This window comes from Eublepharis macularius, chromosome 5, assembly GCF_028583425.1.
Source record: "Eublepharis macularius isolate TG4126 chromosome 5, MPM_Emac_v1.0, whole genome shotgun sequence".
Classification (NCBI taxonomy): domain Eukaryota; kingdom Metazoa; phylum Chordata; class Lepidosauria; order Squamata; family Eublepharidae; genus Eublepharis; species Eublepharis macularius.
In genome coordinates, this window is record NC_072794.1 from 148,582,325 (window position 1) to 148,726,503 (window position 144,179).

At 44.8% G+C, this 144,179-nt stretch overlaps 1 protein-coding gene across 2 annotated transcripts; it reads left to right on the forward strand.

Annotated features, from left to right (window-relative positions):
- The first annotated feature begins 18,254 nt into the window (after positions 1 to 18,254).
- Positions 18,255 to 83,806, forward strand: CEBPB (CCAAT enhancer binding protein beta). 2 transcript variants are annotated; one of them, XM_054981219.1, is made up of 3 exons: positions 18,255 to 22,016; positions 78,115 to 78,355; positions 83,524 to 83,806. In XM_054981219.1, exon 1 carries the CDS (start codon positions 18,501 to 18,503, stop codon positions 19,545 to 19,547), a length of 1,047 nt encoding a protein of 348 aa, XP_054837194.1. In that variant the 5' UTR covers positions 18,255 to 18,500; the 3' UTR covers positions 19,548 to 22,016; positions 78,115 to 78,355; positions 83,524 to 83,806. The 2 variants fall into 2 exon arrangements, with proteins under 2 accessions (XP_054837194.1, XP_054837195.1); XM_054981220.1 differs by lacking the exon at positions 78,115 to 78,355.
- The last annotated feature ends 60,373 nt before the right edge of the window (positions 83,807 to 144,179 follow it).

The window sequence follows — 144,179 nt, forward strand, 5'->3', positions numbered from 1 at the left end:
ACTCTCAATGAGGAAAGTGGGCTATAAATGACATTTAATGAATGAATGAATGAATGAATGAATGAATGAATGAATGAAAAGACAGGACATAGATCTTAATTGATCCCTAGAAGGTAATTTGCAAGCACGTGTGGCCCTAATTTGGATCAAGGCTCTATATAGGGAAAGGAGAAGGAATGTAACTATTTAACCCTACCCTTGTGCTCCTATTGTCTCTGTAAAGGAAAAAAAAGTATCCTCTAATAACAGTGGGAGGGGGACAGGGAGCAGTGGTCATTGAGGCCAAATAAAAGTTGAAGAGTTAACTCTCCCCTTTCCTTCTTTGTAGTCTAAGTATGAATCGGGGCCTTGTATGCTTGTGATTCTGCTGTTACAGACAAACAAAGATCTGGGTTTGGGGGGGGCACAAAGCTAGCAAAGAGAAACTCCCCTTGAAAGTGACAGACAGTGAGTGGCCTGCGGCAGAAGCCTTTGAAGTCAGTCCCCCTATATACTGCCAGTCTAGCCTGCATGTATGCAAACAAGAGCTGGGAGAAAAACCTTCAAATAAGGTAACTTTTTCATTTGATAACCAGCGCAAGTGCTTTTGGAAATAAAATGGAAGAGAAAGTGGATAGCTTCTTTGAAGCAGAGGCAGCTGTCAGCTTTGCCACCAGAACCTGGAATAAGAGTGTAGAAGGGGAGAAAGTGGAACTCGCCCGGCAGCCCAGAGTCCCGCACCTGCACCTGCGCCTTCATTTATGGAATCTGTAAACAGCCTTACCCTACATTCCAGCATGCAGGTCTAACAAGATGAGATGCTGTTTGGTGCAATCCTAAACAGACTTACACCCTTCTAAGTCTATGGGCGTCAATGGACTTAGAAGGGTGTAACTCTGCTTAGGATGGCACTGCAAGTCCTAAAAGACCTGCACATAGTTCCTCCCAGCATATATTTTTTTTCAAAAGCAAATTGCAGCCATGCACAGAACTTAATTCAGATTGGGGTTGTTGATTTCTTCAATTCCGGTACAGTTATACCTATAAAACCAGATTTCACCCCCATACTGTTGCTAACCTTGGAAGGAAAAAAGACAGGTGTCATCTTTTTTCCATTTCGGAGAAAGTAAGTGTGTGTGTGTGTGTGTGTGAATCAGTTTCAATAGGCAAAACCATGTGGAAGAGAAAGAATAAACCTCCTCTCTGCTCCAATTCAAACCAGGCCAGCATATGGCTGCAATTTGATTTTTAACATCACTGGGAAGATCTGGTCCCAGGGCCAAAATATACCCCAAAGTTAAATGGAGTTCCATTGAGTGGAATTCCTAATGTGATATTTGTACGGGGCCACTCTGGATCAAAGCCATGATGCTGGGAACTGGGGGTTAATTCTCTCCCTGCATGCTATTTTTTATTTTATCTCTCCTTAGGCTGCTTTAAGCCTGGCTGAGGGGGGAAAAGACAGGCAAAATATGGGTCTTTTTTCCTCTACTGGAGCTTTGAGCAGGTTGTAGGGCCCATTTATGATCAGAGAAACCATGCACAAGAGACAGATCAAGATGTGTAGCTGTGATGGTCTGTCTGTAGCAGCAGCAAAGAACAAGAATCCAGTAGCACCTGTAAGACTACCAATATTTGTAGTAGGGTATGAGCTTTCATGAGCCACAGCTCACTTCTTCAGATACCTTCAGATATCTGAAGAAGTGAGCTATGATTCATGAAAGCTCATACCCTTATCACAAATTTTGTTAGTCTTATAGGTGCTATTGGATTCTTGCTCTTTTCTAGTGTACAAGAGGGAAGACATCCCTCTTTCAAGGGCATCCCTCTTGCCCTGATCCAGAGCCTCCCTCCGGCAGCTGCTTTTCAGAGGTGGAGAATATATTGGGAGTTCCAGTCATTGCTCTCCAATGTCCTGCACAATTTGGCCCTAAAATTTTCAAAACTCCATTGATATCAGCTTGGAAGCTCCTTTGAAATCTATGTTAGACGTGCCCCAGTTGTTAAGACTGAGTATATGGAAGTCCATTGCTGGATTTCATTGCTTGCTCCTTCCTTCCCTTTCTCCCTTTGACATAGTCCCCCCATGTTGGACTGTAAGCTCCTTGGGGCAGGGAATGGTCTTTTACTCCTGATGGTATTCCAGAGGGCACCACAAACAATGAATAAATTACGTAAAGATGGAAATTATTATTGTGACGGATGCAATCATCCTGAAGCGGATTATTATGAAGAAAAGTGACCTTAAAACTTAGAATTTAGTGAAAATGCAACTAAAAAAAAATGAATTGGAATGAAGTGAATAACCTGAGGAGGTCAGGAGTCCTGAGCAATTAAACAGAAAAGATAAACAAAAAGTCACTGTTCTGGAATGTACAGGCTTGCCTAGATTTTGAGTTGTGCTCTACTACAGAAATAAATAATCAGAATACCATTGCACAAGGCAGTCAAATTTTGCTTTGCACCTAAGTGGGTGTTTAGAGAGTCAGACCCCCCTTGCTGTTTTCATTGGTCTATGCATGATTAACAGCTTTAAAACAGCTTTGAGGGGGGCACTTAAGGACAAAGGCAATAAACCTAGAAAAGCAGGATTCAAATTGCAACAGGGCAGGACTTGAATAGATGCTGCTAGCTTTAGGGTGGAGCTGTGGTGACAGAATAATAAATATACCTTACATCTGCTCAGGTTCAAATGTGTTGTTAAAAATAACCCCCCCCCCACACACACACACCCCAGGCTTAAATATTCTGCGATGGAGAGAAGCTTCTATAAAAGAAATCCAGTTGACATCCCACCAAAACACCAAGGCAGCACTGTTGTTTGTTTTAATGGTTCAGGATTGCACCTGGGAAATATAAGCAAACCAGCCCACTTGCTTGCTTTTACTAGCTCATGTTTCTGAACTGTAAGGCTGGCTAAACAAGAGCAGAGAATCTACCTCAAGTGTTCTGGCTTGATAAGCAGATTCTCTGTTCTAAGTATCCAGTGATGTCGGAAGCAGTTTTTGCAAAGGAAATTAATGGGAAGATCACACACACTCTCTTGATAAGTGTGTTAAATAAGTGTTAAATAAGAAAGTGTTAAATAAAAAAATTGGTATCTGAAGAAGTGAGCTGTGGCTCATGAAAGCTCATACCCTACCACTAATTTTGTTAGTCTTGTAGGTGCTACTGGACTCTTGCTCTTTTTCACTGCTACAGACAGACTAACCCAGCTGCCCATTTTGATCTATAAAAAAATCCAAATATTGTCCTACTCAAATCCATAGTACATTTCCTTCAAGTAGGTTTTGAAGGTTAATTTCATTTCTGGTCCATACAGTATAAAATTCCATCCATTGCTTTGCCAGTTGACTATGTTATCAGCCCAGTTTTATTGTCAGAAGATCTGGAGAGGTCTACAGGAACTCAACAGCAGGTGCAAATTGTGAAACTAAGGAGCCGTTGTTAACACCCTTGGCAATAAGACAATGAAGAAAGGAAAACCAAAATGGAGCCATTTCTTTAAAAACGGGGGAGGGGGGGTTGGGTGCAGGCAGGGCTTTTTTTCTGGAAAAAGAGGTGGTGGAACTCAGTGGTGGAGCTCAGGAGGACCACACAATGACGTCACTTTGGGTCAGCTGGAACAAGGCCCTTGGCAAAAATGGTCACATGGCCAGTGGCCCCACCTCCTGATCTCCAGACAGAGGGGAGTTTAGATTGCCCTCCACGCCATGGCATGGAGGGCAATCAAAACTCCCCTCTGTCTGGAGATCAGGGGGCGGGGCCACTGGCCATGTGACCATTTTCAAGAGGTTCCGGAACTCCGTTCCACTGCATTCCAGCTGAAAAAAAGCCCTGCTTAGCTCCATGTGAAACACCCAAAGGAAAGAAGTCTTTATTTTAAAAAAATCACTGGGTTAGGCCATAGATCCAGAGGAGTTAGCCGCGTTAGTCTGTAGTTGCAAAATAGTAAAGAGTCCAGTAGCACCTTTAAGACTAACCAACTTTATTGTAGCATAAGCTTTCGAGAACCACAGCTCTCTTTGTCAGATGCATGGGTTAGGCCAGCAGTTGAAAATTCAAAGGTCCTGCAACCCTTAAGCGCAGTAGGGTAAAGCAGTCCAATGGGTAGGATCTAATAAAGTTTTTGGCTGTTGAAAAAGGGCAGTAAGGGGTTCCCTTGACCACCAGAAAGGCTATACAAAGGATCATGGGACCTGCACGGACAAAAGCCATGTGGAATGGGGGCTGTAGTAAGGAAGGGAATTGGGCAGGATTGAAGGAAAAAGCTGGATGGATTCAACGCACCAATAACTTGAAATTTTGTTAAATGATTTCCCTGGAGCCCAACATTCTGTTTCCGGTTCTTCTTAAGATGGGTGTTTTAAGACTTTGTATAATGACATACTTTGTAAACTGCTCTGAATGGGTGTTAAGTCATCTTGAAGGGTGGTATATAAATCTTCTTATTCTTATTCTTATTATTATGAAGACAAAGAAGAAGAAGAAGAAGGAGAAGAAGAAGAGCACTAAGAATGGTACAATATTGTTAAATACCACTGCATCTCGAATAGGGATGAACTAATATAGGTATCATGTCCATTTCCTTTTGATTCCATGTTTGCTTTCAGTGTCACCTGCAAGAGACTGCCTCAGTTTCATTCTTAGCTTGAGTCTTTTGTTCCTTTTATGCTATTTATCTGCCTTTTTGAATGGGGAGGCGCTCTGGCTCAGTGGCCGAGCATCTGCTTTGCACGCAGGAGGTCCCAGCCAGGCTCGATCCCGCCCCCCCAGCATCTGCAGTTTAAAAAGGATACCATTTTAAAGACCTCTGCCTTAAACCCTGAAGAGCGGCTGCCAGTCAGAGTAGACAATACTGACCTTGACAAGCCCAATGGTCTGACTCAGTATAAGGCAGCTTTCTCGTATGCTCATGCAACGGGCACACAAATAATGTTCAACACAACAATAAAGACTCCCAGTTTGTTTCTTACAAGGAAGAAGCAAAATTGAAAGAGGCATGCTTGAATCGAGTACATGTGAGAAATTTAATCCAGAACCTAATCTCAATTTATAGAATTCTTTGAGTATATGTAATGGACAAACATGTGCACACGTGCATATGCACACATATACCTCTTATAAACCAACCAATTTCTCAAAATATCAGGATATGTACTTAAGCACTTCTCAATATTTCTTTGGCCGTGAATGCTTTTTCTAGTGTGAACAGTTTGTCTTCAGCATCCACCTCTTGTGGATCACAGTGACTAGTCCCCAAATGATCCGGTCATCTGTTTGATTCATAGTTAGACCAATGAATGAACAAATGAAATCGTTTTAACACTAGCAGGCAACAATATAGGATATCTAGAGATCAGTCAGTCTAATGTAAAGTTGCTGTCCCAAGCATGCTTATGTGGGAATGAATCAGTAGGTCTTACTTCCAAGTAACCATGCATTCAGTTCAGCTGCACAAATGAGCACAAAGCACAACCATTTCATCGGATGGGCTTCGCAGGTATTGTTGTATGAATTTCCGTTTAGCTGCTCATGGGAAGCAAGCCACCCACACCGCAGTCAAGCACAATGTTCACGAGCCGTTGGAAAATCCCACCCTGCCGAAAATGACTTGTCATTGTGGGCTAGCCCTTTCAGCACCTTCCTCAACCAAGACCAGCCAGCAGCTGCTACATTGACCTCTCTACTTCACTGGAAAAATTTTTCCAAGGTGGAAGGAGCTATTCTGGTCATGTTGTCCCAAAGGCAGCAGACAGGAGCTGCCGAGTGCCAGGTGATGTCTCTCCATGCAGTTCTGTGGGGCAAAGAGCATCATGTGGCCAGATAAAGCCGAGGTTGTGCAATCTCACCATTTGCAAAGGTTGGGAGTGGCGGGTCAGAGGTGAACATGAAACGGGACGGGTTGAAAGAACACTGGAGCACAGCCCAAGCTGATGGAAGGGAGAGAGCCCTCACTCCCATTCATTTTTCTCTGAGGCATGATTTGGATATCAGACCGAGGGAGCTTTATAGTCCAGGACACTTGGAGCATACGCCAGGGTATTTACCCGGAGGCCCTTCTCTCTCTGTCTCCCCACATTCTGAAGCTGGGAAGGTATGCTCCAGAGACATGGCCTACCCTGTTCACCTGTATGGTACTGTAGAAGCAGCCCTGGTGTCTCTGACACCACCACCCCCGCTAAAGGCAACCAAATCACCTTCTCCGTTCAGTAGCAGTAGCTGCAGCACTCCAAACAAACCCCTACCAGGATGAACATCTGAGTTAAAAATAAAACACTGGAAGCGACTTTAAATAAAAAATGCCTCCCTCTCTTTTTTCTTGTTGCAAATGTTTGCGAGCCATACCAGAGGAACAACCTGGGACTCAGATAATAATGTGTCCTCTGTCCCTGAACCCCATTATTATTATTAAGATCGATCAAGAATTATGCGCTAAATCAAGATAGCTAGAGCATAGAGGTAGCTCTGCTTTGCGTCTGCTCCACAATTACGGAACTCCTTCCGGCTGGAGTGTGCAAGGCTGAGAGTTTTTGGAAGCATTTTAAATAAACAGACATACCAGGAAGTAAATCCTCTTGAATTAAGTGACATTTTTGACAAATAAACCCACTGAAGAAAGGGACGGCATACTTTCCGTATGTTTGCAAAATCACTTGTTGAGACTGGAACTTGTTCAGTCTTAACGCCTGGAAATAATTCCAAAAAGAGTTGACGCACAGATACACCCCGCTGGCTCGCTTTGAAACTTTGGAAAGTAGCACAGAAATGGGAAGGGTGGATGCTGGGCACAGTCAACCTGGGCCTGCTTTTCTTCACATTTTGTGCACGTGCCCCCAAATCAAACCTTTTTTTAAGAAGGTTTTACACAGTACGAGAGAATGATTGGGTATATACAGTGTTGCTTCATCCATTGACTGTCCTGTTTGGATCACCGAAAGGTACAACATGAGCTGAACATCACAGACGGGTTTGGAACGGCAGCTGAGACTTGGATTACCTACAGATGGCAAGATCACAGAGCTCTGGAACTAGAACACTGGATTGCTGAAACACAGGGGAATTGCCAAAGCGCATGTAATGTGTCCTGATAAGATGTTGGGGAGGCAGGGATGATCCCATCCACCCCCTCTTCTCCTTGGCAGTCTCTGGTCCCAAATCCAGCATCTGCTGGGTGGATGCAGATGCACACTCTAAAGAGCCACATGCTAGCTGGCTGATCAATGGTGACTGGCTCTTTAAGACAGCTGGCCCTTTGTCAAACAACCTGTCAATCAGCTGTCTGGTGCCTCTCCCCTCTGAGCAGGAAAGGGGAATGGCCCAGAGGAGATTGCTACAAGGTCACCATTGGCCTCTCCCAGATGTGTCCATAGGGCTTCTCGGTAGCGTGAGATTGCTGGGCATGCCCAGCTAAGTCTGACTAAGGGCTTTAAAAGGTCCAAGAGGGGAGGCCAAAAAAGACACACTAGCTCGGGCTCCCAGAGGGGAGTAGAGCTAGAAGAGGGGAAGTAAAAGGGGTGCTGCTTAACCCTCTCCCCTCCCCCCAATCTGAGGCCAAGGGAGAGCACTACCTGTTGGACTCAGGTGCATAATAGCCTAGGTCTGGGACCTAACAAAAGAGATCTAAAGAAACAACCTGAGTCATTTGGGAAAGCCTGGGTTCCTTATACTGACTATGATTGCCCAGTATCATTGAAACATTAATAGATAAGTCACCAGCTATGATGCAAGTATAGAGGTTATGCATTTGCATCTATTTGTTTCTTAATACAAAAGAATTGAAATTACAAATGGCCTCAAGTTGGCATTGCCAACTTGTGCGAATTGTGTCATGCAGAGTTCGATCATGTGCCATCCTGAAACCTCTGTAGGAGCATTATTCCCTTACAATGTATGCCTCCAGGGAAGCTTCAAAGCTGCCCAGAAGCTAATTTCTCCATGGAAACCCCTTTGCACATAAGCTGCCTCTTACAGGGAGGTGGAAAATACCCTTAGAAAACCACACGGAGCAGTTCCAATTTATCTCTGCTGTTAAGCCACATTTGAATGTCTCTGCTGGTGGAGGGGAGAGTCCATTATTACTCCCAATTGTTTGTTGTTGTCAACATTTGCTGTTTTATTATATGTGGCCTTTGCCATTCTTCCTTTTCCTTTGCCTCTGTGTTTCATTGACTAATAGGGTTGGAGGACACCAAGAAGTTGTTGGGTCCCCTGGAAAAGCATCTCAAGAATAGCTTCTGGTGCAATATGTAACAATGGCTTCACAGCAAAAGCATGGATATGTTTGTGATCATTTTATATCGTTACTTCATTCATGGCTGATGGACAGGGCTTTTTTTCTGGGAAAAGAGGTAGTGGAACTCAGGGGGTTGCCCTCGGAGAAAATGGTCACATGGCTGGTGGTCCCGCCCCCTGATCTCCAGACAGAAGGGAGTTTAGATTGCCCTCTGCGCCGCTTGGCGGCGCACAGGACAATCTAAGCTCCCCTCTGTCTGGAGATCAGGGGGCGGGGCCACTAGTCATGTGACTATTTTCAAGAGGTTCCGGAACTCCGTTCCACCGCGTTCCAGCTGAAAAAAGCCCTGCTGATGGAGCTTAGGGGCATCAGTTTCTTGGGAACTGTGGACACCTACAAGAAAATACAGATTGCCGGATCATGCGGACTAGCATTCCGGTACAATTCCCTTTAAAGTCAGGGATACTTATGCTCAAGAATGAACTGATCAGTGAATGGTTAGCTCATCATTACTTGGGTCCAAAGCTCTGTTCTGTTCCAGCTCTTCCATCTTCTTTGACTGGCCCGAGCAAAGCCATGCAATTGCTTCTCGAGGTGACCCATTTCATTTTTTAAACTTTTCCTTCATTTATAGCTTGCCATTCTCACTGAGACTCAAGGCAGTTACAAAATAACAGAAAACAATCCAATCAGACAACATAAGATATCCAATATGGAGGCAAGCAAGTGAGCAAACAAACGTCGAAGGCATGACATACCATAAGGCAAAGAGTAAGTTACAAAGGCAGTAAAAAACAATAAAAAATTGTTCAGTCAGAAACCATAATTCAGAAACTAGGTTACCAAGGTAGAAGTCAATGCAAAGCAAGGTGATACATACAATAAACATTGCAATGGACGACCACAACCACTTGCAATGCAGGTACTACACAATAGCACAGCTGGGCAGTTCAAATCTTGCAATATCTTCCTTGCCTTTGAAATCTCTTTGGAGTTTAGGCTGGAATATTGCGACTGCACCATACCTTGCCAAAGTTAATCATTGAGTCCTACAGTTTATTAAAAAATAAAGCACAGCAAGGGTATAAAACCCAAATAAATGGGAGGGCCACACTGCCCAAGGCTCACAGTCATACCCCCCCCCCGCTCCATACAACATCAATTCAACCCCATGAAAATGAATAATCCAAAATCCTCTTTTCTGATGCCCACTAATCATGGCTCAGGATCAAGTTTTAGCAAGCATCATATTGAAAAACGGTATGGGCAGAGGAGAGCCAGAGTTGTGAAGGCAGAATCCACCATCCAAGTCCACTTTCCGATCTCTTCCTGCTTGCCCTATCCAGTAGGAATCAAGGCAATTGGCTGCAGTCTCAATCCCACAAGGTGTTTTAAATAGCAAGCCATTTTGACAAATGAGTCTCCTGACCAGAAAGAAGGCCGGCCTGCTATTTTTTGCTTCCGGGCTCCCTCCATCCCAAAGATTGGTGTGAATCGTGGTAGGAATGCTGCAGTCATGCATGCCTGAGAAGGCTTCCGGCATGATGCAGCAATGAACATTCAGCGCATGCGCAACATTGCCCCATCAGCCCGTCAATCAGTCTGCACAGTCCATTAACAGAGAGCAGGAACATTGTATCTGATGGCGAGACCTCTGCTTGAGGCCCCAGGGAGCTGCGGCCACCTGGCTTAGCACTGTAAGTGGGCTCGGTATAAAGCAGCTGTCTGTTCGCAAAAAGAGAGGAAATTAACAGTCTACAATGGATTTACTTCTTTTGTAGCCTGCCTTTCTCCCCCAAAGCAGCTTACATGGTTCTCCTCACTCCCATTTTATCTTCACAACAACCTTATAAGGTAGGTTAGGCTGTGAGCGTGTGTGACTGGCCCAAGTGTGTGACTGCTGTCCCAACAAGCTTCTGTGGCAGAGTGAGGATTTGAACCAGGGTCTTCTGGATCCTAATCCGGCAATGGGAATGGGGAAATGCTTGTGGGAAGCAGTGATAATATCTGCTTCTGACAGACCATCCATAGAGTCGTCTTCAGTAAGGTTCTTTGTAGGATGCTGAGCTTCTTGGGGAAAGGTTGCCTGGATCTCTGAGAGAGGGGCATAAGGAAAATAATTGTTGGGATACTGTCAGTGTAACACTAGAGGAGTTAGCAGTGTGAGTCTGTAGTTGCAAAATAGTAGAGAGTCCAGTAGCACCTTTAAGACTAACCAACTTTACTGTAGCATAAGCTTTCGAGAATCACAGCTCTCTTCCACAAAGAGAGCTGTGGGTCTTGAAAGCTTATGCTACAATAAAGTTGGTTCCAGTCTAAGTCCACTGAGATCTTCCCAATGGGGACCCAAAGCAGCTCACATCATTCTTCCCTCTTTCATCTTATCCTCACAACAACCCTGGGAGGAAGGCTAAGTGGGCACAGAAGGACTGGCCCACTGGCTGGAGGGGGGGGGCATGATTTGAATCTGGGTCTCCCAGATACCAGTGTGACACTCTTACAACTGCACCACACTGACTCTACATGCCACTGTGAATCTCTGGGAAAGCAGGCAAGCAGGGAAAATTGTTTAATTTTTTTAGTAGCAGGCTGAGCTTGGGAATGGAATATTTAGGGAAGAAGGAAAAACAAAGAGGAAAACAGCATCGCTTTGCTCACTGCAATGTACCTCTATGCAAATAGGAGAGGTGCAGCTCTACCCTAAACAGGGCGACACCCTTCAAAGTCCCATATAACTCTGTTTAGGATCGCACTCTTGGGCTGCAGTCACGCAAACAGCCTTAGAAACTTCATTTGCACACATTACTGCTGCCTTCTACACAGTCGGTGTTTCTATTCCAACTGCTAGTGGTTCCCCAGGGTTCCAGATAGAGAACAGCCTTTCTGTGCAATGGCTATCCCTTAACTGGAGATTGAACTTGAGGCCTCTTACTTGCAAAACAAGGGCGCTACTACTGAGCCACAGCTCCTCTTTGGCTTGGGCCCACACTGTTCACTTTTTAAGAACAGGAAAGTCTTAGAAGAGTTTTCCTTTGAGGAGGATCATGCCCAGAAAGTAATGTGAGCCTCTCTCTCCTAGGATTAGGATTCTTTTCCACACACACACACCCCTCCACCGCCCCCCCCCGGTGGCAAGTGTAGTAATTCTTTCTTAAGGTACCTTAGAAAGGAACAGCCCTTGCTCTCATACTGTTCTCATAAACTAATAATGGAGGAGTTAAAACATTTATCTTCTTTAACAAGGAGCCCACCCTCTGCTTTTCCCAATACCAATCCCTGTAAACAATACAGGAGATAAAAACGTTATGGAAGGAGCAGGCTTTATGTATGTATGGCAGAGCGGGAAACCTATTTGTGAAAATGTTGTTATGAAATGGCAATTATTTCACTAGTAATTCAGTGTGAATACTTGGAATATTGAGACACTTGGCACAGTGTGGTATAGTGGTTAGAGCACTGGACCATGACTATGAAGACCTGGGTTGAAATTCCCCACTCCGCCTTGAAAGCTCACTGGGAGACCTCTAGCCAGTCACTCTTTTTCAGCCTAACCTACCTCACAGGGTCACTGAGAGGATAAAATAGAGACGAGAGAAGCATGTTTCCCCCTGAAGAAAGGGCAAGATAAAAAACGTGGCAGTGGGGGAATGTGCCATCACGTCATAGCTGAGTTATAGCGACTCCTGCTGGGGTTTTCAAGACAAGGATAAAAATGTAACAGGAATATAATGAAGGGCATGGAGGCCTTGTTGGGAATTTGTCAGTGCCAGAATATAGTTGGCAAATCCTAGAAAAGTTAGTATCTATAGCAGAAATGGGCATGGAAGCATATTAAGCTTATAAATAAAACTCACTAATTTCTGACATTTGTGAGCTCATTCTAGAGGGCTGTTATTTTATTTTGGAATAACAATGAACCAGAAGACAATGTTAGACCACAGGCATTGTCGAAGCATATGGGATTTTTCCAGTTTAAAAAATCAAGAGCTTCTGTGATTCACAATGGAAAGAAAGCAGGGAGGAGTTAAAGTGGAAAGAATGGAGGAGTTAAAATGGAAAGAAAGCAAGGAGGAGTTAAACTGTTTCTTAAACTGTAGTAACTTTGTGCAAAGAGGGCTTGGGAAACAGAGCTGGCCCTACTTCAAGCTTGTTGGAGAGGCTGCATAGAAATTGCCTAAATAAATAATATGCTAATCACACAACTTTCACTGAAATCCACACAGATGAGATAGAAAGCAAATTTAATTGTAGAAAGATAATACAATTTTTAAAAGTGTTGAAACAGCACAATATCTTGGACACAGGTACTACAGGTGTTCAAACTTATTTAAGTTTCTTATATAATTGTATATTCATATAACCGACCCATCTCACACATGCTACATCAATGTGATAGAGGTTTTCTAAATATGAATACACTTTTTAAAATGTAAAGAAATCAATCAAGTTCAGATCATGAGACTAGATGCAATATAAAACTAGTTTCTGCTCTCTTGGCCTAAAAAAAAAAAGATATATCTTGTATAATCCCCTCTTTACTTAAAGGTAAATAAAAGCAAACAAAATCATCCCCACACACATCTGGCCGTGTGCACGTCTCTGTATTAATTACAAAAGAGATGCTGGCTATTCTTAAGACTCAAGAAAAGGCTTTTCAGGCTTTGGTGAGAGGAATGTCTGTCTCTTAAAATCCAGAAGTAGTAGCTGTACAAAACACTCTACTAGAGAATAATGGCAGAGTAGATGGGGAGCGGAACATCTACAATGCTATCAGAGCAACTTACCAGAGGCGCACAGCATATAAAGATGTGTAGATACAGAGTTTGGAGATGTGAGGCATAAGCTTTTGGACAGCTTTGTCAAACTAGGCACTGCTCCATGAAATACTCTTATTTCATTGTTCCGTGTTTAGCTCTTCTTCCAAGGTGCTTGTGTTAGTCATTTAACTGAAAGGTTCTACGGCATGGTACTGACTTGGACAGCAGACTGCAGTAGGGATTTAAACTTGTGTTATTAATATGCCCAAGCTAAATATTCTAGGCACTGCATCACACCAACACAATCAAACTGTGGGTCCAACGCCAGAGGTCTGGAATTCTGTGATTCAACCCACAGTCAGGCATCCTTATTATGATGTGAGTTTTCACAAACTCCCCCTGACATGAATCGCCCAGGAGAGCCTGATCTTGTTAGATCTCAAAAGCTAAGCAGTATCGGCCTTGGTTAGTAATTAGATGGGAGACCTCCAACAAAGACCAGTGTGGCAGAGGCAGGCAATGGCAAACCACCTCTGTTAGTCTCTTGCCATGAAAACCCCAACGGGGTCACCATAAGTCAGCTAGGACTTGAGGGCACTCTCTACCATCCCTCCACAAACTCCATGCAGCTTCCTCCACCCCCTGCAAACAGGAATTGCCAGGCTGAAATTCCATATGCACGCAGACTCTGAAGTACATTTGAAACCAATGAGATTTGGAGCTGATTCACACACACGCTTTTAGGGTGTGGCTTCCTCCTGTGGTGACCTTTTTCTTGCCAACATGGACTGAGATGGTGATGTGATGCGAGATGGTGATGTGCCCATATTCCAGTCTGGCACACAACTACTGATGATCTTTTACATCCCTCCCCACAGTGGAGTGCTAAAGCAAGTCCACGGACAATCCATATTCATCGAAGGGAAGAGGCATCTCCAAACTGATTATGAGAATCAGCTTTTATTGCCAAACAAATAACTCTCCAGTTTCTTCCATGAGAATGCCCAAACTTGATGCTTAGAAAACGGTACTTCATTCGTTTGACTTGCACATTCCTATTACATTTGGGAGCTTTGAGAATTCAGAAGAATAACTGGCAAAGGCTGTCGCGGTATGTAAGGAAAAAGGGAAGGGTTTCATAAGTCATTTGAGGCAGAAGTTGTAATATTAAGGGATGGAGACATGGACTAGGGTAATGCAGGGCATGTTTATAGGCTGGTTAAATCCCTCCTCTTAAACTGATTTCAAACATGCTATTTAATAAACAGGTTACAGCCTCTCTTTCTCTGATGGAATGTGAAAGAAAGAAATGCATTTATATCAAGTTTTTAAAATCAATAGATGGTTGTGCCGGTGGGTGGATTTTCAATCACATTTCAACCTTTCCTGGTGGTTTTGTGTGTCTGTGTGTATGAGATACACACATACACAGATGTATCTAAATTGCATATTAGATTCCTGTCACCACACAAACACTCCTCCCCCAGTAGATTTGTGCACATTTGGGAACAGCTTTTCACATTTTAACTTCTCCTTCATGTAAGGAAGTTTCTTTCTACTTACAGGCACAGGGCAGCGCTCTCATCAGAGAACTGCTCCTTTTCTCGGACCTTCGGCTTTTGCCGCCAGCCCATTCCCTTCACCTTCTGCCTTTCACTGGCTTTTGAAACTGTCAAAATTAGGGGAAAGTGTTGTTAATTTCACCCATGATTCAGGTTTCCTTTTTAAAATCCCAGCTCTCTGGCCATGGACTTGCTTTCTGGAAGGTGGAGGCAGAGTGAAATTGACAACGTTTCCTCTTAAGTTTGTCAGTTTTACCAGAAAGAAAAAGAAGAAGAGCCTGGCTTTGGTGAAACAGAGAGATCTTTCCCAGGACCTTCTCCTGGGAAAGAAAGAAATCAAAGAAAGGGCAAGCAGCCAGACAACACGTGAATGAGAACTGCACACGTTCTCACCAGCTATGGCATGATGAGATTGCATTAGAACTCATCGGCAGAGACCCCCATCCAGGGTCATCAAGTGTCCCTGTATCTGTGCTGAGCATCTTCTGCAGTAGGCAGGAGGAGCATGATGGCATTTAAAGCAGAAAAGGCATCACCTGTGAATGGTAGTAATAGACATTGACTGACACAGAAGGTACGCTTGAAAATGCATGTACGATTTTGGTCTCAGTCACTTGCTGCAAGAATAAATACCTCTTTGAATATTTTAATAGTAAAGTAACGCTAATGTTTTATAAAATAAATACAGTACAAATAACATGAAACTGTGAGATCTACCAGTCTGGGTTTTTATTCAACCTTTGGCAAATACAACCTGTCTGCTTTCAAATCTCTTTTATTTGTAGCCAAGAGGACTAGAATCCTACTTCTAAGATAATCTAAACAAACAAACAACCAAAGATCCCATGCCACAAAGCCTAATGCTGTGCAAATATCGTATGTTAGCAGTCGTATAGGTTTTTCAAACGGGGGTGGCGTCGTCTTTATCATCTTTCCACCGAAAACCAGTTTCAGAAAAGAAGAGAAGGGATAGAGGATCGTATCACCCGATTTTTGAATTCTTCCTCTTTTTAAATCTCTGAGGTTTGAGCCTTCGCGAACAGTTGACTGTTTGAATCTCATAATGCAATACCTGTTCCTCTGGCTTAACGTTACAGTGTTTCTCACACCGCAAGATTGCTTCATATTCTTCTAAGATGCAGGGCCATTTTCTCCCCAACGCTAGCTGGGCTGTCTTTGCTAAGGCAAAGGACACTCCCACTTCCTTTAATTATATGTTTTGTTTCAAATTGGTGTCCTTTATTCTGGGAATGAGTCACCGCCTTGTAAACAGGTAAATGTGGGCGTCAAAGAGGGAAAAATATATGTTTGGCTCCTCCAGGTGGGTGTCTTTAATTTTCAGGGTATCAAGGTTCATTACTGCCAAACTTGCAGCCACCCTCCCAGATCTGTTGCACTTCACCAAACCCCAGGTCTGCCTCTTATTCATGTAGGTCACTTGCTTTCACTAAGAAAGCATTCTAAAAATGCTTTGATGGATCGAGTCAAGGGCAGACCCCCACCACTGCAAAATAAATGCACTATGGGGGAGGGGGTCACACTGGAGCGGGGAAAGCTTTTTGCATAAGCATGCCTGATGTTGCTAGACCCAAACAATGACATTTGAACATCTGGCTCCAAGGCATTCCAGGAAGAAATAAAGCTGTTCAGCCAGGTGAGGGTGCCCGGTACACCCCTTTGGCATAGCTCGATATTTTCCAAGGCTCAGCCGCAGCACCAGAGAGCCTGTTTTCAATGCCAAGGCACAGCCCAAGAACACATGAAGTAATAATCAAAGAAAGTTATTTTGGATGTGCATCGAGTGCCTTTCCATGTCCCCGCAGCCCACGCACACCTGGAATTCGGGAGCCCTTCCCGGTTAGAGGGTGCAAGGCCCAGACATGCTCATGTGACCCTAATGGCTCTCATTTTTTTTAAAAAAAGCCATTTCTCACCACTATCAGCAGCTCATTCAAATCATCAAGGATCTCAAGATCCTTACTCTAGTCTTGTAATCTCTGAGCTAAGAAAAAAAAATCTGGGTTTTAAAGTGGATGACACAGGAATCTCAGCTGCCAATTCCTGGACCTTGCCCAGCCAACTGAGAGCCAAGCTACAAGTGACGACTTATACTTGCCTGGCAAGTGAACAGACTCACGTGTATTCCATTTGATCAGGTGGAGAGCAAGTGAATGGCAAGTGAACAGGGAGGAATACACAGACAGGAGTCTGTTCACTTGCCAGGCAAGTGTAATTCGTCGCTTGTAGCTTGGCTCTGAGAGTCATGTTACGAGGTGGCACCGAAACATTTTCAGTCCTGGATTTCAGCAGGTATTTTTGCCTCTTTGGCCTGTGGAACAATGGTAATATTCCTCCTTTCACAAGCACACTGATGCATAGAAAGAAACTGCATTGCCAATGTGAAATTAAGAGAGCAATCCTAAGCAAGTCTTCTCAGAATCCTGCTAGGTCTATTCAATGGGGCTTACTGTCAGGAAAGTGTTCTTAGCCTTGCACTGTAAGTAACCTAGAACAGTCTCTGGTCCTGCTCTTGCAATTCCCTGGCAATCCTAAACAGGCTTAAAATCTTCTAAATGCATTGAATAAATCCAATAACCTTAGAGGACAGTAATTGTGTTCAGGAATGCACTGTTAGTCTTGTTCGAAAATCTCTCCATAAGCAAAGAGCCTTGCAGTAATCTTCTTGCAGTAACGATGGCATCCATACACAACGTCTGGTGCTCAAACCACTCTGCACACACTGTCGGAGAAATCCTTACAACAGCCTTGCAGGGGAGGCCAGTATGACTGTAGATGGGAGAAGAAGGAATTGGCTGGCCTAAGCCTCCTAGGGAGTTTGTGGCTGAAGCGGTATGTGGCCTGGCAGCCCCCCCCCTCTCCTTCCTTTACGCTACATGCCAAACCCCACTCTGTTCGCCTCTCCCAGGAAACCTGCTTTGGGTGGCAGGATCCCCTGCATGCCTCCTCCAAAGGAAGCCCCACCGAGAGAGGACTAAGCCAAAGGCTTTAGTAGGCAGCTTTAACTTGAGGGGTGGGGGGAGCTGAATACATTGTTCCGCTTTTTACTTTTAAGAAAAAAAAGTATCTCCCAGAATCAGATAGTGAGCAAACAGGGAGGCAAAGGGACCCTGATTGTTGTAAATCTGTATCACATGTTCTCTGCTAAGGAAGATCCAAGGAGAAGAAGGGGGGGGGGGAGAGAAAGTTAGTTTCAGGTAGATAGCAGTGTTGGTCTGCGGTAGTACAGCAGGACAGGAGTCCAGAGGCACCTTAGAGACCCCTGAGATTTTCAGAGTAAATGCTTTCCAGAGTCAGAGAGAACAGGGAGATCGACGTGACTGTGAACAATCAGCTGGTATCTGAAGAAGGGAGCCTTGACTCGGGAAAGGTTATACCTGAAAATCTTGTTGGTCTCTAAAGTGCCACTGGACGAAAATCCAGCTCGATCGGTAGATACATACCCAGAGCGAGCCGGCGAGCGAGCCTCGTCCAGCTCCAAATGAGCTCCTGCGCCTTGACAGGCGGCCGAGCCACCCCCTGCCCTCCTCCCCGCTCCGCTCTGTTCCGACTGGGCCGGACTCCGGGCGCACACGCGCGCTCGCTCTCTGCCCGCGGCCCCGGGTTCCGAGCGGCGCGGCGGGTGAGCGTGCAGCCGCACGGCCCGCCGCCAGTGACGCGCCTGTTGCTATGGCATGCGCCGCCCCTATAAATATAACCGAGCGCAGGAACTTTCCCAAGTCAGAGACTTTCGGAGACGGGACTCGGCCCCAGATGGTCCGGCGGCGTCCCAGCCCAGCCTCTCCGCGCAGTCCGCCCGGGCTCTCTCTGCGGGCCGCCTGGAAGTGAAGCAGGGCGCCGAGGCCTCGGAGCCACCCGGGAGCCGTCCGCCTGCGCTCGGTCCCGAGGCTGGGGAGAGGGGGGAGCCCGGCGCCGCGATCCCCCTGCCCCGGGGGGGCCTCCGCGTTCATGCAACGCCTGGTGGCCTGGGACCCGGCATGTCTCCCCATCCAGCCCCCGGCCTTTAAATCCATGGAAGTGGCTAATTTCTATTACGAGGCGGACTGTCTGGCTGCTCTGAGCAAGCTGCACCCGCGGGCGGCAGGGGGCCGCTCCATGACCGAGCTCAGCGTCGGCGACCACGAGAGAGCCATCGACTTCAGCCCCTACCTGGACTTAGCGCAGCAGGCGCAGCAGGCGCAGCCGCCTTCCTCTGCGGCACCAGGGGGCAACTTTGAGCCGGTTTGCAGCGGCGGCGGAGCCAACGGCGGCGGCGGCGGCCAGGATTTTCTCTCGGATCTTTTCTCCGAGCAGGACTATAAAGGCGGAGGGAAGAAGCAGCAGCAGCACCCCGACTACACGTACATCAGCCTGGCGCGGCACGGCCACCCGCCGGCCGTCGGGCAGGGCCACAAGGGCGGCCCGCTGCTGGGCTGCTTCCCGCCGCAGATGGTGGAGACCAAAGTGGAGCCGGTCTTCGAGCCGCTGGACTCTTGCAAGGGGCCGCGCAAGGACGAGGCGGGCGGCGGCGGCGCCGGGCCCGGCCTGGGGGGCATGGCCTCGCCCTACGGCAGCACCGTGCGCTCCTACCTGGGCTACCAGTCCGTGCCCAGCGGCAGCAGCGGCAACCTCTCCACCTCGTCCTCCTCCAGCCCGCCCGGCACCCCCAACCCGTCCGATTCCTCGAAGTCCGCCTCGGCCGGCGGCGGCGGAGGAAACGGCGGCGCTTACCCGGCAGGCAGCGCTGGCGGCGGCAAGAACAAGGCCAAGAAGAGCGTCGACAAGCACAGCGAGGAGTACAAGCTGCGGCGGGAGCGGAACAACATCGCCGTGCGCAAGAGCCGCGACAAGGCCAAGCTGCGCAACCTGGAGACGCAGCACAAGGTCTTGGAACTGACGGCCGAGAACGAGAGACTCCAGAAGAAGGTCGAGCAGCTCTCCCGGGAGCTCAGCACCCTCCGGAACTTGTTCAAGCAGCTGCCCGAGCCCCTCCTGGCCTCCTCGGGCCACTGCTAGCCCCGGCCCTGGACGCCGCTGGAACAGCCGCTTGCGGGGAGGGGGCCGAGGCAGGCCGAGGGGAGAGGCCGCGGGGCGGGGGGATGAAACCAGGGAGTCCCTTCTCCGCCTTGCTGCGGGATGAGACCGGATCGGGGACGAGGGAGGAAAGCGGGAAGCGGCCCGAGCGCGATGTGCGTGCGCGTAATACGCTTTTTGTTTCGCTGCCTTTTTCATTGGCTCTCTGATGTGGGGGGGAAGAAAAGCACACCTTCCGCCGCGCGTTCTGTGCAAGCGCAACTCCTTCGGCTGGCGGGGGGAGTCACCAGGCGGTATCCTTTTTTTTTTAACCTCTGCAAACCTCATGGAGGAATGGTTCTTTGCAACTTTCAGGTTGGTTGGTTTCCGAAGCACATGGGATACCCAGCTGGACAGGACTCTTACATTCTACGATCTGGTATCTCTGCAGGAGGGGTGTGGGGGGGGGGAGGTTCTTTTTATTTTGGTTGAATGCTAGTGTTATTTAAAAAAAATACTAAAGGAGAGCGAGAGAGAGCGCGAGTCCAGAGTGATGCAATCTTTTAACCATGGCTGAGAGAGCTAGCTACACATGATGCAATTTAGTGTAACTGTCAGTCATGGATTGAGTAATCTGTTAAAGATGTTCCTAAAGTTTTTTATTATAAAGAATGATCTATTTCTATAATGAAAAAAGACATTTGTATATTTTGGGATCTATGCATTCTTGCTACATATGAAGCATTAATGAACAATTTTAATAAAACTTTATTGCTAGGAGGGAAAAAATGAGAGCTCTTGTTTTTTTTTCCCCTTAGGCTTGACCTTTTAAAGGTGCTTAAAACACACATGCACACAGTGTTTTGAGTTGGGAAGAAGAGGGTAATGCAGAAACATTACAACAAATGGGTGTTTTGCCACACACGTGAAATAGCGGTGGCGTTCTCCCAGTGCCTAACTAGAGTTCCCAGTGAGCCCGAGATTTGCTCTTTGGGTGTTCTTGGGTCTGTGTGTATGGAAAAAAATAAGAGACAAAAAAAAGAGAATCCCCCTGGCTTTCCTGTGCCTTCTCCTTAATTACTTGAACTGGGGATTTGCATGTGAATTGTTACATACCTGTGTATGGGAAGGGGTGGATCTGAAAAGTAAGAGAGGCAAAATCGGACAGCATGAAACGCTTGACAAGATGGCTTTGACCCCCAGTGAGTCTGATGACCCAAGGTTTCTGATCTTTTTAGTTAATTGTAGAAGAGGAAGAATGAACAATGTGAAAAAGTAATGATTTGATCAGGCACGGGGAGAGGTTTGAATTAAGAGTGGTGAGATGTCTTTCGTGATCAAGACCGCGTGAGACAGGAGCAAATCTATCCACAGTTTCTCTTTGGTGAACTTCTAATGAGGAGTGGGCTGGGCAATCCCTTTCATTCCCCAGAAGGGGTTAGGTTGGTTTTACTCCTGTGAATCTGAGCTTTTGGTTAGAAGAAACCGAAGTTTCTAAGTCTCATGGTTGCCGAGATATGTTAAAACCTCAAAAACAGATGCTTGAGTAAATCTTTCAAATGCATGATGCTTTTCAAATCACGCTGGTTTGATTTTTTTAAGTAGTGTTTTTCAATTATTGGCTTCAGCAATATCTGCACATTTGGAACAAGGCATCACAAACTGCATGAGCCACATTGTTCGCCTTAGCACCCACCATATTGAAGGAAATGAAATTGAAATGGTATCAATTGCAGGTAACAGAAATGCACCAACTGGCCCCAGCCTGGGGCTCGTTCTGGGTTTCCGGTGCTGTCACAGAGTTTTGTTGCTGTCTAACTTTGCCTTTCATCAGCTTTATTTATTTATTTTGGAAAGGTCATCGTGGATGCCTTGGGGTTTTAGATGGACTGCTGGCAGAGTGAAAGAGATTTGCATGTGTGAATACAAGCAAAGGACCCTGCGGTGTCCAGGGGAAATGTGCCAGCAGTGGCAGCGAGAAGGATTTCTCAAGGCCTGGAAGTAGAACATTCCTGGCCTTCCTCTGTGTGCTCTTGCGTCTGTGTAGCTTGTAAAATGTTAACAGAGCCCAAAGTTATGTGCGTGCGGAGGGGGGCCGGGGAACTGAATTCCCTGATCTGATCTGAGTCAGCTTTTCAGTACACGATCAACCCCTTTTAACGCACACCCAACTTTTAAACCCTGAGGTCCAAACCCTGGAAAATAAATTCATTTAACTCTTCCTGGCAGCTAGTGGTAACACTCAGAACTCATTTTGCTTAATGACAGCTGACTTAAAATTGCTCTAATGTATTTCCCCTTAAGGAAAAGGCAGAGGTATCATCTAATGCTGATTAAACTGTTTTTTCCCTAGCAACAGAGAGGCCTTTCAGGAAGACCTGTGTTCAGTTTTTAACCTGCAGTGGTCCAGAAATTCCAGGTGTCAGGAAGCTTGCTAGGGTGTCTTTATATTGCTTTCCAGATTGTGCACAGGTAAGGAAATTTTCCAAAGTACAATATGCTAAAAAAAGTTAGTAAGAGTCTTTTCATTCAGTTGCTTGAGAGCAGAATCAGAGCGAAAAACACGAGGTACAGTTTGGATGAAAGAACATTTCTTAGATCACCCAATTAATTCCTCTGTGAAGTACAATGAAATCCCCTGTCCCTCATTTGCTGCCTTAGATTTATTTAATGCAAGTTAAGAAATGTATTTCAGTTCTTGCCACTTAGGATAACTTATTGTTAGTAGCTTGCAAACTTGGGTGCTTACTTGGGAATAATCTCCACTGAACTCACCAGGCTTCTGAATAAACATGCCCACGATCCAGCTGTTAGAGAACATGCTACATGGGTATGCAACACTGCATAATACTGCATAATCAATACTCTCCCTAGTATTGATTATGCTTCTCACTGCCGATCTCTAAAGTTTTTCTTTCCACGCTGAACTGTTAGCATGACTAGTTTCATGGGCCCAGTAGGGCTTTCAGTTTTGTGAACTGTAGCCCCCTGTGCTGCATAGCAAAAGCAAATTTGGATACTGCGCAGAGTCCTCTAGTTTCATGGGGGGTCGGGGAGAGTTCTTTTTGGCGTATGGAAGATTGTGTGAACGCCTAAAGTACTCTTTTGGATTGGGTTGCAGTTCAGCATAGTTAAAACTAATAGGACTGGGATGAAAAGGGCTAATTGAAGGGGCAGCCAAGGACTTGCATGTGCACCTCTTAAATAAGGAACCTGTATTACAGACCTCTCTTGATACTACTATCAAGAGGTCCAAAGAGACTCTTGGGTGGGCAGAAAATGGCCCAGAGGACTTTGCACGGGCCTTGGATCTTGTTTAAACTGTGCTGCAACCAGTGCATAGCTGTTTTGGGTGCTTGGTCAGCACACCAGCACAGTATTCACAAGAGCTGTGGATCTCTGGTGTGCAAATAAAGCACCCATCGTTACTTGACAGGGGGTTGTGGTGTAGTTTAAACTAAACCCAAAGCCTGTGTAAAGTAGCAAGGAGCCACTCTTTGCTTCACATTTAAATCAGTCTCTAGTTGTAGGATTTTGGTGGAATTTTGCCCCTGATGTCACTTCTGTGTGTGCATGTCGCATTCTTAATGCCTCTTGTTTTTGGAGCAGATAAAGTCATTGTTTGCCTTCTGTGATATCCTTCATTTAGTCAAACATGACTTCTATCATAAACAGTTTCAAAACTTTGATTCCAAAAGTTTTCTGTTTTTAAAGTTCAGAATTTAACCAGGTTCCAAAATGAGAGATTTAAAGATTTGCTGAATTCTTGCTATGAATTCAGTGAGATTTGTAAGTGTGTACCTGTGGCTGGTTTGGGACCAGTATTGCTCACAATCTTCTGATTATTTTTTAACAAAATGAAAAACATGCATGTAAGTTTTTTCATGAACAGTTTTCTGATCAGGTTCTCGACATTATTCCATTTTAAAAGAATTCTTATATATTGTTTAGCACTTAGAGAATTTAAAATACAGCATGAACTCTGTTCCAAGGAATGGATTTTAGTGTTGTCAAATTAATTTTCAAACAACTCAGTCCAAACTCTTAGAACTAAGGAGCTTTCTGACCACTACCCATCTCACAAGCCCAGTTGTAATGGGTAAGTGGTTGATTTGGGTTCTGAATCGTGTGAATTTGTGGTTATAAGAAACTGTTGTTTGTCACTACTAAATATAATTTAAAGTTGCATCACCATATTCCAAAGTAACGTGCACATTCAAATAAGGAAGAGCTGGGAGCCCGCAACTAATTGCTTGTGTGGGGGGAGGGACAATGTTGAAATCTCCTTCCATTTTTACCATGTCCCAAATTTTTCCCCTCAAGCATTCTATGAGCTCTCAGCAAGTTGATTCCCCCTTCCTTTTTTTAAAATGACATTCTCAACATTCTAGCCCTTCTGGGACACCTTTGGTTCCCTTTGGGTTGTTTTTAAGGATTTCCCTTCTTTTGGTTAATTTACAAGATCAGATTTTTCTCCATACCTCATAGGGTCCCCTAAGCAGGTAGCCAGAGACTCCTATCGTATGTCTTGGTGGCTTGTTGTTGTGGCTTTCACCCTGTGCATAAGAGAGAGCCAGTTTGCTATTACATACAGCAATGCCGCGCATACCTTCGCCATTTCATGTTTAATTGTACTGAGGATAACATCTGCCAGATTGCCCATTGCACACAGCTTTACTAATAAAATGCTAAACTTCTGAACACATTTTCAAGCGAGCAAGCTTACTCAGGCGCTCTACGTATGAATTTATGAATTTAATGAATTTCAGAGCCAGCACAAGTGAGCCATGAATTATGTAGTTGACCTATCTGAGGACTGTAATGCCCCCAGTTTTTCTTGTGTTAATAAAAAGATTGCATGTGTATTCATGCACATACTGTGAAGTATAGTTATGTGTGTCCATTCTTTGTGGTTCACAAACAATCTAGAGTGGTCATAAGAGAACAAATATCAGTTATAGCACAAATAAAGAGGCCGATTTTCTGAGTAACTTTGTAATTTAAGGCGAACAACAATGGAACAATTGTGTATCCGAATTTAAGATGGCTTAAAATGCCAATATTTAAATAAATATTTTATTCCACCTTCTTTGATTCCTAAGTTTTTTACATTATACTATAGTTACATTTTTCAATGTTTGAGGCTCTTTTGAAATTCTATTGCCGATCGTACTGCCTTAGTTTTTACAGCCTCCTAAGACCACAATGCAAGATTTATCAGATATTTATCTTGCCCCTCTTCCAAGGATTTAAAGGTGGTACTCATGAGTGTCCTCACACTCAGTGGAATACTAACCAGTGCAATACTAACCAGAGTTACTAACCAGTCTAAACCCATTGGTTTCAATGAGCTTAGACTGGCGTAACTTGATTAGGATTGCACTGTCTGTTTTATTGTCACAACAGTTCTCTGTGGTACGTTTGTCTGAAAGGGAGAGCAACAGGGCCAGGACCACCTGGTAGGTCAGGGATGTGAACTCTAGTTGCCCCAAGACTAATCTGACACACTAACCTCTGAACCACACCACCTCTCCAACAGTGACAGTTGAAGAGGTAAAATAGTGAGAATTAAGACATCTTGTGTCTCCTGAGACGTGGTACAAAAAAAATTCCTAAATTAAAAAAGTGTGCTGTCTTGTTTTAATTCATTTGCCCAAACATTCATGCATTTGTGTTTTGTGCGGATTTTCATAGACGACAATTTAAACCCTTTAAAAAAAACCCCCACAATAACCAGAAAGTTATGGTTCAATCCAGTTTATGGGCCTTGCATAAAGACACAATGGTGCAGAGAGTGCACTGGAGAGGAGTCCAGAGTGAACCTGGCTCAGTGTGCAAATGGACCTCCCTTTACATGCCACCTTTCAGTGCTCCACATTGTTCATAAAACATGGCTGGGAAATGGAGGACCCCCTGTCAACACTGTACTTTCAAGCCTTCATTGAAGGCCAGCCTGGCCCTCAACACCGGGTTGCTATATCCAGAGCACAGAGAGAGTGTGGTGGAGCCAGCATGCAACTTTGACAATTGTTTTTGCGTGAGGACAGCCTACGAAGTATGTGGTTTTGAGAGAGGTGGCTCATATTGTAGGTCATGAAGGAAGACTGGGTGGGAGTTGGAAGGACCTGCCTCCTGGCCCCATGTCATGCTGGAACCAGTGGCTGTGGTGTGTTGGCCTGGCTGACTCATCTCTCAGCTGCTGGGGTGCAGTCAGGTGAATCAGAACTCCCACATCCGCGAATAGGGCTCCATCACAGACATACCTGGCCTGGACTGTCCTCCCCGCCTCCAAATCTGATTCCATCCATGGCCCTCCAAATATGCTGGTTCGTTTCCTTGGTACATCAATAAATGTTTGGAAACCTTGACAGAAAATTTCTAATTTCCCTTATCTGGTCTGTTGTTTCCTTCCACAATTAATAGTGGTGTGGGAAAGGCCGTTTGATAGGCAAAACCTTATAGGTGTGGAAGGATTAAACCTTTCTTTTCTCTGCATGGCCTCCATCCAAACAAGGGTCCTGCCTGGCTGCCATGTAGCTTTACAACAGGTTGGGGAGTTCACGTCACAGATCTCCTTGCTTCTCATCTAGTTTAGCCCAAACGCTTCAGAGTTGCTTTTACAGGCAACAATGTATGTATTCATTTAGATATTTATACCCCACTTTTCTCCCCTATGGGGATCCAAAGTGGCTTATGACATTGCTTTCCCTTTTTCCATTTTTCTTCTTCTTGATAACAACCCTGTGAGGCAGGTTAGGCTGAGAAAGTGATTGGTCCAAGGTCATTCAGCAGCCTTCCGTGGCTGAATGGGAATTTGAACCTGGAACCACCAAGGAAGTCCAGGGTCGTTACACAGAGGCAGACAATGGCAAGCCCCCTCTCTCCATCTCCCTTGCTTTGGAAACCCGATGGGGTCTCTGTGAGTCAGCTGTGACTAAATGACACTTTGTACACATGTTGCCAGATCCTAGTTGACCTGCTAACCGCTACACCATGCAGGCTCTGCACTGTGCTGAAGATGATGAACTTTGTCACTTGTGGATCTTTTCCACTTAAGCAGAGTCCTTCTAAGCCCTTTGACTTCAGTGGACTAAACTCTGCTTAGGATTACGACATTAGTTTTTCTGCCCCCATGCATACTGGGGTGGTGTGCAAGATGGAAAACTGGACTCTGGTGCCAAAAGATCCTTCAAATACATTTGTGCAAATCTGGCAGCTGTTGGGGTCTGGCCATAATTTGGAGACTTAGAGAAATCCTGAAGACGGGTGAAGTGAAGCAACTGTTTTTAAACAGTGGCTCAGGGGAGCCATAGATGAGTCTGCTGGCAGTAGATGGTTGACAACAGTGACATGGGGATAAGTAAGTTTTGCTCACAGAGTAAAGGACACCCCTCACCTGCTAGGTATATCCCAAATAAAGACAGGGCTTGCAACTGTCGCAGAGTCAACCTACACATGTCATTGGGGAATGATGCTCAGATTCTCTGGCCTGTGATTTGGCGTCAAATGCAGTGTGGAGGGAAGGGGGAGGGGCATTTGGATCAAAACTGAGGTAATGAGGAAGGGAGCCGTTAACTCTTCCCCCGCTGTTTTTGGAATAAAAAATGCCTCAACAGAAGATATCGACAGATACATTTATTCCCTATCAGGGCTAAAAGTAATTTTGGAGTAGGGGAATTTTGATTGGGGATGGACCAAAGGGAAGAGTTCACCATCCTTTTCCACAGTGCCTTAGCCCTGGTTCCTGTCCTGTCCTCTCAAGAGCTGTTTTCTGAGGCTTAACTACCTGGTGGGCGAAATTTCTTTCAGGAATATCCCAATTATGACTTCTGTAGAAGGAGTTTCTAACAAAGCTCCCCCCCCCCACATTATTTTAGAAACTGAATTTCTGGCAAATGGACTCATGTTCCTATTCTAAATGTGTCCTGAAATCTTCCTGAGCTCTTACAGGGAACACCACGGTGTCCCTTGGCATGCTGCTTCCCTGCTAGGAAGCCAGTTTGGGCAGTCCTGCAACAGAGACTGATTTGTTCTACCCTCCCTGGATGTAAATTCACAGGTAGCACGTTGTTCTGTACGTTATCAGCAAAGCTGTGTGGGATAGCATCTCAGCCCTCAATGTGGTTAGGGAGAAAACCATGGGAAAATCCAGGCTGATTGTGTTGGAAGGAGCTGCGGTAGCCTGCCAGCACTGCAGGAGTGAACAAGGTTAAACGGTATGCACAGAACGATATAAACACAGAGGGCCACTGAGTGATATGCATGATTTCTCTTCTGAGGAGAAGCAAACAGGTCTTTTATACCCAGCTCCAAAGCAAATGCACTTAGTAACAAACCCCCCAGATTAGCTGTCAGCCTATGTGCTTTTTATTTCTTTAGATATTTATACCCTATTTTTTCTTCCTGATGGGGACCAAAACTGGCTTACAACATGGTTCTCCTCTCCTCCATTGTACCCTCCCCACTAAAGGCAGGCATGAACTGAAATACAAATCAAAGTTCATCACGAACCGGGCTGGTTCATGGTTCATGAACTGGCAGTTTGTGGGAGCTCATTTCTCATGAACTGTGATGAATTTTAGCCCAGTTCATTTGGTTTGTATTTTGGTTCGTCACTGCAGACAGCTTGGTGTCAATCAATCAGTTTCCTAAGCAAGGGGTGGGGGATGGGCTCTCTGCAGAACTTCTGCTGACCCAGAAGTGACATTTTCACAAACCAGTTCACAAACTGGGGCAAGTTTGTGTCGGTTCGTGAAATGCAACAAACCACAAACTGCATGGTTTGGAATTTTCCCTGTTTGTGTCCATCTCTACTCCCCACAATCCTGTGAAGTACGTCAGGCAGAGTGTGTGTGACTGGCCCCAAGTCACCCTGTAAGCTTTCATGGCTGAGTGGGGATTCAAACCTGGTCCAACTCTAGGATGAAGTCTCTGGTATATTGTAGACTGGGCTGTGAGACTCCAGTAGATTCTTTAGTCCTGAAGAATGTTTTATGCAACTGGGAAAGCAAAGCACATTTTTCTTTTTCTGTCCAGTCCCAGCTCAGTTTTTACATATCTATGATCAACCTTGAGTATGAATATATTCTTGTGTGTGTGTATCATAAAGATAGTTGTCAGCTTGTGAGTGAATAAACATGCAACTGAATAAACATTCAGAGGAGTTAGCCGTGTTAGTCTGTAGTAGCAAAATACATTGTGAATGTATAAACATCTGCGAGTGTTCCTCAAGAAAAAAAACTGAGATCACCTCAGAAATGTTTGTATGCAACACCTTTGCTGCATTCCGTGCCATATAATCGCAGAAAATCTGGGATGGTTGAGATATCGAAGTAAGATCCCATCTTCCAGGAATTCCTGAGTTATTTGTGCTCTCTTTAAATTCAGACTGGGCAAGTAAGGTGTCATAGAGATTAGCCCCAAAACACCGATTCTCTGTTATGAGAACCTTGTGGGTGGATAACCACACAGTGAAGGGAGAGTAGGGTTACCAGCTCTTAAGTAGCTTTGTGCCTTTCCTGGGACTGAGAATGGGAAGAAACTGACTTGGTTTTTCTTCTGTTGGGAGGCTTCAAAGCCAGTTTAAGACTTTTTGGTGCCCAAGGCAGAGAATTCAAACAGTACCCATGTGTGCATCTCACAGTGGTAAAAGTATATAATGCTAAATCAAACAAGTGGTCATTCTCTGTCCTTTGATTCCCTAAAATCTTCCAACACAACTGGGCTGCCTCACCTTGTCTAGTGTGACAGAGTTGGCCTTAGGAAGCTCTGGTGATCAAATCAGTATTTGCCTACTGACTGCTTGGCCTTCTCTGACTTCTGCCTAGTTTTGGCCTTCTGCAAAAATGGAAGGGGGGAAAGGCAGGCAGAGAACAGAATGAATCCCTTGAGTGTCTCCCCCCCCAAACATAGAGCTGATTTAAGTTAGGCCTCATTTAAATGTAATGCTGACAAGGTAAAAGAAGAGCAAGATTCAGATCCAGTAGCATCTTAAAGACCAACACAAGGTAAAAGAAATTCAAAGTAAAAGAACCAACCCACGGAGCTTTACTTTCATACTGGATCTTGTTTTAACTGAGCTGCTGCCTAGGCAAAGCCAGCACAGGTGCCTAGCTAGGTAAAGCCTGCCAGTTAAGACCCTTTTCTCAAGCTCTGCTCTCTCTGCTTCTGCCTGCAAATGGGAGGCAGGTGGAAATTCAGGGACAGGTCTTTCTCGGTGATGACTCCTCACCTTTGGAACGCCATTCCCCATGGATACTGGAGCCAATCACAAAATGTTCTCAAATTTACCATAAAGTTTTGTGGAATCCCTAGAGCGCCATGGCCATGGTGATGTCACTTCCAGCCACTCAGCCAGAAGTGACATCAAGGCATTCCTCCCGAGATTCCACCCACAAAAAGCTCTTGGGGATTGCTGGCAAAGGGCTGGCAATCCTAAAGTTGTTTCTGAGTTCTCCTGCTCCAATGAGGTAAAGCCAGGGTTGGCGCTTTGCTTTGGAGAGGAAGCAAATGGGCACCAGGAAACCCATCAGTGGGATCCAGGGGCCTCCGGTGGGAACCTGGGAACCCTGTGGCTAATATTTGTGAGGCTGTTACACCCATTACCTATCCTTACATGCACTCTGCCATTCAAATAAAGAGATTTCCAGCTCTGTACAACTCCCTCTGCATTGTTGGATAGCTTAAAAAGAAGCCTTGGCAAATACATATCTGTGGGTATGCATGTATGCATACAAGAGGCCTTGATCTGTGGTCCAGGCAATGAGCACACACACACCAAAACTTGTTAGAAGGAACAAGTCACGTCTCCCTAGCAATGATGGGGCACTTCCTTAGGAAGGCCTATTGCATGCCCTGAGCACTAGATAGAGATTTATGTCTATTGTTAAGACAAGCCTTTTATTCTCAGGACTGTAAACACAGCAAGGTGTGATATGGGCCCTGCAGGTCAAAAGATATAAAATAAATGGAAGTGATATCTCTCATTGCACCAACAACTTAATTGAACTTAATTATGCAAGCTTTCAAGCTATACGGAGCACTGCAGCTCAAGGAATTCTTCTATCTCAAAGGCTTGTGTGTTCTTATTCAGGCGGAGGAGGTTCTATTGGAAGATCAATCTCTTTGCCAATGGCTTTTATGCCACAAGAGCTGTTTATGGAGCACAAAGAGCAGGACTTTTCCACTTCCTACTTCAACTGCAGCCCTACTCCCGCCCCTCTCAGTTTTGGTCAGGACTTTCAGGAGTAGCACAGGAGCAAAGTGAGGGAGGGGTCTGTAGTGAGAGGGGACAGTTAGAAAAATAAGAGGAGGCAGAAATTGCTGCACTTCTTCCAAAGATGGAAACACTCTATGTTTTCAAAACTGTGTAGATGGATACATGCCAAGTACGTAATCAATGTAGAGATGTGAGTTCAATCTGCCAAGATGCTCATTGGGTAACATTGGACCATTTGCTTATCTCAGCCTGACCCACCTACCTCTAGGGTTCACAAACCACCTTGGCAAAGCTGGCAGTAGGATTGCCAACTTGAGGTTGGGAAATTCTTGGTAATCTGGGGGTGGAGCTGGGGGAGTGTAGGGTTTAAGGAGGGGAGGGACCTCAACCGAGTATAATGCCATACAGTCTATGCTTCAAGGCAGCCATTTTCTCCAAGAGAACTGATCTCTGTCATTTGGAGATCAACTGTAATTCTAAGAGGTCTTCAGACCGCATCTTGAGGTTGACAAGCTCAGTTGGGAAATTTTGTGGGTGGTGCCTAGGAAGAGCAGAGTTTGAGGAGGATGTGATGTCACTTCCCAGTGATACTCTAGGCAGCCTTCCCTAACTTCTATGGTCTTCACCATAGAAAGTGTGTGTGTGTGTGTGTGGGGGGATTCTAGAGCATCACTACGTGGAGGCCATTTTTTCATTGCTCCTCAGTTCCCTGGGGATGAGAATTTTGTGTTGAGGAAGGGTAATTTCCTGCTTGGGGTGGATAAAAGGGAAGCCTCCCTACCTCACAGAGTTGTTGTGAAGACAAAAAGGAGAGGTAGAAGTAAGTATGCTGCTCTGAGCTACTTGGAAGCAGTGTGGGATAAAAAAGTAATAAAACAGGTGATATGTTGTCCATTTTACTAACCAAGAAATCAATGAAGAGAAATTACTCTCCAAAAATCCACTTTATTCCTAAATCCAGTTCACTTTCCACAGCCTGGCTTGTTATTCATAAATCGAACTCTGATTGGCTTCTTCACTCAGAACAGTGAACAGTGACCCAATCAGAATGAAGTTTCAAAGGAGGCGAGTCAAAAAATAAAGTTGTTGTTAAGGCCAACACAGTGTAATGATCTCTGGCCTCCCCAGCCCCTTCAAAGCAAGCATGGGGCTTATTTGTTTTCTATAAATACCTTGGGTTTACCGTCTGATTGCAACAGCGGTTCATTAGGAGCAGGGGCGAGATCATCCATGTGGCCTCCAAATGACAGTAATAGTAATCAGGAGCCTTGCAAAACAATGTTAAAATCCGTGGGATTTATAACCTTTATTCCCCTCCTACGCTGGGTTGCCAGCAAGTTGTGTCCACAGGAGTTTTACGAGCCAGATTTATGCATATGTCAGTGAGCTGAAATTAATGCCACAGTGCCGCAATGGGAAAATGTTTCTTTGCAACATGATGAAACAATTACTTGGCTGAAATAAATCAGAAAGGGGGCCGTAGAAATAAGGGAAAGTGCCTGAGCTTGCTCGGGATGTACAAGGGAAAGAGGATCAGGGCTTTACAAAAAAAAAAAAGTTGTTTTTGTTTTCCCCTGTTTCTACCTGGCATTAAAGAGATGATTGGGATCTACATTTCTGACTCCCTTCGCTCTCCATTGCCTAGATTAGAATCTCTCCACCTCTCTCTTAAAGGAGAGTGATGAAACATTGCCTCTCCACGTGTTCATTTACATGTACACAAACACAGAATCCCCAAGGAGAGAGAAGACCGGCATTCTTTGTAATGCAAGATTCTTGCGCATGTTTTCAATATGACATGGATGTAATGAAGGTGGAGGCAGGCCTTGACTCTTCATTGTGGACAGTTAAATCTTTTTACAGGGATTTCATGAGTGATGCATGAATAGCTCCCAGTGCAAATGGTCCACTGTACTCTTGAACATAGGATTGCCAGCCTCTAGGTGGAGCCTGGACTTTTCTTGGAATTACAATGGATTTGCAGATTACAGAGATCAGTTCCCATGTAAGTAGGGGTCCTGTTCTCCCCACCACCACCACTGGGGTGGGGAATTCCCCACCCCCTGCTCTCATTGCCCACCATTGTGAGAGAATTTTTTTTAAAATCCTGCAGTATTGGGTGTAGTGTTATATCATAGAATCATAGGGTTGGAAGGGACATCTAGGGTCATCTAGTCCAACCCCCTGCACAATGCCAGAAATTTACAACTACCCCACCCCCGACTGCCCCAGTGACCCTTGCTCCATGCCCAGAAGATGGCAAAACACTGGCAGGATCCCTAGCCAAACTGGCCTGTGGAAAATTGCTACCGGACCCCAAGGTGGTGAGCAGCATTATCCTGGGCATGTAAGAAGGGCCACAAGAGCTGATGTAACCCATTCTGCCCAGGTTCACAGAGTCAGCGTTGTTGTCAGATGGCCATCTAGCCTCTGCTTAAAAACCTCCAAAGCAGGAGAGCTTTCCACCTCCTGAGGAAGCCTGTTCCACTGAGGGACTGCTTTAACTGTCAGGAAGTTCTTCCTGATGTTTAGTTGAAAACTCTTTTGATTTAATTTCAAGCTGTTGGTTCTGGTCCGGCCTTCTGGGGCAGCAGAAAACAACTCTGCGCCATCCTTTATATGACAGCCCTTCAAGTACTTGAAGATGGTTATCATATCACCTCTCAGTTGTCTCCTCTCCAAGCTAAACATTCTGAGCTCCTTCAACCTTTCCTCATAAGACTTGGTCTCCAGACCTCTCACCATCTTCATTGCCCTTCTCTGGACACATTCCAGCTTGTCTATATCCTTCTGAAATTGTGGCACCCAAAACTGAACACAGTACTCTAGGTAAGGTATAACCAGAGCAGAGTAAAGTGATACCATCACTTCTCGTGATCTGGACACTATGCTTCTGTTGATATAGCCCAAAACCGCATTTGCCTTTTTAGCTACCATATCACACTGCTGACTCATGTTCAGTGTATGGTCTACTAAGACCCCTAGATCCTTTTCGCACATACTACTGCCAAGACAAGTTTCCCCCATCTTATAATTAGGCATTTGATTTTTACTTCCTAAATGTAGAACTTTGCATTTATCTCTGTTGAAATTAATTTTATTTGTTTCAGCCCAGTTTTCCAGCCTGTCAAGACCATCCTGTATCCTTACTCTGTCTTCATCCATATTTGCTACCCCTCCCAATTTAGTATCATCTGCAAATTTAATCAGCATTCCTTCTATTCCTTCATCCAAATCATTTATAAAAATGTTGAACAGAACAGGTCCCAATACTGATCCCGGAGGAATTCCACTTGTCACTCTTCTCCAAGAGGATGAGGAACCATTAACTAGCACTCTTTGGGTGTGATCTGTCAACTAGTTACTGATCCACCTAATAGTAATATGATCCAAACCACATTTTACCAACTTGTTGACAAGGATATTATGTGGAACCTTATCAAAAGTGTTACTGAAATCAAGATAAACTGTCTACAGCAAGGTAGTAACTTTCTCATAAAAAAGAGATAAGGTTAGTCTGAAATGACTTGTTCTTGAGAAACCTGTGCTGGCTCTTAGTAATCATAGCTGTCCTTTCTAAATGCTTAAGGACTGACTGATGATTTGTTCTAAGACTTTTCCAGATATAGATGTCAAGCTGACGGGTCAGTAGTTACCTGGATCCTCTTTTTTCCCCTTCTTGAAGATGGAGACAATATTTGCCCTCTTCCAATCTTCTGGCACCTCGCCTGATTGCCAGAAATTCTCAAAAATAATGGACAGAGGCTCAGGAATTACATCTGTGAGTTCTTTTAGTACCTTTGGAGGCAATTCATCTGGCCCTGAGGACTTACTTCCATTTAGAGAAACTAGGTGTTTACGTACTACCTGTATGCTGATCCTAGGCTGTAACTAGACATGGGCAATTTTACGATTTAAAAAAAACCCCAATTTTGGCGTTTGTGCCATCGTGACTCAGCTAATCGGTTCTGTCCACGGCAACCGATCCAGCAGTCAGGGGTTTGCTTGTTCGGGACTTGATCGGATCTATTGGTTTCTGTTTGGAATTGCAGACACTCTTGCGCCAGTAATTTATTCCCGGGGCAACGGAGCCAGGGGAATGAGCTGTGTTTGCCCTCCTTCTGTTGCCCTCGAAACATGAATGGAAGCCCAGCTTTCCTTGATTAGCAGGCTTCCTTCCAACCATGGAGCAGCAACCCAGGGGAGGGAGGGGGAAGGGGGTGTTCTGAAGCCATGGGCACAAAGGAAAGGCAAAAGGCAGCGCGGGCAAGCCGGCCGCCCCTTGTCCTGGGGAAAGGCAAAAGGCAGCACGGGAGGCTGGGAGGCCGCCTGTGCCGTTCGCCTTTCCCCAGGACAAGGGGCGCGCTGGTAAGCTGGTGCAGGCAGCCACCGAGCCACTCGCGCTGCCGCCAGCTCCGCAGCGCACTGGGACAGCCGGCTTGCTGAGTGGGTGGGGTGTGTGTGACCCAGGAGCGTGCATGTGCGTGCAAGAGCCTGACTACGGTTGCCCTGGGCGCTGGCAACCATAGATCCGGCCCTGGAAATGTCCCCTCCCTGAGGGGAGGCGGCTCGTTGCCGGGTTAAAAACTCCCCCCCTCTACTCTAAGTGTGTGTGTGTGTGTGTGTGTGTGTGTGTGTGTGTGTGTGAATGTCCTCTGCCTCCCCCAGCCCGCCGGGCCTGGCGGCCGCTGCCACCAACCATCATTCCTATATTGCTGGAGACAGTGGGGCGCCCTCCCGCTTTGGCCTTCTCGATTCTGGATCGTAAATGGGACTTGATCGGTTAGAATCGGTGGCCTGGGTTTGGCAGAGGCCCGGATCCACGGATGGCTTAATCAGTATTTTTTTTTGGATCGTGCCCATCTCTAGCTGTAACTCCCTTTCCCCATCATGTCTTCTGTTATTGCCATGTTGAGTACCATCTCCCTCGCAGGAGAAGACTGAGGAAAAGTAGGAATTGAGATCAGTTCTGCCCTCTCTTCATCACCTGTTACAATTTCACTTCCCTGTCCCTGCAACGGGCCTACCATGTCCTTGCTCTTTTTCTTACTTTGAACATAAGCAAAGAACCCCTTTTTTGTAGTTTTTAGCATCCCTTGCTAGCCTAAGCTCATATTGTGCTTTAGCTTTTCTAACACTCTCTCTACAAGCATTGGTTATTTGTTTATATTCATCCTTCCTAAATGAGTCTTTTTTCTCAATTCATTAGAAAGCTGTTTATGAAGCCACCATGGCTTCTTTAAGCTCCTCCCTTTTTTCCTTCTCATAGGAATCATTTGTGATTGTGCTTTCAATATTTTGCTTTTAAGACCCCCCCCCCTTGAACTCTCTTCTCACATTTTTTTTGGTTTCTTTTTACTAGAAGTGATGTCACACTGCAGTTGGCGTCATTCTCCCTATATCCCTACCCACAGCCCTCCCACTGGTAGCCAAATTGCATCCCTACCAGGAGGAAGGTCTGCTATGGCATCACATCCCTGCTGAGTTCCCTCCCCTTCCTGAACTCCACCCTCCCCAGGCACCACCACCAAATCTCCAGGAATTCCCCAAGCGACAGTTGGCAACCCTAGCAGTACTTCTTAAATTCCACAAATAGATCCCCCCCACACCCCAAAGTAGGTTGTGACTTCCTTGCAGATGAGTCGCAAGGCTAGGAGAGAAGAAGAGTAACAATTTACAGAGGAAAGGGGGTGCTAGGAAGCTCGATGGCAAACTTTGGTTTTCTGCCCTTTGTCACCCGTCTTTGCAGTTGGGCAACTGTACTTGCCTTATCTCTCAATGATGCTCCGTATTTATAAATACTGAACATGAAAAAAATAAAATACTAACTTATTCAGGGTTATTGGATGCCAGATTCCTGCATTTTATATTTGGGAGGGGGGGAAATGGCATGGAATTATTTTTCAAGCATTGTTCTAAAAATTATATACCCTGTCTTTCTCCTGATATGGTCAAGAAGCAGTGCAGACTTAAGCAAAGTTATGCCTTTCCAAGCCCACTGATTCAACTCTGCTTAGGATTGCACTCGGGGCTTTTTTCTGGAAAAAGAGGTGGTGGAACTCAGTGGGTTGCCCTCGGAGAAAATGGTCACATGGCTGGTGGCCCCACCCTCTGATCTCCAGACAGAGGGGAGTTTAGATTGCCCTCAGTGGTGCGGAGGGCAATCTAAACTCCCCTCTGTCTGGAGATCAGGGGGCGGGGCCACCAGCCATGTGACCATTTTCAAGAGGTTCTGGAACTCCATTCCACTGCGTTCCTGCTGGAAAAAAGCCCTGATTGCACTGAAAATTTAGAAGCAGGTTTCCTTTCAAAGGGTTTGACACTGTATTAATTGAATCTTTGTTTTCCAAAATTCTTTCTTATTTACCTCTTTACAGAGTATAAATCTGCAGGCACAAGGGAGGTCAGTTCTAGAAACTATTATCCTCATTAGCAATAACAGCTATTTTTATTGTTAACTTTTATACTGTTCTGTACCTGGCAATGAACACCATCATGGGTTCCTTCCACTCTAAGGGCCCTTTAGCATTTGCTTCTCTTCCATAATCAGTGGGAAGTGGAATTAACAATGTGGTTCCACATGGCAGTTAATATAGCACTATATATATATTACTCGTAATAACCCTGTACTGCCCTTTCCCATTGGCAAGATTCTAAATATGTATATTCAGAAGTACACCCTGTTCAGTTCGAGAAAGCGTTATTAGGATTACGGCATTCGCTGTGCAAAAGTATCTCCTGGCATTAAAATCAGCAGCTTAATTAACCTTTGATTCATCAGATCAAAGTCTTTATAATCATCACTTTAATTAGTCATTTAATTCATCCACTGTTGATATCCCCCCTTCCACTCCCAGCACAGTTCATGGGCTTTTAACAACTCCGTAACAAGCAGGTAACAGTTCCAATCAGTGTTGGGGAGGACTTCACCTGTTGAATTTCTGCTTTTTATAACTCTGCTAAAGGTACTACAGTTTGTTTGACCAGCAGAAAACAACAACAACATTTGATTTATATACTGCCCTTCAGGACAACTTAACGCCTACTCAGAGTGATTTACAAAGTATATTATTATCCCCACAATAATAATCCTGTGAGGTGGGTGGGGCTGAGAGAGCTCTGAGAGAGCTGTGACTGACCCAAGGTCACCCAGCTGGCCTCAAGCGGAGGAATGGGGAATCAAACGCAGTTTTCCAGATTAGAGTCCTACGGCTCTTAACCACTACACCAAACTGGCTCTCTAAGGGGGCTGGTTCTGTCTCAGTGGACATCTTCAAGTGGAGGCTGGCAGCTGTCTGTCAGGGAGGGACACTCTAGCTAAACTAAATGATTGATAAGCTCCTTCTTACTCTAGGATTCTATAATTCATTATTGCAGTAACTCTGGATGGCTGATCATTAATATGTCAGGGACAGTCTGATGATGAATCCATGTTGGAGGATGAGGATACTGTGGTGGCCAACCCTGCAGAAGCTGAACCCCTGGAAGATCCTGCAATTCCTGAGCTCTCTGACTCCCAGGACCCATCAGAGCTGTGGCTGCCAGGCTGTAAGCCCAGATGACCCATAGGCAAGAACTAGAATCAGGAACTGGGCGTACTGAGGAATCCACTGCCTATTGCCAGGGGCCCCATGGTCACCCTCAGATCCCAGGAGAGGAGAAGAGAGAAAGCTCGGGCCAGGCAGAAGTTCTGTTCAGACAGTGGAGTGCACAGTTGGCTGCCTGGGAGCTCTCGTCTGCCTGCAGGTCATCAGAAGGTGCAGATCCGGAGGCTATAAGCACCGGCAGACTTCAGGCTGCTGCTATAAAGAAACTCGGTTTGGCTCTGGCTCTCTGATTGTGCTTGTTTTTGAGATGGATGGAAATGAAGGCTCAGTGTGGTTAGAAAGTCAATCTAGGTTCGGAGAGGCTCAGGTTCATCCCTTCTCAGCTATCATGATGCTCACTGGGTCTCTCCGTCAGTCTGGCCTACTTTGCAGGATTACTGTGAGGATAAAATGGAGGAAGGGAAAACCAGTGCACCACCCTGAGCTGCTTGGAGAAAGGAAGGGATAAAAATCTAATAGACTGATAACAACAACAACATTTGATTTATATACTGCCCTTCGGGATAACTTAACGCCCACTCAGAGTGGTTTATTATTCCCACAACAATCACCCTGTGAAGTGGGTGAGGCTGAGAGGACTATGAGAGAGCAACCAACCCAAGGTCACCCAGCTGGCTTCAAGCGGAGGAGTGGGGAATCAAACCTGGCTCTCCAGATTAGAGCCCTGCAGCTCTTAACCACTAGTCCAAACTGGTTCATGACTTACATGACAGCATCAAGTTGATGGCTGGATATGGATTTAAACCCAAGTCTTAAATCATACAGTACATTAGACAAAATTTGCTGTGTTCCCAGATTGAAATTCATATATTCCTTTTTAAACACTACTGGAAGCAGTTTATTGTATCTTCATAATCAAGTCAATATGGAAGTTAAGTCATATCCTTTGATTTGGAAACCTTTTCTCCTAATCCTTGGCCTAATTTGGATGCTCGTTGGGGCTCATGCCATCATTTCCTGTTAGGGTTGCCAGGTCCCTCTAGTCCACTGGCAGGGGACTGGGAACCTGGCACTCACCCTCTGTGGCGTCTGGTGTTCCTTCTTGTGTGCACACGTAGCGCATGCACACTCCCGGCATGCGTGATGACATCACTTCCAGGAAGTGATATCCTTATGCGGGTCAAAAAACAGCCTGGCATGCACTCCTGAGCTTGCCAAAGGGCTGAATCGCCCCCCTGTGGGCCAGATTCGGCCCGAAACGGGCACATTGCAGGGCGTGGGGGAGTGCCGTGGCGGGGGGCAGGGGCGCGCCACAGCAGGGCACGGGGATGCGCTGTGCTGCCTGGAGGCACAGTGCCCCCCCCACTCGCCATGTAAGTGAGGTTGGGATAAGGAGGTGGGAACAGGGGATTCCCCGCCCTGGGCGGGGGATTGGCAGCCCTATCTCCTGTGGTCTACGACCACTAGCAGGCCCCAAACCAGCCTTGAAGAGTATGGAGGAACCAGTTGCAAGCTCTTCTTAATCCTCCCCCCCTCCTGTGTGCTGTATGCTACAAACAAAAGGGCTAAACTGTGAAATAACTGTAAAATAAAATGGACTGCTCTTTTTGTTTTCTTTAAAAATTTCCATTATATGTGTATCCTCCAATTTTGTGAGGGGAGCCTTTGTTGTGATACAAAACAAGAATCCTTCCAGCAGTGGGAGGAGTTGGAGACTAGAGCTGATAAGTGAAATGTATTATTTTCACAAAGGTGAGGCTGCTAAAAAGAATGGCTTGTGAATGCAATCCTAAACACAGGATTTGAGTCCAGTGGTACCTTAGCGATCAACAAGATTTTCAGGGTATGAGCTTTTGAGAGTCAATGCTCTCTTCTTCAGATACAAGGAGGAGTGGAAATCCCTGAGCCTCTATATCCCAGTCAGGAGGTGAGCAGGATGAAGCAAAGAACGGAGTCTGGATGTAAAGAGAAAGACACAATGCAGCTTGATGAAAGTGGAAATTAGTATATGTAGTGAGATAAGAATCCTATGTCTCCATTCAGCCCTAGGAGTTCCATTATTCTGAACTCAGGCTCAGCAATCTCATGTTGTAATCTACCCTTGAAGCTTCTTTGTTTGGGGACAGCCACTTTTACATCAGCAATCCTGGAATATTCAAATTTTCTCCTACTGGTTTTTGAGCATTGTGATTTTTAATGTCAGGTTTATTTCCATTTATTCTTTTGCACAGGGACTGACCTGTTTGTCCAACGTAGAGATAGGGAGAGCATTGCTGACACTTGATAGCACATATACTATTGGAAGAGAATGAACCTGAGATAGTATAACTAGTGTTGTTAGGTCCAGAGATCATGTTGTTGGGAGTGGATATGAGGACAGAGTTGGCATCTTTGGTTTATTGCAGTCCCTGGTCCAAGAGTCCATGACTGTGTTAGGAAGTACATTATTGTGAGTGAGAACTTCCTTACTATTAGGGGGCTGCCTCTGGGCAAGAGAAGGATTCTTTCCCAATGCTTGTGAGAGAAGTGTATTAGTGTCTAGCATAGGTTACAAGTCATTAATGATACGTTGAACTGGGTTGAGCTCTGTATGTGACCACCAGTGGTGCTGGTCTTTAAGGTGCCATTGGACTCAAATCCTTCTGTTGTACTCCAGACCAGTATGGCCACCTACCTGAAACTATCCTAAACACAGTTACACCCTTCTAAGCCCTCTGAAGTCAAAGGGCTTAGAAGGGCTTGACTCTGTTTAGGATCAAATAGTAACCATAGCAGCATCCACTAGAATAGTGGTTTTCCCCTTTTCTTTTTTTTAATATATTTTTATTCTGCCCTTCCTCCAAGGTATACACTGCTGGTTCCCAGGGCTTTTTTTCTGGGAAAAGACGTGGTGGAACTCAGTGGGTTGCCCTCAGAGAAAATGGTCACATGGCTGGTGACCCCACCCCCTGATCTCCAGACAGAGGGGAGTTTAGATTGCCCTCCACACCACTCCAGCAGCTCCGAGGGTAATCTAAACCCCACCTCTGTCTGGAGATCAGGGGGTGGGGCCACCAGCCATGTGACCATTTTCAAGAGGTTCCAGAATTCCATTCCACTGCGTTCCAGCTGAAACAAAGCCCTGCTGGTTCCTACGTTCAATCAGCAAGCTTCATGATTGAGTGTGGACTTTAATAGGGTCTCTGAGATCCTAGTCTAACATTCTAATCACTGCACTCTGGCTTTTGGAGATGAGGAATGCTTGGACACATGTCGTGTTATCCCATGGAATCCCAGCTCCTCTCCCGTATCCAGCCCCCACACAAAATAAAGTAAAAACTGCTAACCTGTAATGTATCTAACAATTACAACATTCAAAGGCAAAATGAGAGGGGAATGAGGTGCCCAAGATGGGAGGCTGCAAAACATTGGGAGATGCTTAAGAAACTAAAGGTGCCATGTATTCCTGGCCAGGAAAATCCAGCCTGCTCTGTAGCCCGGTTTATCTGACGATAATTACAACTCTATATTTTAGTTGTACAAAACAATGATCATCTTCAGCATTTATATAGGCCTTGGGTGTTCAAAAGCTCTTTGCTTACCCTATCCCGGACAATCTCATAACAGTTCTGTAATACAGGCGAATAACAAGATTCCTCTAATTCAAGATTTAACGTAGTTGTTGAAGGCCGAGATATAATGGAACATTTTCTACTAAAATACCATTCAGAATGGGTTACCAGTAGGGATGTGCACTGAAAAAAAAATCCCTTTCAGTTTTGAATTTGGGGGCTGTGAACCAACTATGTACCATTGCCTGTTCTGTAAAGTATGAACTGAAATGAAACACACAAACTTTTTGTTGGGAGTGTGCCATTATAACTTGTTTTCATGGATTTGGTTCACCATTCTAGAAGCTGCTTTAACTAAATGAAGCCATGTTTTCGGAGTGTATTTCCAGCTCATTTATTTAGTTTTGTACACCCCTAGTTACCAATATGGATAAAAATTTAGAACGACAATACAAAAAATTAATAACCTAGAAAGAACAAAAAGGAGCTTCTATGATCAAATAAAAACATCCACAATAAACAATGGTGAAAAATTACCCTAAAACTAAAAAAGCAATAAAAGCAGTAAGCAGTATTAAAGCTAACAATCAATAATAAATAGTAAAAAAAAATAGATAAGTACCAATTGAGAGACTTGGTTCAGAAAATGCTCTTTGGAATAGATCATAATGTACAGATTTCCATCAGGCAGAGACCTAACATACAAGATGGGTTGCATGGCCATAAGGAAGGGAATTTTAAGTCTTTGAGACCAGTTAGAGAAGCCTGCATATCCACCAACCTCACCTATGTGAGCTACAGTTGCTAACTGGCATGGAGAAAAATGCCCTATTCCTTTAACAGAGACTTAATGTGTGGAAGTTTTCATGGCACTGAGAAAAATTGCATGACCTGGCAAATAACATCCCATTAAAGGGAAAGGACATTTTTCTCCAGGTTAGTTGGCGACCCAACTATTAGCAAGAGTTTGCAAAGGAGGTTGCCAGTAGCCAATCTTAGAGTGTAGGCAGGCTCACATGGGTGGAGTAGGGTTGCCAAGTACCTAGAAAAATTATCCTGTCTTTTAAATAGAGAGTTAATGTATAGAAATAGGGAACTGAAGCTTTTTATGGCACAGAGGTAAATAAAATCACTGGTAAATAACATCCCATTAAACCTCAAGTACCAAGACTAGGTTGCCATGCCTCTACTGGTAACTCCCAAGATCTTTTGGGGGTGGGAAATGGCCAGTGTTGTGTTGTGCACTGTGATGATAGTCTAGGAATCCCACAAGTCTCTATGATAAAACCATAGAGATTTGTGGGATTCCTAAAGCAATGCCTGTCACAGTGATATTGACACATTACAGAATGTCTTTTTTCTCCCCATTGCCACCCCCTTCCCCCCGCTTCATTGGACAGCAGTGTAGGGAATGTCAACCTTTTTGGTAGTGGGTAACTGGCAACCCTAGGCAAGGCAGATTTTACCCAGATTCTTAGCAACCCTAGAGTGGAGGCAGCCTCTCAAGTATCCTGATCCAAAGCTGCATATAGTTGCCTTATAGCAAGTCTAAGTATTGGCCCATTTAGATTGATATTAACTATTTTGATAGCAGCTCTCTGGTGATAGCAGTCTTCCCTAGCCAACACCTTTTGGGGAGCACTTATGGATATGGAGTATCATTCCCAAGCGTTTTAAATGCAGCAAAACTGCCTGGCTGAATAGGAATCAGTTGCCAAATCCTGGACAGGAAATGGAAGAATATTGGAATGCAAGGCTTGAGGTGAGACTGGCTTTTCAGCCCTCCACACCCCGGAGATGTGCAGAGATCCAGACAATAGAGGTACTTGAGAAAACCCCTAATTCAATCACAGCACACCCTTCCGATCTCTCTTCCTCCTCTTTCCTATTCAAGGCTAATCAGGGCCCTGATAGCCGCTCCCATCCCAGCCATCATGGGTCATCAATCATCACTGATAACTATAGTTCCGCCCAAGAGAACTTAATCAAAGTTCCTCCATTCCTTTGTCTTGTCCTGGAGACAACCATTAAGTTATTGTTTTGGGGCAGAAGAGGACATCCTGCCCCAGGGTACATTCACAGTATAATTGCACTACCCTAGCCCCATTCAGTGTGTGTGCACTTCCTTGGATGCATGCGCTTAGACCCTCAGATCTCATCTGAGCCTTGCTGCTGAAGCACTAGTTGCTCAAGCTGCTTTCCTCCACGGACAACTCTACTCTCCTGGATGGTAACTATAGCCTGTTTCCTGAACCCTATCCAACCTCCTCACTGTTTTTCCTAGGGATTCGGTATGTGTGGCGTATGTTCTTGTTTGCTTGCTTCCCCTTTAATAAAAACCATTTTATTTGAAACACCCACCTAGTCATTTCACGAGTCCTCTTGCGGGGAGGGACCTGGTATAATTCAGTGGAAGATCCCGTTGTTACCCACCTCTCACTGCCTCTCCTTGCACACTAATTCCGCAAACTTGCAAGGAGACCATCCACACTGGGTAACACTGGGACCTCAGTCAGAGATCTTTCCTAGGCCTGCTACCTGCAGTCCTTAAAAGCAGATGCCAGGGCTTAAACCTGGCTCTTTACATATATAGATCACGTGATTTGCTGTTGGGCCATGCTACTTGTTTGGTCCTTGGGAAACAAAGCTCAGCAACTGATAAGCTTGCTGTTGGATTTTTTTCTCCTCCACTTGGATTGGCTGTAGGATTCTCAGGGTTTGAGACTAGGCTTGCAATGCTATGCACATTTACTTAGAAAGGAAGTCCACGGAATCCAGTGGAACTTACTCCCAAGTAAACATGCATAGGATCCAGGTGGCAAGAGTGTTTGCCAAAGACATGCTTGCCCTTACCCACAATGTTTGGGCTCTGCTGAAAATCTAACCACATTAGAGAGTCAAGGACAATCTGTTTTGCTGGAACAGGACTGGTTCCAGAGCCAGAAACGTGCCTCTGGAGCTTCTGTGACTTGTTGGTTGGGCAGGAGCACTGCAGTCAATGCAGCGCCCAAGCAAGGAGCCCAGTGCAAATGCAGTTCAAGATCTAGGTCAGTTCATGCTCAGGCAGGCCAGGAAGAATCTTTGCTCTTCTCAATGACACTGGGAGAGTCCCCTTTTGAATGTATGTATGTGCCCGGCCTACCCGACAGGGTGTTAGCAATTGGATGGTGATCAGAGACTTCTGGAGCAATAACTCATTAGATTAGGTGGGTGCCAGGATCCATAGGCTCCAGCAATTTGGATGACAATGGGTCCTGCCAGCAAAATGTTCACAGAAGGGATAGCAGAGAAGGAATTGTCTCTTGGCTGTCGGGTTGTTTGTTGCAAGCGATTGTGTAACATACACTTCTTGTGCTTGCTGGCATCTGAACATTCAAACTAGGAAAATGTCGACGTCTCCTTTGGTTTCACGATCTTGAAACAAAATATTCCTAGTAGGACAGGTCATTCCAAATAATTTGGATGTTAAAAAAGCAGAGTAGAAGGTAGGGGCGAAGAAAAAGATAACCCTATTTTGATGCCTGCATTGCTGGTGTCACGTTCAGATCTATGCGGAAGATTTAGCTAAAAATAATAGGCTTGTATTCCCACCACCTTTCCTTGGAATATATATTGGGAACAGCAGGTTCTGTTCACACTAGATCCAGAGAGGAAGATCAGTGCTCTTCTTATGCATTGGTTTCAGGAATAGCAGGACACCATTCAAGAAGACCGATAGTTTTCCTATGATGTTTCTAGTGTACAGATTTCAAGTGGAACAGTAGATTTGCTGGCAGGGAGGGCTGCAGACTGGGGTTGCCAGGTCCAGGTTGGGGAATTCCTGGAGATTTGTGGGGGAGGAGCCAGGAGAGGGCGTTTGGGGAGGGGCCTCAGTGGGGTCTAATGCCATAGAGTTTACTCTTCGTACCAGCCATTTTCTCCAGGGGAACTGATCTGTGTTGCCTGGAGATCTGTTATAATTCTGGGAGATCTCCAGCTACCACCTGGAGGCTGGCAACCCTACTGCGTGCAGACTCCTGATTATTTTACAAAAGTTGCAGCTGCTGTATGGAGAACTTTTATGACTGATTAGCCAGAGGAGTGACTGCTGTAATATTTCAAAGAGGGCACTAGACAAATGCACAAAGAAGAGGTCTGCTTAAGGCCATGACATGAGGGCTAAAGGGAACCTCCCATGTTCAGAGGCAGCATACTGGGGGTAAAATACCAGGGGGAGGTTTGGGTCTCTTTATGGCCATGAGCATCAATGGCTGCAAAAAGGTGTTAGATTCATAAACATTGGGTCCATCCTCGTGGCCAAAGAGAACCTTCATATTTAGGGACAGTAAACCTCTGGATGCCAGTGCTTGGAGACAACATTCAGGGATGGCCTTGGCCCTTTGGCCTCCATGCCCTGTTTGCTGGCTGCTAATTGGCTGTTTAACAGGATGCTGGACTACATGGCCACTGGCCTGATCCAGGAGGGCTGTTCTTATGTCACACTAGTTTAGGGCTTTCCATGTTATGTCATTTGGCCACTGCCACTGCAGACAACCAGATGATAGACTAGGTGGGTTACTGGTCTGATACAGCGAGGTCTTTCTTAGGTTATTAAATATAACAACAACATTCAATTTATATACTGCCCTTCAGGACAACTTAATGCCCACTCAAAGCAGTTTACAAAGTGTGTTATTATTATCCTCACAACAGTCACCCTGTGAGGTGGGTGGGGCTGAGAGAGCTCTGAGAGAGCTGTGACTGACTGAAGGTCACCCAGCTGGCTTCAAGCAGAGGAGTGGGGGAATCAAATCTGGTTCTCCAGATTGGTGTCCTGCTGCTCTTAACCACTACACCAAACTGAATAAATAAATATTGTCAATTTTGTTCCCTAAAATGTTAAAGGAGACACTCTCATACCAAACAACGTCAACAAAATCCACCAACGTATCAATGGGAAGACGGTGATGGTGGGAAAAGCATGCACAATGACTTCACAAAACAGGACTATGGCCTGCCATCTTATAATCAGAATGGTTAAAAATTAAGCCAACCCTTTTGTATATCTGAGAGGGTGCCTCACATTTCATCCAAGCAATGAGAAATTCCTTTCGGCCTATAAACAAGATACCCATCAACACTCCAAACCTCTGCAGAGGGAGAAGCTAGGTTTATTAAAATACGGGACACAATCCAGCTAATGCTAACACTTGTCGACTTAATAGACAGTACTACTTGGCAAAACTAAACATTAAGAGGAAAAGCAACTGTGTGTTTCCCCAACAGTAGCCAATGACAGGCAACAGGCACTCGCACCTGACATCTTTGTACAATGTTTTTCCCTGCCTGTCATTGGCTACTGCTGGGGAGACACACAGTCAGTTGCATTACATATGACAGAAAGAACTGAGAGAACTTGAAAGGGAAATTTCAGTATCAGTATCATCTAGTGCTGTTCTTGAGCACATGCTTAAATCTTTCCCTGTTGAAAGCAGTGGAATTCACGGCCAACCCACATGCCATGTTAGGGATATGCATTCAGATTCTGACATGTAACTGAGCTGTAAAAGACAGAGTGCTAAGTAACTCTGCCCCCTTCCGCTTCCCTAGTTGGAAATGATCCATGCTGTCTGTTTTAACCTCAGGGAGGAGGAAAACAGGCCTAAGATGGGTGCCTGTTTTTTTTTTCTCTCCTGGGAAAGCAAACAGCACAGGGGAGGGGAGATTTTCAAACTGGAGAATAGTTTATGAAGAGGGGAGAGTTAATCGCCTACTTTTCTAGCACTATGGTCTCATTTAATGTCTCTGTCTTTTGCTCTTTCACACATAACTAGTTTTTGCAGCTCAGTTGCGTGCCTAGGGTTGTTGTGAGTTCAGATCGCTTGTGTGCCGAAGGCCCCCTTCACACGTTTACTGTGGGGGCAACTTCCCTGCAGCCTATCCCTTCCTGAAATACTGCAAGTATTTGGAGTTGCAAGGGCCTTGCTCACCTGAAGGACACCTGTGTGTTTGCAGGGTGCCCCCAAGCAAGGTACAAGCATCGTTTCCTCCTACTCTGCCACCAATTGGGTCCAAAACATCTTGGTTTGGACCTGGCTAATGAAGGCACACATCCAGAATAAAATGCCCATATTGTGGATCGCTAGAAGCAATCGAAGACCTCGTTGGGGCTCAGTGCTCTCTTTATTGTGCCACACCAAGCAATCCATCAGTTTATTGATTGCCTTCATTTATACCCTGCCTTTCTCATTTATACCCAAATCAACGTATATCATTCCCCTTTCCTCCATTTTATCCTCACAACACCCCTGTGAGCACCGCCGGAACCAGGGTTTTTGACTCCTGTGGCCACCCTGCCGTGTGCGTGCAGTGCGTGCGCCCCCCCAGACTGCATGATGACATCATCATGTGATGACATCATCACACAACAAAGCCGGGGCAGGTGGCTGGGGCAGCACAAGGAGGCTGCCCATGTTCTGCACACTGCCCCAGCTGCCTGCCATGCCTGGCCCGCAGCTGCTGCGCCCAGCCGGGTGTGTGTGGTAGTGGCAGCAGCAGTGGCAGCAGCGCGGGGCTGGCCAGCTGCAGCAGCTGTGGGCCAGGCACACCAGCTCCGTGGCACACGCCTCTGCCCCTGGCACCCCCTGCGGTGCCCCTCTGGCCCTGCAGTGCCGTGGCGCCCACCTCACCACCTCAGTGGTGGCGCCGGCCCTGCCTGTGAGGTAGGTTAGGTTATGTGACTGACCTAAGATCACCCAGTGAGCTTCCAGGGCAGAGTGGGATTCACTTCTGAGTCTCCCAGATCCTAGAGAGGGAGGGGGAATTCTTCCTGGGTTCAGTGGTTCTTCCAGGATGTGACAGGTGTCAGCATGAACTAGTAGGCGAGTCAGGCTCGTTCTTATATGATGACTTCAGGGGATTCAGAAAGGACTGTTTGCTGCAAAAGGAAAGTGGGAGAAAGGGGAGATGAGATGAACTAGCAAGGCTCTGGGCAGCCAGGCATTGCTCAAGCTCCTGGTGCTCAGCAGCTCTTGCTAAGCAATACACCTCCCCGCACTCTTTTGGGTCAGAAAAATGGTGGTCCAGAATCGGGGCCCTGTGGCACAGTTTAAAGGAGATTGTGGCTGGGAACTCCCTGCTTCAAAATGGCAGGCATCCACTAAGGGCATCCATATTGTCTACTTCGTTCTGCATGCCATGTGGTCAAATGCAAAACACAAACACAGAGCTTTTGCCGTTGAAATGCAGCCTCCAGTATTTCCAAGTCACTTCCTACAGCAAAAAGTGCTGCTTTTGAAAAAAATCCCAAAGACAGACGTTGTAAATTATTGTGATTTTTGTACTACACGTGGATGGAGAACAGGCTGTTCTCAGCCAACTAGGTGGTCCCTCCAGGGCAAGTATGAGGCACAACAGCAGCAAAATGATATGGGTTTGGGGGGGGAAATCTACATTGCACTTCAATCCAATCTGAGCATAGATCAAGATTATCCAATGCTTTCCCAGGTTGTACGTTAAATGTAGTTTAGATTTGCTTTGGAAAGGAATATGTTGAACATAATGAAGACCAAATGACACAGTATGCCAACACTTAGGGTTGCTAACCTCCAAGGAGAGGCTAGAGTTCTCCCAAAATTAAACTGATGTCCAGGCTATGAAATATCCAAAGCTCAAGTGGGCAACCCTAGAGCTCTGATCTATGACATTGATTTTGTTACTCAATGCTGCATCAGATGGCTGCTAATTTGATCAAGGAAGGAGTACAAGACTGAGGGCATCGAACTCCCCCCCCCCCAGAGCTGCCCAGACGGAGGGCAGCTGAAATTTTCCATGGCCCTCCACAAAGCAAGGATCCCCTCCTCAGCTTCTGTGCATACTGCTGGCCCTTGCCCCAGACCTGCCACGTTACTCACCAGAATTCTTGAGATTTTGTTTGTTTTCATTTAAAAAAAGAGGAAAGAGTGTATTAGAGCCATCCTAAACAGTGACGCCCTTCTAATTCCGTTGAAGTTCATGGGTTTAGAAGGGTGTAACCTTGCTTAGGAATGTACTGTAAATCTCAGCATCTAACTGTGACAGAATTGGACCTGTCCCCAATTGGACCTTGATAAAGGAAATAGTATACAAGTTGTGGATGAAGCAATATATGATAACCTGAGACGTACATGACTGTTCAAAGCGTTGCTGTGCTTAGAATTGCCATCACTGGCTCAGGAAACTCCTGGAGATTCGAGGGCAGTGCCTGGGGAGGGAAAGTTGCTCAGCAAGGGTCTGTTGCCAATGATTCTACCCTTTGAAGCTGCCATTTCCTGCCTGGAGGTCACTAATAATTCCTGGAGAACTCCAGCCCCACCTGGAGACTGGCAACTCTAGTTGGTCTCCCATTGGTCTCCCATCTAAGTTAACTAGGAGGCTCCAATTGGTGCAAAATGATGCAGCTCGACTGTTATCAGGAGTGAGCAGGAGTTTGAACATCACTCCCATCCTACGGTTGCTCCATTGGCAACCTATCAGTTATCGTGCTCAGTTCAAAGTAATGGTTATTACATACAAAGCCCTTCACGGCCTTGGTCCAGCATACCTACAGGACTGCCTCTCTCCCTCTGTCCCTCTACAGCAGCTTTGCTCATCTGAACAGGGTCTCTTGCAGGTGCCAGCCTGTATATGGGCGAAATCAACAGCAGTCCGTACATGGGCCTTCTCTGTGGTGGCCCCTACCCTATGGAACGGCCTGCCTGAGGAGGTCAGGAAAGCCCTCACACTCCTGACTTTCCACAAATAATGCAAAACTGAATTATTCAAAAAGGCCTTTTTTCTCAGCTAAGAGGGTGGTATTGTAGGAAAGGGATCCCAGATGTTTCACTAATGAGTTAGAGACCATAGATTTCACCATTACGTTGCCTTACATATTATCTGTTGCTTTAAATATGTACTCCTATATCCTACCTGTGCTTTATGTTGTTCAATGTAAATCCTAAATGTTCTGTTTCAGCAATTCCTCAACCCCATACTGGATCCTTCCTAATACTATTTCTTTGTAAACTTATATTCTTTTACCCTATGACATGGTTTATGGAAATGTTCTTGAAACTGTATTCATTTACCCGATGACATTGTTTATGGAAATGTCCTTGACACTGTATGGAAATGCCTGCCCTTGTCCTTGCCACTAATTGTACTAATCTCACACTATGTAATCCGCCTTGAGTCTCAGTGAGAAAGGCGGAATATAAATAACATAAATAAATAAATAAAATAAAATAGTTGTGCTTACAGTCTGGAACAGGTTATATGAATTGTGTTTGACCCTTTGAGAGTGCCAAGCAGAAGCCTGAGCTCTGTTAACTAGGCAAGCTACACATCGAATGGCACACTTATACAGTCGCACTCTCCGAGCATGCCGTGATCTGCATAGTAAACCAGCGTGGAGAAAGGAGATGGTGGGGACGTCCTGCCAAAAATGTCCAGCAGGCAAATGTACTGTTTTTGCCAGCTGTAAAAAGGAAAAAATTATAGTCAGTTTAATAAAGCTTAAATCATGCATAGCTTCCAAATTGCAATAAGGAAGAAATGTGATTATAAGTCCACCTCCATGAATCACTTCAGAATCCCAACAGAAGACCATTTAGAACTTTGGGTTGGATCCAGTCCATTTTTTGTTCAATCTTGCCCAATTCCCCTCCTTATTACAGCCTCTATCCCACATGGCTTATGACCATCTAGGTCTCATGTTCCCTAGAACAGCCTTTTGTTTCCTTAGTACAGCCCTCCCCAAACCTTCCTCCCCTTTCCACCAGCCCAAAACATGATTGTATTCAATGCTTCATGTCTTTTTTAAAAGGACATAATAGTAGCCATGCTGAATTGGACCAATGGTCCATCTAGACCAGCATCCTGCTCCAGAGTGTCCCGTGACATGGGTTAGGGTTGCAAACTCTCAGTTGTGACATTTCTGGAAATTTTGTGGAGGAGCCTAGAAAAGGTGGGGTTTGAGGAGAGGAGGGGCTTCAGAGATGTATAATGCCGTAGAGTCCACTCTCTAAAACAGCCAGTTTATCCAGGGGAACTGATCTCTGTAGTCTAGAGATCAGTTGAAATTCCGCAAGATGTCCAGGCTCCATCTGGAGGCTGGGAACCCTACATACAGGGAAACCCACAAACAGACACCAACCCCCGGTCCCATTGACTATTTCCCAGCTCAGCATCTGATAGTCAGAGACTTATGCCTCTGATCTTTGAGGTCCCATCAGACTGTCATGGCGAATAGCCAACAACAGGTCTAGCCTTTGTGCATTGGTCTACCCTCCTTTCTCCACATGGGTTGTCTATATGTGTCTACCAACTGTAAGAGGAGGGCTGAAAACGTATTTTAAGGGGCTTTGGTCAGAACACACTTCAGAGTAAATCAGAGCAAATGAAAGAGAAGGGCTTTCAGAGATGCAAATGGGGGCAGGGTTGAAGGAAGGAATCCTCATAGGGTTGCCAAACTCCAGGTGGAGCCTGGAGATATTCCAGAATATTCCACTGGAGAAAAAGGCTGCTGTGGAAGGGGAAATCTATGGCATTCTCCTTGCTGAAACTCCTCCCCTCTCTAAACTCTGCCCTCCCCAGGCCCCACCTCCAAATCTCCAGGAATTTCCCAATCTGTAGTTGGCAACCTTAAATCCTCATCAAGCAGTGATCCTTACAGAGTGACAGAAGGAAGGTGTGTTACAAGGATTGCCTTTGTGAAATGTTGAAAGAGATAAGACAGGGGTGCTTAACCCTTTCTCTGCCTGTATTTTTCCACTCCAGATTATATGCACAAGGGGTTTTCTGCCTTCCTCAGTTTGTGTTTGCAAGAGCATTTGTGGAGAGGAAACAGCTGAGTGGAGGCAACTGGGAGACAAGAAGTTGTCCTTTGTTGAAATTAGCCTTGAAGTGAAGAAAGCAAATGTTCCCCCTTGTTATTAAAAATAACCCTGTTGGCTTGCAATAAACTAATGTATCAAGGAGAAAGTTCTAGCCTACTACATGTATGGACCTTTATACATAGGGAAACATTCAGAATAATAACTCCTCACCCTATCTTCCTGCCAAATGAGATACAGTTTTCCATTCTGCAACCTCATTTTGCATAGCTCTAGAATGGCTCTAAGATATTTGGGACAGTAGCTTTTTGGGGGGGATTACGGCAGAGTGAAAGGGCATAATCTTACACATATAGCAGTAGACAAGGAAGATCTGATCCTTCCGAGCTGGTGGTAGGTCAGGAAGGGATAGGAGACACACTAAACTGGTGGGGACAAGAGATGGGCACGAACATCAATATGAACAAAACAACAACAAAAAACGGATAGCACAATCCGCTGTTCGTGAGCAAGCTGTTCGTGAGGCCCTGTTCCCAGCGAACATGTGTTCGTTCCAAGCCCTCTTAATGGCGTTCGTCAGCCGTTCATAAAGCCAGACAGTCTGGCACCTTTCAATCAATTCCCCTGGCAGCATAGGCATGGACTGTCTGAACTCTATCTGAACTCCTTCTGGCTTTCCTTCTGGCTTGTAACCCCTCAAAGTAGCTTCCAGCAGACCGTCCAGTTTTTTCCACTGTGAAAAGAATATGACAGGAAAGGGAGGGACCCATGGATCATGGCTTTCCCAGGGTCCAATCTCTCTGAAACTTGGGGGGGGGGGCGGTCTTCAGAGGACAGTGAGGACTATGTTCCCTGCAAATTTGGTGGGTATTGGACATTGGGACGGTCAGTTTGTAACCCCTCAAAGTAGCTTCCAGCAGACAGTCCAGTTTTTGCCACCATGAAGAGAAAATGACATGAAAGGGGGAGATCCATGGACTCTCCTTTCCCCGGCTCAAGTTCAGCTAAGTCTCAAGGGGGCCGTTCTGGCTCCCTTGAACGTTCAACTACGAACATGTTCGTGATTCGTGAACGTATCATGTCCATCGATGTTCGTGAATCCCTGTTCATAGATGGCAATGAACAACAAACATCGTGTTCATTTCCCGCCCCCCCTGTTCGTGCCCATCTCTAGTGGGGACCCTTGTCCCTACTAGGAGGCCTTGCCCTTACTAGGTAATACCCAATTTTCGTTTCTGTTGACCTAGTGCATCAACTCAAATTTATTTATTGAAAACATTTATATGCTACCTCTTCAGGCACCTGCTCGAGGTGGCTCGCGAAATGAAACAAAATAATTAAAAACATATAATTAAAATTAGCAGCTAATAATAACCAGCAAATGCACCCCAGAAGCATAAAACCTTTGGCAGCTCAAATTATACTCATAACAGTCCTCAGGCGAGATACACGCTGTTAAAAAAAATTAAAAATCAACCCATTAGTGAAAAGGCTTGAGTAGAAAGTAATGTCTTGGTCTGGTGCTTAAAAGAGAGTAGCACAGGTGCCAGGTCAGCCTCAAGAGGGACATTCCAAAGGTGAGGTGCCATCACTGAAAATGCCTTGTCTCTAGCTGCCACCTGCCTCACCTCTAAAGGCAGGGAGGGACACAGAATCTCTCTACATGAGACGGTTGAGCGTGTGTTCGTCAAGTGCCAGGAGATACAATGTTAGCTGGGAAGTGTAGTTTTAAAAGACAGAGTTGGTGGAGATCACTCTGGAGGGGAGGGATTCTCTCACAGCCCTCCACCTCCTCTATCACCCTTTCTGGAGTCTTTGCCCTGCTGCCCTCACTGCTTAAAACTTTGAATTAACCAAGTCTCTGCAAGGAAAAGGCTTTGGAAGGGGAGATGGTGTGGCATGCCAGAGGCGGCTGAGAGCTGTAAGAGAATCCGTCCCCTCCAGAGCGACCTCCATCGGCTCTACTAAACTTCCCGGCTAATATTGCATCTCCTAACACATGAAGAAGTCTTTTGTAGAAAGACTCACAGAGAACTGGTCTTGTGTGAAGCATCTTAATTGCTGGGCTGCATAGTACGGGAGGAAACAGTCCTTCAGGTATGCTAGCCCCCATCAATTTAGTAGCCTATACATAAAAACCAACAGTTTGTTTTATGCCTGAATAGAGACTAAATTAATCTCCAGTATTGTTAATATAATAAGGACAGCCTTATTGTCCCCTCTGCTCTCAGCCTTTTAAGTGGCCTGCATGTTCAGTCTGATGTTAGATTGATTAACTTTACCTTGTCCGTTTCCACACTGCTTACCTGGGCCGTTTCCAGACGGCTTACCTGCCTCCGGAACGTCGCACTATGTTGCGGGGAAAACGCAAAATAATTCCGACGTTCCGGAGGCAGGTAAGCCGTCTGGAAACGGCCCTTGTTCCGGAAAACAGCAAAATCTCATGCGAAATCTCGCGGGAAGACACTGTTATCATGTCTTCTCGCGCGATAACAGCGTCTTCTCTTCTTGCAAGATTTCGCGTGAGATGTCGCTGTTTTCCGGAACAAGGTAAGCGGTGTGGAAATGGCCCTTCTTCCTAGAAGAGCAAGATGCAACCTGATACCAACTCCACCCATGGGCTATTAAGTCAGCAAGTAGCATTGCCAACCTCCAGGTGGGGCCTTGAGATCTCCTGAGTCCTGACATTACAACCGACTGCAGACTCCAGGTGACAGAGATCAGTTCCCCTGCAGAAAATGACTACTTTGAAGGACGGACTCTATGGCCGTATCTGCTGTTAAGGTTACTCCTCTCTCCTCTCCAAATCCCAGGCTCCACTTCAGGAATTTCCCAACCTGCAGTTGGCAACTCTATCTGCAGGGCATTCCTACTGGGCCTCAAGATCACGACCTAAACTTGTCTCCTTTTCTCTCCCCCTCACTTTTAAATATTCAGCTTGATGAAGAGTTCTGGAGAATTCAAAAGGCTGCATACTCTTTTGTGTCCTTTTGGTTGAAATTAAGAAAAACGTGCACAAGGCTTTTGTTTTCGGATTGCTCTTTGGGCCACACTTGGAGCCACAACTGCCTGCAGTAATAAATTTTTCAATTTAGAGACATTTCCTTTATATTTTACAGGAACTGGTAAATCTGTGGCTTTACTGCCTTGCCCCAAATTCACATGACCTTAGTTTGTTCTAGGGGAAGGCTCAGAGACTGCTGCGTGAGATATTTTAGTTGCTGTTCATATCAAAGTTGCTTTAAGCCATTCCTCATTCTTATCTGTGGACCCAGAAATATTACACCTCCCCTGACTCTTCTTGCTCTTTCCCTCCCTGCAAAACAGGCAAGGATTCTGCTTATCATTTCCAGATTTTCTCTCTCACTGAGCAAAATATCAGCATTTCAGACTGTTGCAATCTTGTTTGCCTCCAAGTGGGAATTACCCTTTGAAGGGTTCGTCACTCATACTTAAGACTCCATGGCATCTTCATTGAGGAAGTGGAGACAGGCTGGGGCAGATGAGAAAACGAATGAATCACCTTCCCATGTAACCAGCATTTCATAATGGGCAAAACCCCATCAGCCAAGAGACTATTTGGCCTTTTGTCCCTGCATCATCTTCTGGAAATGGTGACTGGATCTATTTCCATCCCCCGTCATTCCTTCTGCCTGTGGTTATTCGGTAACCTGAAATTCTTCTTCAATTTGCATTTATTCACTGGAAGAAATCACTAGAAACTGAAATTATGATTGTTGATTCCTCCAAAATACTCCAGAACCTAGGAGCTGGATCTCTCCACAACAGGCAAGATAGGATATATTGGTACAGCTGACTTAAGAGGTTATAAGCTTTAATCCTGGGCTAAGGCTAGGGTTGCTAGCCTCCAGATCCTCCTGAAATTACAACTGATCTCTAGATGATAGAGATCCCTGGAGATCCCCTTCCCCTGGAGAAAATGGCTGCTTTGGAGGATGCACTCTGTGGCATTATACCCCATTAAGGCCGCCACCTTCCCCAAACCCCTCCCTCTCTAGGCCCTATCCCCCAAATCTGCAGGAATTTACCAGCCTGGACCTGGCAACTCTAGCTAAGGCTGTAGCAGCTTAACAAAGATGCCAGTTAGAGATAGGCACGAACCAAAATATGAACCAAAGTTTGTCATGAACAAGGCTGGTTCATGGTTCATGAACTGGTGGTTTGTCAGAGCTCATTTTTGACAAACTGCCATGAACTTTAGGCCGTTCGCTTGGTTCATTTTTTGGTTTGTCACTGCAGACTGCCTGGTGCCGACGATCAATCAGTTTCCTAGGCAATGGGGTGAGGAGGGGTTTCTGTAGACCTTCTGCTGTCCCAAAAGTGACTTTTCACGAAACAAACAAACCAGTTTGCGAACCAGGGTAAGTTTGTGAAAGTTCATGGTTCATGAAACACGATGAACCATGAACCACACGGTTCTGTATTTTCCTAGTTCGTGCCCATCTCTAGTGCCAGTGTTAGGGGTTCAGTGACCCTCCTAGAGAGAATCTAAGCAGGGGCCCTCAAATTTGTTGAGCCAGTCTTTTAGAATTCTGATTTGTTTTTAAGTTTTTTAAAAAAATTATAATGACATACATGAACAAATTAATAGAACTAATGTTGCCAAGAAATAAAAAGCTAAATATTGATGTATCACGTAACACATTTTTCCTAGCACGAAGTATAACAAATAAATCTAAACCCAACTTTTGCAGTAAGTTAAAAAAAAAGAAAAGAAAAAAAGTTTCCACAATACTAAAAACCAGGATTTCTGTTGTGTAGACCATCTCACTTCGCTATAATAGCATAGTAATCTGCTAAACCTTGTTAACCCATTTTTAACATTCATCTCTGTGCCTAATTTTCAGAGTTTTTTGTAGTTAACATTTTAGCTGCCAAGATAAGATTCAAAACCATATTTAAATTTTCCTGTTTGCAGTTATCAGACGCAAGTCCCTGGATGATAATACGTTTTGGGGCAGTTGCAGTTTTAATGTAAACTTCTCAAACAATGCCTTTCCCCCAATTTCTCTACTTCTGGACATGTCCACCACATATGCAAAAAATCTGTGGATCTCAAACTATCTCCCAGCATTATGGGAAGTTGTCTTAAACCGCTTATTCAGCCTTTGATGTCTGAGATACCAAAGATACCACAGATAGACAAATGCGTAAAATTATCTCTCATATTAGTAAAGATTGCCTTTGTAGGGCCACTGACTTCCATTCTGCTTTAGAAATAGCACAATTCAAAAGAACATCAGATTAATCTTTATCATATAACCCCATCAGCAAGTTACAATACATTACAAGTTTTAACATACCCTTTGGTTTCATAGTATAAAATCGTACCTCCTCTAAGGATGTCAAAGAAGTACTCATTTGGTGATTTCTTAGTTCATCAGAAATATAAGTACATAACTGAAAATACTGATACCAACTCAGTGATGGAATTTTACATTATAGTTCTGAAAAGTTATGCAGTGTCCATTATATTGGGCATCAATAAACCAGGTAGATTCAACATTTTCCCTAACTTGACATGGTTTTAGTATTCTTACATTCAGAATTATATACAAAAGTTGTCACGAGTAATATTTTAGAACTTATATGTTTTTTAAAATTTAGTCCAACTTCCATTATCCTAGAAACACAGGGTTGCCAACCTTCAGGTGCTGCCTGGAGATCTCCCTGAATTGCAATTGATTTCCAGGCGACAGAAATCAGTTCCCCGGGAGGAAATCGCTGCTTCAGAAACTGTATGGTATTATAAACTGCTGAGGTTTCTCCCCTTCCCAAATGCCACCCTCCCCATACTCCACCCCCCAAATCTTCCAACCAATAGCTGGCAACCCTAATAACATATAGTCTCCATGTTTTCACTTACATAATATAGTTTAAAAAACCAATGGAGATGATCAAATGAAATTCTTAAACTACCTTGTTTAATGAAATCTGCTAGTAGGCACTCATTAGATTAGATCTTAGAATTTTGAAAAAGGATAGGAAGCAATACCACCAAATAGCTGCCATGGAATGTAGGACCAATCACAAAATGGGGAAGCAATTACAAAATGCTAGGATGTGTCTTCCTACGGTGGATGCAGGTGTTTCTGAATGGGCAAGACCTGCAGATCAAAAATAATGCTTCTCAGGGGTAATTTCATAGAAAAGGAGCTGGAGGAACTCATTAGCACAACTCATTAGCATATGCCACACCCCTTGACATCACCAGAAATGTGTCATTAGCATAACTGATTTGCATATGCCACACCCCTGGACATCACCTATCCTGGCTGGACTGGACCCAATCCTGGCCATTCAGGGCCAAAATTGGGCCCAAAATGGCAAAAAAGGGGCTAAAAATGGCCGAAAAGGGGCCCAAAATGGTCAGGATCAAGCCACTGCTGAGCAGGAGAGTGATCCAGCACCCGTCAGAGGCCCTATTCGGGCCGTTTCAGCACCAATCCAGGCCGAAATGGGCCCAAAATGGCCGAGAGTCAGGTGGGTGGGGCCTCCTGACATGTGACTGCTTTGGGGAACTGCCGGAACTGTGTTTCTGCGCGTTCCCCCTTGAAATGAGCCCTGATGCTTCTTAAGATCTTCTGAAGCACCTCTTGCTCTGATGAAGCGGGGGGAAAGCCAGGATTTGCCCTTTATTTTAGGGAAGAGAAACAAGGGGCTCCAGGAAACACACTGGCAGACATGATGGCACCTACAGGTGCTGTGACTGGGCGGGGGGAATCACTAGTCTAAAACTTCCTTATACAGAACCAATCATTCCATCCTGTCCTGTACTGAGCAATAGTGACTGTTGAAGGCCTAGGGTTCCCAAGTCCTTCCGTTGGGGTGGGGGATCCTCCACTCTCAGCCCCCAGTGCTTCTTACCAGGCCTGTGGGGCGGGGGGGGGGGAAGAGGTGTCGGGAATGGGAGCTCGGGAATGCACTCCTGCAAGCTCCAGAGCCTTTGTTGTCGCACTGGGAATGACATCATTCTGGCGCGAAAACAAAGGGAAGACCCTGGTTAGTTTTGGTTAATTTCAAGCAAAAATCCCTCCTCCCCCCACTCCCCGCACAGGCCTTCCCTTTCTTGTCATGCTGGGAACGATAGCATTCCTGATGCAACAAGGAAGGCACTGGAGCATGTGCATGCTTCACATGTGCACGCACTAAATTTCCCTCTCCATCCCCCTCCACAATCCCCTGTCCCCTGGTGTGAGATCTTTCCCCAGTTATGCTGCCTGAAATCTTTTGCAGCTGGAGATTCATGGGATAAAACTTGGCAGCTAAGTACAGCTGCTAAGTTGGAGCTTGTACAGAGTTGGTTCCTATCAGGAGTTTCACTCTGGTGTATCCAAAAGCTGACTGGCAGAGTTAGCTACAAAGGGTTGTCAAGGTGTTAGCAAAGGGTTCTTCACGGTGGGTCATGGGACCCTAGTGTTATGCGGGAGCTGATGAACAAACGTGCATTTTGGGGGAGGAGACTGTGAACTCTGAAGGCCCCTGGCATCACAGTATGACCTAGTGTGAGCACACAGCTGTAGGCTCCTAGGTCGATGAGGTTCTATGGGAAATTTGAGTGGTCAGAGAGATCTGATGTTATTACTGATCATTCTCCACCCATTCAAAGAGCCAGTAGGAATCTGGAGGGCCACAGCATCACCATGATGACTAGGAGTGTGAGCTATATATCACAATGTCCCCCAGTCTAGTCTTGTCAGCCATGATCTCATGCGTTAGCCTTAGGCATGCTACTGTCTCTCAGCCGCCTGGCTATAAAATGGAAATAATAGAGATTTGCCATACAGAGGTCTTATAAGATTCCTGAGATAAGCATACTCTTTGCACATATAGTGTATGTATATATGTATCTGTGTGCCCATGTGTACACAGCTGCGGGCTGACATTCCTTTGTTAGGTGGATATAGCTGGTCCAGGAGTGCCTGCTGATGTTTTTTGGATAGAGTTGCCAGCTCCAGGTTGGGAAATTCCTGTAGATATTGGGGGTGGAACCTGGGGAGGGTGGGGTTTGGGGAAGGGAAGGGAGGGGATTCAGTGGAGTATAATGACAATAGAGTCCACCCTCCAAATCAGCCATTTTCTCCAGGGGAACTGATCTCTCTAGTCTGGAGATCAGTTGTAATTCTAGGAGATCTCCAGGTTCCACCTGGAGGTTTGCAGCACTATGTGGTGGTAGATCGAACCTGTCTGTCGATCTTAAAGAAATTCTAATGGACTTGTGAGCTGCAAGACAGAAACTGAGAGCTTGAGAAGATTGTTATCTTCATGTAAACATGCATGTATCTGAAAGCAGAACAATGGCTTTGGATAAAAGAGCAAACATTGCCTTTTTATCATGCTAATGTTGATAGTCTGAATGGAAATTGTAAGAAGAGGATAGTCTGGGGAGCCCAAGTAGACAAAATGGCAGGATAGCTATCTTCGATATCTCTCACAATTTTATTTCAAAGTTAAAGGCAGCTGAGAAATCAAGTTGAGACGATGGTGCTGGAAGAAGAGAGGGTTAACCCTTCTCCTGCCGATTTCCTGTTATAAATTACCCCTAAAAGCTGCTGTTTGATCTATAGGGGGAGACCTGTATGTACACAAGTAGCAGCTTCAGAGAGACATTTAGCTCAGGCAAATGATCTTCTCCTAGCAATGTCACTGTGACACTGAGAGATCTCTGTATTTTGGTGCTATACCTCTGAAGATGCCAGTCACAGCTGCTGGCGAAACGTCAGGAACTACAATGCCAAGACCACGGCTATACAGCCCGGAAAATCCACAACAACCATTGTTCTCCGGCCGTGAAAGCCTTCGACAGTACATTCTCCTAGCACCATTTGCTCAAAACGATTCCTTCCTCCCATGTGGTTGCATTTAACTAAAAACAAACCTAACTTGTGGGAGATCTGATGATTGATATCCCAAAATCATGAGGAAAAAAAGTACTTGTGGTGAGGAATTCACTTTATAAAATGTGAACAAATAATGGTTAAGCACTTTGAGTGTTTTAATTTCTTGTCCTTTTATTGTCTTTTCCAGTAACAGTTGTAGTCCTTTTGTAACCAGTCTTGAGACCAGACCTTGTTTGGAAAGGGGGTGACATTACAGCTGTTGGCCAACCATTCCTTCCTTAGGTGGATTTCTGACTAATGGTCCATGCTGCCGGTTGACTTTCATCAAGGGGAGCTCATGGTTAGGAGATGGTCCCCTGCTCCTTGTCTCAGCATTGTTCAGTGAAAGAAACATCAGAATTCGGAGAAAGTAACATCCCTCCAGTAGCGTGGAGGTGTGTGTGTGTGTGTGTGTGTGTGTGTGTGTGTGAGAGAGAGAGAGAGAGAGAGAGAGAGAGAGAGCAGAGTTTCTAGCTAGAATTCACTGAAATTGGGGGTGCCTCTCAAGATATTTCTGTAACTGGTATCTGGGGACAGGCATCTCAGGGCCAAGCTACACATGACGAATGACACTTGAACGGCAAGTGGATTGAGTGGAGGGCAAGTGAACAGGGAGAAATACACTTGCCATTCAAGTGTTATTCATCATGTGTAGCTTGGCCCTCAGAGATCTTCTGAGACCTGGGCATTTTCGGCTTTTGGGCCCCCCAGCCATAAATAAAACTAAAAATTGACAACACGTCGTAATAAAATAAGGCATCACAAAAGAGCGACAAAATCCATGTCACTTACCAAAAACACCATCTCTTTTACCAACTCACACCTCTTACTTGCCTAAATTGGAACTCTAAGCTGAGAAGGTGTGTCACAGTATGGTCCAATAGCAATGCTCATAAAAATAAGTTGTGAAATGGCAAAAAATTGAGTGACTAGATTTGAGGTTCTCTTTGAGCCTGAGACCCAGGCCAAATGGGCCTCCTGGCCTACCCTCTGACTGGCCCTGTGTGGGAGGGAATGGGGAAGGATATTCTGCCTTTCAAGAATGGCTGTTTACCTCTATGTTGATCTGCCTGTATCTTTGTAAATAAAGCCAATATCACAAAGTACTCTTTCATCCAACCTCCTTACCCACAGACATAGTACCACACCTAGAACTTCTTACCACTCCAGAATATGCATGCATTAAAATACGCTAAGTATTATTATCAGGGCTTTTTTTCAGCTGGAACATGGTGGAATGGAGTTCTGGCACTTCTTGAAAATGGTCACATGGCTGGTGTCCCCTCCCCCTGATCTCCAGACAGAGGGGAGTTTAGATTGCCTTCCATGCTGCTGGAGTGGTGCAGAGGGCAATCTAAACTCTCTATCTGGAGATCAGGGGATAGGACCACCAGCCATGTGACCATTTTTGCCGAGGGCGATTTAAACTTTTAAAAACTCCCCCCTTGTTCCAGCTGACCCAAAGTGACATCATTGGCCCTGGGAGCATGCGTGCACTTGGCGCGTGCCCTGTGGCACCAGGGGCACCACCTCCCGCCAAGAGTTGCCCCCTGTGCTGGCAACCCACTGAGTTCCACCACCTCTTTTCCCAGAAAAAAATCCCTGATTATTATTAATAATTACTAACAGAGGATGATGAGGAAACTGTGGGTCAGATTCCCTCTTCTGAAAAGAATTATTATCCTGGGAAACAACTTTTTGGCAAATGCAGAGGTTGGGAATGGTTAGAACATCCAGGCTGGAGGGTGTGATAGATAATTTAGACAAAAAAAGAGAGAGCAAGATTTAGGTCCAGTAATACCTTAAAGATCTTGTTCATCTATTACAGACCAACATGGCTACCCACCTGAGACAAAAAAGGAAATTCATCTCGAACTGTATGCAGCTGTTTTGCCAACCAATTAGTCCATTGGGTTGAAATGAATGTGTCCATCAGCTCTTTGTCAACCTTTTTCCTGTATGTAAAACAGCAGCAGGGCTCAACACAGACAATTGTCTGCCATTTGCTAGACCTGTCAGGATTCCCAGGTTCATTACTCTGGTGGAACATTGATGGTGGTGGAGAGTGCTGTCAAGTTATAGGCAATTTCTGATGATCCCTGCTAAGATTTTCAAGGCAAGAGACTAACAGAGGTGGTTTGCCATTGCCTGCCTCTGCATAGCAACCTTGGTCTTCTTTGGAGGTCTCCCATGCAGTTATAAACCAAGACTGACCCTGCTTAGCTTCTGAGATCTGACAAGATCAGGCTTGCCTGGGCTATCCAAGTCAGGTAGACCAATGATTACTTAAAATCAGTTCCTCCTGCTTGGTCTATCTTCTTGTTACCACCGCATATGGAAAATGGAAGGAATAATAAAATAATGGAAGAGCAGCAATCCATGGGACCCTTAAAGACTGAAAAAATTGATTCCAGCATCAGCTTTCATGAGTCAGAGCTGACTTCATCAGATGTAGTTCAAGTACAAATCTAGTTGACCAATTTGTATACTGACCTGAGTAGTGAAGGGGAAGGCGGATGCTACAAAGAGAGTCTGGTTCAAAAGAAGATTCAATCCAAACAGAAAGTTTGGATGTGAGACACTCCGAACTGTTTGGCAGATAGGGAAGATGTAAAACCTAATACAGGATTAAATGAGATAAGTAGCTACACTAAGAAGATACAGATATAGAACTGGGGTAAGAGGTGAGATATGCAATATATATTAGCATTTACAATGAGTGAAAATTGACAAGTCCCTGTTAGAACTAAACACTGTCACAATGGAGTGTGCAAGCTTTCTAAGTTATACGGAACTCTGCTTGGGATTGCACTATGTGTAACTTACATAGTTCTGTACAACCTCGTTTCATCTCCTTTCTGCTGATCCTCTGAGCATCTTTGAGAAGAAAAGCTGCTGGGTTCCCCATAGCTGGTGCACAGTGATGGTGGTGGTGGAAAGTGCTGTCATGTCATAGCTGAATTATGGTGACCCCTGCTGGGGTTTTCAAGGCAAGAGACTAACAGAGGTGATTTGCCGTTGTCTGCCTCTGCAACCCTGGTCTTCCTTGGAAGTCTCTCATCTAATTATTAGTTACCCAAGGCTGACCCTGCTTAGCTTCTGAGATCTAATGAGATCGGACTTGCTGGGCTATCCAGGGCCGTTTCCACATGGCTCCCCACTGCTCATAACAACCAGGAATATCACAAAAAACCCACGGAAGATCACATTTTCTCACGCGAGAAAATGCGATCTTCTGCATTTTTTTCACGATATTCTGGGTTGTTACGAGCAGCGGGGAGCCGTGTGGAAATGGCCATGGTAAGGGTTATACACAACAATAGCACTCATAAACTGCCTTAAACCTTCTAAAGGTCAGTATTGCCTGCTCTGACTATCAGTGGCTGTTGAGGGCCTAACATTGAGGTCTTCCACATTACCTTACTGCTTGACTCTTTTAACTAGAGATGTCAGGAATTGAACTTAGGACCTTCTGCCTGCCCCCCAGATGCCCTATGCTGAGTCATGGCCTCTCCCCAAAGTTCAAGGTGTTAACCTTGGTGTTTAAAGCCCTTCACGGACTGAGAACTACATACCTGTGGGGCCGCCTCTCCGATTACGTCCCCTGCAGGGTGTTGCGTTCTGCAAACAAGCAACTCCTGGTGGTACCTGGCCCAAGGACATCTGTCTAGCCTTGATCAGGGCCAGGGCTTTTTCTGCCCTTGCCCCAGCCTGGTGGAACGCTCTCATATTGGAGATCCGGGCCCCGCAGTACCTGTTACAGTTTCATAGGGCCTGTAAAACGAAGATGTTCCCCCGGGCCTTTGGCTGAGGACCAGTGGGTGTTCCCCTTCTTCCACCTAAGACCACCACTTTTTCTGGGGCTGCCCTTGGCCATGTGATATGCTTGTACGTATGCCTATATACGGACTCCCGACTGTTTATTGAAGTAGCCTATGGATAAGGCACCTGGACTATTTTAATGACTGTTTTAAGATAGTTACTGATTTTATAGTTTTATGATTAATTTATTGTATTTTATGGATGTTGTGAATCGCCCTGAGCCCATTCGTGGTGACGGCGGGATATAAATCAAATCAAATAAATAAATAAACATGAACAGCTGAGTAAGACATTCAGGTTGCCCTCTACTCACACCACCACTGATGTGTATCCATCCAGTATGTGAGCTTCATAAGAAGCAATTCTCCTGTGCCTTTAAGGGGGATGGAACTCAGCTGAGGGCGTTACAGAAGGCTTTGGAAACATTAAGCTCCCAAATCTTTGAAAGTCCCAAACAATTGTAGATAGCAAAATGTACTCAGAAACAATCAGCCAAGCTGATTTTTTTCCAGTTCTTCCCATGCAGATATGTATGTGTGTGTTGTGTATTGTGTGTGTGTAGAGAGAGAGTGTTCAGGTTTCACTTCCAGCACCTGCTTCCCCTTGGGCTGCAGGACATTCCCTTTGTTAGTGGGAATAGTTACAGTTTTATTAAGGGCTTAATAACACACTGTGTGGTGGTGACAGCCAGTAATAGCAATAAACGCTCCATGTAATTCTGCCTGACTCATCAAACAAAGTGGGGCAACAATGATTGATTGGATTTGGGTAGCTGCAACTTGAAAGAAGGCTTTTGGCAAGGGAGAGCCAAATGCTTCAAGAAATTCGCAGGGCAGAGGCAGAGTTTTCCATTATTATTAATCATTTTTGCAGAGCAGGGCAAGAGCATAGGAAGCAAGGCATGCAGCCCACTGTTGATGGGCTCGGATGAGATCAAGTCTTACTTTACTGTATTCTTAAGAATCTTAGAGCAGAACTACAAGTGACAGAAGGCACAGATTGGACACTTGTCAGCTTCCCTCAAGTTTTGATGGGAAATGTAGGCATCCCGGTCTTGCAGCTTGGCTCTCCGACTGCTGTCCAATGGACTTTTCAACTGTCACTTGTCCAACATTCCGCCAAGCTGCCTACATTTCCCATCAAAACTTGAGGGAAGCTGACAAGTGTCCAACCTGTGCCTTTTGTCACTTGTAGTTCCGCTCTTAGTTTACATGAGAGGAAGATCCATGCCTGAGAGCATATTTAAGTTACAATGTGCAGGTATGAAACCAAATCGTGTTTATTTTATCCTTAAGAATCAGTTAAAATCAGAAGATAATTCATTCTGTTGTCTTCACTCAAGTCCAGGATTTAGGTGCGTGATCAAGAAAACGCTGCAAGGAGAGAATCTGAGGGCCCAGCTACACATGACGAATGACACTTGAACGGCAAGTGTATTTCTCCCTGTTCACTTGCCCTCCACTCAATCCACTTGCTGTTCAAGTGTCATTCGTCATGTGTAGCTTGGCCCACAGTTCCCCTTTGCCCAGTGCTGGCCCCCTGGCCTATATTACCCACCCTTCCGTCACATATGCCAAATACAGCATCTGGAATTTGAAGTCACTGAAGTGAGCATCAAATGTAGTTTTCATAGACGGCGCAACAGTCTGACTTGGTAGAATTAATTAAATTTAATTTATTAAATTTCTAACCCGCCCTCCCTGTGAACGGGCTCAGGGCAGGTAACAATATTATTAAACTACAACAATGATAAATACAGTATAAATGCAAAGTATAAAACTCAGTTTAAAACCATAAAAACATATCCAACAGTGGCAAAGATGTTAAGATTATACACCTCTTCAGCAACCAGAGGGGGTAGGGCAGGCAGGTCATAGACGTTCCAGATAACAACAGACCACAGACAAGGCCACATCAGAGAGGCAGTCCAGGTAGCTCGCCCAGACCTCAACCACTGCCATAGACAGCTTTGGGCATTCATAAGTATCATATTACAAGTTTTCTGATGTAATTCAGATGGGGAATGAAAGAGGCAGTGGGACAGACTTGTGCAGCCTGCTGTACAGAAATGATGGTAGTCTTCCTTCAAATCTGCACCTATATACAAGAAATTCAAAGGGAGATTCAAGTTTGAAACAGCTGAATTGGGATTTATTAAGAGGTTTTCACACATACTCTGGGTTGAACTTGTATTTAGGATTTCCATCTCACTGTAACAGTGACTGTCTTAATAAGAACCTGTGGCACGGTCATCTGTTAAAGGTGAATCCCATCCTCCGGTGGGGATGAGGGATCCCTTGCTTTCACTCCCACCCCCCCCACACCACTCACCTTGATGGGGGTGGGGGGAAGTGGCCTCCCAGGCACATTCCCAGGGCAGTGTGACAACATCACTCCCAGGAGTGATGTCATCGCAGCGCCCCGAGAGTGCCACTCCGCTTCACAGTGGGCTGATTTGGGCCCCAAATGGGAACCTGTTTGAGACCCGAATCGGCCTGCTGTGAAGCATGCATGCAGTCCGGAAGTGGTGTCATTGGAAATGACATCATCACGCAGCTGTGGGACCATGTTCAAAACACGAAGGCAGAAAGAAGGAGGTAAGTGCCAGGTTTCCTCCTCTCCCACCAGGAGGGTAAGGGGAGCTGGCAACCCTAGTTACAGGTGTTAACTAGTTTAGTATAATGAGTGGATGTATTTTCCTGATTAGATTTCAGCTTTTCACCTTCTAATTTCTACATTGCAGGGCCCCAACCCTGCTGTTTGTTATTTTCCTCTTGCATAACATAACTGCATAGGGAAGATCTCCCTGGAGATCATCTGGAGACTTGGGTTCTAGTCCACAAATACATAAGCCAGAAATGAAATTTTGCTAGTCTTCAGCAGCAGACCCCAAACTTTTTGATCCTGCAGGCACCTTTGAAATTCTGACACAGGGTGGTAGATACAACCACAAAATGTCTGCCTCAGGAGGCAGAGCCAACCACAAAGTGGCCATCACAGGAGGTGGAGCCAACCACAAAATGGCTGTCACAGGAAGTGGAGTCAGCGACTATCTCTAATAGTAACTCTTCAATTTGTCAGGTAGAAACTCTGTTTAACAGGCTGCCTTTTAAAATGAACATATTATTTAAAATATTTTCTTGCCGACACCCAGCTTACCCTCAGTAATGCAGTAAGATCCTTGTGGTGTGGTAGCAGCTACTCTCAAAGCAATCTTTTAAAAACCTGCCCAACCAATCAGATCTCCAGTGGCCTATCAGAAGCTCTGCTGGGCAAAAGCTCCATTTCTCCCCACCCAATTTCTTAAAACCCTTGGGCACCAAGAAAATTGTCAGCAGACATCACAAACAACACACAAGGAGCACACCGCAGACACGCTCTTCAGGGTGCCACAAGAATCCTGGTTATTTTGGATACACCGTCTTGGTATTGCAGCTTGCCTATGACTATTCTGTCAAAAGCTTTAGGCTGTCAAAAACCATTCCAATCAGAGTGCTTCTAGGTGTGAATGATATTTCCAGCTGGTTGACTGTATAACGTTTGCAGGCAGCCAGCACAAAAGAAAGTCACAGCAATCACTGGAGCTCCCTCTCTGTAAAATCTGTTGCAAAACGAGAATGCATAAGGCCTCTTGCTAAACTCGAACCACAATATTAATTGTTATGCCACATGACCTATAAAAATTAGTTCCTCTTACTGTATATGAAGGGAGCCCAGAAAAGAAAGTGAATAGTGGAGTCCCTTGTTATGATGAATGTTCTAGTTTGCCATTCTTTTGGAAACTTATCAGATTGTATATTAGATGTCTCAAATGGACAGATATGGGTGTTTTCCACACGGGGATGGGATTTTGTGGTTTCCCTGTTACTGGTGCAGCTGCAGATAACATGTGGCAGCAATGGGGCTTTCACATGGCAGATTTCCCCACAGCTTCCTTACCCCAATCCCCTGGAAGTGGCCCCCTCCCCATACTCTGGGTCACCAGGGCTATTGCTATTTTAAAAAATCAGTACTAGAATCTCGTTATATTGATATACTGTTGTTCTCATAGGCATAGCAGGTTCTCTGAATCCCCAGCCTTCATTTTAAAAAAAGGTAAATCACTAGCCTCTTCCTTGCAAAGATACTATATCTCTGCAAGAGAAGGGATAGGAACTTATTTAAGGAACTGTGGGGGTTTCTTTACGCATCTGATAAACACGAGTTTGATGGGGGGAAACCCTAACACAGCTCGTTTTAAACGTGTGACCCAAAGCTTACTTTTAAAACAGGGAGGGGGTTACAAATTGGCTCCCATGTGTGTGCAGAGGCGGAAGGACCGTCTTCATTCCCTCCTTCCCACTCCGTGCATTTTAAGCAGCCGAGAAGGACCATGGAGAGAGGGCTAGTTGTCGTATTGTTCGTTCCATGCATCTGCCCAGGATCTGCCCATATCTTCTAATCTCCCAAGGGCAGATGTCTGGAACTGGGACTAAGACAAATAGCCCTCCCGGTTGCCGGATCCCCTTACCCTACCAGCGGGAAAGGGGGGACCTGGCGTTCACCTTCTCTTTGCTCCTCAGGTGCTCTTTATGTGTGCACTTCTCAGGAGGCTGATTTGGGCTACAAATGGTCCCTATTCAGCCAATACTCAGAAATGCAGGACCGCTCTTGGGGTGGGGAGATGACATCACTCCCGGCTGTCATGCTGCCCCGGGAGCATGCCCAGGAGGCCCATTCACCTGCTTTCGCCCCAGCTGGCCAAGTGAGTGGTGTTGGGGGATGAAGTGTGGAAGCAGGGGATCCCCCACTCCACTGGGGGACCTGGGATCCCTTGGGAGCCAATTTGCACCCACACCCATTTTAAAGGTAAGCATTAGTTCACCTGTTAAAAGCTAATCGAGTGGAGGTTTTCCCCATTCAAACAGATGTTTAGAGCATATGTAAAGAGACCCCGAGAATTCAGAGAACCTGCTATCCCTACTGTTACAACAGTATATTGATAAAATGATATTCTAATCCTGATTATTTTGAAAATAAAAAGCCCCTCTGGTGGTGGAGGGAGAAATGGCTGTGGTGGGGAAAAGGTCAGGGAAAATGTGGACCAGAAAATCTGAAGTTACATACCCACACAGCGGCCATCCAGGATTTACTGCAATCTTGCTCAAAACTTCAGAGCAAAGCAAGTTTGAGGAAGAAAAGAGAAAAACCAGGGAAACCTCTGGAGGTGCATGAATACACCACAATGTGTTTATTTATTTACTTCATTTATAGCCTGCCTTTCTCCCAAATGGGGACTCCACAAAGCTGACATAATTCTCCTCCATTTTATCCTCACAACAACCCTGTGAGGTAGGTTAGACTAAGACAGAGCAGCTGAGCCGAGGTCAAACAGCAAGCTTCCAAGGGAGAGTGGGAATTTGAACCTGGGTCTCAGATCCTGGTCCAACACTCAAACCACTACACCAGCCTGGCTCTCTAAAAAACCCTGCTTTCAAAAAAGATTGAACTTGATGAACAGGAGCTCTTATGTGCAAGCAAGAAACATTTACAATAGCAAAATGTCTGGATAGCACATTCATCACCAAATGATGAGCATCTATGTGTTACCATCCCTGCCTGTGATTATTCAGCATAGGTATGGGAGAAGGTACTCTGGGGATGCTCAGAAATTGACTCCGAAGCTATCGGTGATTTATATAGCATTATTAATTTGCAAAGTGCTTGGCTTTCTGCATCTGTGTTTTTTTTAAATTTATTTATTTATTTTAGGAATAGCTGATTACCTTTTGCCAGAGTCTTTATATTCCTTGTCCTCACAATAACCCTGTGAGGTAGTGTATATGTATTAGCAACCTATAGATAGGGAAACTAAAGCTGAGAGTAATTTGAATGAAGTCCTTCTAAATCCTGTCAAGCTCTGAAGAGTGAATGCCAGTGAGGGTGGCCAAACTTCAGGTTGGTCCTGGAGATTTCCCAGAATTACAACTGATCTCTAGACTATAGAAATGATAATGATGATTAGACTGCCTTTCTCCTTGAGGTCCAAGGCCGATGACAACAGTGCGAGTGAACAATACAATATAATCAGTATAGTCCCTCTCTATACTGCTTTGGTCAGGCTGCACCTGGAGTACTGTGTGCAGTTCTGGAGGCCTCACTTCAAAAAAGATGTGGACAAAATTGAGAGGGTGCAGAGGGGAGCGATGAGAACGATCAGGGGTCTGGAGACTGAGCCCTATGAGGAAAGGCTGAGAGCCTTGGGAATGTTTAGTTTGGAGAAGAGGAGATTGAGTGGGGACATGATTGCTCTCTTTAAACTTTTGAAAGGCTGTCATTTGGAGGAGGGCAAGGAGCTGTTCCAGTTGGCAGCAGAGGATAATAGGACCCGAAGCAATGGGCTTAAATTACATCCAGAAAGGTACCAGCTGGCTATTAGGAAAAACTTTTTTCATGGTCAGAGTAGTTCAAAGGTGAAACCAGCTGCCTAGGGAGGTTGTGAGCTCCCCTTCACTGGCAGTTTTCAAGAAGAGGCTGGATGAATATTTGTCAGGGATGCTTTAGGCTAATCCTGCATTGGGCAGGGGGTTGAACTAGAAGGTCTCTATGGCTCCTTCCAACTCTGTGATTCTGTGATAATCAACAGCTAGGACATTCACTGAGCAAAGAACAATAATGAACAATAGTTAGGAGGACGTTCAGGGAAACATACAATAGGGAATAGTAGCAGAAAAAATGTAAACAAGCATAAAGCCAAACACAGAGATGAAATCTATCTGAAACAAAGCATAACTGGTGTGTTTTATCAGTTCCCCAGGAGAAAATTGCTGCCTTGGAGGGTGGACTCATTGGCATTAGACCCTGCTGAGGTCCCATCCCACACTCCCAAGGCTGTCCCCTGCCCTGCATCTCCAGGAGTTTCCCACCTGGAGTTGACAACCCTTCTTTTTTGGTACTAATTTTTTCTTTATTTAAACTATAAACTATGCACCACAAGACAGTAACAAAAAACATAGAGAACAAGAAAAAACACACATTTCTAAACATAACACACCAACAATACATATATCTATAAAATTAAGAGGAAAAGAAAAAAGAAAATAAAAAAACACCTAGATTACACTACAAGTTGAGTTCTGATTTTCTCCGCCACAAGTATATCTCATTTCTAGAGTCCCACTTATTCTAAGTTATTCACAAAACCCCTCTTTTTTCTATTGTTCCTGTTTCTTAATCCATAAATCCAGATGTCATCAAATCCTTGTTATCTATTTCATGCAAAAAGTCTATTAGCGGTTTCCATTCAGACAAGAAGTTAACTAATGTCCTTTAATTAATGCAGTAAGTTTTGCCATTAATGCAAACTCCAAAACTTTTGACAACCTGGAGTTGACAACCCTAATGCCAGCATAAGCATGCATGTTCAAACCATATTTAAGACAGTGAATAAATTCCAGAAGGGCAGCTCCCCCCACCCCATCTTTTGTAATGAGCTTCTTTAGGTACTGATAGTAAAAGACTACAGGGAGCGAGGGGAGTCATGATTTGACTATGATTCATTAAGGGTCTCCCTATCTCCCCCCATGCCTTTCAAGCAATGGTTCTATGGAGCCTCAGTGCACACTGGAAAACTGTCCACATGTATGCTTATTAGGAGCAGCAGGACTGAATGTCAGTGCACTCTTTTATCATTATGTTTGCAACAATTTTAATCCTTCCAGCTTTCTCCTACATGCATATCAGACAGGGGAATTGGGAGGCAGAATCTGGTTTTTTTTTTAACACAAGCGGCAAACACCCCTGCCCCAAAGGCACAAACAAAACAACAAAGCCCTAAAAAGCCAACACAAAGTTTATGAGGGGTTAAACTAAGTCGGAAAAGGCTTTAACCATAAAAGCATTTCACGTAACACAGGCCCATTTCAAATATTTTTGTTTCGAGCTCCAGCTTTAATTATAAGATGTCATGCAGAATGATGACATAGTGTTATAATAGGCACATATGATGCACTAATCTGATATTATATCTTGGCTTTTAACAATAGGTGCAGTGAACCATCCTAAGCTGCGAACTCATTCTGGACGTATCTGCACACTCCACCTAGATACTTATCGGTCTCTTTAATTAAGTGGAGGGAAACATCTCGAGGCCATACCCATAAAGCCAGACTCTGATGACAGCAGAGTCACTGCAACCTGCCAATAATTTCTTCCACCCACATATCGGGGTCAGCTTCCAAGGCTGTTCCTCAGCCCTCCCTGGGGGTGGCAGCATGGCAGTGGGGGGTTTTCAAAGTGCAAGCAAAAGAGGATCTGGTAGAAGAAATGATAGGACAGCTGCACTCTCTATTTGAGACCCAATCTGGATTTCAGTAGAGACCAGATTGCACCTAGTGGGTAGAGATGGGCACAAACTGGGAAAAAACCGAACTGTGTGGTTCATGGTTCATCGCATTTCACAAACCATGAACCACGAACTTTCATGAACCTGCCCTGGTTCGTGAACCGGTTCATTTGGTTCGTGAAAACGTCACATCCAGGCCAGCAAATTGTCACTTTCGGGTCAGCGAAAGGTCAATACTGGGCCAGCAGAAGGCCACTTCTGGGTCAGCAGAAGGTCTGCAGGAAGTCCATCGCCTGTTGCCTAGGAAACTGATTGATCGGCGCCAGGCTGTCTGCAGTGACGAACCAAAAAATGAACCAAACGAACCAGCCTAAAGTTTGTGGCGGTTCAACTGCCAGTTCGCGAACCACGAACCGGCCCAGTTCGTCATGAACTTTTGTTCATATTTCGGTTTGTGCCCATCTCTACTAGTGCGTGTTGAGATGAAGAGAGATTGTCACGGCTAATCCAGCAGGGATCCAAGGCATTCAGCTATATCGTTAACATTTTGTAACTGCATGATGACGATGGTGTGCATGTGTGAATGAGCCAGCCTAGAAGCCGTGTCCAGTTTTGGTGCTTCAGCCTCATATAATGGGATGCAACCTGCAATCCTTCCAGTAAACGAGGTCCCCTTTTTGTGTGATCATGTGCATATTTTCTAATTTTGGTATGCATGAATGTGTGCCCTTAAAAATCTGGGTTTCTGGTTGTATATACTGAAGCTGGAAAATATGCAAATTGCACATATAAAGAGGATTGGACATAGAGTGATACTCTCTTATGAGCAACTGTTTCATCAGAATCATAACAACTGAGCAGGGCTAGATATAGCAGCACAGACACATCTCCCATATTGCCTGAAATGTAGAGATGAGAATACTTAGAGGAGGGGAAAACAGATTGGAGGAGATTTTTGTTTGTTTGTTTTCTCTAGAGGCTTCCTCCCTCCGAAGGGGAAAAATTGAAAATTTGGTACAGTTCTGAAAAAAAAATCTCCTGTGAAATATTTTCTCCTTTGAAATGAGTGAAATGCTTTTTAAAGACGAAGTGTTACTGATTCAGAATGTGTAATATGAAGATCTTTGTGTACAACCATCTACAGCATTAGATAATAATTCCTGTGTATACTTATACAACATATTTTTGAAGATTAGTTCACTGTTTAATTTAATTTTGTCCACAGTTAATATCTTATAATGTGTATGATGATAACATAATGATGATCCATGCAACGGTCACCTCCAGGCTAGATTACTGTAACTCACTCTACGCTGGGCTACCCCTGGGCCTGATCCAGAAACTACAACTGGTCCAGAATGCGGCGGCACTGGTATACCTTACCAGTCACACATCACACCTGTCCTGCGCCAGCTGCACTGGCTTCCGGTTGAATTCCGAATCAGGTTCAAAGTGTTGGTTCTTACCTTTAAAGCCCTGAATGGGACCAGCATATCTTCGGGACCGCCTCTCCCTGTACGTTCCCCGGAGATCGCTCCGATCAGCAAATACATATTTACTTGTGGTCCCCGGCCGTAAGGAAGCCTGCCTCGCTTCAACCAGGGCCAGGGCCTTTTCAGTCCTGGCCCCAGCCTGGTGGAACGCTCTGTCAATGGAAACCCGGGCCCAGCGGGACATATTATCGTTCCACCGGGCCTGTAAGACAGAGCTGTTCCGCCAGGCGTTTGGTGATTGAAGGGGGCGGTGCCATGTCGGCCTCCCACCTTTGGGTTGGGGAAGGTTCTCCCCACCACTGCACCTTGTTAATTTGTTTTATTATTTGTATACTGATTTTAGTTTTTGTTTTTATCGATTTTAACTGTTCACCGCCCAGAGCCCCTGGGGATGGGCGTTATATAAATTGAATAAATAATAAAAAAAAATAACACACTCTTGGCGAGTTCAATATTTTCACTGTTACATTTAACCCAATACCCAAATGTAATCCTAGCCTTAGTGTGGCTGCTCGAAATTTTCTGTCCAAATGATAAAACTTCAACCGTTTACCACAAAAGTTGTTTTCTATTTTCATTTTTTATTCCTAACTCTAGGATGGCAAAAACTAAAGTATGTGTCCTAAGGTAGTAAAGGGTGTACCAATTTGCAGTTCCGTCTGTCAGGTATGCCATACATTCTCAATTTTGCTTATGGAAAATTAATACTGCAATCCTAAGCAGAGTTACAGAGTTCTATGCTCTTCAACATAAATTTAAGATATCAATAAAATCATTCAAACAACAATACAATTCAACAGTATAACCAGAAGGCCAGATAATTTTCATTCCAGTTATCTTGTTCATTGTCCAACAAATCCATTCATAACTACACGACAAGAGTGCAATTTTGTGCCAATTGATGTGTAATTGTGCAATTGGCAAGAATGCAGTTCTGTGCCAACTGATGTGTAAAGTCCCATTTGCCAGTCTGTCATCCATAAAGGGGAAACATGTTTGTGGGAGCGGTCATGGAGCTGCCAAGTCACTAGCCTTTCACTTGCCTCATGATCACAGGTGGGTGTTGGATGTGAAAAAGAGCATGACTTCATTTTAAAGTTTAAAAAGCAAGACAGAGTGAGAGAAAGAGTAACCTCAAAGATTCTGAAGTGTTCTAAACCCAGAAGACCATCCAATAATACTGCTCTTGTATTAAAAGATGAGCTTTATGGGTTTCTTGTATCCTAATCCTAGACCCATTTACTGCTCAGCTCAGTAGAGTTTATTCTGGGCTGCCAAAGAACCTCTGTGGCTCCTCTTCTCCCCATTCCCCATTCCGCTCTCCTACTGTGAATGCAAAAGCATCCACAGTGACAACATTGCTCCCACATTTGTACATCCCCATATGTAACTCGGAGAGCTCTTAGATCTGCAAGTAAACATCTACTGGTGGTCCCTGGCCCCAGGGAGGCTCAGCTGGCCTCGGCCAGGGCCAGGGCATTTTCTGTCCTGGCCCCAACCTGGTGGAACTCTCTGTCGGAAGATACTTGGGCCTGCCAAGATCTTGTATCTTTTCGGCGGGCCTGTAAGACAGAGATGTTCCGCCAGGCATATGGTTGAGGCCAGCACTGGATCCATCTAATTAGCCTCCCTGCCGGTCTCCTGTCAGTGTGTGTGTGGGGGGAGCATATGGTCCATCTGCCTCCCCATGCTCGAGGAGTTAGAGGTTCACCAACCCACACCTCCACCCTTTTCTTCCCTTGTGTATGGTGGGCAGGGGAAGGGGGAAGGGTGCCCCATCTGGAATGTGGATATCCATGTTTGCACTGAGATGCTATTTTATTGGTTTTACCTATTGTACATTATTTATGATTGTAACCTGCCCTGAGCCTGCTTGTGGAGAGGGCGGGCTAAAAATCCAACAAACAAACAAACAAACAAACAAACAAACAAACAAACAAACAAACAAACAAACAAACAAACAAACAAACAAACAAACAAACAAACAAACAAACAAACAAACAAACAAACAAACAAACTTACTCTGCATTGGTGCATGCATTCAGAAACAGCCGCTTGGCTTGCAACCTCCCAACATTTTGCTATTGACACCAGCACCTCTTGGCAGCCATTTTGTGATGGCACCCCTTGTGGCAGCCATTTTGTGATGGCACCCACTTCTCAACATTCCAAAAGCACCCACAGGCTCAATGAGATTGGGAATTCTTGCTGAAGGCCTTCCCTCTTGATCTATACTGCACTGGGACTGGGAAAAGCAGGCCTGTGTATCTGTTGGGGCCATGTAAGACACAAGGATGGAAATGAATAATTGTATTTGCAACGCAGAGTGATCTGGCTCAGGCACTCAGCAGGAGAAAGAGAAGTAGAACAAGAGAGTGTCCCAAGCTAGATGGTCTTCCTTTCCAATGTTTCATCCTTTTCTCTGCTTGTTGTTGATCACACTTTGGAATTTGTCTGTTGAGACAGTGAAGTCACTGAGAGCCAAGCTACAAGTGACAAATGACACTTGCCTGGCAAGTGAACAGATGTGTATTCCTCCCTGTTCACTTGCCATTCACTTGCTCTCCACTTGATTAAGTGGAGCGCAAGTGAATGGTAAGTGAACAAGGAGGAATACACATGAGTCTGTTCACTTGCCAGGCAAGTGTCATTCCTCACTTGTAGCTTGGCTCTCAGAAGACACTCACCCTTCCCAGGCACAGTGGAATTCTGTCTGTCATTTTGATATGGGCTGCCCAGGTTGTAATTTTGCAAGGCAAAAGGAAGAGATGTGTATGTTCAGCAGTAGCTACAGTTACAGTTATATGTCTGGTGCTCACCCAGAAATGTCACTGTATCTCTACTGCGGGTAACTTTCATATAGTACATACTTATCCTTTGTCCCCAGGGCTAGAGATGCTGTTATCACCTTTTTAAGGAGTAAGGGTTGTTAAGGCAACCCAAAGAAACCACATTTGCAAGAGAGGGTAAATATGGAAGACATTTGTAGAAGCAGATTTGGAAGTGTGGAATCCCCCATCCTTGTTTGCCTGTCCGTGGGAGGTGCATTGGTCCTCTTGTCCCCTGCTGGAAGTTCCTGTTTGGGGGCTGGTTTCCTGAGACTGAGTGCCTGCAAAGGCTCTGAGAAGGTAAGCGCTAGCAGTATACTCTTCGGATGTCTGTTGTCGTCCTGTTTATGCAAATAGTTCTCCTTTTGCTTAAAGTCCCCTTTCACCAAAGTTCCCATCATGAAAGTCCCACTTACACACTCCAGGTTTCCATGGCATGAAGCCCCTTGCAGCACACCATATTATACAAGACAGGGGTGTCAAGGCAGAGGATTCTGGACTGCTCTTGGTGTGCTGCGATGGGTTGCAGAGTTAGGTGGAATCCCACACTTCACTGAGGCACCACAGTCAGAGAGAGAGACAACAGTGGGGGCCATTATTTTTGACTCTCCATTTAATTCAATAAGAGTATTTTAATTTGCACTGTACCTTTTGGTGACACCATCAGGGGAGCACCCCAGATATCAACCAAGTGCTGCTGTGCCCCTAATGATGCTGACTTCTGGTGCTTACAAGAGCGGAGTTGCATGAGTGGTACAGTTAAGCTCCAGTTCTCCGGGAATTACAACTAATTTCCAGACTACAGAAGTTCCCCTGGAGAAAATGGCAGCTTCAGAGGATGAATACTGTGGCTGCACACCCCCGCTGAGCTTTTGCCCTTCCCCAAATTCCACCCTTCCTAGGCTCTGCCCCCAAATCTCCAAACATTTCCCAACCGAGAGTTGGCAATCCTAGACAGTGTTGCCGTTGCACTGGCATTGCGGTCTTATTAGGTAAGGTATTTCCCTGTGCAAGCACCAAGTCATTATTGACCCATGGGGGGACGTTGCATCACGACATTTTCTTGGCAGACTTTTTACGGGGTGGTTTGCCATTGCCTTCCCCAGTCATCTACACTTTGCCCCCAGGAAACTGGGTACTCATTTTACTGACCTCGGAAGGATGGAAGGCTGAGTCAACCTTGAGCCAGCTACCTGAACCTGGCTTCCGCCAGGATCGAACTCAGGTCATGAGCAGAGCTTGGATTGCAATACTGCCGCTTACTATTCTGCGCCACAGGGCTCTTACGCTGTCTTATTAGCTCTATGGTAATTTTACTGCAGCATGGGGTTGCTGATGTATCTTCAATGGATGCCTGGTGAAGAGGGTTTACTCTATGGCGCTGTATCCAGCACAGCAGGATATAAAATAGCATATCATAATAATCCCAGAGGAATAGCTATGTTAAGCCCATTGAAGCAAAATATCACAAGAGTCCAGTGGCACCTTAAAGACAACTCATTTTTGTAATTCTTTTATAAGCTTTCATGGACTACAGGGCATTTCTTCAAGACCCAACGAGCGGGGAACGAAGAGGGCTCTAGTTCATGAAAGCTTACTCTGGAATAAAACTTTGTTAGTGTTTTACTGCTACGGGTCTCCTGTTTAAGATTGAACAGCAACTGTGCCACTTTTAAGTTAGTGAGATCTGCACTGCTCATCGGCCATTTTATGTGGCCTACCAGGTGTCTGACAACTTACCTGTTTTCATAGTCATGTTTATGGCTAGTAGCCTCTATTTGGCTTTGTGGTTTACACACACTTATAAATGTTGGTTTTAAGCAGATTCAGGGCCAAGCTACACATGACGAATGACACTTGAATGGCAAGTGTATTTCTCCCTGTTCACTTGCCCTCCACTCAATCCACTTGCCGTTCAAGTGTCATTCGTCATGTGTAGCTTGGCCCTTAGTGGAAACTTTACAGTCTTTCAAAATGGGCAATGCACTTATTCCTACAATGGCTAATACTTTTATTTTTGCTATTACTTAACATTAATGAATCAACAAAGGTATGATGCACACAGTACGAGAACACAAGCAACATAATTGTTGCTCAGAGTGCGTACAATTGACTGCAGTGTCTGCACAAGAAGTTCTCTTCTCACTCCCACTAATTCCTTCTCTAATTTGGCACTTGAGGCTCCATCAGACCAACACATTTTGCTACCTGAAAGATTTATTGCTTGCAGTCTGAAACATGCAGTTCAGGGTTGCTTGTGACATCTTAAGGGATCTGGGAAACAGCTCATGTGGCAGGAGCTACTTCACTGGTGGCTGCTGTGCATATTCCGATAGAAATGCACTCCTGCCACAGCAGCACCAGCAAGCAGGGCAGCAATGAGTGGGAGCCTGTTGCAACCCTGAACCTCCCCTCCTTTCTTTTCCATGGGGCACGCCATGTTGAGTAGGGTTGCCAACCTCCAGGTGGGGACTGGAGATCTTCTGGAATTACAACTGATCTCCAGACTATAGCGATCAGGTCCCCTGGAGAAAATGGCTGCTTTGGAGGGTGGGCCCTCTGGCATTATACCCCACTGAGGTCCCTCCCCAGACCCCCACCCTGCTCCACAACTAAATCTCCAGGAATTCCCTAAGCTGCAATGGGCAACCTGACTGCTGAGTCATGCAGTAGCTTAGCTGGGAAATCTAAAAAATCTCTTTAAAGGGCTGGGAGAGGGGAGGAAATGCAGAGTTTAGTCATGACTAAGGTAGAACTTAACCCCAACCCCTTCCATCATGGTTGTGAGTAGAACATCCAGATGGGCAAACCGCCTGTAGCCACCCTGTAGTTGTTGGAAATAGCCATGTCTGATGTACAATAAGGAAGAAGAGAAGAAGACCCTTTCCATACAGGGGGCAGCAAGGATCAGTTAGGACAGTGTCTCCTAAAGATCATTTCCTTGTCTTGTCTCCTATTGGGCTAAACGGGGCAATATCCTCCTCTTCCTTCTCTCTCCTGAACCCACTCTCTCTACTATGTAGTTAGATAGACAGCAAGAGCATCTATCTCTGTCTCTCCTCTTTATATCAGATATGTAGTTCCTAAATAAACTATTTTGACCTTTAATCAGTACTGCGTAACTACTGCTGTGTCATTGAGCACTCCTGCTAATAGTAGTTTCCCCTTTGAGCTGGTTCAAATGAGGTTTATTTTTTTGATGTAGTTCAAAAGGAAAAAAATATAGGAGCCTGATAAGCAGTATATTATATTTACAACATTTGTATGCTGCCTTTCTGGCCAATCAGCTAACAATTAAAACGGTAGCAATTAAAACGCGCCATAAAAGGAAAAGAAAAAGTATCAAAGCATGAAACCAACAACTAAAACATAGGGCAAGAAGGAGAGATCATTGAGGGAATGCAAGAGGAAATTAAAAAGGCTTCACCCACTGGTGGAGGGCAGGGATAGAAGGGGACAAACAATTGTCCACGGGAGGGAGTTCCATTTTGAGGCCATGACCAAGAAGGCACTCTCTTGGCCACCCATCTAAGCTGAGAAGGCAGGGCCCCCCGGCCACAGCAGGGCCTCAGAAGATGACGGTAGTGGTCAGGTAAGTTTGAATGGGAGTAGGCAGTCCATATATTATACAGGGCTTTAAAGGTCAACACCAGCACCTTGAATTGAATCTGGGAACAAATTGGGAGCCATTGAAGATGGACTGAAACTGGAGTGAAGTGGATCTAATAGCCAACAGTGGTTTTCAGTTGAATACCAAAAGTTTGGGTTTTATATGATGCTGAGGTTTTTTTTCTGTTTCTACAAGAAGTTCTGAAAAGTTTCTCTGGGTCTCTTCCCACTACTGATCACTCAGGGCGAAGCTACAAGTGACGAGTGACACTTGAACGGCAAGTGTATTTCTCCCTGTTCACTTGCACTCCACTCAATCCACTTGCCGTTCAAGTGTCATTCGTCACCTGTAGCTTGGCCCTCAGGCTCTGATCGGAAGTTATTAACCAAGAAGGAAATTCCTCACCGTCGCTGACACTGAGGGCCAAGCTACACATGACGAATGACACTTGAACAGCAAGTGTATTTCTCCCAGTTCACTTGCCCTCCACTCAATCCACTTGCCGTTCAAGTGTCATTCGTCATGTGTAGCTTGGCCCAGAGTCAAGGGAATGGGATTAATTAGAACTTGGGGCAGAGCTTTTTGAGTTGTGGCCATATAGAATCAGCTACCCTCTAAGAAAGGGTTGAGGGCAGGGACATGGAGAAAGGGAGTCCACAAAAAAATATGGAATCAGACTAGGCATCCCTGGAATGAGAATTGCTGGTCTTGCCGTTTTGAGGTTGTGGTTTTCAAACACTTGCAGCAATTGATCCATTTGCAAGCAACTGAAATGTTGAATTCCAGGTAAATGATGGGCAACATATTATTCATGCTGCAGTCCCTGCTTCTCTTCATGTCTAATTTTTCCTCTATTGGCCTTTGTACAACTCCAAATAGGTCAGTGAAATAAGACCTTCTTAATCATGTGTTGTCACCTCCTTATTTGAGTGGCAGGGAGTTTTGAAATGCTAATAAATGACAGACTGCCAGGTTGCACGCGGATAAAGTTTGGTATGTATACCAATTTATCCTTTTATCATGTAAGAGTCCTAAACATGAGTTTATTTCCTGCAAATTTAAATCCTGAGACAGTAGTGTAGTTGTTAAGAGGTTTTGGTCCAGGATATGGGTGGCCCAGATTCAACTCTCCACACTGCCATAAAAGCTTGCTGAGTAACCTTAGGCCAGTTGCACATAGACCAGCTAGCTCAATGGTCTTGGCTGCCTGATACCTCCACTGCAGCTTGTAGGGGAGATGGGGAAATTAGTGCCCCCCAGCATTGTAAGGTCATTTCTGGTACACACCAGAAGGAACATCAACATGTTGGGGTAGCTCTCTAGCATTTGCCCAACACATTATGGTAAAACCATAGAGTTTGGGTTGCTTGCTAGAACATTGCCACACCAAAACTTCAGGAAGTGACATCATAATGCTGAGGGGGAGTGGTTTGCTGGACAGGTAAGTTTCTGCCCCCCAAACTCTCCTGCTGGTTGTCAGCAACCCTAGTCACACACTCTCAGCCTAATCTACCTCACAGGGTTGTTATTAGGATAAAATGGAAGAGAACAATGTAAACCACTCTGGGTTCTCATTGAGAAGAAAGATGGGATATAAATGATTTAAATAAATAAACTCGAGAGGGAAAATGATTAAAAACTGTGCATTAGAATTTGAATGTAAAGAGCTCCTTTGATCTGTATATTTAAAAAATTTGAGGGCCATCCATTTACTGCTCAACAATTCATGTTCTTACTGAGGTTGTAGTTCTGGCCACATTAAGGCAAGCCTGTGAAAGCTGTGACCTAACATACTAAATGCAGCCATAGATTATGATTTGCCAATTCCTTGACAGCCTTTCTCCTTTTTCTCCTCCAGGATAAGCAGTGAAAACATGGGATTTATCAAGCCTGCAGCTGCCCATTCCAGGCATTTCACTTTCAGCTTGGTGCATGTAAATGAAAGCATAACTTGACTCTCCCACACCTGAACCTGCCTCATCCTGAATCAGATCATTGGTCCATTCAGGTCCAACAGCCATGGCACCTCTACTGTACCTGCATGTAAATCAATGACCTAAATGACGGGCGCTTCAGGGCAGAGCTACTCTTCCCACTTACCCATAACTACTTATTCCTAGAAATAAAGGTTGCTGAATGTGTTTGAGTTGCTGCTATTCTGTAAGTATAATCAGGCCCATTGTTAGTTAAGCGTTGTATTAGAAATAGTAAACCAAGGATGATCTGATAATTGCAAAACAGAGGTTTGAAATCAGATTTATCTGATTTGCAATACCCAGCCACTGTTGAGTAAACCACCTTGTAGGATTGCCTCAATGCCTTCATTGATTCATTTTGGGGAGTTTAACCTCGCCATCACCACCCCTACTCCAAAATCTGCTCAAGGCAGTGAATTGCTTGCAGTTCAAAGTGAGCAGATCTTTGAATCTTGGTGTCTGTTCAGCACAGGCATTCAGGATTGTGGCTGGCAGAGCAGCTGTTGATGTATGCTCATAATCTGCAGGTTTTCTTAGATTACATATGCCCAAGAGTCATCATTCAGCAGGCCATGCATAATTTAAAACCAACAATATTATATGTGCTGCTTTTGCACCTATGCCGTTGGTACCTTAATCAACTTCGTGAGTTCCCAGAACTTATTGGAACACACTACAGTTCCCAGTGGGAAGGGACAGTGGCATGGTATAATCTGTTCTCATCAGATCTCAGAAGCTAAGAAAGGTCGGTATTGGATAATGGTAAATAGAGTTTCTAGCAATGGTGAAACCATAGAGTTTCTAGCAATTCCTAGAGAGGACTGATAGCAGTCCCGTGTTTTCCAAAAAGTGATGTTACACAATCACTGACAGCCGTACTCCTATGTCCTTGCCCCCCTGTCTCTTGCTGGTTGCCAGGTCATGCCAGGCGGTGCCTGGCAACCCTAACTGGATCTGAATGCTATCATGAAGTCTCCCAGGCGAGCTTGGCAGGGCTAGAATAGTCAGGCATGCCAAACTCTTCCCTTCCACCTCAGCAAGATCAAAACACTTCTTATATTAATTTTTCAACATATAAAAAAATGGCAGATGAGGAGTGGGGAAAGCAGGATTAGTTTATTTCATTTATTGGCTGTCTTTCTCATCGAGACTCAGGTGCATTACAAAATAAACAGTGCAGTCAGACAGCAGAAGACATCCAATGAAAAATGCTGGTTATGATTACAGAACTGGAGAAAGTAAAAAAAGACAGTATAACACCAACCTCAAATAAAACATCAAAGCAGTATTACAAAAATTGGTAAGTACATAAAAGCAACAGTATAATATATAGAACATAAAAATGATGCTGTAACTCACAACAAACAGTGCTTTAAAAATTGCATTTCAAAATTGGGGAGCAATGCAATAAATCAGTGTAGTACATACAATAAATAATGCAATACAGCTGGAGCGCAAAGTAAGAAACAGCAAAAACAATACAAGACATACAATGAACATTGCAATGGAAATTGCCTAAACATAGATGTTAAAATGATGCCCCTTTATAAAAATGCTCCCCTGAACAATTCCATTATATATATCCTGTGGAATTAGTGCAGAAGCTTTCCTGGCCTTGTCAGGTAGGCTATTCTGCCACATGGGAGCCCCAACAGAGATAGTGCATCCACAGAGGCAATTTTGAACATTCAAAAGGAAGTCACTTTTTTTGTGTGTGTTTGAATATGTTGTTTGCCATTTGTGAACAAACTCTATTCTGAACAGATGGGCAACTGCCAGAAACGGTCATGGTCAGTGTGTGCTAATACATGCTGCATCAGAAGCTGGTCTGGGACAGGACAAGAAAACGAATAGGAAACAGAGCAGATGGAGAAAAGCGTTCAGCAGTGTGTCATGTGAAGAGGATTGTGTTGGATTCAACCAGGTTTTCCACTGGTAAAAAAGGGAGGACGGGGCCTTCTCTGGGCCAAGCTAGAAGTGACGAATTACACTTGAATAGCAAGTGAACAGACTCACATGTATTCCTCCCTGTTCACTTGTGCTCCAGTGATCGAGTGGAGTGCAAGTGAACAGAGAGGAATACATGTGAATCTGTTCACTTGCCATTCAAGTGTAATTTGTCACTTCTAGCTTGGCCCTCTGATTACCAGAAAAGTCTACACTGGGTACTGCAAATGATAAAAGCCATGTGGGACGGGTGTTATAGTAAGGAAGGAAAATGAGTGAGATGGATCTAATACATTATCCTTAGTGATCCGGGGAGTGATAATAGTTCTTAAATCTATAGGGATTAGGCTTGCCAGGCATCCCCTATGGCAGGAGGCCTCCTGCTGGCAAGCCCTGTTGCCTGCTGCTGCTCAGAGTGATGGAAGAAGGAGAAAAATAAAATTAAAACCAGGAACATCAGTGAAAATGCTATGTCACTGGTACAACCTGGAAGTGACAACAGGTAGCTCTAGGAATTTCCTGAAGCTTTATGGTTTTACCATAGAATTTCCAGCGACTCCTAGAGTTGCCCTTTGTCGCTTCTGGATTGTACTCAAAAGTGATATGGTGATGTTGGCAATGCATGCCCTCTTGTCTCTGCCCCCAGCCCCTCTGCTAGTTACCAGGCTTGGCCTGGCAACCCTAGGATCCATATTTACATCTGTGAAATATAGGCAAGCATAGGGTTTAATTATCCATTTGAAAACAAGGAATCAAAAATACTTAGCTGTTTGGAGCCCATATTCTTGCATGTTCTTGGCTCAAGGGTAGACAGCCAGCCAAGAATTATAACGGAAGCACAGGCCAAAAACACACCATCTCCTTGTGCTGACTTGTGGAATGAGTAGCTGTTCGTCTCATTCGTATTGCTAAATATAAGTGATCACTTGTAGTACTAAATATAAACCTGGCACAAAATTTGACATTGGGAATGTCTGGAATGCAAAGTGCTTCACAAAGCATTAAGGGGGAGGGGGGAATCCTAGTACAAAGCAAGTTTTCAAGTTTGCATGAAAACCAAACACACTGAATCAACACTCCTCCTTAATCTCGCTTCCCATTTGCTTTTCTACTGAAAGGCAAAGCCACAAAGGGTGGAAAAAATAATCATATCCAAGGACTCCAAAAGAAAACGACAGGCAGTTTAACCGATATTGCAACAGAAACGTCACACTGAGTTAGTTATTCCCAGTTAAAAGCTGACTCCACTTGAGCTTGCAGGAATATGACTATGGCTATTTGATACGCCCCATATGATTTCTCAGTGAGGGTGGTGGTGTGATTGGTCAGAGATGCAATCACAGGAATGGCTTTGCCTGCCTGGTTTTATCGTCCATTTGAGTGTCAGGAGTCAGGAAAGGTACTGTGGGAACCAAGCCCTAAGTTTATCATCTGGGACTTCCATGCCTGGCAAAAATAACTCCAGCCAGGTTCATGTTTAGTAAGGAGAAGCTTGTGAGATTTCTTTTTAGCTCAATCCACACGTTTTAAGGGATGCATGCATACATGCATGGAATTGTGGATTCCCTTTAGGGAGTGGAACAGCAGTGCCACTTTTGCCCCAGCTGCCGGCTTCCTCTGTGGCTCTTGGGACTGCTGGATTTGTTTCTGCTGCTCTCAGCTTTACAGATAGAACTAGGGAAGAAACTGATAAACACTACCGTTTTATACTTTTAAAGAGAGAGACTCTGTTTTTATTACGTTACTGCTGATTTGGGAATAATTTATAAGACATGAGATTCTTTTCTGTAAAAGTACTTCTTTTTAGAAGACAGTTACAGCCTAAGAAGCAGAAAACATAAGTGGAGCTATTAATTGCTGCAGCAAGTCTCCATGGCTAGAAAAAGTGGGACACGTCCTATTCCCCTGTATACATTAAGCAGAGAACTCTATTCCTATTTTACTTTGTATCTCCTGATCTAGGAGGCCTAGAGACTCACTTGACTTTTAAAAAAGTGGAAAACAAACAAACCATGAATTCCAATCAGTTAAAGAGCACACCCTCACCGCACCACTGTTTTGTTGTTGTTGTTTCTTGTTCTGTTCTTGGTGCAGCCGTCTTTTCCAGCATCTGCATTAAAATCCAACCAACCAGGCAGTATGGCAACCTTCCTCTTCTCCCATCCTCTGCATGATACATAATTACCCACATTCACCAGCTATGAAGATAATGTATACATTTAAACCTTCGGTAAATGTTGGGTTTACTGTGAGAGTTTTTTCTGCTGGAGGAGTTTCCTCTAAAGTATTGTTGTCCCTACCAAACTGAATCGGGACTCAGTTCCGAGACTGTTGCAGCCAGTAATGTACGGAATTCAAACGAACATTTTGAATTGAGAACGTTAGCTCTAATTTAACAGAGTTAAAAACATTCAGGATAGAACCACATCTGACATGATTGTTACACAAACCTGAAGGATAATCATTTCTCTGTTTCCACAGTTGTTAGTGCTTCCACACCTCTTGAAAGGACCTCACAAACGTTAACTAATAAAACACTTGGATATCACTGAATGAATCTTAATTATAGAACAAATAAACAATAGGGGGAAAGTGAACTTAAACCTGTTCAAAGCTCAGGAAATTTGACTGAAATTGGGTGAAGGTTTGGTCGTGTCATCGTTGCCTTTTATCTGAGATGGCTCACTCATTTCTAATCGTCAGCATCTAAACCACATTATTAACACACAAAATTATTTTGAAGAAGCCTAGGTCCTGACAGGAAACGGCTTGTCCTATCTTGTCTTGACAATATTTGCCAGAAAAATAATTGTGGTTGGTTCAGTTAAGGGGGCATGTGGGGAGAACTTAAAACAGGTTTCCTTATTTATATGTTTCTCTATCAAGTTTTATTCCTTATGAACATACTCTTCTGTAGAGAAACTATTTGTTGATTTGTTACTGGAAGGATACATTTAATGATAACGTAGATCATTTTGTATTTCTTCCCTCTGTGTGTGTGTGTGGTTGTCACTGTGAGCACACACTACTAGAAGCATATAGTAACCAAGTTAAAGATTTATTTACTTAGAAAATGTATATACTGCCTCTCCAGAAACCTGTAAAAATTATTAGAGACCTGCAACTAATGTTTTGGATGGAAAATCTGGTCACATATTGTCTCTCTCAATCAACGTATCATGGGAGAATCTCTCTCCTGACTTCCAAGTCCTTGATATATGTTTTGTCTCTCACCATCTCTATTTTATCCCCCTCCTTCTCCCTAGTCTACTCTGATTCAGGAGTGGTTTGGCCCTCGACTTCTGAGAAAAGGGCAATGACCTAGGGAGGCGCCCCTCTGCCAGGGCCACTCTGGCTCCAAGTGAAATGTGGTACCCTTTCCATGTGGCGCATGTGCAATCTTGTCAGGCTATGGATGACAGGATATGGTAGACAGGTCCCTGTACCATTGCAACAAAAAGTCCAAGCTCTTGGTTAAATGGTCAAGTCAAGCAAGCCTTTATTAGCATATACTTGGTTAAATGGTTTTATTCAGAAATCCAATCATTTCCATATATATGGCCATAGAATTACTCAGAGGCAAGAAAGCATCTAAGCAGTACACGTTTCCTTGACAGGAATAGGAACCTGAAGAAAGTGCAGCTCTAAATACTCAATCATTTCCCCCCTCCCACTTAGACCACTGGTTTGCATGGGAAAAGGTCTGGGAATTTCTTCTGGAGTTTATACATCAACCTAGACAGGACAAAGAGGCATAAGAGTCAACGACAACATTGCAGACAGTACAAGGTGACTTCTATGAGCTTCAAAGAAAAAAAAGATAAGACAGCTGCGTTCCCAGGCTGCTAGAGGGAGAAACAAAAGTGATGATTAGAGCATTTACAAAATGAAAGCAAGGTACAGCATTAGCAATGGTTCAACACATAGAACAATGGCATGGATGTAGGGGTACAGACATGACAAATCTCCTGCAGCAAGCTGGCAGCTCCCATCATGCCAGATGCTATGAAATAGGTGCACTGTGTGGCAAACGACATGCCTGGCCTGGTCTCGCCCATGTGGTGAAGGATGTGCCTGACCCAGCCTCACCTGGCCTAACAAAGGAGATAACTAACCAAGCTGTGCAGCATGGAGCTGGCTATGCAGACTCCTTCTCCTTTCTCCCTCTCGGGGGTGGGCCAGGGCAGGGCCCTTTTCTATGGCCATTTCCCACTCCCATCCAACTCCTGCTCTGGTTCTAGGGTTCTGGTGGGAGTGAGGGATTCCCTATTCCCAGCCTCTGTCCTCTGCCACCACTTACCTGGTCAACTGGGGGGGGGGGAAAGAGTGGGGAATGGGCCCAGGAGCTCCGGAGCATGCTCCTTTGTGCTCCTGAGCCCTTCCATGTTGTGTCAGGAATGACATCATTCCCGGTACAACAAGGAAGAGCTCCGGAGCACACGTTCCTGAAGTAAGTTCCCTCCACACATTCTCCCCCCATGCCCCGGTTTGGACTCCAGGGGACCTGGCAATTCTATCTGGTTCATATGTTGACATTAGTGACTATTACATAGTGCAGAATTCCTGTTACATGCAAGACTGTAAATTTAAACTCATCTTCCTTGTCATGGCTGCTAACAAAGTGTTCAACCAGGGGCGCCTCTAGAATCTTATTTTTGATGTGGGACATACGTTCCATAATTTGAGCTCGAAGGGGGTAGGTGGTGCTTCCTACATACATTAGATAACTCTCCATTGTGCCTCTGTCAAAATGTGAGCTGGGTACCCTCTGTCCTTAAAGATTTAGCACATAGCCAAGGTGGCCTCTTGTGACTCCTTATGACTTGCACTTCAACGGACATGTACATTGGGCACTTTATGGTTAGGGCTGCCGGGCCCCCGGTGTTGAAAACAGGAGATGGGGAGATCTTTGGGGGAGCATGCTGGTGGGCCTAACCTTGTGTATGTGCACTCCAGAATGTTCCACATTGTCCTGGGAATGTTTGGGGATGATTTTTACTGAATCAGTCTCTGGGGTGACCAATTGTTTCTGCGTCACACCAGGAATGATGTCATTCCCGATGTGACACAGGAGCATTCCAGGCTTGCTCTCAAGTTTCCAGCCCCATTCCCACACCTCCTCTCGGTTGGCCAGGTAAGAGGTGGGAGGAGATAGAGGCTGGTTGCAGGGAATTCCCTGCCCCCACCGTTGGGGCTGGTGGTGACCCTGTCCGTGAGGGTGTGTGATCATGGAGAAATCTTTTCTGTGCATTCCATGAGGAACAATGCTTTATGGAGGAGTGGCGATCTCATGCATTTTTGGGAAGGAAGGTGGAAGGTGCCAAGTTCACTGTATTCAATCCTGTCTCCTTCTGTTTCTGTCTCCCTAGGAGTAAGGCATGTGCACCATGGAATATATCTGTTTGAACAATCTTCGTTAGATAGTAGCAACCCCAAAAAAGGCCCTTCTCCATCATGACATTTATACCTAACCTACCTGACATAGGAAGGCTGCAAAGTTGAGCCTGGCAACTACCAAGAGGACTGAGGGCAGGGACAAGGGATATGCATGTGATATCACCAACTTCTCTATGTAACACTAGGAATTGCTGGTAGCATTAGGACTTGCTGGAAATTAGCATTTCCAGAATTTCCAGCAATTCCTAGAGCTACCCTTTCTACCCTTTTTACAACACAGAAGTGATGTAGCAACATTGGCAATGTCCCCCCCCCCCCCAATGATCCAAGTGGGGAGGAGGGGAGAAGCATGTATCTCAAAATGAGCTCCTTGGATAAAAATAAACTAAATAAATTTAAGTGACTATTGCTGCATGGGCATTACAACACAATAGGCATGTTGCAACATCAGCTTCTTCACCGCAGAATAGAAGAGGTGTACATTAAGATCCCATACAATGTAGGGAGAGTTTTGTTCATCTTTAAGGCACCACAGGATTCCTGTTTCATTTTTTGCCACTACTTATTAACATGGTGGCTACTCCTCTGGAATTATTCATACCTGTTCAAACTGCAGGGTGGAAGTTCAAATTGCCCTTCCTAATTTTCTCTTTGCACAGAGGGTTTCTTTCCCTATAATAGTATATTTTTTTAAAAATGTGATGCACGCTGAAGGGGTACAATTCATTCTACTACCTCAGGAATCTAACACCATTTTGAACACCCGTGTAGATTAGAGATGGGGACAAAATGGGAAAAAAACGAAATGAGTGGTTTGTGTTTCATCGCATTCCACGAATCATGATTCCTGAATGTTCATGAAATTGTCCCGTTTCGTGAAACGATTTGTTAGTTTTGTGATTCATCAGAACCCAGGGTACTTCAATGGCCCCCTTCATACCCAGAGATCCCAAACTCGCAGGGAGACTTCAGCAGGCTCTCCTCCACTCACCCTCACCCGACAAGCCAGCAAGAACAAATGCTCTAAATAAGAATATAAGCAAAGAAAATTAAAGAAAAAAAAGGTAGGCCTCAGTCAAGCTAGGCTTCAGAGCCAGGCGATGCCCCGAGACTGGGGTTGGGAAAGAAGGCACCCAACGACCTTCCCAGCAAGGCCAACGACCTTCCCACCAAGGCCAAGAGCTGAAAATAAGAAAGAGGCTTTTCAGTCTCTTTTAAAGCAGCAGCAAATCCAGCCAAAAGCTCCCAATTCCACTCTCTCACTCTATATCCCAGCAACAGGTCCTCCCTCTCCCTTTGTCTACTGGAACTGAAAAGCACAAGGCAGAGAGCTGTGCTTTATATAAGAAATGCTCACATAGAGCAGAACAGGAAGTTTCTTGTTGGCAGACAGACCTGCCTAACAGGGTTTGGAGGGATGAGATTGGTGTTCCCATGGTTACAGAAGGCCCATCTCCTCAGCTGCCTAGGGGATTAAACCCCCTGCTTCTTGCTGTATATGGCAGAATGGAAGCTCTCCAGTTGGCAGGGAGAGTTGCCTATCAAAGTTATGTGGGCTAAGATTGGGGTTTCCAATGGGAACAAAAGGTTTGCAGACATTCTGGGCCTATGTTGCCTAGGGAATCAATGGATCGGCGCCAGCCTGTCTGGCATCATGAATCATTCACGAATCAAATGAATTGGCCCCAAAAGTCATGAATTTAGTGAAAACCGCAGCCCTACGAAACGTGTTTTGCCTAACACAAATCAGCCTGATTCGTCACGAAATTTGATTCATATTTTGATTCATGCCCATGTCTAATGTAGATCCAGACTTAAAACACTTTCCTCAGACATTAACTTTTGTGCTCCTCTGGCCATGTGAAACATGGTCTACACCCAAACACTTCTGGCTTAAGAAGACTATGGGCCAGACATTCCTACTCTGTAATTATTAATTACTTCTGTCAACAGAGAAGAAGCTGAGCATTTAGAAGAAAATGGGGGAACATGGCCAACTCTTTGCTATGTATTTGTATTGTGCCTTGCTGGGGGAGATAGGCAGGGTACCTTGAACTAAGTCTTGTGGTAACTATGGTGTGAGTGAGGCTGTACATTTGAAGCTTCATCATTCAAGTTTTCTTAAAATGGACCTGCAAATAAGAGGGAAAAAACCCAAGCCAGTTTCACTCTCTTCAAAATATGGTACACATTTCACAAAATACCTTGACGGTTGGAGATAATCGCCAAGAAGCAATGTTAGTGAATTGGCTGCCTTTTAATGGGCATTTAATGTGCCCTTTATTGATATGTATATATGTAATCATACTTTTTCTCCAATTAACTTCTGCCATTCAGGCATTTGGATTATCCCTTCTCAGTGAGGTGGCCTGGAACAGTAGTTAAAATATTAGATTCAAACGGAGGTGGCTGAGGTTTAAATACCCAGAGCTGGGCCAGTTAGTCCTCTCAGCCTAACCTCCCCCTCAACCTAACCTACTTTACAGGATTCTGATGAAGATAAAATGGAACTGGAGAGAACCAAGTGCATCACGCTGAATTCCTTCAAGGAAGAGGGACGCCATGAAATGGGTGAGATTCCTGTCTAAGAGCAGAGTTAACTCTTACCCATGTTCTCGAAAGCCTGTCAAAAAGGTTTTTTTACTTTCTTATGCTTGTAAAGAAACATTTTACTAATCTGATATTATGATTCCAAGTGAGTAGAAGAGTGAAGAGATTTGTTGTTTCCAGATCTCCAACCTGTTGAAGGGAAAACGGAAGTTTTAATCTTTTGAATAGGAAAATTACTTTGCAGAGATGCAATATCCCTCCAAACGGAACAGACATGGCAGTCAGCAAGAATTGCAGATATTCTGCAACTGGTTTTGAATAAATATATGCAAATATTCAAAATTCAATGAATTTCTAATTTCAATAATACCTGGAGTTTGAGTGAGAAATTATGAATATGCTTTTTTGAATATGCCATTTTACCTGAACATTAAAACATTTCTGGACCGCCTATCTCCCCTCTCCAGTTTGGCATCTTATGAACGTTTGGCAGGCTTTCAATATGAAATTTCATCAGCTGTCAGTGACCAAATGCATGTTATCTATCAAATGCTGTCAGATACATGCAGCCAGAAAGCAGGGAATTATTTCAAATTTCGCATCTGTACTGTTTTGATCTGAAAATACCTTTTTGAATTTCACTTCTCCCTTGCATGAAAAGAACCCATAGTTCTTTATTTTTGTGCAATTTTGAAATTCTTGCATCAAAATTCTCCTTTAAAATCTTAGCATTATTTGTGGTTCAATAAATTAGCATATAAATGGCATACTTTGAACATATCACTACTTTAAAAGTTGCATATAAAACAAACATGATGTGAGTTCTCAATCCAAATGAATCTACAAAACCAACAGAGAAAAGTGGAAAACTGAAGCTACTGGTAGAAATATAAACAAGTATAAAAATGGTTCCTAGCAGTGCTGTTTTTATATTACTGGCCTAAGGGATATCTGATTTGTATCAAGGCAGTGGCATAGACAGAAGTCTTGGATATTTTCCTGATACAAATCTTCCCTTCATCAGGGAAAAAAGAAAAGAAAGAGCTTATATAACACTTACTGCTTTCTCTGTCATGGTTAGTAGAATTTGTGTATGTGTGATTTGTACTGGGAAACGAAATGAGAGAAAGATTAAAAATCCTCCCCCTGTGCTAGGCCCCCCCGTCCTCTTGCAGCTGCTTTTTAATATTTAAAAATATTCAGGGAGATCCAACCACAATCACCTCTGACAGAGTGTATAAAGCGATTGTTAATAATAATTAAGTGCCATCAAGTTACAGCCGAGGCAATTGATGAGCAAGCTCGTTTGCCATTCTCTTCCTCTGCATAACAACTCTTGGACTTGCTTCCCATCCTAACCTGCCCTATTTAATTTCTAGGCTTTGATAAGCTCATGCTAGTTTGGACATTCAGACTGCTATACAGTTATTGTTATTGGGGAGCAATCTACTTGTTTGTTCTGTGCCCATAACATCTGTGATCAGACAGGTTTTTGAAGCAGAATAAAATCCTGCAAAACCTGTTTGACCTGAAATCACAGGGAAATAAAAGAAACAAAGTAGTGCACTGTGGGAAACAATTTCACTATTCTAATACTTTCCATTCTGTTAAAAAAAGAAGAAGTTTTATCTTCAGCTTTATGGGTCCAAAATAAGTTGCAAACAATATATGGCCTTAAGAGCTTGGATCACCCACTAAGGCAGTGGCAGAGCTAGGGCTACAACAACCCACAAAGTTTGGGCGGGGTTCCTTGCTTTAAGGTCTAAGCAGACCTTCCTCTTTCACAACAATGCAGGGGGTGTGGGCGGAGGAAAGCTTTCAAGTAATGTTGCGGTTTTGCTGATATGGGATGGTTAGAAAACTCCACAGAAGCTGCACAGGGGCCATGATTGCAAAACTCATGTGTGGTGGTGCTGGATTCTTATTGCGCAATATGGAGGCACCATAACTGGGCTTCAGATCTACAGAGTTCGGGGAAACAGTATGGTGGGACACTTCCAGCCATTCTTAAAAGCACGATGTAGGCCCCCTTTGGAGGTAGGTGTCAAATCTTCACTAAAAACAAGATTCAAGCCCTGTAGCACCTTAAATACTAATGAGATTTCCAAGTTATAAGCTTTTTAAGTCAAAGCTCCCTTCATCAGGCTGCTTTGACTGTTGAAAGCGTATTCCTTGAAAATCTCGTTGATCTTTAAGGTACTTCTGGACTCGAATCTTAGTCTTCTAATGCAGACCAACAAGACAACCTGCCTGAAACTTCCTTCAAAGTGTCTCTGATTAACCTTTCAGGGCTTAATAAGGACCTGGAATTCTTAACTCACTATACATAATAATATATTTCACATCTTGCCTCTTACAGATGTTAATTACTTCAGCTATACTTCTGTAACTTTAGTATAGCTGCTTAGCTCAGTTCGTCCTGTACTGGGTCTTACTTTTTCTGATCTAACAACTGCTGGGAGTGTCTCACACCCATTCTACATGATTGGCTCTTGTTTGGACCAGCCTCCTTTGTAACATCCAGCCCACACACCAATCTGTTGTGTATATAAACCAGCCAGATGGATTTTCACTCTTGTGTACCTGATGAAGTGAGCTCTGATTTATGAACGCTTATGCTGGAATAAATGTTAGTCTTTAAAGTGCCAGTGGACACTTGATCTATTCTGCTGCAACAGAATAAATGGCTACCTTTCTGGAATTATCCTGGTGTTTGTGTTAGTCATATCAATCGGTCAGGATTTCACAGACAAAAATAGAGTCATGATTGTAACATCCTAATTCTCATACTGACAATCATTGCCCAAGATCCACCCCATCCTGATACACGTTGCTGATTGATGCTGTATTAATTTACCCCACGATCTCAAGCATCCAGATTTGGAAGCTAGGAAGGTGTTTGTTCTTTGGGTTAAAAATGTACTGGAGGGGGAGGGGGGATAGTCCTAGATGTGCAATGTGGGATTAAAAGTAACCATCCCAAACCACATTGCATGCTACCTTTGCTTTCATGTGCTTGCTTTGACATCACAAAGAGATGATCAGGGCTTTTTTTCTGGGAAAAGAGGTGGTGGAACTCAGTGGGTTGCCCTCAGAGAAAATGGTCACATGGCTGGTGGCCCCGCCCCCTGATCTCCGGGCAGAGGGGAGTTTAGATTGCCCTCGGGCAATCTAAACTCCCCTCTGTCTGGAGATCAGGGGGCGGGGCCACCAGCCATGTGACCATTTTCAAGAGGTTCTGGAACTCCATTCCCCCGCGTTCCCCCTGAAAAAAAGCCCTGGAGATGATAATCTATTCCCCATACCAGGGTTTAACTTCTTGGAATCCTGGAGAGGGAGCAGATTATTAAAGAATGAGAACTCTCAGCACTAATCATATCTCCAAGATGTTCCCAGTTGCCAAAAATAGGAGCAGAAGTGGAAAGGCGATTTACCAGTGGCAGGGATTAGAGTACAAGAAGAGTACCTGGAAAATTGGGGCACTTGGAATACAGGATTTTGCTGGTTCAGCATTAAAACCGTGTTTTGTCCAGACAGCACTGTCCAAGTTCTGCTTGGCCTTACCAGATCCTATACATAAAGTGCTGCAGTCCAGTAGCCCAGTAGATTCCCTCTTAGTTCTGCCCTGACCCTTATTTAGAAAAGAGTGGGGGGATGAAGGCTTTTTAAAAACTATTGGCCAGGAGGAATAAACGAGTGAACACCTGAAACTGCTTTATAGTGTCTAGAAGAGAAAAAAAATACTGAAAACTTAAAGTGCCACAGAGCAATGATTGGCCAACAGTGCTGTGTGGAAGCGTAGGAGAAACCAGGATATCTGGCTATCTGTCTCCCTTTTAGTTGTTATTGAATGATCATAATGAGGCCTGCTGGAAGAACTTTTGCCCTGTGATCTACTGTAGCATTCTTTGAGTTTGCATGGCCTCCTCCCACCTCCTCCCCTCTACCCCACTTACCTGGCCAGCGGCAGGGGGGGGTGCACCTCCTGAGATGTGCCTCAGGGTAGTGGGGCGCCCCCCATACCCTTCCACAGCATGCTCCTGTGCCCGCAGTGGGCCCATTTCGGGCTGAATTGGGCCCGTGGAGGGGGGGTCAGCCCTTTGGCAAGTGCGGGAGCACACACCGGGCCGCCCTTTGACCCATGTGATGATGTCACTTCCTGGAAGTGATGTCATCACACATGCTGGGAGTGCACGTACAAGAAGGGACACTGGAGAGAGTGGAGAGTGAGTACCAGGTTCACAGTCCCCCGCTGGGGGACTCAAGGGACCTGGCAACCCTACATGGCAACCCTACATGGCACTGAGAGAGCTCTGCACCAAGCTGAATGCCTGTAGCCATGCATGGTGACCTGCTGAGTGCTTGACAGCCAGAGTGGATTTTAGGACTTGGCACTGCAGTTGTGGGCCCACTGCCAACCACCCAGCATCCCTGGCCTTGTACTCTCTCCCTGTGCCGTCACTGCCTGCTTGTCTGACCTCCTGGAGTAAGTGAGCAGCAAGATGCACAAGGAGACAGAGTAGTGACCTCACCTCATCGTTGACAGTGCAATTGGGCCTAAGGAGAGAGAACAAAACAGGGCAGCAGCCAGACAAGGGTGGGGGAATGGCTCTGGCTTAGTAGCAGAGCATCTGCTTTCCATGCAGAAGTTTTCTGTTTATTCCCCAATATCTCCATCAGGTAGGAGGTGATGTGATGGACGTCTGTCTGAGACCCTGGAGAACTTGTTAGGACACTGGCCTGACTCAACATAAAGCAGCTTCATGTGAACGGTACCCATCAAGAGCATCTTGCCCCCCACCCCCATGAAGCTTGCATGATTGACAACCTGTGTTTGCAATCTCAGAAAGCAACATATGCAGGATGTCCCTCCAGCCTCTGATGGGCTATGTCCCTCCAGACATGCCTAGCGGTTCAGCAGGGGCTTGATTCACCACCTGCTCTTCCTACTTTCTTGTGAATGCAAAATATGAGAAGTTGCAACAGCTGGGTGCTGCACTCAGCCAAGTGGGCTACAGAAATTGGCTGGTTTGCTTACAACATGTATGCCTGTGTGTACTGAGAAAACTGTAGATGATGTAGCCACACCTCCTGTCCTGTTCATCCATCTATGCCTTTGTCTATTATTTTAATCTGTGACAAGAAGGACGACTCCCCCTCATTCCCTCTCAAAAATCTTGGTCTCAAAATATCAGGAAATGTGGAATTCATGCGGATACAACAGAGCGTTTGTTATGATTCGCAAGATGCTTGGCATGAGTCTTTACCCTGATTTCTCTGCTTGCTCTCAGTGAAATCTGTGTTAAAGGGCTTAACGACCTCTTGAGCAACCGGTAATTCCAGTCCTGCTGCAAAATTAATAAATGCTAATGTTAACCGTTTGAAATGCAAGTAATAAACATGCCACCTGCGAAGAGTCTTCTTTTTATTTTGTCATGTTAAAAGAGTGAAACTCGGAAAGTCTATTTAATGCCTTTCTATTTGCTGAATCCAGGAAAAGGTGAATCTCTGTTCATTTGCAGGCAAATGTTTGGGGTGTGTGTGAACATTGACTGCACTGACAGGTGGTTTTTTTGCTACCCATTCAGGTACCAATCAGCATCTCAGTTGTATACTCAGATGTAGTGATAAAGTTATAGAGGAGAGAATGTTTTTTCTGTCCAACAGGCCCAAACCGCACTCTGCAAGGAACACCTGGCTGCCACCAGCCATGTCTGCTCCCCACAGTAATATTTATGTAAAGAAGACTCATCTTGTGGCATCCTCCCCACCACCACTTAGCTGATTGCTGTGAGTGCAATAATATCACCTCTTGCAGATTGTTTAATTAAGTCTGCTTAGTTAAACAAGGAGTGCAAAAATGTGCCCCCATCACAGAAGTAGCAGCAAGCATAGGAAGAAGTACTGGGGATGAGCAGGAATGGCCATCTGTACTAGGTTTGCCCTGGGCCCCTCCGTAGTGGACAAACCCTCATGCTTGGCCCCCAATCACTCAACCTTGATGATTTGAGGAATGGGAGGGAAAAAATGTCTGTTGTGGGGGGGGGCAGGGGAATAGTGTTGCTGATGCCACTCTAGGAATTTCCCTAGTCTTTATCAGAAGGACCATAGAGATTGTAGGGATTCCTAGAGTATCACCCAGAAATGATATCACGTTCTCTGATCCTCCTCCTGGAAGTGATGTCACATCCTCCATGACACTCTGAGAATTTGCCCAGTTTCTACCATAGAGATTGAGGAAATTCTTAGAATATCACAGAGGATGTGACATCACATCCCCTGAAACTCCATCCTTACCAGCCACCCCCCCCCGCAATCTCTTATTTGCCAGGAAACGCACATCTTAGCCCTGCTTTTTTGAAAGTGGGGCTTAGTTCTGCACCCTCCCCATAGTGTTTGCAGGTAGAGCATCCACCCTGCAGTTTCCCCTTTGAGCTAGATCAAAGGAGGTTTCTTTTTGATCTGGATCAAAGGGGGAAAACAAGGCAGCCAGATGAGTTGTGCCCAGATTGAGCATGACATTGTCTAGAAGCTCCCCAGTAGTCTGGGGACTTCCCACTCCCCATGAAGGGAAGGCCTGTTGTGGAAGCAGCCTGAATGTTACGGAAGATTTGCAGGGAGGGGGTGCACTGCTGTTAGGTGTCTCTCCCAACTTCTCCTCCACCCACAGCACACACAAAGTGCTTCAAGGGCCTTCACTGGGTAGCCATGTTTTCTTTGTGATGAAGTAGATCCGACCTCATTTCACCCCAGTTCCCACCCATCTGCTTTTGGTAGGGGAATGTTCCCATGGGCATAGTGGTGGCATCAAAGAATCATTCCAAGGCAGGGATCTGTTCTGAAATCCTTATCACAGGCCATCTTATTCATAATAGGATTAACTTCAACCCATGCCCTGCATTTTCACTAGAGCTACGTGAGCTTCCTTGGGGTTGCTTTGGAATGGGCTTGCCGAAAACTACCTAATTTGGTGATGATCAGTCTAGGGCCTGAATTAGCTCATTTTTAAGTTCGGACCCATTCCAAATTTCATGTCTCATTGCACTTCTGGTGAAGTCATTGGAAACATGACAAGACCTGGAGCCCCAAAGCCTTGGGAAACTCCACTACTCAGATTGGGGCTGCCTGTTCTGCTGTTGTGATGGCTACAAAAGCAGCTGTCCCCATTGCCACTGCCAGATGCAGGTATATTTCAGCAAGAGAAGAGTGGGGAACCTGTAGCAGTAAAAGCTGCTGCTGCTGTCAGTACTAAACTCATTCTAAGTTGAATCAGAACTTTAGAGAAGTTTGGGCTCCACTTACTAACTCAGACATTCCAAAAGGGGAAATGTGCCCTTCAAATTTCTGAACGTTGGCTGCGCCACTAATTTTAACTGGGTTATTTACCAGGCCTATGTAAGGTGTATGTGGGAGGAGGGCTTTGCTTTGCATTAGTAAATGTAAAACGAACCCACCGAAAATTCATGTCTCAGAGGGAAACTACATGAGATGCCTGGGCGTGTGTTGGACCCTGCAAGGTTTCCTGGGTAGTGTAGTCTTACAAAGAACAGCTGCTTGATGTGATTCTCCACTGGGGGAAGAGCAATGGGAGAGATTCTCTCTCTGTCTCTTGCAAAAAGCCTCGACTCAGGTTTTCATCTGGGAGCTTGGGGGCGGGGTATGTGTGTGTGAACATAACAGGAGGCAGGAAATCCAGGGCAGCTTTTTGCCACAGAGAGAGGGAGAGAGAATCCCCCCATTGCTCTTCTCCTCAGCAGACAATCGCATCGAGTGGGTGTTAAGATTATACTACGTAGGGAACCTTGCAGAACACGTGAAGAACATGTGTCGGGTGTCTCGTATAGTTTGGCTCTTAGTGAAGCCACCTGAACCTTGTGAGCTATCAAACAAAGTCTGTGTGATGTGTTTAGGATTAGGACCCTCCATTCCTGAGGTCATTTGGACCAATGACTGTTCATTACCACTTTCTCCATGCACCAGGCCCTTCTAGCGTTATCATTTTATGAACAGTTCAAACAGCTCTCCTACTTGTGATTCTTCACTTGCTGGTGATAGTCATTCCCTTTATTTGGCGAGTGGCCAATTCTTGCATGTAATGAAAGGACTTATTGGCCACACACAGAGACTGAACCTGTTTCACAATTTAGGGCGAGTCTGGAGCAACATAGGCTGTCTCCTGAAGCCTTATCCTTCAGCAGAGAATAAAATCCAGCAAGGATCTCTGGTGGCAGGGCTGTCTGACCTCTTCTCTCACCAAACAAGCAACATGGATTGTCCATTGTGCACTTCCTGACCATTCCCTTGTCACTTAGGGGCTCAGCACATGATTTTCCTTTTGAGTATTGTGAAGAATGCACAAAGAAATGGGTGTGGGTGGGATCTCCACTCCGTGGTGACAAGGGCAGTATTTTTATGGCTATACAGTTAATCCCGCGCTTGTTACCTTGTGTTGTGCATTGGCATGTAGTACTTCATGTGTGATGAGCATTAAAGGGAACCCAGAAAACTGATATCTGCCTTTGAAAGAGCAGAGCATTAGAACAGATAACCAGAAACAGAAGGGGGACGAAGAAGATGGGAATGTGTAGCAATCTGCAGTTGTTCAAATATTTTCCTACTGCATGTCTCGCTGTGGTCAAAATGTCTTAAGAAAGGTGCAGTACAGAGGATCTCTTTAAATCACAAATGTGCATGTCACAGGGGTACATAAAAGTTTCCTCTGAGACATCATTTCATGCTCCCATATCCCTCTGTCCTTGGAAGTGTTTATTTACACACAAACTAACATGTTGGCCCTGCAGAATCCAGCTCCCTGCCCTTAAGCCTCAAATGTGCTCTAAAAGAAATTGTTCTTCTATCTGTTAAGGAAAGGGGATGGAGGTCGGTCAAACATGGGGGGAAGAAAGCAAAGCTTAGATTTTATTGGGAGCTGCAGATTCTGGTGAAGATGAAGGAGAATGGTGCTTCTTTAATAACGATGGCTTCAGTTGTGCTGTTACCACGACTAAAGGTCACATGTCCCCCCCCCCCCCCCGGAAGCCACAGTCTTCTGTTTGCAAGATCTGAGCATGGGTGTTAATGATAGGATGTTGTGAGGCTGTTAATTCATAGGGTCACCATAAGTTGGAAGAGACCTGAAAGCACATTAACTCACACACACACGGTGCTCCTCCTGACCATGCATCAAATTGCACACTGAAAACACCCATTTATGTAATGCCCCGGCAGAAGTGGAAAAAGAATTTCAAGAAAGAACAAGGATCTTATCTCCCAGGACACAAAGTGATTCACTGCTGGATATCTGCTAGTTTCTGATGTAAAGAGAGATCAGTGGGTGCAAAATGGATGTTGCCACCTTTTATAGATAACATCATTGCAATCTGTCCTGACACCTGCTATCTGAAAGGACCAGCATCATGTGATGAAGCATCTTTCTCAGGCATTTGTGCACTGAAACAGTACATTTGATCCTCAAAACTAAAGCCGGTTGAATGCATCCAGAGGGAAAACGGAGCCACCATGTCTGAAAAAAATCACTCGATTCTGCAGTATTCTTGATGTGTTATCACTGAACGTGACTTGCAATTCATATATGCTCATTGTCTGATGATGGCAACATCGAAGAGGAGATTTCCCACACCATCATAGATCTAGCTTGTCCATCATCCCACATCAGTTCACGTTCAGTGTTTTCCAGGGGATATTATTCACATGCTTAATTTTTAGGAATGATTTACATGTGCATGTATATCACTTGAAAACACAGTTAAACACATAATGTAGCCCGGAACTCACCTAGAAATTATGCCTATACCTTTAAATTATTTGAAGCATCAAGGCTGCCTGGCTTCCAACCTGTTTTCTTCATTCATTCTCCCAACCTGCTGGGGCTGGTAGAACTCTATTCTTTGGCTTCATTGCACAGGGAAAGCAAGACTAGACAAGGAGACTGGCCAAGAAATGGTGCCACTTAAAGATGTGTTTCTGGGTGAAGAGTTGGCAACCGTAAGAAAAGATGAGCTGCCTCCACTGGAAAGTGCAGTGAAGTCAGATTACATGGAGGCCGTGGCTGTGGCATTTTATCTGCGCGCATGGCCAACTCCAGAATTTCTGGGTTACTTTTTTCACACATACATACATGGGGCAGCTATTGCAGAGCTGGACTAGCCAACTTGGAGTTTGCTCCATCCTATCCACCCACGTAGGGATGGAGAGGAGAAGGGGAGAGAGTCATCACAAAATAAGTGGCTTTCTTCCTTGCCTTACCTATCCAGGGCCTGCTACACCTCTGGTCCAACCTGTGTCTCCTCTTCCTCTGCAGCTGAGGTGATGGCTGATGCCAGCATTCCTTCCACAACCTCAAAAACCAGATGTCAGAACAGGCACCAAAACTCACCAATGGTTTCTCCAGGCGCATACAGCTGTATTTATTTATTTAGATATTTATACCCAATATTTCTCCTCAATGGGGACCTAAAGTGGCTTATGACTTCTTTTTCCCCACCTTCATTTACCCTCACAAGTCTAGGAAATAGATTGGGCTGAGAGTGAGTGACTAGGCCAAAAGAAGCCAACAATCTTTCGTGGCAGAGTACAGATTTCAACCTGGGTCTCACAGAAAACAAGTCAGATCTTTAGTACAGATATGCTTCCCCTCAGCCGTGGTGATGATAACCCTCCAGGAACTTGCCTTGAGTCAATGTGTTGAAAACTGAGCCTTTAAAAAAATCCCAGGATATATTTAAAGCAACAAATGACCTGGACTCTTTCTACTTGCCATTTGATTTTGGAAAATTTTGAAGAAAATGTGGCTTCTGTGCTTCAGTCTCTCAAGGAAAGGAAGCTTAGACTTGTTTTAATGGGAAATGTCATCATGATTTCAGCAGTTGCCGCCTCAAGACAATACCTCTCCCCCATCCCAAGGCACAGAAAATACGCCCTCACTTCAAAGCACAAGATCCAGCGGCGTGGAGGGCAATCTCCCTTCTGTCTGGAGATCAGGAGGCGTGGCCACCGGCCATGTGACCATTTTCAAGAGGTGCCGGAACTCCGTTCCACCGGGTTCCAGCTGAAAAAAAGCCCTGCTCCGAAGTATCAGACTATGACATTGCCTTTGAACTATTCCATTCAGGAGAGACTGGTTGGCTGTAGCATTTCTTCAGCTCTAGCAATGACCAGCTGTTAGGAGGGGGGAAAGTCATATGGTTGTTCTTTTCAGCACAAACTAAAAAGTCCCTTCTTGGCACCCCTCGGTCCCAGCCTGAATGTGTTTTCTTGCTCTGTCTTCCTCTTGTTCCATGTGTGGGAGTTGATGGCATCAACTTTATGAAATCTCATCACATGCCAAGTACAGCTGGAGAAGTTTAAACAAGTTTTGGGAGAGGTGAGTTTCATGGGCTGGGCAGGGACTGAAATTAGTCGAGCTACCATGGCCAGCTGCCATCCCAGGAGTATCGAATATGGTATGTGGGACCGATGCAGATGCTCATGCCAAAGAAAAAGAGGCATTGTTCAAAGGGAGTAATGCAGAAGGTAAATTTGGGGACAAATTAACTCTTCACCCACATACATATCATATCACAGGGCAGGAGAGAGAAGGTGAAATGTCCAGTATCCAAGCTGTCCAACCACTGGGTCTTCCAACAGGGAATTCTTTTTCAAAATGCAAGCTCCTCTTTTGGGGGGAAGAGTTCCAATCAAGGCAGGAGGAGATATGGATAATCTTAGTTTGGGCCAACGTTTTTGTATAGTTTAGGGTAGGGGAGATGCCCTCTCTAGACTTCTTTCCCTCCCACATTGAGGTACTCTGTGGCCGTGTCAAGAGGTGCAATTAAAGCCGGTTCCTTTCCCTGTAGGTTACTTAGCATAATATTTAATTCAGCCCCGGTCTATATTTAAGTCAACTTTTAGCATCACACCTTCTTTAAAAGAAGAGGTTTATTATCCTCTTTGAACAGAGGGGACCTAAGGCATGGAGTGTTTAGGTGCGTGAGGCAATGGGGTCTCAAACCTGGGACTCTGGCACTAGACTCTTAGGCCCTGCACCACTAGGATAGCTGACCTCATCTCTTATGCTCTACAGCACCAACACTGCGCAACCCAGTGTTGTTGAATCAACTCACAAAGGCCAATCTGGCCTTATATATAACTGCAGTCTCTGGCTTGGTGCCTCAATCTGAGCAATTTGTTGCTCAATGCAGGATAAGGTTCAGCCAACCAATGAAGTGTTGTTGTTGTTGTTATTTATTATCCTCCTCCTCCTTTCTCCTGCCCTTCTCAGCTGTCTGAATGCCTACCATTTGCCTCATGGTAATAGGCAAACTTCTGCCCCTGCTCTCAGTCCCCCACCCTCAAAATGTGAGGAGTAGGAGAAAAAGGAGAGGTAGCATCAATGGAGACATTTTAGGGATTTCCTCAGTCTCTATGATAGAGACCATAGAGATGTTGGGGGATTCCAACAGCGTCACCCAGCAATGATGTTGCTTCCAGCAACTCTCCACCTGGAAGTTATGCCATACTCTCCATGCTGCTCTAGGAATTTCTCCAATCTCTATGGTAAGGAACATAGAGACTGGGGGAATTCCTAAAGCATCACTGAGAAGTGACATCACAACTTCCCCAAAATTCAACCCATCCCAGACACCGCCCTCAAAATCTCACAGCGTTTGCTTGCGCAGGGCAGGCAAACCAGGCTGTCAGTGACAGAAACAGAAGAGGAGCTTATTTGTTGGAAACAGAACTTTTGCAGACCTTCTCCTCAGTCTTTTAAACAGCTACACTTGTGTTTTCTGCTCATACAGACAAGTTCCTCAGCTGTAGAGAGCCTAGACCACGGTTAATTATCCTGTAAAGTATAAAGGAAAATGTGTTGACACGGCACATGAGGTTCCATTCAATGCAACAAAATGTCATTTGGGGCTAATTATGAAAGGTTCAATTATTTTAGGAAAAGAAATACTCAGGCTAGGCCAATATATTCTGCCCTTTCAAGCAGCTGCTATATCTAAGACATGTGCCCTCAGATATACTGCAGTGGCACAAAGGATTCTGAATGCCAATGTGTGACATAAAAGTCATGCCCTCATATTGTCTCTGACATTGCAAGGGATTCTGGATTACATTTGTCATGCTGCTTTACCTAGCTTCCCGATTGGCCAGGCTCAGCAGGGAATTCTTTGCCCACCGAGACCCAATCGCCCATCCCTGAGAAACTGAGGATCAGGAGAAAAATGGGCTCCATAATGACTCTCTAGGAATTTCCCCAGTCTCTCTGGTCTTTACCAGAGAAATCAGGGGAGATTCCTAGTATGTTACCCTGCAGTGACATCACATTCTCCCCAAACTCCTCTCTTTCCCCCATCTCCTGGCATTCACTTGGGAATTGTTGAGAACTCTTATCATTTATTAGTACCTCCAAAAACATAGGCCCTCCAATGGGTATTTGCAGGATGAGTCTGAGCCCTCACTAGGCTTACCATCAGGGCTGGATTGAGAGGGGGCAGGGAGGTTACCCTGCTCCCAGCGCCACCAAAGAGGGGGTGGCAAGCTGGCCACCCTGGAACACAATGTGCTGTGGAGCTGGTGGCGGCTGCACTGGTGGCTGAATGGAGGGCTAGAAGGCCGCCATGCCATTCACCTACCCCACTGACCAGGCAGCTGGCAGCAGCACAGGGTGCCCCCTGGAAGTGTGACCCCCATGCTACCTACCGCTGGAGGGAAGGGAGCATGCAGCAAGCTGGCCGGCCTGTCACTGGGGAAGGGGAACGGCGCGGGCAGCCTTCCAGCCCTCCACTCAGCCGCCTGCGTGGCCACCACCAGCTCCATGGTACGCCGTGTTCCAGGGTGGCTGGCTTACCACGCACTCCCTTCCCTCCAGCGGCAGCGGGGCGGCATGCTTTTCCTGGGGGGCCCATGGAATGACATCATGAAAGTGACATCATCATGCAGTGCTGGGAGTGCGCCTGCGGGGGACCACGGGGCTTGGGTTGACCCAGACGTGGGCAAGCCTAGATCCAGCCCTGCTTACCATTTGCCCTTTTATGGCGGGCAATATCCAGGTCATTTGCTCTGTTGGCTGCTGCTACTCAGAGCGGTGGTGGGAGAAAAATAAATAAAAATAATGCTCCAGCCTAGTCACCAGCACTTCACTTCCAGGTATAACCCAGACATTACAATGGGTAGCTCTAGGAATCATCCGATAATGTATGGTAAAGCCCACTGTCACTTCCACTGTCACATCCCAGCAGCTAGGCTGGAGCCTTTTTGTTATTTATTTTTCTCCTGCTGCCCCCTCCCCATCCTCCTGCTGGTTGCCAGGGTCAGCTGGACAATGCTAATCCTCATCTTGGGTTCTCTGGAATATACATGAGTTTTCCCAGTAGGCCCAATAGCATCTCCCAGGCTGGGAAAATGGTGCAAGGGGAAAGACTGAGCCCCTTCTCCATATGCAATACTGACTCCTGAACAGGCACTACACATGCAAGAATTGAGAAGAACCCATGTGTGACCCATTTGACACAGGGTAGAGACCCAGACCTAGCCCCTCTATTTCATAATGTGTGAAGAGACTGATGCACTTTTCTTGTGTTCATTTCTGGGTCCAGTTGAGTGGTGAGGTTTGGGAAATCGATGTTTGGAGCTCAGTTCCCAGGTATGCAAGGGTCTGGTTTGCACTGGGATCATGGTATGTGGGGACAGGGAGCTTAAGCCCTCCCCCATCTCCTCACTGTTTCCCCAAGCTCAAGCAACCCTGAAAATTTCTCTGCAGTACACATTAGGGTTGCATACTTTCAGGTGGTGGGCCTCACCAGAATTACAATTGATCTCCAGGTAATAGAGATCAAATCCCCTAGGAAAAAATGGCCGTTTTGGAGGATGGACTCTGCCATCATACCCCACTGAGGTCCCTTGTCTCCTCAAACTCCGCCCTCCTCAGTCTGAACCTTCAAAATCACCAGGAATTTCCCATTCCAGAGCTGGCAACCCTAGAACACATACAGCCCATTGGTACATGCTGTTTTCCCAATGGGGTAGGGAACAGCTGCTCAAAGCAGATCAGGAAGAAGACCTTAGCCCTTTTCCTCCGCACACTGTGGATTTGATCCAAATTGGCCCCTACATTCCTAGGAATTGAGTTACAAGCATTGAACTTGTAGTATATATTTGATTGACAGGACCCAGGGAGGATGTGAATAAAATATAACGTGTAATTAGGCCCTTATTAGATTGCTTGCACAATTAAGGAAGCAACTTCAATAGTTTCTACTAAGCATGCATGGATGATCTGAGCATGCTTAGAAAATGTAGGTTGCAATATCTATTGCATTTTCCAGTAATACACAATCATCAGTGGTTGTTTTTTAATAGAGTAATTATGAATGCTTTCTATCAGGGATTTCTAAGAAACCAAGAGAGCAATGTGGAAAGCACAGAACCTGTGTGCAAAAAATAGACAGCCATGTTCAACAACTTACTTTGCTGGAGGACTACTTTGACAAGGAAGTGAGGCTAATACATAGGATTGCCAGGCAACTGGTGGGAGAGCTGGGATGGGGACAAAGGGGTATGAGCGTGACATCCCTAACATTGCCATTTTACCATAGAGTTTCCAGCAAGTCCTAGAGATACCCTTTGTCACTTCCAGATTGTGCCAAACAATATACTTTGTGAAGTGCCCTTTCCTCCAGGGGAACTGATTCCTATAGCCTGGAGATTAGTTGCAATTCCAGGAGAACTCCAGGCTCAGTCTGGAGGCCCTGCAATCATCCAATTTGCTGCTTTTATCTCTGGGGCTGGCAATGGAAGGGGACAAAAGCCTGAAAGCCCACGTATCTCGATAGTACTGCCATACAAATAGTAATAAATCATTCAGCACAACACCAGCACAATCCACGCATGATGCATCTCTAGAAGCACTGGGGAGGGACTGAAGGCTCGGCCTCCCCAGACAGAGTTGGCAAACTAACTGTAGGTCAGGTTTCCTAAGCTTTTAATTGTTGTGTAGAAGGAACGAACAAGATATCTCTCTACGATAGGGAAAGCCTGGCTTGCTGAAATTCTCTTTTCTGTCTACAAGAGGCACTGGAGGCCTGCCCAGCACGGAATGTGGCAATTCTAAAAGGGAAAGACTAGGCATTCCTTCGAAAGAAGGTTAGGAACATTTATATTGTCACTTGAGGAACAACCCCCCCCCCACACACACAATAACCCTATATTATCTGGGGGCAGTAATCACTGGATAACTAAAGCCAATGCAGCTGGCTCCTTAGGCAAAATTATTCTTGCTTCCAATAAGGGAAGAACTGATGCAATGTGGATTAGCTGAATCTGACATTTCCACCCAAGCTTTGTAGCATTTAAACTGATTTGAGGAATGCTATTAACTTAGTGAAAAGACACGTTAATGGCTGTTTTTTGCATGCTATCATCAACACTACTCCACCTACAGCTCTGCCTGGAGGGGAATGCTCTCTCCTTATGCCAATGAAGACTTAGAGCCAAGCTACAAGAGACAAATGACACTTGAAGGGCAAGTGAACAGACTCACGTGTATTCCTCCCTGTTCACTTGTGCTCCACTTGATCACTATGTGATCGAGTGGAGTGCAAGTGGAGTGTGATCGAGTGGAGTGCAAGTGGAGTGCAAGTGAACAGGGAGGAATACACGTGAGTCTGTTCACTTGCCCTTCAAGTTTCATTCGTCACTTGTAGCTTGGCCCCTAGGCTGCTTCCACATGGAGCTCTTGCTCTGCCCCCCCCCCCGCCCTTGCAGTGAATTTAATTCTGATTTCAGCATGACAAAATTATGTCAACTTTCTGGGTTTTCCATGGCTCTGCTGTGATTTTTCCCAAACTTGTTAAGTATGATCTTTCTTGGAAGATTGTAAAAATCCCATCACTGATGGGTGGGAGGGGAACTTATGCCAGATGTGGCACTGGATATAGGCGAGGAATATGATCAGATCCTACCCAAAGTGGGTTTGGGAAAGTATGAAAAGGAAAGTGTGGGTTTCTGTACCTCCGTGCTTATATCCAGTGTCATATCTGGCATAAGTTCGCCTTCCATCCATCACCAGTGGGCTTTGTCCATTTTTTAAACTGATAGACACTAGTGATATCCAACTACTGTTAATAAAAGAACTGGTATAACTCCTTCCGAGGAGGGGGATGGTGGCTAGGAGGCGAAAGCCAGGAGAAAATCTCCCTATAGAAACACTATTGCATTCACAACAGCAAACAAAGCAGAAAAGGAAAATGTCACTTGGCAGAAGCAATCCTAATTAGAACAGTAGTCTTTTACAATTATGAGCTCCTCAATTAATTATCTCTACAATGAGGACTTATTTTGCAAGGTGTAATATTTGTTACTTGCATATTAAATGTATAAACATCTCATGTATGCTTACAACATTTTCTTCCATTGGTCACGTGAAGGTTTTTGAGTATCATTGGGAAAGTTTTATGGGTGGCTTAAAGTTTACATTTATCTCCTTTGCACTCCTTTGTCCTAAATGTAACAAGAGCCAAAAGGAAAGTCAGGATATAAATATTGTAATAACCATACATACATACATACATACATACATACATACACAGAAACAGTATACCCTACAACAGTGCTTCACAACTTTTCATATCTTAGGTCCCAATCACTCTATCAAAGAATGAGGGTCCCATCATGACAGAAACAAAAAGCCCACTTTTAAAATAATTTATAGTTAACTGTCAAAGACATTAAAAAATTACAGAAGCAGAATGGATAATCCCTGCCGGGAAGCAGCACATCAAAGACACTTTACGGTGAGCAGAGGGAATAAAACTCCAAGTGTCCAAGGTTGCTTCTAGCATGCCAGAAAGTCACACATGAATAATCTGTGGGGGGTAGGATTTGCAGGAGATAGTATGTCACATTTGCAAGTAGACACAGGGATTGCGGTAGAGTGCTTACTAATTGTTATGGAAACTCTGCATTGTACCTAGAATATTTCTGCGTCCCACTAGAGGTATGTTGTACTATTGGTTGAGAAGCACTGCCCTACAAAATAGAAGCTCTAGCTTTCCGCTTTAATGCTGAGTTACTTTCTGTCATGTTGCTGGAAATTGCCACGTGGACATGACTTTCTAATCTGTGGCCCATAGCACTAAACATGCTAAAAACCACGATTTTAATAATGGCAAGTGAATGGACATTTCCATAATCTCTCAGTCTACCCGACTCCATATAGCTGTTGGAAGGAAGAATGAAATAATATGTTGTTGTTACATTATATAAGTAGAGGACCCACAAGGACTTGCCGGGGAGTGGGGGGAATCTCATTTTTCCTTTCCTACCATGTCCTCTTTCCCTTCCATGACCACCCCATAGCCTCTCCCTTCTCTCTTCCCACTCACTTGTCTGCCCCCCCTTCAGTTTTTCCTCCTTCCCTCCCCCAGCAGCCTCTACCTTATGGCCAGTTGCATAGTGCCAGCTGATCCAAGCCCAGTTATATGTTCGGGAACCTGGGACTGGGAGGGGGTACTTCTCTTTCTCTTTATTCCCTTCCTCTTTCTCTCCTCCTAGTAGCCCCCATTGGGTCACCTTTCTCTACTTCCTTCTCTCCTTCAAACTCACTAAACTGCTTACCTTTTATCTGCCCCCCATTTTCATCTATAGTTATTATTTATTTACTTTATTTATGTACTGCCTTGGGGAACCCAAAGCAGCTCACATCATCCTTCCATGCATATTCTTCTCAAAACAACCCTGATAGATAGGTTAAGCTGAGAGTATGTGATTGGATCAAAGTCACCCAGTTTGCTTCCATGGCAGAGTGGTGATCAAACCTGGATCTCATACTCTGAAACTCTATCGACTACACTACACTGGCTTTTGCGGGGTGAGGGCTGCTGCTGAACAGTAGCAGGTTGGAAAGAAGAAGGGAAAATTCCCTGCAGGAAGCAACGACACTCAATGTGCAAAATCTCTCTTATAATAATAAATATTTGATTTACAAAGTGCACGTGCCTCTTACTTCTTCAAACAGTGTTACAAATCCATTCATAACTACAATTCCTAAACATACAATAATCCAAAGACGGCGCAGTATACAAATGGACTTAGGTTTGGTAGAAACTCAGTCCAGCTCCAGTCCTTCAAATACTTCCTTTAATTAGTTTGTTCATTCTTCTCATGTTGTTATTTCAATCCCAGGTTCTTCCAGGTAGGTGATACCGTTCTCAATGTTAAGGGGAAAGAAGGACCGCCATGCTCAATCTGGGGCTGGCTACGAACACAGATTTCGTGCCACCTTCTTCAACGCAAGAGAGCGCAGGTCTAGCCATTGTCCAGGATGGGAGAGATATGAAGTGGTGATGGTTCCTCGGAGGGGGAGTGTGACACGCTCCTGAGGAAGGTGGCACGAAATCTGTGTTCATAGCCGGCCCCAGATTGAGCGTGGCGGTCCTTCTTTCCCCTTAACATTGAGAACGGTATCACCTACCTGGAAGAACCTGGGATTGAAATAACAACATGAGAAGAATGAACAAACTAACTAAAGGAAGTATTTGAAGGACTGGAGCTGGACTGAGTTTCTACCAAACCTAAGTCCATTTGTATACTGCGCCGTCTTTGGATTATTGTATGTTTAGGAATTGTAGGTATGAATGGATTTGAAACACTGTTTGAAGAAGTAAGAGGCACGTGCACTTTGTAAATCAAATATTTATTATTATAAGAGAGATTTTGCACATTGAGTGTCGTTGCTTCCTGCAGGGAATTTTCCCTTCTTCTTTCCAACCGGTATTGTTGCAGGAACAGCCATTTTTGGGTTGCATGCTGAACAGTAGCAAGCAGCAGGCCCTGGGTGAGTCATTCAAGTAGGATTGCCATGTCCCCAGAGGCCCAAACTGGGGAATGGGGGGTTGTGGGGGGGCACATGCTGGGGGAACTTATCTCTCTTGTGTGCTCTGGAGCACTTTGTGTTGCACTGGGAATGACATCATTCCCAGCAAGATGCAGAAGTGGAGGGCCATGTGCAGAGCCCCAACTAGTGATGGGGGCTGATTTTTATTGAATCGTGTGGGGACCTTCACTTCCTTGGACTTTCATCTGCATCACCTCTACAGAAAGTGGCATAAGAACGAAGTCTTAACCAGTGAGCTGGACATACATATGATTTAGAAACATTCACTAGTGCTGAATTCTGCAGCCAGCCTTCTATTTGATGTTAGCTAGAGTGAACATATTATATGAATACCAAAGCAACTGTACTGGCTCCATGTGCAGTTGTAAGGGCCATACATAGGTAGCACTAGGAGCATATCAGAAGGTATGGGTTAGTAGCATTCTAAGCCCCCTCAGCGCATGTTGGACCACTGGTGCTGATGCAAAGATTATTCTCATCTATTATCCCCTCGATCATTGCTGGTATGATAAACCAAGTTGGGGACAAGAGATGGAGAACAAAGGTTGCCAATGAATAACTGCAGGCTGTGATAATGAACTTCTGGAATGTAGCAGACAGAGGAAACTGTTAAGCAAAAGGACTGAAGGCAATCAGCATGAGCAACCCATCCCCTGGGACTGGGTCTGACGGTGCAAAACTTTAGCTGTGCCTGAGATACATTCCAGAGCATAGCTGCCTGGTAGCTTACAACGGACAGGGCTAAAACGAAACATCTCCCTGCTATTCCACAACAGTATGCATTGCACTGCAGTCCTTTTTCTGCCCAGGTTTCTGCTCCAGGGCTGATGCCCTGTGCCTAGGGCACCAAACACCCTCTATGTTTGACCTGAGTGTCCACTGGGCATGTGGCTAGCAGAATCTCATTACTATGTCATCACTGTATGTATTAACCAACTATTTTATATCACCTCATCCAATAAAAAAAACTATGTCATCACTGCCTCTTCCTTCTGTCTTGAAGCTGTTTGCTTTATTTCCTACTTGCTTTGGTGAGATTCAAACCCTTTACCCTTGTTTCCCACACAAATGCTTTCCAGGGAACTAATGAGGGCTGGCAGGACTTTGCTCTGTGAACATGAAGTTGTATGTTCTCTTGGCACTGTCCTAGTCCCTGAGAGAGAAAAAAAGTCCTCCTCTTTACCTACAAAAAAGCTGATCCTTAAGGCATTCTAACCCCTGGGGATCTGAACCGTTGTTTGGGAGAGACCCTGGGCTTTCTGTGGAGGTTTTCTTTGTGGAACGTGAACTGTGGAGGTGTTTGGGTGAAATGGTTGGACTGTACTTCTTTCTTGTGATGACTGCCCATCGAAAGGGACTTTGTTAACAGTAGGAGATTTGAATGCTCCACATGCAAGGCTCCCAGGAGCAGAGTAGCCACAGATTTCCCACTCGGCATGTCACTGTCCTACACGAAACGGAAGGTGTTTCTTCTTTTGTCCCTCCCCTTGTTCTGTTCTGTGGGGAGGACCAAGGAAGTGACTTTGCATCATCATGCACTGATTGGCTGTTTCCATTGATACAGGGACATACCACTTCACAACTGGTGGTTGTGGCCAATGCCACTATGGGATTCAGTGCCATGGCTATCCTCCTTAGAGGTCCTTGCAGTTGGGTCTTTTTTACACATCTCCTCTGCTAAGCAAACATGGAATGCCAACTAGCTGCATTGGTGCCCTAACAGCATCAGTGATGAACAAGCTTCTAGGGTTTAGGAATGAGCCAAGGTTTCTTGTGATGGAAACCACTCTGGGCCACTTCTGATGTTACTTTTCAAAGGCACTGAATGCGCCTCCTTGAATGTAAACCTCATGGAGGAAAGATACCAAATTGTAACATGTCTATCTAAGGGCTGGCTTTCATAATTAGGGAATGATTGTGCTACACCTTTAAACCAGCGCCCAATCTGTGCAACTAACTGGGGTCAAACAAGAAGGCGCTTGGAGTCTCTAAGAGGAGGAATACAAAATCTCCAACACCTTTTTGGGAAAAGTTCAACCACTTTCATATTATTCTCAGGATGCTCTGAATGTGTGGTGTAGATATGCATCTAAAGCCTATCCTTGCTAAGAAGAAAATCCTTCCTGACTGATACATGATCTGATGTATGTGTGTGTTTGTGTGCACGCAGCTGTAATCTGGCAAAATAAAGTTGAAAGCAACCCTTGTTCTGAAATCTATCCACTCTTGGAGTTCATTTTTTTTGCCTCCTTCTGAAATCCTGAGGAATCCTGTCTTCAACAGGTATGAGCTAAAGAGATGGCATTTATTTTTAAAAACATTTTAATCAAAATTTGTATGCAGCTTGTTATTCACACAAAGGAAAAAACCTGAAACAACTACTTATATACCAGAAGGCTCAGTTTTAGCAAATATGAAATCTAACGATATCAGTATCCAACAATATAACACTTCCTATGCATTATCTACCCATTCACTGACATAATAAAAAAAAGGTGTTTAAACAAACTTGACTTCAAAAATGAACATTGTGTGCTCTTTGATGGATCTCTCTGGGAAGGACATTTCACTACAAATTTAAACCAGAATGAATTCTGTTTATCTGTCATGGCTCCTAACAGAGGAACTCTGGGAGTTGCAGTTTTATTTGTGCTGACATCTCTTCAAGAAAACCTTTTCAATAAATGACGTTTGACAGATTTCTGTAGGGCAAGCCATGACTGCCAGACTGGTGGCAATCATTTTCAGTCGCAAGTCATTTTGTTCCTGGAGAAACTGCTGCTTTTGCCACAGATCTCCGTTTGGGGCTGGATGGTCTATGCTACAGAGCTTTCCCTGAGAGCCAAGCTACAAGTGACGCCTGACACAGGTTGGACACTTGTCAGCTTAGCTCAAGTTTTGATGGGAAATGTAGGCGTCCTGGTTTTACAGCTTGGCTCTCCATTACAGCTGCAAGACCAGGGTACCTACATTTCCCATCAAAACTTGAGGGAAGCTGACAAGTGTCCAACCTGTGTCAGGCATCACTTGTAGCTTAGCTCTGAGTCTCTGATGGCTTGTTGTCATGGAGCAGGGCATGCATTGCAAAAGGTCCCAGGTTTAATTCCTGACATGTCCAGTTAAAAGGACCAGGCAATTGGTGATGTGAAAGACCTCTACCCAAAACTGTGCAGACCCACTGCCAGTCAGAGCAGACAACATTCATCTGGACATACCAAGTGTCTGACTCAGTAGAAGGCAGTGTTCATATGCGATAAGTGCAGGTCCTCCCACAACTGAAAATGAACCTGCTATATAACCATTCACTGCATCTATTTTTACAGGTCAGGGATCCTCCTGTACACAAGGGCATTTGCCCGCATATATTTTATGGCCCCTAATATATGAGATATTAAGAGGCATCTGCAGAAATTTCCTTTTGTTAATTCACATTTTGTCAGCACTCAACATCCAAGCAAAGCTTCAGGGTTTGGTTGGTGTCCAACAGATGGTTGCCCGTGGTGCAAGGCTCGGTTCATGAACTAGACCCTAGAGGATTCTCAGAACCCTAATTGTTGTTGTTATAATTAAAAACAAAACACTCATTAAGCATCATAAAGCAGAGGTACTATGAAAACTTGACATGACACGTTCCCTGCTCCAAAGACTATAGCAGCTAAATAGGCCCAAACAATGAAATGCAAGATGAGATAGGAAGCCACAATTCAAGGAGAAAATGAGAAAGGTGTGGCACCTCTGTATAGTGATTTCTTCTGTTTTATCATTCTTAAATGCAGCTGAGAAACATCATTTAAGAGATCTTGGGTGGAGTGGTGAACATTAATAGAGTAAACATCAGTAATGCTCTGATGCTCCAGAACTTTTGTGCAGGGACCATATATGAGACTAGATGGCTCTGTGTGTGTGCATGCTGGGAGATGGGGGATGCCCTTCGGCAACAGTGTGATATCACTTCCAGGAAAACCTGGAAGTGATGTCATGCTTCCCTAGGAATCGCTGGAAACTCTATGGTATTATCATCATGCTGTCACCTAATGGCAATTTTTAAGACTATTTTTCTCCTGGCTGAAGGAGGGACAGTGGGAAATGACACCCATCAGCTGGGATTCCCCACTCCCAGTGGGAAAATGGCTGCCCTATGCTCAGCAGGGCTTAGCCCCTGAACTTATTTTTAGTATCAAAACTCAGCCTTGGAACAAAGAAGAATTCTGAACATGTGAGGGTCGCCCAACTTTGCCTTGCAAGTCCTTGGATGACCTTTGTTCAGTCACTCCCTCAGCTTAGCCTACATCACAGGGTTATCGTTGGGATAAAACAGAAGAGAGGACAACCATATACGCCACAATTAGCTCCTTGGAGAAACTATGATATAAAAATGTGATAGCTAGATGAATAGATTTCTTTCCCTGCTGAGAAATCATAATTGGTACATATCTGAGACTGAGGTTTTCAGGATCATAGGTGAGGCTTCTGGACAAACTTGAGCCCCAGTGCCTCTCATTTTAGTAATGCCAGGTGAGCTGCACGACCTTCCAGATGGTGAACTGAAAGCAATTTTTTGGATGGGCCTGTGCCTGCATTAGAGTTTGTTACTGCTGAACATTTCCATAAGCATGCAAGTAATGGATTTCCTGACTGTAGGTCATAACAAACCAAATATATTGTTGCAAAAAAACAGTTGGACACTGCATAATTAAATACAAAACTATAAGCAAATACATAACATTATTTTATAAGATCAGGATGTTCATAGAGACCTTCATTATATCAATGTCCTTAAAGAGAGGCTACCTTTACCACAATCAACCTATCCATAGGTACCAATAAAAACTTAATTTTTTGTATGTTGGACCATTCTGTCCAAGATGTGGACAAAGAGGCATAAACAGCATGGCTGGAAGATCTCCCCCTTCTGCATTTATTTTACATCCAGCCTGATGAAGAGTTCTGGGGAACTGGAAAGCTTTCCCATTGTGTTGTCTTATTTTAGTTGATACCAATAAAAAGCATTGTACAGCTTTTATTTCTTTTCAATAGCTTCTAGCTGAGTAAAAAAATGTCTGTTTTATTTGTGGTAGGATCCAATGGTCTGCAGATGCAAACATAACCGATCTTTCCTGCGTGACCCCAGTAATCCTTTCTGATCCCCCAGAAGTTTATTTCCAGCATTGCAGAGTCGCAGTGGGGAAGGGGGCAGAATTGCTGTCTTTGCTGATGGCAGAAAGGGTGCTTTCATCCCCTTCCCCCCACCCAATGTACCCACCCAACCTATATGCCTAGGATCTGTACAGGTAGGGTTGCCAATTCCCACTTGGGAAATTCCTGGAGATTTAGGGGTTGTTCCTGGGGAGGGCAGCATTTGGGTAAGAGGGAGCTCAGTGGGGATATGACGCCATAGAGTCAACCTTCCCAAACTGCCGTTTCCCATTGGAGAAATTCAAGCCTCACCTGAAGGTTAGCGGCTGACCTGCAGGTCTCAAAAGGCTGGGAGTAAACCAGAATGGACTGCTGAGAAGAAAGGGAATTCAGGAAAGATCTGTGACCATCAGCATTTTCTGCTGATTGATCACTGAATCCAACCCAGTGTTTAAGGACTATCCTGTGGACTGTCCTTTGAGAGAAGCAGTAATAATTTAGCAGTAAATACTACTTTCAATGGCTAATAGGTTATACGGACAATATATTTTCAGGGACCTTGAAGTGCTTTCAATATTCCCTTGCTGCCAAAGATGCCCATGTTTGCTTTTGCTGCTGTATTTCTATTACTGGGGAAAAAATTTTTTTAAACTTTTTTTGTGATTTGGCACCAGGGCTGTCAAGATCCTGGTAGGGGTGGGAAATCCCCTGCCTCAGGCTTCCGAAGCCTGCTTCCACTCCATGTGGTGGTGGTGGGAACTAAAAAAAGGAAGTATCACAAGGATAACAACATCACTTCCTGCGAAAACCCAGAAGTGATGGCAGGTAGCTCTAGGAATTGCTGGAAACTCTATGGTTTCACCGTAGCATTTCCAGCAATTACTCGAGTTACCCACCATCATTTCTGGGTTTCCCCCCAGAAGTGACATCATCATGCTTTCAATATCATCTTCCCACCATGTCCCCACATCCAACCCTCCTTCTGGTTGCTGGACTTAACCTAGCAATGCTATTTGGCACCCAGTGCCCTATGGCGGCTCACAACAATTACAGCAGAGCACCAAATAAAATTACAAGCAACAGCTTAACATTTGGAAAGGTTGAAGCATGGAAGGGGGGAAAGTACAGCATCACCTAAGCTAAAAGTTTGGCTGACCAGGTATATTCTGGTAAGCTTTCGGAAAGCCACAAGGAAGGGTCCCAACTGTGTTGCACAAGGGAAGACTTTCCATAGCATTACTGAAAAGCCATGTTATGTGCTACTACCTGTCACACCTCCTATGGAGGTGACACACAAATAAGGCCTGTTCAAATGGTCTCAGTGTCCAGGTAGGTTCATCCTAGAGAAGGCAGTTCCTCTGGTATCCTAGTTCGAAACTATTTGGGGCTTCAAAAGTCAAAAAGGCAACATGTTGAGTTTCACCAGGAAACAAATTTGAAAGCCAATACAATTGGATCAAAATAGGCTTAATGTGATCTCGGCAATTAGCCCAGGCAGTTTGGTTTCATAGTGCCTCAGGAGGTACCTACAAATTCTGCACCCCACCTTTGGAGTTGCACAATAGGCACTACTTTAATAGCAACTTAACCTGATGTGTTTATATGCATATAAATCAATAAATACAAAGTGCATTCCTCTCCGCATTGAGTTACTGCATGCTGTCATCATGAACACATGAAGTTACTTTATGCTGAATCAGACTGTAAGTCTATCAAAGACAGGATTGTCTATCCTGACTGGCAGCAGCTCTCCAGGGTCTTAGGTGGAGGTCTTTTGCAACACTGAACAGTGGCAGACTTAGAGGGCAACTTCATGATACGTCTGATATATGTCGGGTCATGCAACTGGACTTAAAGACTGATGTACATCAAGGAAACTCATCTTTAAAAGTACTCATTGGGTCAGGGCTGTGAGGAAGTACTGTGAAGAGGGAGAAGGAGCTTTCGGTTTGCCTCTTGCCCAATATTTACCCCCAGAGCAAACAAGCAAACAAGAGTTTTTTAAGATGGGTTTCCGCAATGTTTGTCTGACTGTGAATTTTGCTGCATCGCTGTGACCCGACACGTGTTGGGCGTATCATTGGCCTTTACTGATTCTGGGGCCCTGGACAAAAGTCAAGGATGGCCCCCACACTTCCTTTATTCCCACCCAACCCACTCTGAGCAAGAACAAAGTGCCCAATTTTCCCAATGCATGTCCCTTCTAAAATTACCATTGTTTGTGTTTTGACTTTATTTTCCACCGCCGTTTTCTATCATCTCCACTGGCCATGCCCCACCCCACCCTTAGTACAGGGTCCTTGGCATTTGCCCAGGTTGCCCCATAGGTAAGACTACTTCTAACACCTACCGCCTAACCCTTTAACTAGAGATGGCTGGGGATTGAACCTGGAACCTTCTGCATGCTGAGGAGATGCTCTGCCACTGAGCCACATGTTTGAGATCAGGGATCACAGCATCCAGCCACTTTGCTCTTCCCACAGATGCTTTATGTCATTCCACAGTCACATAAGAGGTTTAAGACAAGAGGAGTAGCGTTGTCATTTCTGCATGCTAGGAGAAGCTTTGCCTATTGTTCCTGCCTCTTATGTAGACATAGAGCCTCTGGATCCAAAAAGGTGGCATCTTTATGTCACTGTCTCATCTATTTATTTATTTATGGTATTTATACTCTGCTTTTCTCTTAGACTCAAGGTCGATTACACAGTGTGAGTGAGTACAAGGAGATTTCAATAAACACGTTTAATTTGCTTTTCTAGCAGTAATGCTGGATCCAGTATAACCTTAACTGAGTCTGCAAGGGTCAGACAACATTGAAAGTGTGGAATACAGAGTCATTCGAGATCTCTGCCTTCCTAATGAGCATCACTTCCATCTTGTCTGGGTTCAGTTTCAATTTCTTTGCTTTCAGCCATTTGACCACAGCCATCAAACAGCAACCTAAGATCTCTACCGCATGCCTTGGTGATTGTGATAGAGAGATATAGAACTGGGTGTCAGCTGCATATTGATGGCATCTAATTCCATAGCTTTGTTGATGATGCTTTCTAAACACGCAAGGAGAAGCTAAGGGGCAAGAAAAACACTTCAGTGTTGCAATGTGCAGGTGTTTAGCACCTTTGAGATAAAGGATGCCATAATATAATAATAGGAACAATTCTGAGTAGTAATAATCTCTAATAAGTAGAAATCCCAGTTTAGTCCTATCTTGATGATCTGGTTAGAGCTGGGGCATTAGCCGGCTGTATTCAGCCCCAGGACAGACTCACCCAAAAAGGCCCAGCATCAACACACCCTTGTATACGCCCGGCACCCATCCCTGACAACACCTTTTCCAAAACAAAACAAAAGTCAAGTCATGCCTTAGGTCCCTTTGTGTTCTTGCACACGTGACAAAATTGCCTGGTTTTTTGCTAGTCTGGAGTTTGCAGAATCTACTCTCAGGTGCAAATGACAATCCCCTTGATAGGCCAAAGTTTTCCAGCAGCTTGACAACAGTCACCTTCTCGCTTGAGACTTCTCTGAACTCTTCTTCCTGATTAAGAAACTAAGTAGGAACAGGACCGAATTTTAAAAGCTGTCTGGTTCTATTCAAGTCTCTCTCCCCATTTTGATGCCCTAGAGCCTCAGTGGGTGCAGAATGTAGAACATGCCTTATAGTTGGTCATGGGTGCTTTTGCCATACAGTACTGGACTTACAAACTGTCCTTTAAAATGGCAAATAAATGGCATAAAAAGAACAAAATGATAACACATGACAGCAGTGAAAATGAAACAGAAAATAATGACAGTTGTTTTTTTTAAAGGAACAAAAATTATCATATTGGAATTGAACTGAATTTTCCTTATATTCTATGTTGCTTTCTTCTATCTTGCTTTGAATTTTCAGGATCATGGATTCTGCAGAGGTCCCAGCAGCTGGCCTGTCCAGTCCACAGCTCCATTAAGGTAGTCTCCATGAGATAATGGTGGTTGTGGTGGTGTTCGTTGCTGTTATTGTTGTTATTAGCAAGTTCCAAAAAGCAGAAGAATTTTGTTGGTTGCTGCTAACAGTTTTCTGGCCCTTATGGTTGTGAAGACAGAATTTAAAGTGTGTGTTACAGCTGGAGAAATCTCTGGAAACTGAAGGTGGCTCAGGTTTTCTGTGCTTGGCATGCCTCATTTCTTTCCGGCCAGCAACTAACATAATAGGAATTACATGCAAATTTTGCATAATCTGCATAATTTTGTTTAAGTTGCATAAAGAGTAGAAATTCCACTTTTCTTGCTGCAGAAGTTGGAGCAACAACCAAAACAAACAAATACACACGCACGCACACACAGCTAAGTTCCATCTAGAGCAGATTTTTCCTCTTTTCCTTTCCTCTGTTTCCAAGTCAATAAACAGGCCAGATTTCATATGTTGTTAAGGAGTACAAGCGTAGTTTGTAACACTCCCAGTTTAAGAATCTCTCTCTCTCTCTCTCTCTCTCTCTCTCTCTCTCTCTCTCTCTCTCTCTCTCTCTAGTCCATCTTTCTCACTGAGACTCAAGGCAGATTACATAGCATGAGATCAGTACAATCAGTAGCAAGAACAAGGGCAGGCATTTCCATACAGTGTCAAGGGTATTTCCATAAACAATGTCATAGGGTAGAAGAATACAAGTTTACAAAGACATAGCATTAGCAAGGATCCAATACAGGGTTGAAGAACTGCTAAAACAGAACATAATCAATTCTAGGACTGACATTAGACAACATGAAGCACAAGCAGTATATAGGAGTACATAATCAAAGCAACAGATAATATGTAAAGCGACATAATGGTTGAGCCCATGGTTCCCAATTCATTGGCAAAAGATCTGAGACCCCCTTCCCTACAATACTGCCCTCCTATCTGAGTAAAAAAGCCTTTTTGAATAATTCAGTTTTGCATTGTTTGTGGAAAGCCAAGAGCGTGGGAGCTCTCCTGACCTTCTCAGGCAGGCTGTTCCATAGCATAGAGGCCACCACAGAGAAAGCCCGTGTACGGGCTGCAGTTGATTTCGCCCATGTGCAGGCTGGCACCTGCAAGGGACCCTGTTTGGATGAGTGAAGCTGCCGTGGAGGGACATAGGGAAGGAGATGGTCCGGTAGGTATGTCGGGCCAAGGCCATGAAGAGCTTTGTATGTAATAACCAGCACCTTGAATTGAGCATGGTAGCTGATAGGTAGCCAATGGAGTGACTCCATCCCCTCTATCTGTTTCCCAAGGCTCTAGCAATGAGAATTCAGATGACAAATTGGGTAGAGGCACCAAGGCACCAGATTCCACAGCTATCATCCCTCTTGGATTTCTACCTCCTGCCCAGCTGCAGTTCCCTTGTGTAAGCTGCCTTTACCTTCCTTCCCCTTTTACCAGTCTGTTTCTGGTGGAAAGAATCCTCCCCCAGTGACTTACACACCTGTTTTCTACAATAGTTCCATCCATCCAGTACCACTTCTCTGGCTTGGCCGGCATCTTTCCTGGATAATCCACGGACAAGATCATATAGCCAAAACCATATTTTTTCCTAAGGCTTCTTTCCAGCTTTTTGGTCATTGTTGGCTGTGCTCTTTTCCCTCTAGGCTTGGCTCTCCTTCAGGAAGTCATCACAGTTATCACCTCACACGTACTCATAGCAGCTTTTCTCCTCCCGACAATGTCTCATATCTTGCAGCATGTTCTGTTCCATCAGTTATTGATTTTCCTGTGTTTTTTTGCATTTAACCAAAAAAAGGCAATTTGAGTGAGATTGCTGTAGAAATTGCCGCAGACACAGATTGATTCAATAGCATGGAATGAGCCATGCACTGGCTTGGACGGCATATTTTTTTCAGGGAGCTCACGATGGTAGGCATTAAATTTTAGATATAAGCAATTAAGGAGAGGGAGAAGAGAACTATCCCATAAGCTAGTTGTGTTGCCACATATTTTGAATATCCTTTTCTGTTGTAGTTCCAATGTAGTACTTTGTATTCTGTATAAGTTCCTATGCACTTTCTATTGTCATTTTTATTTTCAAATGAAACCTAAAAAAAAAAAAAGGTGGTAGGGTAGAAGTCTTGTTGCCCCACCTGTATAGTCTCTTGGCCAAACCAGATGTTATGCTGAATGCCTGCCTTCCACTAGAAATGGCAACCGAACTGCTCTCCCTCTATAAGATCTAGCAATATGCCCTTGAAGATGATCCAAGAATGCAGTTGGTGCAAAATGTGTCAGCCCATTTCTTATCTGGGACTAGCTGACAGGACTATGTTACTCCTGTCTTGAGGACCCAGTACTTGCTGCTAACTGGTTTCTCGTTCTGTGGCAGGATGCTGATGCTCTTCAAAGCCCTTCATAAAACAAAGACCACAGACTTGAAGGACTGCTTTGTTCCTAAGTGGCAGCTTTGTTCTTCCCAGCAGAGTTTGTAGTCATTGGATTCTCTTGTCCAAGACATGTTTGGCAACAGTTGGGCCTCATACTAGAGTGGTGTGCCAAGAAAAATGTTATAATTTTTGATCAGGGCTTTGGGCTTACTGTTGCTTATTTCCAGGTTGGATGTTACTTATTTGGGATTCAAATCCATGTGTTTTTATGGGGGGTCCAGAGTTTGGGGCCATTATTTTCAATGTGGAATGAATATGAGGGTCTGGGGCAGCTATTTATAAGGAGAGTAGCATCCGATTTTCATAGAAAACAGTTCTTCCTCTGATCTAAACTGGGAATTTCATAAAACATATCCCACCTTGGATCTAAGTTGGGAATTCTGTAATGTGCATCCCACCTGGGTTTCGTAGGCTTTATGAAGTGCTTCAAAACTCTACAAAGGCTCTTTGCTCTGAGACGGGGGTAAAACAAGAGAATGTGTACACCACACACACGAATATGTGGAACTGCTTTCTTTTGAATCAGACCTTTGGTCCATCAAAGTCAATACTGTCTACTCAGGCAGGCAACAGGGTCTTAGTCAAAGGTCTTTCACATTACCTACTACCTCATACTTTTAACTGGAGATACACGAGATCGAACCTAGGACCTTCTGCAGGCCACGCAGGTGCTCTACAACTGAGCCAGCAGCCCCTCCAACAATAATGATACATTCTTCAACTCTCTTGAAAGCTATAATCTGCCCCCAGCCATATGCTACTCCAGAAAGCACCTTCTGTGTGTGAGAGTCCCTACTTTGCTGCATACTCAGCATAATGTTTGATCCATCTCCACTGTGATGGTGCCTCTGAAACAAGAAGACCACATTCACATAGATATTTTTCTACATTTTCACTTCCAAACCACAGTGTGTGTTTTTGGGGAGTGTGTTTTTGGGGGGGAGGGGAGCATCCACACAACTTTGTCCTCTAATCTGGTTCAGTATGATCATTCTGGAAAGAACGTAAGAGCTTTAGCAAGCCCTCTGGACAGAGAGGTGAACATTTTTGAAGGTCTTGTCCACATTTGGTGCCATTTTCCTTCTATCAGCCCCTCAATGGCTGCCATTTTCCGTGCCGTGCAAGGCTTTTTGAATGCTTTTTTTTTAAAAAAATGGTAATTTAACTCCTTCTTTAAAGTGAAAGCTGGAAATTCAAAGGAACGAGCAGAATTTTGCGAGACTATTACAAGAGGGGAAAAAATCAACAAGAAGACCCCCTGTGGCACAGAGTGGTAAGCTGCAGTACTGCAGCCCACGCTCTTCTCACAGGACCTGAGTTCGATCCTGGCGGAAGCTGGGTTCAGGTAGCCGGCTCAAGGTTGACTCAGCCTTCCATCCTTCCGAGGTCGGTAAAATGAGTACCCAGTTTCCTGGGGGGAAAGTGTAGATGACTGGGGAAGGCAATGGCAAACCACCCCATAAAAAATCTACCCAGAAAACGTTGTGATGCAACGTCTCCCCATGATGGTTATTGTGGGTTTTCCGGGCTGTATTGCCATGGTCTTGGCATTGTAGTTCCTGACGTTTCGCCAGCAGCTGTGGCTGGCATCCTCAGAGGTGTAGCACCCACAACAACCATCGTTCTCCGGCCGTGAAAGCCTTCGACAATACATCGTCTCCCCATGAGTCAGTAATGACATGGTGCTTGCACAGGGGACTACCTTTTATTCCAACAGGATGGTTCTATAGCTCGGTAGCAATTACCAATTTTTTAAAAAGCCCTCAAAAAAGCTCTCCAGTAGTGCAGTGGGAGAAAAACAGGGGAAATGGTGGCAGAGGAAGGAAGGTGTGCACATATTGCTCCATTGTCATTTTGAAAGTCTCTGCGTTAATGGTGGCAATAACAGGGAAATGGAGACTCCTCACCATTTGAATGCAGCCCCATTGGAGATGCTGAGTCAGTTCTCAGATGGAGATAATTATTTTTATGACTTCATTTCTATAGCAAGGGTGAGCAATAATGATGTCACTAGTTGCGATACATTATGCCTGTGAAGAGGCCCTTTAGTGTCCTTCGTCATATGCTTTCATACAGCGCTGTTTCCTGGAGTATCTGGGCCTTGGATGAGGTGCTTGCTGTAAATTCTCTTAATTCGGAAGAAGCAGAGCAAGCCAAGCCAGACATTGCCTTGAGGGTTCTTCTGTGTGAAAAGTAGCTGTGACGCAGGGCCCATCTTGGGACTTGGGGCTCGGGCAAATGTTCATCTTATGGGTCCAGCCCTGATTCGTAATTTTGCCATCAATTTCTCAAGCTTATGACTACAACCATTCCTGAGAGGGAAAAGGCAGAGACTTTAACAACCTGGGCTTAATAGCACTTATTTGCACCTGCGTTCGGCTTCTTTTTGAGCATGCAGTTCTTTCATTCTGCGCCTCTTCACATTGGGTGCCAATCAAACAACATTTGGTCTGAAAGCAGTCACTAATTTGATCGTAATGAATACTTAGCAGCACCATAGGCAAAAAGAAAAAAGAAAAAAAGAAAAACTTTTATGAGACTTGGCATACACACTTAGAATAGGTCAGGCTTGGGAGACACTTCCTGGCTTCAGCAGAAATTAGATCAAGCCCATAAAGAGCAATAATAAAAGCAGAGGCATTTTGGGGTAGAAACAGGTGCAGCTCTAGAGGTATTGCTGGAGACAAGCCTGTATATGTCAGCTGTGAGCTTGTTTTGCCAGGAAAAAAAAGGCTTGGGAGTTCCATTAGCAGACAAACAGACAGTGTAAGGCTAAGCGTCCTGATTCTTAATTTCCCCCCAAGGTTGCAATGTTAAATTTTAGCTGCTCGCATTTATGCAGGCTTCACACCTTTACAACGTGCCACTACAGAGTGAGTCAATGCTACCCAGCCCCATCTTCTCCCTCCACCTCACACCTGTTGTGACATGGCGTCTCCCACACACTGTTCTATTGGTCCCAATGACTTGTACGTCTGGAATTAGACCCACTTCTCGGATACTTTCAGGGTTCACAATGGAGCTGGGGGTGTGGGAAAGGATGTCTTTCAGGGGAGAGGTCATGGTAGATGATCACCACCCCAAGTGTCCTTTATCCTGGGGCTACATAGTCATCAGGGCAGGCCAGCTGGAGTCTTTCTCAAGAACACCATTCATTTCCTCAAGGAAAAACAGCTTTACGGTGAGTGTCTTAATTTCTGCCCACTCACCAAGTCCCAGGAAATTGAAACCCCCCATACAACTTATTCATTGAGAAACAACTTGGCATAGTGGTCAAAAACCCACAGTTCAGTCCTAAGCAGAGTTATGCCCTTCTAAGACCTTTGCAGTCAATGGCTTTAAAAGGGTTTAACTCTACTCAGGATTGCACTGCTGGTCTAGCGGATATATTCTCTGGGGTTGCATGGTTGTGTTGTTTGGTTCTAAGAGCAGAGCTGAAATTACGTTGCCATGAGCCGGTGCAACCTCTATCTTCTGTTTCGTGCTCCAAAAAAATCAATACTGATAAGAACTGCAAGTTACTTTTACCCTGTCTGAGTTATAGATGAGGACATTTCTGCTTACCAACAGATGAAGCTGACTTATGCTGATCCAAACCACTGGCATATTGAAATCAACGTTATCAGTGTTGAATGGCAGTGCCTCTCCAGGGTTTGAGGCAGAGAAAGGTATTTCCTAATAACTGCTGCTTGAAATCCTTGAACTGGAGATGCTAGGAATTGAATCTGGGAACTTTCTGCCTGCCAGAACATAACATGCCACTGAGGCATGATCCCCTTCCCACATCTGCAAATCTTGCCCCTGACATGGACTCTTTTCACACGTCTTAAACATCATGGAAAATCACGCAAAACTCATGGAACGAGGTGTCTTCATGGCGTGATTTCTGACGTCATTGCGCCACAATCCCATTTTCATTCTTCTGTCTTTGACAGGCCAGGCAGCTTGCCCCCTATCTTTCGTCCCATGACTTGACTACCGTGGTCCAGGCAACGGTCACCTCTAGGTTAGACTACTGTAACATGCTCTATGCAGGGCTTCCCTTGAACCTGATCTGGCGGTTACAGCTGGTGCAGAATGCGGCGGCATGTGTTATCACGGGCTTGCCGATGCGTGAGCATATAACACCGGCACTGCATCAGCTGCACTGGCTACCAGTGGAGTACCGAATCAGGTTCAAGGTTTTAGTATTAACCTATAAAGCCCTATGCGGACTGGGACTGGCATATCTGTGAGACTGCTTCTCCCCGTATGAACCCCAGTGGACTCTCTGTTCTAGTGAGAAACATCTGTTAAAGGTCCCTGGCCCCAGGGAGGCCTGTCTGGCATCAGCCAGGGCCAGGGCCTTTTCGGTCCTGGCCCCAGCCTGGTGGAATGCTCTGTCTGAAGTGACTAAAGCCCGGCAAGATTTGTTATCCTTTCACCAGGCCTGCAAGATGGAGCTGTTCTGCCAGGTGTATGGGCAGTGCTAGGCGGAGCCCCCCCGGCCGGTTGACGAGGGATTGGCCCCTCCCCACCACCAATACCCCCATTTTTAAAAACTCTTTAATGCAGAGATGCTCTGAAGTTGTTTTAAATTTGATCAGTGGAATTCTGTGCTGCTATGCCACTTTGGTGTAGTGGTTAAGAGCACGGAACTCTAATCTGGAGAGCCGGGTTTGATTCCCTACTCCTCTACTTGAAGCCAGCTGGGTGACCTTGGGCGAGTCACAGTTCTCTGGAGCTCTCTCAGCCACACCCACCTCACAGGGTGATTGTTGTGGGGTAATAATAGCATACTTTGTCAACCGCTCTGAGTGGGCATTAAGTTGTCCTGAAGGGCGGTATATAAATCAAATATTATTATTATTATTATTATGCTGATATTTATAATTGTATTTTAACTGTGTGAATTGGATGTTTTTAGAATTGTTAACTATAATAACTGTTTTATATATTTTAACCTTTATGTATTTTGTAATCCACCATGAGCCTGCTGGAAATGTGGGGAGGGTAGAATAAAAATAATAAATAAATTAATTAAAAAAAATAAAAAGATGCCTCATTCCATGAGTTTTGCGCGATTTTCTGTGATATTTAAGATGTGTGAAAACGGCCATGAATGCTCTAGATGTTGGAAAGTGCAATCAAGTCATAGCTGACTTATGCTGATCCCTGCTAGGGTTTTCAAGGCAAGAGGCTAACAGATGTGGCTTGCCATTACTTGCCTCTGCATAGACATCCTGGTTTTCTTTGGAGGTCTCCCATCCAATTACTAACCAAGGCTGACTCTGCTTAGCTTCTTAGATCTGATAAAATCAGACTTGCCTGGGTCATGAACACTTAGATGGCCACTGGCAAACTGATATTCCCACAGTTGCAGTCCTCCTTCCCCATTTGCAGTATGGGTATGATAATGCTGATATTGCAGAATTGTAAGGATTACAGAGATAAACATGCTCAATGTTACGGCGCATTGATATGTTTAGAGACGTGTAATTTGCACCTGATTTATTTCTGTACTGTATGATGCACTTGGAAAATAATGTCAGGGAAAAGTAGCACGATAAACTTTCCACACTGATATTTGTGCAAAAATGGAGACATGTTTTAATGTAGACCAGTGCTTTTTTTCTAAAAAAACGTTTAGGGGTACTCTCAGTTTGACTCAAGAAAATCACCATTTTATAGTTAAAATCGGAAAAAATAAATGTAGTCAATGGACAAAATTACCAAGAACATATATTACCTCATATTACTCAGCTCACTGTGCCACTCAATGAGGTTATAAGCCAAACTTTCATCAGTAAAACACCACACTACTTCACAGATTAAACACTCGCTTCCGTCTGAGACTCAGGAAACACCGTGAAAGGAAATAACGTCAGAAAACTGTTGGGGATGAGAATTATGGGTATCAATATTGCCAACCAAGCCCCTCTATAGTGACATGTGCACACAACCACAGAGTTTCGGTATAGACAAACCCTTTGCACTCTTTGCGCAAAATGTATACAAATACACAAATTGGTCACCGCCATCGGGGGTAGCAACAAGACTGACCAATCACCGTGCTAGATTCCAACTACCAGAGCTCCAAGTGGCTTAGAGAAGACTTGTTTGTATTTGTCTGCACCCTAACGATCACCGATTATGCCCTATCTCAATGCTCAAAGACGTTCCATTTTTTGTAAGACGAACAGCGCTCCTAGTGAGTTTAAATATAACTAAACATCTTGCAATATCTGATGTCATGCAACATTGTTCCCCACACCAAAATACCCCTGCTTGTTGCCAGCACTCAGCTGGTAACCCAATGTCCTACATAAGGGTACAAAGAAAATGGCAATCATGACAACAGGATTTATTAGCAGATCACTTTAGGTATCAGCTATGGCATGATGACAAAACCTTAATTGTATAGTGCAAATCTTCCAGAATAATCTTCCTGAGGAAAATACATCCTTTGATCTAAATTTATTAGAATTATACCTAAGATTAAAAATATATATCTTTCTTAGGAAACTGCAGGTGCAGGCTGAATGTTAGTTCAAACTGTGTACCAAATAAAATTACTACCTCTGGGGGAAAAAGAACCCTACGCTGCACAATTATTTAAGCTCGTTCTGAAGAATGTATGGGGTGTGTTTGTTAGTTTTGACTATGAGTGTACATTCTGAATTTATCTTCTTGGGTTTGTCTGGAGTTTGTTGTTTGGGAACATTTCAAGCCATTGTAAATCACTTCGTTGTCCGAGAAGTGGGACCAATATGTTTACATTTTTTTTTTAAAAAAATCTCCCCTCAGCACTTGAAGGAAGGGGGGGGGGTGAGTGGGCGAGAATGTCATTGACTGCACAGTTTAAGCTATAAACTGAACAATTGCCTGAGAGGTGAGATGTAAACTGAATGAAACAATCCATTTTGGTTCCCATCCATCCCAGCATGGAATAATAAAATTCAGGTGCGTCTTCTAAGGTTAGTAGGATTTTATTTTTAAAAGTGTATTTATTTGTATGACGCTTTTCTCCTCAGTTGGGACCTGAAGGGGCTTACAACATTATTATCCTCACCTCCATTTTATCCTCACAACAACCTTGTTAGGTAGTTTAGGCTAAGCGAGTGGGGTGAGCCCAAGGTCACCCAGCCAGCTTCCATGGCAGAGTGGGGATTCTTACTTGGAACCCCCAGATCTTACTATGGCTCACACACTGTGTCTCCTCAATGGATCACCATAAATTATTTTTATTACATTATGTTAACTTACATTTTTATATTGATGATTCCAAATCACCCTATTACTGTTGTTATTTTTCACCAGGCACAATCTACATGACAACCTCTAAGAGGCTGTCCTCCTGCTTTCATGTGAAACTTGGTTTACCACAGCAGTTCCACACCAGTGGCAATATTATGGCATATTCTCCACTGATGGCCCACATTTCCCATCCACCCAGACTGAAGAAGGCTTTAGTGCATTATGACTGGGACAGTATGAATGAGGTCAGGAAACCTTTCCCCCCATTTTTTTTAGGTATCCTATGGGCAGGGCTTTTTTGCTGGGAAAAGAGGTGGTGGAACTCAGTGATGGAACTCAGGACCGCACAATGATGTCACTTTGGGTCAGCTGGAGGAAGGGGGGAGTTTTTTAAAGTTTAAATTGCCCTTGGAGAAAATGGTCACATGGCTGGTGGCCCCACCCCCTGATCTCCAGACAGAGGGGAGTTTAGATTGCCCTCCATGCCGCTGCGCAGAGGGCAATCTAAACTCCCTTCTGTCTGGAGATCAGGGGGCGGGGCCACCAGCCATGTGACCATTTTTAAGAGGTGCCGGAACTCCGTTCCACCATGTTCCTGCTGAAAAAAAGCCCTGCCTATGGGGATTTCTGAACCTACACAATGACTTGAAGTTGGATCCAGAAGAAAAGTTCACAAAAGGAGTTGATGGGGTGGATCTTTCCCCTAATTTCTCCATCCCCCAGAGCCTTGTCCTTCAATAGGGATCCCAGGTCCCCTGGTGCAGGTGGGGGGAAAGGAGAGGAAACAGGCCTCCTCCGAATTCTGGGCACAGCTCTCTGAGAGCGCTCCCCCACTTTGCAGCGGGCCGATCTGTGTCCCAAATGGGCAAAGCGCATGTGTGAGGAGCAACAAAAAGGTAAGTGCTGGGTCCCCCCTCCTGCTGGGAGGCTAAGGGGACCTGGCAACCCTATCCTACAGATCCTCGCTGAGCAATGGAGGACCCCCAAAGAACAAAATATATGGAGGAGCTACAAGGAGGAGGATGAAATGTGTGAAACCACTGGCTTTCCTGATTCCCTCCCCTCAGATTTTCTCTCCACACTGTGATACATTTTTTAACACAAAGGTCCTCTTGTCCCCTTCCCCTGGGAAGATTTGCAGGAAGAGCTGCTGGGGTATGAGGTGGGTGGGAAAAATACACTCCTGTGAGCTTTCCTGGTGATATCTAAGAGAGCATTAATTTATTAATTTATTAATTAATAAATTAATAAGATTCACTGTGTAGATTCAAATGTTCACAGCACTAACCATGAAGGGGAAAAAAATCTTTTGATTAGAATGGGGGAGGTTGGAAAAGGCAACAAGGTCTTGCAGGTTCATGCAAGTACTGCTGGGATAGAAGCAAAGGCAGAGTGGTCAGACATTGGTCAGATAATGAAGGAAAGGTGTGGCCAGGCGGGGATGTTTTGCAAGTAATGCAGTGAGGGAAGAGGGACTTTGGTGAAGTCATTGTTAACCTCAACAAATCCCTCCTCTTGGCTGGAGAAAAAATAGCGCTAGTACAGCCCATACTGGTTTTGGCCAGGAGCACCCTAGTTGCACATTTTATTAAATGAATCTCTACAATCCAACTCTGGAACCAGATAGGATAAGGTCAAGAAAAACATGAAAACTACTTGTGGGGAGGAACGTTGCCTAGATTGTCAATAATAATAACCGAGGCAGTATCTGTACATTGTTGGATATTGTATTATTGTTGCACCACAGCAATCATTCACCTCCTGGATCACCTTGTTCACACAGGAAAATCCTGTTGTGAATTCCTGCTAGAACGCAATGATAAAACAGTATCTACCAATGTATGAATGCAGCTTGGATAAATCAAGTGTTACAATTGTGGACTCAATGTTGGCTATAGATCCATTAAACAACAATATCAATAAAACAAGAAAAAGGCTTATCAATAGTCAACATGGCCCCCTCTGAGAATACTTAAATCCACAGATTGGGGCCATATAGATAGAAGGAAGGTTTTTCAACACACTTGGGGGACGCCTCCACCCAAGTTGCAGAAAAATCTGAAAAGTTAAAAATAATGGAGGGCTGCTGTTAAAATCTGCCAAAGCATGTGGGTGGGTAAGGAGGAGGAAGAAGATGAGGAACAGTGGTTGATATCACTGCTGACTCATGTGGCCATCATGGTGGCAGCACTGAGGTCGGGAAGGAGGAGGATGACTGGGAGAGATCACTGCTCTTCTACCGATACCAGCCGCTCCACTGAATCCAGCTCCACCATCCTTCTGATGTCAGGGGAGGAGGAGGTGGGAGCTGCAACTGCTTACTACTGAAGCCACCCATGCCTCTTCTCTAGAGGTGAGGACCCAGGGAGAAGGAGCTCCCCCACCCATCTGGTGCATGAGCCAGGCAGTTGGGCAACCAGTGGTGGAGAGAGAGGAGCAATAGTGGCAATGCTGACCCTGTGTGGGCTGCCCAGTAAGTGACTCGCTCCGTAGGCAAGTGGGGGGGGAGGATGGGATTCTCCCCCCCACACACCTGCAAATCTTGTGGGTTCCCTCTTTTAAAACTATATTATCCAAAGTTAGAAAAACACCACTCTGAATGCCCTTCAAAAGAGGACACTCCTCACCATTTTGGGAGAATGGCATTTGGGTCAGAAAGCCCCCTCAGAGTCCCACAGCTTTGTCACCACCACAGAACCTGAACTGGTGGCAATTTGCCAAGAGCTGAGCCCCATTTGGGCCAATGAGTATGCATGACCACTGCACTATGGTCTGGGACATCTGGAAGTCAATGCGGGTGGCTCCCCCTCCCAGGGCTTCCAAATGCTGAAACAGTCATAACTTTTATGCACTTGAAGCGCTAAAATCTCAATAATGAGGCAAGGAGAAGCCAGAGAAGCCTTCTGTTTTTGTCGCCTGCAACATTTCGCCAAATATCCAGGCAATCCAAAACAACTCACTACCCTTTCATTAGATGCTGAATAAGAGGAGTGTGTTTGGTACACACACACCCATAATATATTATGCTGTCTGCAGAAGTCAGATGTGAAGCCTCAGAACAACCGCCAAGGAGTTTGGGGAGAGACTAACTGTCTAAAAGGCTTATCAGATGGCTCCATTCTAATATATATATTTTAATGGGGTTTCCCAATCTTGTTTCACGAGCTGTCTGGATATCACAAAGGATGTGTACAGGGGTGGGAGGGGAGCAGATTACAGAAGAGCTAGAGCAGCATAGGCTAAAATTGAGCTGAAACAAGGGATTCCTGGTTTGAATTGCCATCAGGTTAGCAGCTTACTTCAGGCAGGCTACCATTTCTCAGTTCCCCATCTAAAATAATAACAACAACAACATTTGATTTATATACCACCCTTCAGGACAACTTAATATCCACTCAGAGTGCTTTACAAAGTATGTTGTTATTATCCTTACAACAATCACCCTGTGAGGTGGGCGCGACTGAGAGAGCTCTAGAAAAATTGTGACAAGGTCATCCAGCTGGCTTCAAGTGGAGGAGTGGGGAAACAAACCTGGTTCTCCAGATTGGAGTCCCACTGTTCTTAACCATGACACCAAACTGGTGTAGGGAGATAAATAATTCTGACCAGTCTCACAAGATGGAATGTGGAAGGATTGTATGCCCTCAAACAGCATGCCCAACTCCTGCTATACCCACTGAGGATTTAAGCCCAGGCAAGATTCTTCTTGGGAAAGATAATGTACAGACACCATTGTAATATCAGCTGAGTTGGTCCAGGCAGATTTGCTGCTGTCTGTTCAGAGTTGTTCTAGGGCAAAGATTCTTGCCGTTATTTCCAGCCCTCTGTCACAATGGGAACTGACATGAATATTGGGAAAGAAATTTGCAAGGCTACTTTCCTAATCTAAATTTGTTTGTATCCTAACTTGATCACTGCTGCCTGTATTCCCACTTTGAGAGATTTCCAGTGGAAAAATACAAGGTTTAAATATAGAATTGCAAGTTCAAATCCACCAATAAGAGTTATGATTAGAGGCGGGCATGAACCAAAATATGAACTGAAGTTCATCACGAACTGGGCTGGTTTGTGGTTCACAAACTGGCAGTTCGTGGGAGCTCATTTCTCACGAACTGTGACGAACTTTAGCCTGATTTGTTTGGTTCGTATTATGGTTCATCACTGCAGACAGCCTGGCACTGATCAATCAGTTTCCTAGGCAATGGGGGTGGATGGGCTCTCTGCAGACCTTCAGCTGACCTGGAAGTGATGTTTTCACAAACCAAACGAACCAGTTCATAAACTGGGGAAAGTTTGTGAAAGTTTGTGGTTCATGAAATGCGATGAACCACGAACCACACAGTTTGGAATTTTCTCGGTTCAGACCCATTTCTAGTTATGATCTGAGGGTTTTAAAAGCAGTCCACAACTGATTTTCCAGAATTTAAACTGTAAAAAATGCTTTGAGATTTAGAAACATCAACTTCTTCAGCATTAATAATGAGGACTCAGAGGTAGGGGAATAGCTAATCATTTAGTACTAATTCAGCAAGCTTGACTACATTTAGGGTTTGTGCCCAGGGGTGGTATAAGCATATCTCAAGGCCAGGCAGCTGCTGGAACCCAGGGATTTTAGAAGGTCCCATGGCCACTCCCCGCTCCCATTTCCTCTTCTGTCAGTGCCCTACCATCTGTGCCTTGGCTGGGGAAGGGCATGCAGGTGGAGCACAATGACAGCATGCCTGACAGCCAAAATGGCCATATTCCCAGCTGTGTGGATGGTGGGATAGCTTTTGAGTGGGCAGGGGCATGCGAGTGGTTGGACAGAAAGGGAGGCATGAGTGAAAGGGCTGGTGGTAGGCAGAGGCCCTCTTTGCTCAGGGCTCCTCAAAACCTAGCACTAGCCTTGCTGGTATCAACGGCAGCTTCCTACATTTCAAAAGGTGCTTCAAGGTACACTCTCTCCTGGGTAGGCTGTACAACTTATGTCACTGTTAGAGCACACATGTAGGTTCTGAACCAGAGCTCTGAAGGATATCTGGTAAGAATTCAGGAACAAGCTAGAGGAGGCTGCTTGCCTCAGCAAAGAACCAGGGAACACAGCAGTTAATGTGACAAAATCCCAACTCCTGTCCTTCATGTTGTCTAATATCTGTCCTAGAATTGCTTCTGTTTCATCATTTCTTCAACTCTGTATTGGATTCTTGCTAATGCTATGTCTTTGTAAACTTGTATTTATTTACCTTATGGTATTGTCTATGGAAATGTCCTTGATACCGACTGTACTAATCTCACACTGTGTAATCTGCCTTGAGTCTCAGTGAGAAAGGCAGACTATAAATGACATAAAATCAATCAATCAATCAATCAATCAATCAATCAATCAATCAATCAATCAATCAATCAATCAATCCTTTTGCATGGTGTTGGTGTATATGAGAGCCATTGTTCTGGGAGGCCCAAGTTCGAATTTGCACTCTCCCGTGGAAGTTTGCTGGGTGACCTTGGGCCAATCACACATGCTCAGCCTAGTCTACTTTACAGGGTAGTTGTAAGGATAAAATAGAGGAAAGGTCGTCATTGGGGTATACATGAAATAAATAAATAAATGTGTATTGAATTTTACAATTTTATTCTACTGACACCTGTCCATTCCAGCAGCAGAAGAATAGAATGAAATAGTAGGATCCAACCCAATGTATGTGTGGAAAGAGAAGCAGGGGTGGACTGGAAAGTGAAAAGAGCCAATGAGTAAGCCAAGCTGAGCCACTCCTGTGGCATTACAAGCCTGCATTGCTGGGACCAATGAGCTCTGACCCACTCATCAGTGCTTGAAATGAGTGTTGGCTCCTCCTGTAGCACTGTCAATGAGAGGTGGTTTAGGAGGAGACAACCAATAGGGTGTCCAGCACTGCCTGGGAGATTTTGAGGGTGGTGACTGGGGAGCGTGGAGTTCAGGGAAGATATGACATCATCAGTTCTGGGTGACATCCTAGAAACTTCCCCTGATCTCTATGGTCTTTATATAGGGAAATTCCTAGAGCATTCCTGTGCAGGTCATTTTATGTCGATTTTTCTCTCACTCCTCAGTTTCTCAAGGGTGGCGTTTCACCGGGTGGGTAAATATTAAGCCTAGGAACAGGTGATTTGATATTGATCGTTGCTGCTGCTGAACTGTCTGAGTGGCCCCTGTGGCATTATTAGAGCTACTGAAGCTTGGTCCTGCTTGCTCCAGGCTTTCAGTGACCCTCCAGAGCAGTGGCCTCTGGGAACTTCCCCTGTAAATTGAATGGCCAGTCTGCCCCTGAACAGCAGGCATAATCCGAGATCTCTTGATGGTTAACAAGAGTCTATTTATATTTTAAAAATGTATCTGGAAGATGCAAAGCAAAACGCAGACTGGCGCAACTGTCAGCAAAGCATTTATCTTATTCTTGCTTGAACTTTGGGCCTACCAACAATTGGCTTCTTCTGTATGCCTTGCTCAATTACTGAGTTGCCAAATGTCTGTTTCACTGCCATGAAGCGCACTGCTTTAAAAATGCAGTAAAAGATACAGTTTTCTTTCCTAAGTGACAAAGTGACTTAGCTTGCTTTCTCTGCTCTAAAGATTTCTCCTCACACCTTGCCCTGTCCTGATTTCTCCACCTCCCCCAATTCTGTTTATTGTTTTCAAAATCACCAACAATACAAATAACTTTTACAAGAATAGGTATCTGTAAACAATTATTACATTCAGCTTATGTTTTCTAAATTATTATACTTTCATACAATCAAAAATAACATATATTTACAATTCATATACAATTATATAGCAATGATTATGTCTTACTGTACTGAATATCCTGTTACATGCTATTGTCTGTTAGAGATAGAACGTTCACACATGTGCTACTGTATCTGAGCATGTGGAAATCCTGGTTTCTTTATTTTGATTTCAGGACTCTTTTTGTCGACCCCACAGAAGCTAGTTTGACTTTGGCTATTTCATACCCATTATCTTCTCCTAGAAGAGGATTTTCATGCTTTCCAGACCTGCAGCCCTCCCCCCTTTAACTCCCTCAGTGACAGCATGATGGGACCCATCAAGATGCAAAGTCATGACAGGAAGTTATGGGACATCATGGTCTTGTGATATCTTAGCCAGACAATAGGAGGAAGAGCCAGAGTTACGATGAGGGTTACGGTGAGCTGTTCTCTAGGTTCTTCATTCTTTTCAAAGACTCAAGTGGCCTTACAGGCAGAATGCTTGGTTTCTAAATACCTTTGATGGGTCCTCATTTTTTTTTTTAAAAAAAGCTGTAGAATTAACAGGCTTTTCATTTATTTTTTCTAGAGCAGGTGAATCCATATAGCATATTTATCACCAGCTAGTTCCTTCTTTGTAATTGATGGGAGCGCTTTGTGGAGAGATTTTATCATGAATGGGAATTCTACAAGTATGTTTCCCAGCCCCCCTTCCCAGGATGAGGACCCCCCCCCCACACACACACATACCTCCCCCTGGGCCCTGCTCATGTGACTGGCAGGGGGGGGAAGGCACAGAGTGGAGAGAAGCACGTGTACACTCCCATGCTTCCCCATCATGCCAGAAAAGGAAGTCATTTTCTGGTGCAACTGGGAGTGCAGGAACATGGGTGCTCTCTACATGCATGTGGGAGGTGAATACCATGCTGTCCCCTACCCCCTATCCCAATGCATTCCAATTTTGGCCCCCAGTAACTCTATCTATGTGCAAGTGTCCACAGAGCATTGGTGGCTTTACTGGTGTGGCCAGAGCTGCCTAAGATAGGAGAAGAGACAGAAGGCTAAGGAAAACTTCTGTGGAGAGAAGAATCTCTGAACTTGCCTGTCCTGAGAAAGAATCCTTTTCATCACTGAGTGACATTTCTCCACTGTTCTGCTGCTTCTCTGTGTGTGCGTACATAGAGCAGGAGAAGGCTTGGCACTCTTACCACTCTTACCATGTACACTAGCATCAGGTTCTTCCAAAAAGCAGCAAAAAATTATGATTATTAGAGAGGCCTGGACCCCCATTCCCTGTCACTGCTTGCCAGAGCACAAGGGGAAAATGGAGGCGGGGATTCAGTGTCAAACCAATGCATAATGTTGCTTCCAGCACAAAATTGCAAGTGACATTATTTCATTGACATGACACTCTAGGATTCATCCAAAACTCTATGGATAACCATATAATTTTGGGTCAATCCTAGAGCATCACCCTAATGTGATGACAGCACATTGGGTTTTGCATCAGAAGTCAGCTTGCCAGGTACCCACCAATGGTAGGCTATCTCTAGAAGATTTAGGTCTCTGCCTATTGATTGCCAAGTGATCTGCAGGAAGAGGGAGGTTCGGAGAAAAAACGGGCACATGTATGTCCATGACCCTGGTTGATGTCCTCACTTTCAGATGACCTGGAAGCAAAAGCATTGTGCCAGGCCTGATAGCATTTTCGCTATGTTTTGGTCAGAGATTTACAGAATCACCCATGGCACAATACTGTTGCTTCTGGGTTGTGCCAAAAGTGATGTCATCGGCTGGGGCAGCAGGCACACAGGTGTGTATGTGCACATATGCACAGGTAAGTACTCCCACCTCCCACCAGCTATGACCCAGTTCGTGGTTCATGGGGTTTAAATGCAGCAGCAGGGAAAGAGCATTTAACAGTTTAAAGGGCCCTTTCCTGCTTTGCAAGCAGCAGGACCCTTTAAACTGTCAGGTGGCAGGGGGGGGACAACCCCGATTGCCAGCTGATAGTTTAAAGGGACCTGCCAGTGGCAGGGCCTTTTAAACTGTGCTAACCCCAGCCCCCCAGCCCCACTCCCCCACCCCCAGCCCCAACCCCTGCCCAAGCCACACATTTACCTTCATCCGTGGCGTGGGGTCCGCCTTCTCCTCCCACGAGGGGCAGCAAGGCCGTTTTCGGCCTCCTCCACCCCTGCACAGGCCCACAGAGGGATGGAGGAGGCCAAAAATGGCCTTGCTGCCCCTCAAAGGGACCTGGGGAAATGGCCATTTAAACTGCCCATGTAAATACGAACCAACGAACCAGTATAAAGTTCATGGAAGTTCCAGAAAAGGAGCTTCCACGAATCGTGGTTTGGGAACCCTGAACCAGCCTGTTTCGTGGGTTTTTTGAGGTTGTATTTCGGTTCATGCCCATCTCTAGTTGTGACATCAAGATACAGATAGATGCCCCACAAACCATAATTCTAAACAGGGTTGCGCCTGAAACCTCCAGGAGATTTGGTGGGCAGGGCTGCAGCTTACCCCAGAAGTGATGTGAGTTCTGGTTGATGCTCTAGGGATCTTCCACCAAATCTCTTTGGTTAAAAACCATAGAAATTTGGAGTAAATCCTAGAGCATTGCCTGAATGTGCCATTCCAGAATTAGATGCCATTCCCCACCCCCTTTCCCCCTGCCATGACCATCAATGGCAGTGGGCAGGTGAGTGCAGTGGCAGGCAAATTCCCCTAGTTAGCAAGACTAATTCAAGTCAGGAATAAGTTTGTTTTTGAGACATCTGAGTGCAGCCTAGGATTTTATGCTGGCTGTATGTGCAGTGTAACTTTTTCTTGGTTCCGGCGAACCAGAACTAGCTACACACATATGAAATTGAGGAAAAGGCCAGGAAAAGCAAGCACAAACTCCAGAACTTTTACAAACTAAGTAAACTTATGCTGAGAAATTAGTGTGTAGAAGACATAGACTGTGGCTTTGCATTTTTCCTGTAGGACTTGGAAGCTTGGAAGCTATTAGCACTACACTTGGGTTGGAATTTTTAATAATATCTCACGTAGATGAGAGCAGACATAGATGTTTGGGAGAAAAAGTACGTAGTCTGCTAGGGAAATTGTACTCCGTTCAATGATCTATTAAACAATAAAACATGGCATCATTGTATGTGAGTGCGCATGTGTCCAGGCTCATGTGTGTGCCTTTTTTGATGCAATAAATATTGGCTACTTGGTAGCTGCCCACCTCCTTTATGCAGTAGTGGAAATGAATACACTGGAGCTTGAGAAGCCTTTTGCCTCTATTGGATCTGTTATACTTGTTATATGATGTAGTTTCTCCAAAGTAACAGACAGGTCATCAGAGCTCCTTCATCATCTTGCCATAAGTTTTGGCTTCTGAACTTTGTTATACAGCTTTAAGCAAGTTATTTCCTCCATCACTAGGGTCCATGCAGTGTTTGTGCCACTGAGGATTACTATACCACCAATGGCAAAGTGGTTTGTGAGATGCTTTGATAGAAGCCACCAGAGAACGGCAGAAATATCCTGCTATGTAAATCGATGAGCTACTACCATGTTCCTGTTCTGTCCATCAAAACACTTCACTTTGGAGAGCATTACAAAAGTAATCATTACAGTTGCTCTGAAACATAGGCCAGTATTATTCGTTCTTTTCACATGGAGATTTTCCTTTGGTTTTGCATCTGAACTGCAGTGTTTTTTTCTCCAAGCTTCCTCATGACGTCATTTTTGTCTTTCTGTGGTTTCTTTGTCATTCCTCCATGCTTTCTCAAATTGGATCAAAGGAATTTTGAGGACGTATGGAGAAATGATGAGGAAATGATGGAAAGATAACAAATGGAAAATGACGTGAGGAAGCTTGGAGGGGGAAAGCACTTCCGTTCATCACCCAAACTGCAGGAAAACTCTGTGTGAAAAGACCTATAACTTCTATACTATAGAGAGTAGAAGGAAGGACTGATTTGCATGTCTAGCAGAGGAAGTTGGGATCACATCTGCACTGGGAGTTTTGTGCTTCTCAGGAGTATGAAGGCCTGATTTGGACTGAGACCACCGCACTCTTGGAGATGGAACATCAGCCTTTTCGCTTCTGTTTTCCCAACTTGAATGGCCCTAAAGGAGAGGCTATTTACCCAGCTAGAAAAATTATGGGCAATGATGGCTACGTGTAAGATTTCCCAACTAACAGAACAAATAGTAGTTCCCTGAGGCCATCTCTCAGGTTGTAAAAATGGCACCAGGGCAGGGGAAAGGAGGAGGAGCTGAAGGCCTGATTCATGTATGCGGATGTGAGGGCGATCTGGCTGCGACATGTGTCACCCCATTGATCGCCAGGGTTGATTCGGCTGATCTGGCTGGCTAAGCGGGTGTCCCCTTCCTCCCTCACCGCTCCATGTGCGTCTCTCCCGAAGCTGTGTGCTCGGTGGAAGAGGATGACCATCCCAGATAGAAGAAGTGTACCATTCTTTTGTCAAGGGTATTATTCATGTATGCCACCATCTGAGTCCAAACTAGGCCCATATTCACCTGGGACGCACAGAACTTCCAGGACATGTGTAAACCACGTCCTTGCAATGGTTGTAAAGACTTTGTAATGTGTCTGTTGCCTACAGGCTGTGCACCTTTCCCCAACCCAACTGGGTTGTCTTGGCGCACACTGCCACAGTACATATGCTTTCTGTGCAACAAAGCCTTCTGCAGTGTTCTCGCATGTGTGCATCTGGGTGGGGAGGGAATCAGGCTATTGTTTTCAGGAGACATGTTCAAGGTAAGCACAATTCAGACTAACTGACTCATGATGATCATGCTGAAATAGTTGTTGGCAAGAGCTCTGAAACTTTCAATCCCATTGCAACTCATCCCTTTGAGTGGGTGTCAAAAGTTTTGCATTAGACAAGGTGGTGTCAGCAGATGAAGCAAAGGGGGAAGAGCTGGGTAACAAAGGCCTGCAGGGACTTTCTAAGCATGATTGGGTTTCCCATTGTATCCTGAACAGTTCTGTTTTAAGGCAATTGGTTCTACTTTCTACAGCGACAACAAAAGATCCGCCAGCCAAGGATCAGAAGACACTGTGGATGATGAATCTAATCTCATGAGTCACTGGCATTGGGATGTCCTTGTGGTATAATCAGAACACTGCTTCTTACGCTCCCCGCATGATAACTGAACTAAATCTTAATGAGTAGTGAGAAAGACGACAATAGGGCCCTTTGCCAGGACTTGTTCACCTTGACAACACGCCTACAGGACAGGTACAAA

Coding starts and splice junctions, on each gene's coding strand:
- CEBPB (XM_054981219.1), top strand. CDS start 18,501: ATGCAACGCCTGGTGGCCTGGGACCCGGCATGTCTCCCCATCCAGCCC.